General features: G+C 36.2%; 3 protein-coding genes and 1 pseudogene across 6 annotated transcripts in view; all 4 read left to right on the top strand.

The window, feature by feature from the left end:
* LOC149815907 (pleiotropic drug resistance protein 1-like) overlaps window positions 1-7,537 on the top strand; it is a 7,598-nt gene extending 61 nt beyond the window's left edge. Inside the window, exons 1-24 of the mRNA XM_089989645.1 lie at window positions 1-465; window positions 573-693; window positions 783-871; window positions 950-1,034; window positions 1,131-1,290; window positions 1,372-1,448; window positions 1,817-1,870; window positions 1,954-2,044; window positions 2,161-2,462; window positions 2,603-2,884; window positions 2,982-3,298; window positions 3,492-3,652; window positions 3,776-3,879; window positions 3,960-4,116; window positions 4,204-4,320; window positions 4,422-4,537; window positions 4,642-4,974; window positions 5,080-5,370; window positions 5,563-5,646; window positions 5,724-5,857; window positions 6,027-6,254; window positions 6,339-6,510; window positions 6,625-6,879; window positions 6,964-7,537. The exon at window positions 1-465 is cut by the window's left edge and continues 61 nt beyond it. Of these exons, the coding sequence (XP_089845771.1) occupies window positions 134-465; window positions 573-693; window positions 783-871; window positions 950-1,034; window positions 1,131-1,290; window positions 1,372-1,448; window positions 1,817-1,870; window positions 1,954-2,044; window positions 2,161-2,462; window positions 2,603-2,884; window positions 2,982-3,298; window positions 3,492-3,652; window positions 3,776-3,879; window positions 3,960-4,116; window positions 4,204-4,320; window positions 4,422-4,537; window positions 4,642-4,974; window positions 5,080-5,370; window positions 5,563-5,646; window positions 5,724-5,857; window positions 6,027-6,254; window positions 6,339-6,510; window positions 6,625-6,879; window positions 6,964-7,239 (4,338 nt within the window). The 5' untranslated portion in view covers window positions 1-133 and the 3' untranslated portion in view covers window positions 7,240-7,537. The remainder of the gene's footprint in view (window positions 466-572; window positions 694-782; window positions 872-949; window positions 1,035-1,130; window positions 1,291-1,371; window positions 1,449-1,816; window positions 1,871-1,953; window positions 2,045-2,160; window positions 2,463-2,602; window positions 2,885-2,981; window positions 3,299-3,491; window positions 3,653-3,775; window positions 3,880-3,959; window positions 4,117-4,203; window positions 4,321-4,421; window positions 4,538-4,641; window positions 4,975-5,079; window positions 5,371-5,562; window positions 5,647-5,723; window positions 5,858-6,026; window positions 6,255-6,338; window positions 6,511-6,624; window positions 6,880-6,963) is intronic.
* A 25,025-nt stretch (window positions 7,538-32,562) lies between these two features.
* Window positions 32,563-49,522, top strand: LOC149815908 (ABC transporter G family member 39-like; annotated as a pseudogene). Its single transcript, XR_016428134.1, has 24 exons — window positions 32,563-32,604; window positions 32,698-32,973; window positions 42,745-42,833; window positions 42,912-42,996; window positions 43,093-43,252; window positions 43,334-43,410; window positions 43,781-43,834; window positions 43,918-44,008; window positions 44,125-44,426; window positions 44,567-44,848; window positions 44,946-45,262; window positions 45,456-45,616; window positions 45,740-45,843; window positions 45,924-46,080; window positions 46,168-46,284; window positions 46,386-46,501; window positions 46,606-46,938; window positions 47,044-47,334; window positions 47,527-47,610; window positions 47,688-47,821; window positions 47,991-48,218; window positions 48,303-48,474; window positions 48,589-48,843; window positions 48,928-49,522. The product of XR_016428134.1 is annotated as an ABC transporter G family member 39-like (transcript).
* A 15,673-nt stretch (window positions 49,523-65,195) lies between these two features.
* LOC149815909 (eukaryotic initiation factor 4A-10-like) lies at window positions 65,196-72,878 on the top strand. Of its 3 annotated transcripts, none has more exons than XR_016427817.1 (6): window positions 65,257-65,563; window positions 71,012-71,081; window positions 71,180-71,286; window positions 71,379-71,809; window positions 71,973-72,737; window positions 72,838-72,878. XR_016427817.1 is itself a non-coding variant. In XM_089988323.1 (6 exons), exons 3-6 carry the CDS (start codon window positions 71,014-71,016, stop codon window positions 72,606-72,608), a joined length of 1,242 nt encoding a protein of 413 aa, XP_089844449.1. In that variant the 5' UTR covers window positions 65,277-65,563; window positions 68,236-68,310; window positions 71,012-71,013; the 3' UTR covers window positions 72,609-72,878. The 3 variants fall into 3 exon arrangements, 2 of the variants coding, with proteins under 2 accessions (XP_089844448.1, XP_089844449.1); XM_089988323.1 differs by adding an exon at window positions 68,236-68,310 and having other exon boundaries at window positions 65,277-65,563; window positions 71,973-72,878; XM_089988322.1 differs by having other exon boundaries at window positions 65,196-65,563; window positions 71,973-72,878.
* A 13,574-nt stretch (window positions 72,879-86,452) lies between these two features.
* Window positions 86,453-92,472, top strand: LOC149815910 (tubulin alpha-3 chain-like). Its single transcript, XM_089989828.1, has 5 exons — window positions 86,453-88,382; window positions 89,980-90,194; window positions 90,332-90,531; window positions 90,660-91,168; window positions 91,996-92,472. The coding sequence occupies exons 1-5, from the start codon at window positions 88,270-88,272 to the stop codon at window positions 92,306-92,308; spliced, it is 1,350 nt and encodes a 449-aa protein (XP_089845954.1). The 5' UTR covers window positions 86,453-88,269; the 3' UTR covers window positions 92,309-92,472.
* Window positions 92,473-144,179: the final 51,707 nt, after the last annotated feature.

Consider the following 144,179-nt stretch of genomic DNA (forward strand, 5'->3'; position numbering starts at 1 on the left):
TCCTTAGGTGCCACCCAAGATTTCATCATATCTAAGTTGATCTTTGGATCTGTGTGTTCCAAGTTTTTTCATTCTTCGTATTGCGATTTAGTTTGTGGGTGTGGGAGATTGGAGCTCCTAGTGACCTGGAGAAATGGAGACAGGGAGTGATATTTACAGAGTTGGGAGTCTTAGAGCAATGGGATCATCTACTGTGTGGAGGAACAGTGGTAGTGATGCCTTCTCCAGGTCTTCCAGAGATGAGGATGATGAGGAAGCGCTCAGGTGGGCAGCCCTCGAGAAGCTGCCCACCTATGACAGGATCAGGAAGGGGATACTCAGTCAACATCAAGGTGGTCAGCTAACAGAAGTGGATGTTTTCAAGCTTGGGCTTGAGGAGAGGCAGAATTTGCTGAACAGGCTCGTCAGAGTTGCGGACGAGGACAACGAGAAGTTCCTTGTCAAGCTCAAAGACCGAATCGATCGGTAATTCGTGAGATTATTTCAAGATAGATGTTTTCATATCACAAATTAGTCCTTCATGTCCTGGATTTTAATGGGTGTTTTTGCTTCTTAATGCTGTGGGGTTTTAGAGTTGGAATTGATATGCCAAAGATCGAAGTTCGGTTCGAGAATTTGAATGTTGATGCAGAAGTTTATGTTGGTAGCAGAGGACTTCCCACTTTGCTGAATTCTGTTGTCAATGTTCTAGAGGTAATTATAAATTTTCACCAATCTATATAGATGAGAAGGGATAAATTGGAATTAGTGACTTACGAATTTTCTGAATTCTGCATGAAAAGAGTTCCTTGAACTTCCTCAATATTCTTCCAAAGAAGAAGAAACTGTTGTCCGTTCTTCATAATGTCAATGGAATCATAAGACCTGAAAGGTAAAGAATAAACCAATCTACTTTTCCCTAAAAAAATTTGGTGTCGGAATTATTCACTTGCTGGCTTATAATTTGCAGGATGACGCTGGTTTTAGGCCCACCAAGTTCTGGGAAGACCACTTTGTTGTTAGCTCTGTCAGGAAAACTCGATTCAAGTTTGAAGGTACTGACACAACCATCCAGTTCTTCATTTCCTAGCAAATTAGATGGTAAAACTTGTTTCAGAATTGATGGTTTTCCAATTTTTTTGAAACATTAGATGTCTGGAAGAATAACATATAATGGACATGGTTTGGAAGAGTTTGTTCCTCAGAGAACCTCTGCATATGTTAGCCAGCATGATCTCCATATTGGAGAAATGACGGTCAGGGAAGCATTAGCTTTCTCTGCTAGATGCCAAGGAGTTGGTTCACGTTATGGTATGTAAAGTTTAAGTTAATGTATTAATACATAAAGCTTTATGCATTTCTTTTGTGTTAATTTCATTTCCTTTGAGGCAGATATGTTGGAAGAGTTGTCTAGAAGGGAAAAGGAGGCCAATATTAAGCCAGATCCTGATCTTGATATCTTCATGAAGGTAGGATGCATAGACAATGTACTTCCCTCCATTTTGATTTACATTTATGTTTTTGACAAGCAGGGTTCATGTTACTTTTCCGTTGTGTTCCTTTTTCATATTGGTCTCTTTGCATTTTGTATTCCCATCTAAATCATGTTTAAATTTCTCATTCCCTAAGTTTTTTTGGCTGCTTTGTTCTTCTATATTTGTCAGGATTGATGCTTGCTTCACCGAAGCATCATGCATCATTCTATATCTCAGCTCAAAATTTAATCACCAAAAAACTAAAAACATTCATGTGCAACTCATAAACGGAGATAATACAAAAAGCTGGAATCTGTAATAAGGCTTAGATTTTCACGGTTTCAACTTTCAACCTGTTATAGGCTGCATCACTGGAAGGACAGAAGGCCAATGTAGTGACAGACTATATGCTAAAGGTAGGTGTCAATAATGACTTTCTGTATTATCCGCAAGATTACCTATATTCCTCGATTTTCAGTAACATCGTTTATAATACCAGATACTAGGTCTAGATGTGTGTGCTGACACCATGGTTGGAAACGAAATGTTCAGAGGAATTTCTGGAGGACAAAAGAAGCGTGTAACAACAGGTAGAAAGAATAGGCCTAATTTAAGATACATTGGAGGTGTATGATTATCTAAATAATTTCCTTTTCAAGCAAGAAATGTCAGTTACAATGGTAGCTCATTCATGATTTTTTTCCAGGAGAGATGGTGGTTGGACCATCGAGAGCCCTATTCATGGATGAGATTTCAACTGGTTTAGATAGCTCCACTACTTACAGAATTGTGAATTCCATCAGACAATATGTTCATATTCTTGGTGGCACAGCTGCTATTTCCTTGCTGCAGCCAGCACCAGAGACCTATGATTTGTTCGATGACATCATTCTTCTATCTGATGGGCACATCATATACCACGGTCCTCGTGAGCATATACTTGAGTTCTTTGAATCTATGGGCTTCAAGTGTCCTGAGAGGAAAGGTGTTGCAGATTTTCTACAAGAAGTAAGCTCTACCAAGATTCCATGATTGACAGCCTATTCCATTTCCTGTAACTGAAAAATATAAATATATCTCATTTTATTGAATATATGCATGTGTATATATGTAACATTCTGATGAGGTAATCTACTATAATTTACTAGGTAACATCCCGTAATGATCAGAGGCAGTACTGGATGCACAATGAGGAAACTTACAGATTTGTACCTGTGAAAGAATTTGCAGAGGCATTTCGTTCATTTTACATTGGACAGAGACTAGATGCTGAACTTCGTGTACTATTTGACAAGAGCAAGAGTCATCCTGCTGCATTAACAACTTCCAAGTATGGTGTTAGCAAGAAGGAGCTGTTAAAAGCATGCTTCTCAAGGGAAGTATTGCTAATGAAGAGGAATTCTTTTGTCTATATTTTCAAAATGACGCAGGTGAGCAGTGATAGATGTCTGCTCCCAATTCTGAAGAATATTTTGACGATCTTTCATGAGTTGCTCAATCGTTTTATATATTTTAATCTTGTTACAGCTTACAGTCGTCGGCTTTATCACAATGACACTCTTTCTACGTACTGAGATGCACCGGAACACGGTGAATGATGGAGTAATTTATCTGGGTGCTCTGTTTTTTGGGCTAGTCGTACTTATGTTCAATGGCTTTGCTGAGCTTTCTATGACAATTGCAAGACTGCCTGTTTTTTATAAGCAAAGAGACTTGCGTTTCTATCCAGCATGGGCGTATTCACTCCCTGCATGGATTGCTAACGTTCCTGTATCAATTATTGAGGCTGCTGTATGGGTGTTTTTGACTTACTATGTGATTGGTTTTGATCCAAATGCTGGCAGGTGAGTTATTAATTTCATTTTGAAGATTATTTATATCTCTGATTAAATCATGGCCTCTTTCACATTTTCTGCATAAACAAGAGAATATTGTATGAACAAGAAATAATAATCTATTGCTTCCCTTAGTTGGAATCTAATGCAATTCAAATACAAAATGTTCTAATATGAGCACCCTCCCATGCTGTAACTACAGGATGTTCAGGCAATATCTCCTGCTTCTAGCAATTAACCAAATGGCATCTGGTCTTTTCCGTTTAATTGCTTCCTTGGGCCGTGACCTGATTATTTCAAATACATTTGGATCCTTCGCAATGCTTGTGATTATCGTTCTTGGTGGTTTCATACTCTCCAAGGGTAAGGCTACCATATGGTTGTTCTCTTTCTTTTCTTTTCTTATAGATACATTCTTCTTTATTAAGATGTAAGCATTTTCTTAAAAATTATAGTTATTTAGTGAATCTTATTCATTTGCAACAGATGATATTAAGAAATGGTGGATCTGGGGCTACTGGATTTCACCACTTATGTATGGGCAGAATGCCATTTCTGTGAATGAATTCCTTGGGAATAGTTGGAGACAAGTAAGTCTTTGATCCTATCCTGAAGCATATCATGGCTGCATTGGGAATTGCATTTCATTTTCAATCGATTTGATTTGTAGGTTCTACCAAATTCAAATGTGTCACTGGGCGTGTCAGTCTTGGAAGCGCGTGGAATGTTTCATCAAGGATACTGGTATTGGATTGGAGTTGGTGCACTCTTTGGATACACTTTGCTCTTCAATGGACTGTTTACCGTCTCTCTTGCTTATCTCAAACGTAAGTTCCAGTTTTAATTTCTGTCATATGATACATGGCCCTAATGTTACTTATCAGGCTGGCCCCATGATGGCTGTGTGCATGCAGCTTTTGGAAAATCACAAGGAGTTATATCTGAAGAAGCATTAAAGGGGAAACAAGCTAATTTGACTGGAGAAAATGTAGATTTGGAACTATCCTCAAGAGCAAGGAACATCCCTGAAGGTAATCCGACTTTGATCAATCCCAAGCGTTTATTCTTAATTGGCAGCAAATCACTGTGATTTCTATGAATAGTTGATAAAATATGAAACTGTCTACTCCAGCTCAACCAGAATATATTACTGAATCTGTTCATAGCCAAAAGAAAGGAATGGTCCTTCCATTTACACCTCTATCCATCACCTTTGATGACATCAGATACTCAGTAGACATGCCACAGGTAAAGCTAAATTTTCTGAAAACACTGTGATCTAGGTGTATTTTTTTCTTTTTTCAATTTTTTAATATCAGAACTGTCTTTTAAGTAAAATCTGAAATCTGTAGGAAATGAAATCTCAAGGTGTTATGGAGGACAAGTTAGAGCTTTTAAAGGGTGTAAGTGGGTGTTTCAGACCTGGAGTATTAACAGCCTTGATGGGTGTAAGTGGAGCTGGCAAGACTACATTAATGGATGTGTTAGCAGGAAGAAAAACTGGTGGATATATCACAGGAAGCATCAAAATATCAGGTTATCCAAAGAAACAGGAAACATTTGCTCGTATTTCTGGCTACTGTGAGCAGAATGACATCCATTCTCCCCATGTTACCGTATATGAATCCCTTGTCTACTCAGCATGGCTTCGTTTACCTCCTGAAGTTGACTCTGCTACAAGAAAGGTTATAACTGACAATTGTCAAGTGTATCATGAATGATCTTCATTTCTTGTAGTATCCATCAGGAAAATGTGCTTCCTATCTGACTTCAAGGATCAATGTGTGCAGCTATTCGTTGAGGAGGTTATGGAACTTGTGGAACTGACATCATTGAGGGGATCCATTGTGGGGTTACCTGGTGTAAATGGACTCTCAACCGAGCAACGCAAACGGTTGACAATTGCAGTGGAGCTTGTTGCTAATCCCTCCATAATATTCATGGATGAACCGACCTCTGGACTTGATGCCAGAGCTGCAGCAATTGTGATGAGAACAGTAAGAAACACAGTTGATACAGGAAGAACTGTGGTGTGTACAATTCATCAACCCAGTATCGACATATTTGAAGCATTTGATGAGGTAAGACAGTCATATATCTTTGTAGATTCCTAACTTTTATCAATGGACAATGCATGCCTTGTTAACAATGATACAAAATCATTATGTTAAGAAATTAGCCAAACTGCGCACATGCAAGTAGTTACATATTAGTTGTGAGTTCTTGGAGGCCGACCCTCTTCCGTACTTGAAGTAACTTCTCGTGAATTTCAGCTATTCCTAATGAAGCGAGGTGGAGCGGAAATATATGTAGGTCCATTGGGCCAGCATTCATGTCACCTAATTGAATACTTTGAGGTGAGACATACTAATTTAGTGCTCAAAATTTGTTTCTTCTTTGTGCCAAAGATAAATCAAGTTGTGGTTTCTTCTAGGGAATTGATGGAGTTAGCAAGATAAAAGAAAGGTACAATCCAGCAACATGGATGCTGGAAGTAACAACAGAAGCACAAGAAAACATTCTTGGTGTAGACTTTGCTGAGATATACAGAAACTCTAATCTGTATCAGTGAGTATACTCTTACTTATATGCTTCGTATTATGTCTGTCTATGACATGGATTAGTTCGCTGTGAATCAGAATGGTCACGTTGGAAGTAACATAAGGCGTTATGTTCATGATTTAAGCATATGCCTTGTACAAAACATCCATAAAATTTCATATTCTGATTTCTGCAGGCGAAACAGAGCACTGATAAATGAACTGAGTTCACCTCCACCTGGTTCTAAAGATCTCTACTTCCCAACAAAGTACTCGCAGTCCTTCATCACTCAGTGTTTAGCATGCCTATGGAAACAGCACTGGTCTTACTGGCGGAACCCTCCATACACAGCTATACGGTTCTTCTTCACAACCATCATAGCCTTGATGTTTGGGGCTATATTTTGGAACCTTGGCATGAAAAGGTATTACGAAATTGATTCAATGTATTTCATGTAATAAAGTTCTTTAACTAGAGTATATATATCTGATTTTTGTATTCTTCACAGGAGTAAGCAGCAGGATCTGTTCAACGCGATGGGCTCTATGTATGCCGCCGTTCTATTCATTGGTATAAACAATGGATCATCTGTTCAACCAGTTGTAGCCATTGAAAGAACTGTCTTCTATAGGGAGAGGGCTGCTGGAATGTTTTCAGCTCTGCCATATGCTTTTGCACAGGTAAACTGCTGTCTTTTAATTCATAAGACTCCCTATATTAGTCATATTTACTAACAATAAGTACATATTGTCTCTGTATTTCCACAGCTAATAAACATTGGAATGTATTTGCAGGCTGCTATTGAAATACCATATGTTTTCGCTCAAAGTCTGGTCTATGGAGTTATAGTATATGCAATGATAGGATTTGAATGGACTGCTGCCAAGTTTTTCTGGTACCTATTCTTCATGTTCTTCACACTCCTGTATTTCACCTACTATGGGATGATGGCAGTTGCAATGACTCCCAATCATCACATCGCATCCATTGTGTCTTCTGCATTTTATGCAATTTGGAACCTCTTTTCTGGCTTCCTCATCCCACGACCGGTATGTGATCATCTGCACCTCTGTTTATTCTATTAGATATTTTTCAGAATGGTGTTGTTAAATTACCTGTTCTATGCTTTTCAGTCAATGCCCGTGTGGTGGAGATGGTACTATTGGGCATGCCCTATTGCCTGGACCTTGTATGGGCTAGTCGCTTCACAGTTTGGTGATGTAAAGACTAATCTAGAAGTGCTCACCTCCACAACCACCACCATGACAGTGGAGGAATTCATAAGGTCTCATTTTGGGTTCCGTCATGACTTCTTGGGTGTGGTGTCAGTAGTGGTTGTGGGATTCTCCTTGCTGTTTGCATTTGTCTTTGCCTTCTCAGTTAAGGTTTTCAACTTTGAGAGAAGATAACAGCCCTTGGAATATTGAATCAATTTGAAATAATTGTAAGATGGATTGATTCAGTAATCGAAGAAGAGGTAGTGGGCTGAAAGAGATCATATCTAGTTATATCAGCGTCTGTAGGAGTAAATTCTATCCCTTTTGTTGACATTGATTTGTATAGTGACTTCCTACTGCAAATATACTTTATCGCAGTTTGGAGATTGCATGATGCTTTTTGTACAGCTCTTGAGCTACCAATTTTTATTTGGATTTGTAATAGTGGATGTTGGTTTGATAATGAGAATGCTATTTGAATGTTATAATATACCGGCCATTCAGAATTTCAGATTGTCATCTGGACAATGCTGCTGGGTCACAAAGAGTGTTTTCCACTCATGAATCAATATACATCTATTCCAGAACAAGATACATTAAGACTAGAATTAACTCTATAAGATCACTATGACCAACCATTTGGAGGGTAGCTTAACTGCACATGAATTTGAGCTTTTAAAACTAACTAATAATGTGCCCGTGCATTACACACACACACACACACAGAGAGAGCGTTCATGCACAAGGATTGTACATTGATTCCATAACTTGAAGAAACATGGACATAGTGTTATATACGTATGTGATATTCTAACCTTCACGTGATACAATTGTAATAAAATCAAGCCAAAAGTAAACCACATTGTGCACAAGTACAAGTACAATGGCTACAACGTACAACGTGATGACAATGCATGAGCCAATCAATGGCAAATACACAAGATCACAAGAGACACCAATGGGCATACACAAACTAGTATGAATCAAGATTTTCATAGGATTTTTGCAAATCTAACCCTGCAGATGCATTCGGCATGGTCCATTTGCTTGGAATTGACTATTGGATCATCGTAATCGGATCAAGAAATGTGATTTTGTATGCTTGAATATTTACAAAAATTCTAAGTCATTGATTTTCAAGCCTTAAAAGATCTTTCTTATAGATTGTAATTGAATGATCTAAGAGTCTGATTCTATAAAACTAAACATCTAGATTGCATCTGTACGGTGAAATTTTAGAAAAAAATAAAAAAACCTGTGAAAATTCTTGGTGCATACCAGTTTATATATTTTGTTGGTTTTTATATTTCAGTTAGCCTAAATATATATATATATACACACACACACACACACACATTTTAATACTTTGCCTCAAACTTACGGTGTGATTACTGAAAGTTTGAAAAAAAAAAGAAGGATCCAAGTTTTCATTGATAATCTTTACAAAATGCCTCATCAACTATCTTCATCATAAAAAACATAATTTAATTTTCAACCCATATCATCTTTAAGAATTTGCAGAGAAAACAAAACAAAAGTTTCAACTACACAAAAAAATAAATTCTAATTAAATAGTTTTTTTTAAATATTTTAATACAATAGTTAAAAAATAGTTATAAGTCATATGTATATAGTTTCAAAACAAATATATTTTAAACAGGAATATATATATATATATATATATATATATATATATATATATATATATATATATATATATATAAAGAAAGGATGGTTAAGTTTCATAACAAAATATAAAGGTATTAGAAACTAAGCAATTTTAAAAGCAAGATATGTACCTTAATCAATAATTTAAAAAATTTAAAAACATTTGCAACAATTCAAGCAAGGTACAATAGTCATTCAGATAGACATAAAGAAATATACTTCAAAATTATTTTTTTAGAATTTCTCATTTAGACAATCATAATCATAAAAACAACATATTTTTCAAGAAAACATAAATTTTGAACATAGCAGAATTTTGATCACTAAAGTTCAAAACACAAGCACATATTAGACATAAAATAAGAAGATATAAATAATTTTACAATAATGTCCCAAAGGCTTAGATAAGCATTTCAAATAGAGATACAATTCATCAAAACACAACATGTATATTAAATGCAAAAGCTCAAAGGAACTCACAAAAAGGGAAAGAATTAATTAAATTCATAAAAAAAATACAAGATAACCATCATGGAACAAATCTAAATATCATCAACATATATATCCAACATGTAATTAAAGCATATTTAATGCACATAATAATGCATGCAATTTTTTTAATGAAAAACCATTTTCCATGCAAGAGAAAATGGGTAATGATAAAGATTAAAAAATACGTGAAAAGATTTTAAAAATTTCACATAAAACAAATCATAACAAAAGAAATGATATTTGCAAATCTCAACAATAGTTTGCTCACTACAAGAAATCACCTTTTTGACCTTCAATTCAACATTCTCAAAATTCAAGTGTATCAGCGCATGAGACAAGAGATAAATACAAATGTCAACAATAACCAAACAAGTAACCATACACCATCAATACCAGCCATCTAAATTGACAATAAATACCAGTTATAACCACAAGAGGTGCATATCTTTCACCTCACAAATGGTTGTGAAATTGCAATCAATACCATCAACTAAAATGGATGCACATAACTCACCATAACTATGGTTGTAAAACTAATAAAACAAAATCTCTTATTTAAAGAAAAAATCACTCAAATGATAAGGAAGAATGAAGAAACAAGACGGGTAAAAATACTCTAATGAAAACAAACTGATGTCAATAAGCAAGAAAATTTGAAAACAATATTTAAATCAAAGCAATAAATTTTGCAATAATATGAGATTTAATGTGTAAAGACCAATATGATCACAAGCAAATAATAGTTGAGTCATCACTGATAACGATCGATATGATCATTCAATAAACAACAAGGGGCAAATAAGCAATTGGGTGATTCAACTTATTCATAGAACTAGAAGTCAAACAACTGTCAGTCAAAGCCAAAACAAGTGCCAATACGATACTCATTAAACAATAATCTAAATTGATAAAATACAGAGGTGCACACATAACTCACCCCAACAAACATTTTTGGCTCTACAACACCGAGGTTTACATAACTCACATCAAAAAGGCCGAACACAATAATAGATGTATCAAATAGAAAAGTGAAACCAAGTCAAGTAAAGAGCCAAATAGGAAAACCTTAAAAAACACATTCCAAGGATAAAAAAAACAAGAACCGATTTGACAAAAGTTTTAAATCAAGTGAAATAACAAGAATTTGAAGTAAAAACATGCAATAAATGTAATCATATGACAAGATAAAATGCCCACCAATGTGAGTCTTCAATTACGAACAAGAATGCCCACCAATAGATATAAAATACATGAGAACAAAAGCGAACCACAAATGACATACTCACAAAATCCATAAAGAGCATACATAAAGAAAACTCTCATAATTAACAAATTAATATTTTATTAATACCAAGTATGCAAAAAGCATAATACTTAAATACCAAGTATGCACAAGTACAAGTACAATGGCTACAACGTACAACGTGATGACAATGCATGAGCCAATCAATGGCAAATACACAAGATCACAAGAGACACCAATGGGCATACACAAACTAGTATGAATCAAGATTTTCATAGGATTTTTGCAAATCTAACCCTGCAGATGCATTCGGCATGGTCCATTTGTTTGGAATTGACTATTGGATCATCGTAATCGGATCAAGAAATGTGATTTTGTATGCTTGAATATTTACAAAAATTCTAAGCCATTGATTTTCAAGCCTTAAAAGATCTTTCTTATAGATTGTAATTGAATGATCTAAGAGTCTGCTTCTATAAAACTAAACATCTAGATTGCATCTGTACGGTGAAATTTTAGAAAAAAATAAAAAAACCTGTGAAAATTCTTGGTGCATACCAGTTTATATATTTTGTTGGTTTTTATATTTGAGTTAGCCTAAATATATATATATATATATATATATATATATATATATATATATATATATATATAGACACACACACACACATTTTAATACTTTGCCTCAAACTTACGGTGTGATTACTGAAAGTTTGAAAAAAAAAGAAGGATCCAAGTCTTCATTGATAATCTTTACAAAATGCCTCATCAACTATCTTCATCATAAAAAACATAATTTAATTTTCAGAGAAAACAAAACAAAAGTTTCAACTACACAAAAAAATAAATTCTAATTAAATAGTTTTTTTAAAAAAAATATTTTAATACAATAGTTAAAAAATAGTTATAAGTCATATGTATATAGTTTCAAAACAAATATATTTTAAACAGGAATATATATATATATATATATATATATATACATATATATATATGAAGAAAGGATGGTTAAGTTTCATAACAAAATATAAAGGTATTAGAAACTAAGCAATTTTAAAAGCAAGATATGTACCTTAATCAATAATTTAAAAAATTTAAAAACATTTGCAACAATTCAAGCAAGGTACAATAGTCATTCAGATAGACATAAAAAAATATACTTCAAAATTAATTTTTTAGAATTTCTCATTTAGACAATCATAATCATAAAAACAACATATTTTTCAAGAAAACATAAATTTTGAACATAGCAGAATTTTGATCACTAAAGTTCAAAACACAAGCACATATTAGACATAAAATAAGAAGATATAAATAATTTTACAATAATGTCCCAAAGGCTTAGATAAGCATTTCAAATAGAGATACAATTCATCAAAACACAACAAGTATATTAAATGCAAAAGCTCAAAGGAACTCACAAAAAGGGAAAGAATTAATTAAATTCATAAAAAAATACAAGATAACCATCATGGAACAAATCTAAATATCATCAACATATATATCCAACATGTAATTAAAGCATATTTAATGCACATAATAATGCATGCAATTTTTTTAATGAATAACCATTTTCCATGCAAGAGAAAATGGGTAATGATAAAGATTAAAAAATACGTGGAAAGATTTTAAAATTTTCACATAAAACAAATCATAACAAAAGAAATGATATTTGCAAATCTCAACAATAGTTTGCTCACTACAAGAAAACACCTGTTTGACCTTCAATTCAACATCCTCAAAATTCAAGTGTATCAACGCATGAGACAAGAGATAAATACAAATGCCAACAATAACCAAACAAGTAACCATACACCAACAATACCAGCCATCTAAATTGACAATAAATACCAGTTATAACCACAAGAGGTGCATATCTTTCACCTCACAAATGGTTGTGAAATTGCAATCAATACCATCAACTAAAATGGATGCACATAACTCACCATAACTATGGTTGTAAAACTAATAAGACAAAATCTCTTATTTAAAGAAAAAATCACTCAAATGATAAGGAAGAATGAAGAAACAAGACGGGTAAAAATACTCTAATGAAAACAAACTGATGTCAATAAGCAAGAAAATTTGAAAACAACATTTAAATCAAAGCAATAAATTTTGCAATAATATGAGATTTAATGTGTAAAGACCAATATGATCACAAGCAAACAATAGTTGAGTCATCACTAATAACGATCGATATGATCATTCAATGAACAACAAGGGGCAAATAAGCAATTGGGTGATTCAACTTAGTCATAGAACTAGAAGTCAAACAACTGTCAATCAAAGCCAAAACAAGTGCCAATACGATACTCATTAAACAACAATCTAAATTGATAAAATACAGATGTGCATACATAACTCACCCCAACAAACATCTTTGGTTCTACAACACTGAGGTTTACATAGCTCACATAAAAAAGGCCGAACACAATAATAGATGTATCAAATAAAAAAGAGAAACTAAGTCAAGTAAAGAGCCAAATAGGAAAACCTTGAAAAACACATTCCAAGGATAAAAAAAACAAGAACCGATTTGACAAAAGTTTTAAATCAAGTGAAATAACAAGAATTTGAAGTAAAAACATGCAATAAATGTAATCATATGACAAGATAAAATGCCCACCAATGCGAGTCTTCAATTACGAACAAGAATGTCTACCAATAGATATAAAATACATGAGAACAAAAGTGAACCACAAATGACATACTCACAAAATCGATAAAGAGCATACATGAAGAAAACTCTCATAATTAACAAATTAATATTTTATTAATACCAAGTATGCAAAAAGCATAATACTTAAATCTCATGTGAGGCAACATGGTATAAAACATGTAAGATAATATTCACTAAAGGGTCATGAGTCCAAGGAATAGCACAATCACAAGGTACAAATGCCACTATGGTCTCCAAAGAAAGATTTCAAAAAACCTTTAAAATTTTTATTACAATACACTAATCACATAGAGCACAAATCACTCAAGTGAAATTAAAGGAACTCACAAAATAACCTAGGTCATAAAAACCTTTCAAGGGGAAAAAATACTAGCCACAGATGGGCACAATCACAAGGGCCACTATAAAGGGTCGATGAAAGAGCACAAAATAAATATTCTAATAAAAAACACATTAAAATGTCTTCATACACCTCATAGAATAATTTAACATAAAAACTACAAGGATGAGTGCATAATTCCCATAAGGAACAAGTCATGTATGAAGAAAACATGCTCACAACCTAATTCATGAATAAACAATCTTATTCATTAATGTGTATGCAAAAATAAGACAATCTCAAAGATCATATATCAATAGGTTAAAATCATGTATACAAACTCAAATTTACAAAAATAATAAGATACTCATAATCACTAAGAACCAACAACATATAAACTTATTATTTTTCAAATACATAAAGTATCTAGGTTACATATAAGAGCATGTCAAAGAAAGGTCAAACACAAGTTAAGTAAGGTCTCAATAGATCATATGAGTGGATAAAAACCAATATACAAAAATACAAAACAAAAAGAATATTTCAAATCATTTTAAACTATTTAATAAGATTAAAAAACCCACACCAATGTGAAGTTCAACTAAGTCCAAGATAGGGATAAAAACACAATAAATTTTGAAAAAATAAAGAAAACATAAAAACATTCAAAAGAGCTCAATCATGTGCTCATGATCAACCAAAAAACAAAGAATATTTCAAAAACATTTTAAAAGAATAACAATCAAACAATTTTTAATAAATTTTTCCTTTTAAAAAACTATATGCAAATGTTTTCTCATACAAAATGCATGAGATAGGCAATAAAAGCAAAAAATATATTTTAAAAATACTCACCGAATTAAGATTCTCTTATCTCTATGATCAAAGTATCACAAATTCAGCATTAGAAGCCAAATACCAAGATGGCCATATCTTGACTCTGATATCATGTAATGAAATCAAGCGAAAAACAAACCACAATATGCATAAGCAGAAGTACCGGTCCTACAAGGGTCAATACAAATGCCAAAGGCAATACAAAAGTATACAAGTGCATATAATGGTTACAAAGAGCTTAAATGTGCACATGTACAAGTCTATAAAAGGACAATGCACAAGCCAATCAATGGCAAATGCACAAGATCACAAGAGGCACCAATGACCATACACAAAACATAAAAATAATAATCTTTTATTGAGATAGAATGCTTAAAAAAAATATTAAAGAACAAAAGGGGTTTCAACCACTTTATATAGGTATTACAAGAAGCCATACAGTCGTTAAAATGCTCTCTATGACTATAATTATAGCCGTTAGGGAGATCCCTGTTAACATACCATATACTTGCATATATATATATATATGTATGTAATGTAATGTATCATTATTATATAGATAGTTTTTTATGTAAATGTAATAGGTAATACCCTCTAGGGGTATTTTGGTTTTTTCATATATTGTAATAACTTTTTATTTCTGCTTTTCTTTTTCTTCTTTTATTTTTTTTATTTTTATGTTTTTGGTATTAGGTTTTGTGTTAAGGTCATTATTGTCCCTGAGACAATAGAGCTGTTGGGGAGTCTCAACAGCAAGATTTCTAGTCATTGGGAGCTCCCCAACGGCTAGAAGAGTCCCTCTCTTTCCTCTTGTGTTTGTATATATGGGGTTTTTGCTCTTTTGTAATGTATGCATCTTGTATGCATTTTATAAATAAGAATCCTTATTTTTTATGTTGCTTGCCTTGACCCTTAGTGGTCTTTTGTGTGATTGAACCCATATTGGGTTGTGTGAGTGGTTTTCTTGTTCCTTGCTTAAACCCTATTGAGTTCTAGATTGTGAGAGTGCTCTTGTCTTATTACATGGTGTCAGAGTCATCGGTATTGGCGATCATATCAAGTTTGTTCCTCTGAACGTGAGATCGTAGACTTATGGTGTCCTAAAGAACCTTGTTTCCACTATTTCCTTTTCTTTTCCTCTCTTTATATCTCTTTTTCTTCTTCTATTTAATTAATGAAAGATGAAAGATAAGTCATTATCTATTTTCCTATAAGACTCAATCATACTAACTATTTGATGTGGGCATCCATAGTAAAACATAAAATTTTGAAAAAAGGTCTATGAACTTTGGTAGATGGCTCCGAAAAAGAACCAAAATTTTTCTCTCAAAAAATGAGAATGGCAAAGAGGTGACACTTGAAGGAGAAGAAATGCATAAAGTCATTGCCGATTATGAAAGGAGATGGAAAGAATAGAAAATAGGTCATTCCAAAATCATAGGATGACTCATAATAGTGTTGACATCAAGAAATGTTCTAGTTTAACAAAATTTGATTTTACTAGTGATGCTTGAAAGTATCTTCAAGATGTATATTGTCTTAAAAATATAGCTCACATATGTAACCTCAAAAATAAAGTGAGGTCCATGACCCAAAGAGAGATGAGCATAAGAGAATACTATAGTGCTCTCTCTCTTCTTTTGGATGAATTGACTCTTTTAGAGCCCAAGTAACATTGTTCCCATGACATAGAGATCCGTGAAAAGCAAATCAAAACATAACACTTTTACCAATTTGTTAATAAGCCTAGATCTGAGTTTGAGGGGACCAAATTAGCTCTCCTCTATAGAGGGGGTGTTCCTACCATAGTTGAAATCCGAAGAATTGACTATGGAAGAGAATATATTATATAAATCATCATTTTTCAAAAGATGAAGAATTTGTGCTTGCTATGTCAAGGCCCGGAATCATATAAGGATATACAAACCTCTACATATTAGAAGAAATTTCAATGAATATGATTTAAAAAAAAAAGCCATGTCACTTTTGTAATGAACCGAGAACACATCAAACCTCTTTGCCTTAAAAGAAAAAGAGAAGACAAGAGAGTGGCCTCTATGGAGTCATCATTCGAGAGAGGTGGTGTTGATAAAAACTCCAAAAATGTTGGAGACATCCTTTACTCAACTTATGAAGATTCTAATACCACTACTCAAGAACCAATAATCTTCTCTTTCCAGTGCAATCATTTCTACTTGTGTGGATCTCGATAAGACTTCTTGAATTATTGATTCTGGTGCTTCATTTCATATGGCTCCTAATGAGTTCATATATTTGAATGTCAAAATAATTCCAAAGATTCTAATGTCTCCACCATTGATGGAACCTCTTTAAAATCAAAAGTTTTGTTACTTTGAAAAATGACCAATATTTCTTTATTCCAAACATTAAAGTTATACCAAAACTAAATTTAAATCTCATAGTTTATCAAATAACTAACCATAGATATAGAATTACCTTTTTATCTAATGGTCGCTTGGTACAAGATTTTCAGCTCGAAAAGCTAATTGGGTGTGGTCATAGAAGAAGTGATCTCTACTACATGGACAAATTAGAATTATCAAATCAAACTTTTGGTAATTTTGTTAAAAAGAATGATAATGAAAATTGGCATAAGAGATTAGGACATCCAAGTATGTAAAATTGTAATGAAAAATAATTGATTTATGAGGATTATATTCTGGCAAAATAAAATCACTACCTTTTAGAACTAGTCATTTTATTTCTAAAGAACCTTTTTAATTGATACATTTGAATGTTTGGGGACTAGCACTAATCATGTCTAAAGGAGGTGTATTCTACTATGTGATATTTGTGGATGGCTTTACTAGACACACATTGTAATGCCTCAAAATTTAAATTGAAAAATAATAAATTTTTTTGTAAATGAAATGGTGCAAGGTCTTATTAGGACCTTACAATTATTTCGTACTAACTAAAATTCTGGATGTATTATAGATATTCAAACCAACATTCTCATTCCAAAAAATCATTTAATTATTTAATTAAATTAATCACCCATAAGTCTAATTGTCATAAATAATTCATAATTTAAAATCAATAATGTTATTCATGGTAGTGACCCTGGAATCCAAAATTTGTAGTTCATGATTTCTCCTATAGCAAGCCTCCAACAACTCTGTGTTCATCATTCCATATCTGCAAAATGGTAGATTATAGGGGTCGGACTATAACCAATCTGGGTAGGACATATAGTAGTAATATGTGTATTCACAGTGTCAAGTGTATATAACACACTTACAAAATTCTAGAAACATAAGGGTACCATGTGCAAAAACACATACAAACCATATGCATCACCCAGTAAAATCATTAAGTCATCAGGCAAATAAGTGCAACCTTTACAATTGTACATCGTAACCATTCTATAGTATCTACAATAATCAGCAGATCAGTTGTAACATTTATGTTTCTCTTATTTAAACTCTCCTACGTGTATGCATAGAGTATAACCACGAGTCAGACCGAGTCCACACGGAGTCTATTATGCTATGTATTATAAATACCCGAATGATTGGCTGACACTGAATCCAAAGGGAACGGTCAGTGACCAAGAGAGGATTCTCCAGAGGCCAAACCAGAATAGGATGTATCTAGAGACTTATGCAAAAGACATGGATCTACCATCTAGAACAAATTCATATTCCTGATCCTCTAGCTGTGGAGACTAGGGACCAAGTAAGACGCCTAGCTCTAACAAAAAAATATAACGGTCTCACAAAGTTTGTACTATTTACCTTCTCTAAGGTAGACCAAGTATCTGGTAATATATATCATATTTTAGGTATACCCAGAAACCAAGATAATGATACACATAATCTCAAACTTAAGGTTATGTGTGCATTCATTGGTTTATTTATTGCTTGACCAAAATCCAAGAAAATGACACATAATCCCAAGTTTAAGGTTATGTGTGCATGCATTAGTTAATTTATTTCTTAATATAAATTGTAGCACCTTAAGGGTTTAACAAAACCGCAAACCCAACCGTGATTTTTTGTGCATGCATACTTTCATGTCTTATTGCACAGCCCCAAATTATGTAACACACAACTTAGTGCAATTAAGGCACCACAATGGTTTCTCTGAACCTTAGGATCACATAGGAGCCAACACATGTGCTTGCATAAACATCAAAAAAACAGGTATACAAACCACATGCCACACATTCGCAAAGTGTCATTGGCATATTCTGCACCACATCTCGAACTAGGTGCCCATAACAATAACATTAAACACATCAATAGCAACCATTAGTTAATTCATTTGTACCTAACCATGGCATACATGCACTTTGTGGTCATATTTCTTCATCACAAGCATGACTTCATAAGCATATATTCTCATGCTATCAATAACATAAATAATAAACCATAACAATATAGAAAATCATGCATTAACATGTTATTTAACTAAACTAATTTATGCAAAACTAAAAAGATGAAATTTTACACGTTCTTGTAACATCAACCGTGATTCAGCCATAATAAACAAAAATTCTAATTTTTTACTAGAGATTCATGAATATGTTACTGATACGCAAGAGAAAACTCCGCCCCAAAATCATTAAGGATGAAAAAATAAAAATCTTTAAACCAAAGGCTATTTGTTGTCTCCATAACAGAATTATTCAAAAACAACTTTGCAAACATGGACCAACCAGGGAGTTTTCAAAAAAAGTTCAAATAAAATCATTGTACATACAATAACATGTTTAGAATTAAACCCAACAAAAAATAGACTTTTGATCTAATTTCAGCTGAAAATTAAAAATCATTTATTGTGGTTGCTTTACATAAATTTTAAACAGTTTTGGACCCCATGATTTTGTGAAACAGATTTACTCAGATTTTTTATTTCAAGTCCATAAGGAATAAGGTCTTGATATTTGTATGGTATATTTATGTATATCAGTACCAATCTTCATAAAGATCTCAATCCTAAAAAAGGTGTTGTTTGAAAGAGAAAAATCCTAAAAAAACTATAAAAAAAAATTCTCTATTCTCAAAATGTGCAAAATTCTGCACTAGATTGTAGAGAGCGTATCTCCCAATCCAAAGCTTCGTTTGAGTTCATTTTTTTTTCATGTCTTCATTAGAAAGTTTAGTTTAACCACCTAAAATTTAAAAAAATTTCAACTCTCGGTCTGAGGGTACTAGAACTTATACCAAAACTGGCCGGGACCAAACTGTGCATTAATGGCATGCAGTTTGAGTTTCTAACCCAAACAATATATATTTCTTTCATAGATTCCTTAGAAATGGCAGTTTATCCATGCACATTAGCACTTAGTGCAACACCAATATAACCTTTAACATGCTATACATAAACAAGATTATTATATACATGCTAACCATTAACATTGCATTATAAAACCACTACCAAAACTGCATGCACATAAGCATTACAAACAAAAGAAACCATACATATATATATACTTGACATTATGAAAATAGCATATATGTGTACAACCAAAAAAATGCAGCTATATATGTAGGCATCATTAAAATAACATGGACATATCCTTGTAAAGAAGCAAAATGCAAGTATATATGCTTTAAGAAAAAAAATGGATATAAGTTTATCCAAAACATTAGCTCCAAAACCTCAAGCTCCTGCCTTATATCAGTCCTTGGAAATCCCTACGACTAATATAAGTGTTGATCCATCACTGATCATAAACAATAATCTAGCATGCAACCCAAAATCATTTTTAAGAAAATCACAATTTTTTTTTTTTAATGATTTCATCAAAACCGATTTTGGTATTTTTCTCTTTCATATTCAACCTTATGTCATCCATGACTCATATCCATGGCTGAACATATGTTGACACATATCAAACATACCCACCTTATGCATATGAAAGAATAAATCAGACCATGTATAACCATAAAAAACCAATTTCTCCAAAAATCATTTTTCTTCAAGATTTTGGCACAATCTTTCTTATTTAAATCTAATATCAGTCATGGCTATGATCCATGGCTGAATACATGTAACAATATACATATATCAGACCCACCTACCATGAGCATATTACAATAATAATAGCAGTCATGCATAAAGATTAATTAAACAAAGCATGTAAGTCCTCCAAAACATTTTTCTCTAAAAGGATTTTGGAGCTTTTCTCTTTATTTTCCAACACACATCAGTCATGGCTAAGATCCATGACATAATATATGTATTCTCATACATATATTTAATTTATGTACATCATGCATTTGCATCATGGCACCATGCACACACATAAAGATATTATGCACCTACCTTTTGCTAGATCCAGAAATCAAAAAGTGGTAGCTTAGTTCGGTTGCTTCACTTTCGATTTGATTGTTGGCCCACCCTTGACCAGCAGTTGTTCCGCCTTGGTTCAGCAGCCTCCCTCACTCAGCAACACCTCCTTTAATAGAGCTTACTTTCCAAGCTCGTATGGGATGGAGAATAGAAAAAAATGAAGTAGGGAGATCGGCCTTGGGAGAGAAAGAAAATCAAGTAGGGCTCTTTCTCATTCCTTTTTTTATAGTTCTTCACCAAATCCCTATTTGATCTCAACCGTCCATTCAAAATTAGGCCCCTTCATCTTTTGACACCCGTAGTATCCTTATTAATTCATTAATTAAGAATACATTTACACATGGGAGGGTGTGCCACATGTCACCTCCCTAATAAATCCTACACTTCATAAGATATCTATTCCAAAAAAAATGTGTGGGTTGTTTTAACTCTATCACCATTCCCCTATTTGATTTTCTATTCACCCTACTTACCTTAATTATTTACTAATTACTAATTTAGACCATGGTATAAGGAAGGAAATGTCACTTGGCATTCTCACAGGAGTCCATAATTAGGATAGAGACTACCTCTCCCCTAAAATCATGTATGAGGTTAGGATCTAGAATTTTCTTTTTACCTCTTCATTTTAACTTGGTAATTTATTTGTTTTAGAAGTTACTACGTTAGGTAGGGTGTCACTTGGCCTCCTTCATAAGAAATCCAAGTTGCATTGGATTTTCCTTGCCTAAAATCATGTAGGAGGTTGAATCCAATTCAACTACCTCTAAATGAGTTACATCGTTAATTTTAACTATCTTAAGGTAAATATTTGGTTCAATGTTTAATAAGTAATTTACTTATCTAATTAATCATAGTTAACATTTAGTAACCAATAAAAAAGTATGTGTGTAAGTGGGAGATGTCCCACCTTAGTTGAACTTTCAAAAGTTTCAACTAAACATATGCCATGTAGGTATATGGATTCAAGTGGGGCCCACTTGGAGGGGTGTCTCGCCCAGTGGATCCAATTCGTTCCCAAATCCATTCAAAGGTCTAATTTTTATCCAAATCCAATCCAAATTCGGTGTTAATTAAATTCTAAACTAAACACAAGCTAAATTCAAGTTAAATTCACTTTGAAATTTCATTTATAATTGAATTTACACATTCACAATCAAATCGAATTTCGCTTTCATTGTAAATTCGACTTAGGTATAAACTCAACCTCAAATCGAGCATTAAACTAAACAAGAATAATCAAGAACTAAATTCAAATTATAAATGCACATAAAATTCATATTTATTTCGTCAAATGAATTTATTAAAATTTGTGGTTATTTCATCCTTTTCTCCTTAAAAGAATTTCGTCATCGAAATTCATTACAACCATTATTCAAACAAATTGGGGTACTTTTCTCTCATACTGGCTTCTGGTTCTCACGTAACTTACATAAATTCTTCAATTCCATAATATTGCTAACGTACTTTTATCAGGTGAATGGTCTTCGTCCTCACTACTTGTTCCTTCTGATCCAAAATTTTAACTATCCTTTCCTCTACGATAAAGTCTTCTCGGATATCCACATCCTCTTACTAGATCACATACGATGAATCATGGATGTATTTCATCAATATCAATACATGGAAGACATTAGGAATTTGAGAATATGTAATGCCTCTACAAAACTTAATATTTTAAAACTTTTCACAAAGCCCAAATTTTTTAGAAAATTTAGCAATTTTCATTTGTTATAAAGTTTTACATGACTCTCAAAAGTTTGCTACCCTCGTGGGTAAGGAACTCTATTGTGAAAACTGGAAAAATGTAATTTTTTATTTATTTTTATATTTTTTTTGCACACCTGACCCTTAATCTACATGTTTTATTTAGTAGAAACCAATCCTTGGATCATGTTTTTCTGATATGTATGTTGGATTTTCTGGGGGTTGAAAAAAATCAACTGACTAAAATGTACCACCCTTTCAACCCTTTCAACCCTCAAAAAATTGTATTTTTATATCGAAAAAATATGATCAAAGAGTTGATCTCTACCATTTTGACCATGCTAAACCCATCCATGATGTTAGATTTGGTCAAAACAGCCTCCCTCTTAGAGTTCCAACAAGAAGGCTCCTTACCCATGAGAGTAGCAAGTATTGTCCGAACATTATTATACCATTTACACAGGTTTTATAATAGCAGAAATTTGTTCAGAAATATAATACAACAATAATTAGACTCAAGTTAACGATTCTAATATGTCTGACAAGTATACATAGAGATATTACTATCATGACTTAGTAATAAAACTTTTTAGAAACTTGTATCAAAACTTTGGAAATTGTATCAATATGTACTTCAAGAGAACATACCAGACTTCCAAAACCCACATACCAATATCGCTACCAGTACACTTGTTGTGTGCTTGCACACTTCTTGATTGTGGTAATGCCATATTTGGTTCATGAAATTCTCTTCGAATTTTTATCCATCCACTTCTTGATTATGGTAATGCCTTATTTGGTTTTAGGAACACTCTTGGACCTTTTTCATCTCTTCCCATGTGTGATTTATCGTTCGCATTGGACAGACTCTAAGACCAGCCTTCACAGATGCAATGGTAGTAACCCCAGCCACAACTTCCTAAGGTGCTCTGCCTACTAATAATTGTCATACAATTGCTCACCATTATCATTATCATCAGCAGCAGCATCATTACCAAGCCCTATTTCATCTACATAGAGCATTGTCACCAATATTGGTGTTATTTTGAAAATATCACGAGAAATACCAATATTTCAAGGTATCCGATATTAAAGATAATACCATGCAATATTTTCAAAATATCGCCAGAAGACAAAATATCGCATTATTATCATGATAGTTTTTAGAAAAACTATTTTTTTAGTTTGCATTTCCTATGTTTTTTGTTTCTTTTATATTTTAAAATCTTTAAAACATGTTTCTTTATGTTTTTGGAAGAAAAATAATGCAAAACTTATTATTTTCTTTACTTTTTTGTTGTTATTTATATGTTTTTTTATTTTTTAAACTCCTGAGATTTTTCAACTTTTGAAAATCACTCCAAGAAATATCCTCGCCGAGATAATACCTTGAACAATATAAGTGACTATGACATAGAGACAACCTTACAAGTCTTATTGTCACATGTATTCCTGTTTTTCTCATCCCCAACAACTATATTTATCCAAGTCTTGATTGGTAGTTCAACTCCTCATTTTCATCATTCCTTCATTGCATATCATGTCACCACTTCATATTGGAACTATTGCAGCCTTGCAGGTCTTCATATAAACATGTACTGGAGAGATGATTCAAAATTCTATAGAATCTAAACGACAATTGTTTCAATATCTATGAACCTACATCATTTTCAATTATATACTATATCCTCTTCTACACTATTCAGAGTGGAAAGCTTCGTAAATGGTCGTATCTGCAGTTGTCTCCATGTCACATAGCTTTGACTCCGGGAAGCAAATGTTACTCAAAGCAAAAAGTTTATTTTGTGGTTTCAACGATCAAAACTAACATCTTGTAACTTGAGCACTAGATGGGGCTTTGGAAAGTAATGCATATGGTTGATGCAACTTTTCATGGAAGTATCTTAAAAGGTATTTTTCAATAAAAATTGTTTATATAAACCGTGTATCAAATCTTAAAATTCCAGTTCACACAAGTGATGAAGTTCGAGTCGAACACAGGAAACATATTTAAAAAGACTTTTGTACCCCACACAAAGACAAGCTTTATTGCCTTGAGAAAATAAATAAATTAGACGTTCTACCTTATTACAAAGGTTCGAGCAAAAATTAAATTATTACAACCCAACAAATTAAAATGGCCAATGACCTTAAAAAAAAAAAAAAAAACAAGTCTGCAGAGCTCTTGTTGCTCGCAATCAGACTTCCTTGTTCGCACGGGCACGACTTTCGCTATCGCACTTTTATCAGCAAGTGTGAACTCACCTGCAAAGAACCTAAAACACTTGAACTACTAGATTCTAATCTAGTTCAAGCGAGTTTACAAGAAATAAAGAAATCTAAGAATAAAAAAGAGTAAACTAAAAAAAACTTAAATGTATCTAAATCTAACAAAAAGACCAAAATGTAAAACTAAATGTGCCACCCTATGTTCTATCACTAAGTCGATAAATTAAGGACTAAAAGAATACACAGATTCAATGAAACTACACCCTGCTAGGGTGTAGTTCAAAAGAATACGAGGATTTTTTTATAGGACTTTTAATATTTTCAAAACTAGGCTCAATAGTCAAATCATTCTCTTGTAAACCACCCTATTTTGATTTTTAATTTACTGAAATCATGCTTAATATTTGAATTGTATGATTTTGATTAATAGCTTACCTGGTTGTCACAAGTCTGACCCTATTTTATGGGGTTTTCAGGTTCAATTATGGAGTAAACAATATTACACTGGATGTTGGACAAGGGCGGCATCGAAGAATCCAGATTTCCAAGATCTTGAGATTAATTTAGGATTTATTTTAAATTTAATCCTAAATGTTTTAATTTCTGAACCTTATGAAAAGATAATGTATATAATATTGGTATGAATTTATTTTTTGCTTTTATTATGGTTTGTGAAATGTGACGTGCCCGAGTTTTAAAACCGGAAGCCAAAAACCATTCCCGCTATTTATTTTAAAAAAATTTACTTATTTTTAAAGGTTTTAAAACCCCGAAGCATTACAGATGGGAAGAAAGGGGGAAAAGAAAAAAGAAGAAAAAAAATGGGAAACAGAAGATGAAGAAGAAATGGAAAAACAAAAAGAAGAAGAAAGAACGAAAGGTGACAAGAAGAAAGGGGAAAAAAGAGGAAGAAGGAAAAAGGAGAAACAGAAAAAAAAGAAGAAAATAGCGAGAGAGAGAGAGAGAGTAGCTTTTGTTGCCGAAAGCTCCCATTGGAACAGTGGGTCGGTCGCCAGAGCAGTTGAAAGGAGGTGGAGGAGGAGAGAAGAGGAGACGACCTAAACCCTTCTCCCTTTCGTTTTTTATTTTTTTTTTTGTTTTTTAATAGCATTAAGCTTATATAAGAGGTGTGTGCCTCATGTGTGAAGCACGCCTCAAGGTGCATGAGGCGCACACTTCACACCCTAATGCACTTTTTAGGTGTGCACTAAGGCTTAGTAGGTTGTGCCTCGCTTCTGGGCACACTTTTTGCACAAGCTATGCTAAAGTCACAGTTTACTACTCATCTAGTGAGCATTTAAGAGAGGTATTCACTGAACAGTCCCAACAGTCCCCCTACACTATACAATTAAGACAAAAATAAAATAAAGTAAAAAAATACAATATTGTCCCTAATGGACAGTCACTATTTACATAAAAATAACAAGACCAAAATGCCCCTAGAGAGAATTACCTATTACATAACATACAATATATATATATATATATATATATATATATATATATATATATATATTAACAATAATGGCATATTACATGGGGTTTTTGCCTATAACATCCAAACAAAATGGTGTTTTTGAGAGAAAGTACACACACATTTCAGAAACAAAAATTAACAGAATGTGATTACCATTGTTAGGAAAAGATTTCATCATGTTTTTTTCTTTTAACAAGTATTTTTTCTTGTAAACATTTTGTGCATGTGGATGATCCATTATGTGATAAGATCTCACCAAAGGCACAAGTTTGTAAGTTTGTTGGATATGATGATGAATACAATGGTTATCAATGTTTTAATCTTGAAACCAAGTGAATATTGATTTCCAAACACGTCATATGTCTTGAATTCAAGGTATTTGCAGCATGTAACAAACAATTCTCAACCAATCTCTGATGCCATTGCCCTTCCAAATTGAATACATGCCATGAGGAGACTACTGTGTTTTCTACATACTGTGATCTCATACAGCTAAAATCATTCATAATGAATCCCAACATGAAGCCAGCAGTTCATTCACAACCTCTCAGCTGAAATCAGCCATAATAAACCCCAACCTAAAGAGGGTGATTTACTCTCCAAATTCCAGTTTTCACAAAAGGGTCTACGAATGAGGATAGGGGGCAAATCAATATGAAAGAAGTATGCAGCAACAAGAAGGTCAAAGTACTTTATCAACTCGGTCTATAGATGATTCTACTACAGTTGAGATATCTCGTAATATTGCGAAAAAAGTCCAGAACAAAGTTCACTATCAGTTTGGCCCATGGGTAATAATGCTACAGTTGAAAAGTTTGAAAGTTTGGGAATGATTCTTGGTGAACAACAAGCTAACGTTATGAATATTTCTAAGCATCCAGCAGCACCCATCTCAGCGCCAAAAAAAGCAACAACTGACTAGAGGCTTCAGAAATGTCTCTCAAGAAGAACCCCCTTTGAGAAAATCTACTCAAGTATAATGTTATCCTCCCACATTTTGGGTTCAGTTCTGACGCATTTTCTTTAGATTTTAGTGTTTTCTGCAGCACTAAGTAATGAACATAAAAGGCAAGAGATCAACTAGTTTACATGTCTTGCTGGATGTGCAGAAAATTCACTAAATACGCCATGGTTTGTCACTATGTGAAGCTAAAAAAAAGAAAAAGAAAAAGTGCACCAAGGAATCCAGTATAGATCTCAGATTACATCAGAAACTGTTCATTCAAGGATTAATTTTAAATAATTAATGGCATAACAATCCAAAAATATGTTGCAATTCTAATCGGTGATATGCTTATAACAAGCTAGATATACAGGTTAAAATATGTGGTGGCAAGTGTTGCTCAGGATAACAAAACCAACATAAGAACAATAAAAATAAAAAGATCAACAACCGGAAGAAGGGAACTTGTTGCTCCATTCACCTCTGCCAAGGTCATCAGTATCAGCGTGAACGACTACCGCCCTACTAAGTATAGAATGTGGTCCCGTAAGTGGAATTTGCAAATTGAAGTCATGGGATCACGAACAGAAAAGCGTTGAACGGTAACCTAACGCCATCTTCAGTTAACCTAATGCCATCTCTAGATCAACCAAGAAAAACAAACAAAAAAGAAGAAAAATTACAGCTCAACAACCAACAAAAAACGATTTGGGTCGCGAAGGCTTTAGACCTGGATGTCCTTCAAACGAACTTCAGCCACTCCTGAAACACAAAACCCTTAACAAAAATGAAGCAGCCAGGCAGGATTTCATGAAGGAATACTACAAAATCAGCTGAAATTCGAAACCCAATAAGGAACTCACCATACTGACCGGCGAATATGTTGTTGAGATCATCGGCATGCCTATCCCCATCAGCGGGGGCGCCATGGTTCTTTTTCAGTGGATTGAAATGAGGGCCTAAAACCAACACATCCAACTAATTGCTCGAATTGTTTAAGATAGACCAAAAAAGAAGAAAATAACAAGCAGGATGAAGAGTACCGGTTGAGATGCAGCCATTGGTGGTATTACCCAAAGCATGAATATGGAATCCATGCAGACCAGGGGAAAGGCCTGTGATTCTTCCCGTAACATGGGTAGCCCCTGAAACAGCCCAAACAGATCACAACAACAGTTAGAACTAAAACTCTCATGTTTTCTTACTCTCCTCTAGAAGAGAAAAAGCAAGATACCAACAAAGAAGGAATAGGAGAAACGACTGCAAACAGGATCTCTGGATCAAATCCTGATTTTTCTTTTTCATGCCAACCCTCGATGTTCCACAAGTATAACACTTGATGAGGATATTGAAACCAATGAGTCTCACTTGGGTTTCTACCAGTGCATACTGACTCGCAACCTTAGGTTGAGCAGTAGCATTGGGGTGACGGTAGAGTGGGCCAACTTTAGCATTAGGGACCACTGAGGCCTGCACTCCTGGCTTAGTAGTTTGATTAACTCTAGCTAAGGTCTTTTGCTGACTAGACCATTCTCATTGACGCACCTTTTGATGAGTTTTGAACACACCAACACTCAACAAAATTTAACATATCCTGTAATTGGAAGTTCAAACCTTCAATATATTTCGACACTAGTTGCTCTTCGCTTTCATTAATAGCATTTCACACAACTAAGTCATGAAACTCTTTGATGTATTGATCCATCGACCTTGTACATTGATTCAAGTTTTGGTATTTTTGATATAATTCTCGATGATAGTTCAAATGTAAGAATTGAGCACGCAATTTCTGCTCTATGTGCTCTTATCGTTCAATTGGTGCACAACCTTGATGCATACATGTTTGTTTGAGTTGGTGCCACCAGGCTGCAGCTCAACCTTTAAGCTTGAGGAAAATTAATCCCATGCGTCAATCCTCTGGAACTTCCTTGAATTCAAGGATTTTGCGAACTTCGCTAATCCGGTCGAGAAATTCTTCTGGAGTTTCGGTTTCATTGAATTCAGGAATATCAAATCGCAACTTAAAGTCCCAATGTGATCTCCAATGTGGGTGAGTACCCCTACTATCTTGACTTTGATGAAATGAATCAAACTCACTATCTAAGTCATATGAGTTTGTATCACATGTTCCTCGGAAATCGCGTGAACTATACTTACCACGTCCGTCACGTTCCCTTGCGAGTTCTTTCATCATTCTACTCAGGTCCTCTATTCTCTTGTTAGCTTCCTCAAGTTGTCACTGTAAATCTCGATTTTTATATATAATATCTCGACCCTCATTTTTAAGGTTAAGATCATTTTGACCTCTTTCTCCCATTCGTCTAGCCATGACGACAAACTCCTAATTTTTTTTTAAATGCAGCCAATAATTTTGAAACCATGTCGGATTTAGAAATCCAACAACTTGGACTCTGATACCAAAAATGATGGTGGGGTCGGCGATGAATCTGATCCACGATCCAAGATCCAAATGGATCTCAACGAGTGAAAGCGGATGTGTGTCGGGCGAGACTAACTTGCTGGATTCGAACAGGATAACCTGGTTCTTTTGGGAGTTAAGCGGGTTTTCAGATCCTGAAGTTGGAGCTCATATCCAACAGACCCAGGATGGATAGAACATTGTGGACAGTTGTCAGTGTGAGGAAATTTTCTCTGGAACTCTATGGACAAGATAGACAGGCGCTGCAATCTAGCCACTGGACTGATAGTCAACTACGGATGGAATTTTGGACCCTCAAATGACTGAATCTGAGAAAACTCAAAACATCAAAGTTGTTCATTTTTGTTTTAAATTTCCAGCAAACTATTATTTGTGAATTTTGGTCGAAACTGCAGTGATTTATGTCCAAAATATGTGAAGTTTTTTTTGGCTCCAGTCCAACCGAACTGACATATTAGGTTGGTAACATGCGCATATTCAAAGACTTAGAGTTCTGAATCTTGGAATGTTGAAAACATGAAAGTTGTAGTGGGGGATGTATACTTTTCATAACATCAAAGAAGTTGAAAATCAGAGCAGTATTGTCTAAGCTACAAAACAGATACTACACTATGTCAAGAAAAGAAATGACAATCATTCATGCAAATTCCAATCAGACAACCGAAACTTGCCAGGAATTTTAGCTATGCTATGTTGTGAATTCTGGCAAAGTGGTCTACATAAATGTTGTAGGGGCCGTTCTTAGCTTTCCAACAAGCTAAAGAATGCCAAAATTGGACCTGTATCTAGAGAAATACAGTCCAAACATAAAAAATGGGTCAATCAATCCTGAATGCCGAAAACGCACAACGAACACAGAGGTACAAGATCAAAATATTTTGAAAAATGTTTAGAGAACACCACGGTCTAATATTTTAGAGACTCGGTTATGAAAATAAAGACTATAATTGAGAGTTCAAGGATCAACTTGCATGCCACATTCATAATATTCAATAGTAAGAACACATGAGGAACTAAGGTATGCGCATAATGAGAGCAAGGATGAAAGTGAACACTCTTCTTACTACTAGACTATTGATTTCAACACTATTTAATGAACCTATGAACTTTCTGGGGAGATGTATTCGAACAGTGAATATTTCTCAAAAAAAAAATCTTTCGCTAGAGGAATCGAGTTAACACAATTTAGCAATAGAGATAATAAATGGTCTGAACAAGTTCAGCACAGTATAGCCCTCAAACACTTAGCATACACCCACAAAGATTCTATAAGGTAAAGATAAGAAATGTGTATCTTGTAAAAACATATGTTGGTACAAGCGTTGTCCTAGCTACATCCATCCACCAACACAATAGGATTGTAGAGCCTTCAAAATGTTGTAGCAAATGCTAAACAAAAGACTGACAGACGTCCCAAGCGTCTCAAGCTTGAACGTCCCCAAGGTAGGTACTCGAACACAGCTCGGCTCTCTAATGTTCACACGCACTCACGAGGAACCAGCTTCACACCACGAAGCATAAGCTCTCCAAACCGCAGGCCACTAGCTCAAAGGCAATAAACAACTCCAAGGAAATCGCCCCCGATTTCTTCTTGTTGTTGAATCGGCAACTAACACCTTTCTACTCCCTTTCTATGTTTTCTAGAAATTTCTTTTTTTCCAAAAGCCAAAAAAAAACCCTGGTCAACCTCCATTAGGGTTCTTAAGCCCCCAAGGAGGAGATGTCATGATGGGGGGTGGCTACTTCCAATGTTGCCACCCTATTCCACCACTCACAACGCATGTGGTGGGGCTTCTCCAAGGCTACCGCCCACTTGACCAATGAATTTGTAAGGTTTGAATTTAGCCATTATTCCCTTTCAACAGCCACAAGACTTTCAAAGTCAAACTTAACTTTAAGTGAAGTCCTTGGTTGTCCACTTGAAATGGCGCCATTTGGATCCAAGGTAGTTTGGATCTTGGGCAAGATCCAAACTTGCTATAATGTGGATCTTGCTAAAAAAAATATGAAAAAAATATTAAAAAAATAAAAACTACCATGTCAACCCCGTACACCCTCTAGTGCCACAAAATAATCCTACAGGGCACTAGAACTATCTAGATCCATAGAATTCGACACCTAAAAATTAAAAAATAAAATAAGTAACATTTCTAATGTGATTCCACACTTGTCAAAATGAAATCGAAATAACAGAATGCAAATATTGATGGACACGAGTTACTCTGAGGATCCAATTGGACCAGAGATGTTCTGAATGGGTTTGGATCGTCTCGGGTAATGATGCCTTGATCGGGTCTGAAGAGTTGGATTAGGATCCAACTCGTCTTCAAAGCTCTGATCCACTGGATCTACTGGGTGCTCTGCATCAGTATGAGTTTAGCTATGATATTGCCCTTGCCTACACTAATTTCATATAATCATATAGGTTTCTCATCATACATAATTTAAATTATAACCCTTAATATGCAATACTGTATTCAATCCAATACATCATATTATGGGTCACACATTCTTAGTTAGTCATGGGTTTCTTATGGCTCTTCTATGACCATACCATAGAACATCATCATTTTCACATGCATACTTGTAACACCCCAAATTTTGTATCCTGAAAACCATGATTTTTTTTAAACAATTTTATAAAAACTGCAGCGAAAATCCAACGGGATAAAAACTTGGTGTATTACTTCACAATCACAATCTTTTTTCATACATGCATTAAATTCAAAAAAATTAAGCATTCATAATTGAATTAATGTCTATTACATCTCAAATTTGAATAAATAATAGTTTATTTAAAATTTAAATTATGAATTAGAGTCTTGAGCGTCAAAGAATGCTCGCAATCCAAACAATCAAAGGGATGAGAAAGGCTTGGCTCAGTCTCTGTCACAACCTCCCGCCATCGCTTGTGAACTCACTCGCTACCTAAAAACAATTAAATTCAATAGGGTCAGACAATTAAGTCTTATTAAGGTAGAGCTATTCAAAATACATAAATTAAAGTAAGTAGACAGAAATTAATTCGATTTTTTATATACGCAAACAAGATTAAATACATCAAATTTACATATATGGATTTTAAACATGACACTAAAGCATATAATCACAAAACTTCTTTAAATCAATCATCTACTCAACTACGAACAATTAAAGATGAATGAACAACTAAAAATGCAGGCACTTACCATTGTAGAAGTCGGTTGTATGCTTGAGTCATTTATTATCTTTAATTAGGTTTTCTTTCTTATATGATGCATGCCATGCCTATCTAATGAGCAATCACTTTAGGTTTCAGTTCTTAGCCCTGTGGGTACTAACACGGGCTTAAACTCAGATCAGGATCATGGCACAGGCAATATTTTCAAACAAGGGTGTCTTTGGCCTGGCCGGGCATATTTCACCAGTCTTGTGGGTGAGGGACTAGCGTATCGAGAGAACGCTCCCAACACCGTCATCCAGATGCATCAATTTTCCACTCATGAGTTTCTATCATCTACGATGCAGTCTAATGCAGAGGTTTATCCTATCTTTGTGGTTGGAGAGGAGCAACCTTCCGTGATCAAAGTATTTCCCATTAAGAAGAAAGTATCACTTGCCCTCCTCTTGCGAGCATCGGTCTTTAGTGTCACATGTTTAAACTTTTTAAATTAATTACTTTACATGAAACACTCACATATAAACCCACTTGAGGGATTTGACCTCTTTCGGGCTTATGGATACACATTTTGAAACATATGTTTGCAGTAACATTGCACATGATGTTCTTTCATTTCATACTTAAACACATATGCATCATAAAGCATTGAGTTTCTTAACATCTAAATGCATCCAATCATTCACATCATCATGTACATGTCATTCATATTAAAATAACATGCACAAATAATTGACAGTTATATTCGATTTAGAGTGAACTCTATTCGTCCCATTATTAGCAAAAGGCCACGAAGGCCAGTTAGTGCATCAGTAGATTAATCAATGCATGCCTCATAATTGACATATAGTTCCTTGCAAAAAACTGATTTTTAACAATCCACAAACTTTACGGTGTTTATTCGCAAAAGCATAAACAAAAATACATAGGATTTGCAAGTATATGCTAATCAGGTCTTGAGCCGGTTTAGAACTTGTAAAGACTCTGTTACGTCTGACTGTTACAGAGGTTATAAAAATTTTTACAGTTGTTGGTCAGAGCTAAAACTTTCACAGTTTGCAGATTATTTCATCAGCTTTTCGATACTACAAACCGTTTATAAAAAATCTTTCGAACGAGAGATACGACCAGTTTAGTGCACGCCTGCACTTTTCTGTTCCGACTGTCACAGTTCAGGGCTCAGTCCATGAAGAGCTTAAAATTTTACTAAAGCTGTAAAATTTTGTTAGCTTTCCAATACAATAAACCGTTCATAAAAACTTCTCCGGACGAGTGAGATACGAACAATTTATCGGTCGGATGTTAGGCCAAAAATACATATTAACGAAAAATATACATTCGGGTGGGCCAAAACAGGCCGCTCAAATTCATATTTTCGTTTTATTTTTACATGAACATATCGAATAAAGTTTTAAAACCAACATCACATGATTTTTAAACAATCTACTATGGGCAAATCCTGTTTTTGCAGCTGTTAGGCCAAAAAATGGATCCGTCCCTTTGAACACTATTTTCTCAAAACTAGTTTTGGTAATTTTGCAATAACACACATAATAATGCATATTTTTTCATGCTAAAAATAATGAAAAACATGCTAAGTACCACAGTACATGTACATGAACATTAACTATAATTTCTAACTAAAATTCTGCAAGGTACAAATAAATATTACATGTATTTCGAGAAATTGTAATTTTTTTTTTACAAAGTCCATAACATGTGTTGCCTTGTTTTTTTTTTTTCAGTAATTCGACCATTAGGGGTTGAAACCAATTTCTTCTAGGGTAAATCAACATAACCCTCTTAAACAAAATCAAATTCAGACTTTTCACAAAACTTTCTTTAACAATAACCAGAATCAAATTCAAAAGCCAATTTTAATAAAAACAATTTTCGAAAGGGGTTTTCTTCTGAAAACCCTCTCTATTAAATTTTTTGATAAACCCAACCTCAATTTCATGCATGGGGGTATGGTATAGGGTTTGTTTTTATTAAAAATTAGAATAACTCATGTGTACGAGTTTTGATTTACGTGTAGATAATAGACCCCCCTACCTCTTGCACAAAAATACCTTTTTTGATTGCAAAAGCGAACTCCACAAGTGAACCAATCGTCTGCTTTGTATGGTGGCTGGATCGCGACAATCTACTCGCTCCAACCACATAGTAGGTTTACCTCTTGGTTGGACAAGAGGCACAAAAACATAGAAGAAAAATAAGAAAAAAGAAGAGGAAAGAGAAGAGAGAGAGAACTAAAAAAAGAACAAACAAGGGGTCAATAGGGGGGGGGGGGGGGTGAGCCCCTCCTTCTCAATTCTTCCAAACCCTAACCCCCTCTCTTATTACCCCTTTTCCTCTGCCACTTCCTCTATGGTTGTCGTCGTCGATTCCGGCACCACATCCAACAGGCTATAGAGTTCGGTGGAGGAGTCTCCACTGCCTCCTCTACCACCGCTAGCGAAGGTACCCTATGACATATCTGCCATGGGCTATGCAGTTCTTGTCCTCTTTGATGATACAACAGAGTGAGCCTTGACCACAAGGTCGTCGTCGATGATCTACCGACCGTGTTAGGCTGGAGCCTACTCTGCCTACTAGAAATCACAGCAGCAGTTGGTGCTGGTTTGAAACCCACTAACAACCTCTCTTTGCCCTAGTTGGTAGGTTTACCACTAGAGAGCACATGATCTTTGACTATGGAGTGGTGTTTTCTGACCAAAACCCTCCTCTCGACACTTTCCTAATCAATGTTAGGAGGGGAGCAAAACTTGCCCTTGGCTGACCTGGTGATCAATCTTTGGCGAGGATGGCAATGGTGATGTCTCCTTCATTTTTTTTCCTTTGTTTCCTCTTCCTCTGACACCCACACGACCACTTGACATCGGCAACGATTCCTGATGGGGTCTCCTCTAGCACTGACGCAGGCATGCAAACTCAAAGGAGAAGGGGGTTGTACTTCGCCCCTCTTTCTTTTAAAGTTTTTTTTCGGCCACCTCATGCCGGCAGCTAGAACCACCAGACACAGTTGTTCGATGGAGGAGCATCCTCTGCTTTCTTTGTGCTTGTCTCACACCTGCAACTCTCTCTTCGGCAACTTCTTTCCTCAGATGGCACTGATGGCCAAGCCCAACGGTACCTAGGTTTTTTGAGTAAAGCTCAGACCACTAGTCACCACTACACACACTTGAAACTAAACTTTGATACCACTGTTGGGTTTTGGGACCAAGGTGTGCGCAATGAGGGAGGAGCTCCATATGGACAAAGAAGAAGGGAATGGTAGTTAGTGAGATATCATCGATGCAGACATCAAACTCTACTACAGAGTGCAGGGGTTGGGTAACAAGGAGTCCAGGTATCTAAGAAAAGCTAAAAAACAAATTACGGATCCGCACTGAGCCTTCTTTTTTATTGAATGAGATACAATACAGTAGTCAGATTGTCTCATTTAAATAGAAGGAGTTCACTAATGTTGAAAATAACAAGGAGTCCAAGTAGGAAACAAGCACAACACTCCTCCAATAATCTCTCACTTGGAGACTAATTTCCTTTTGGCAACCTCATCTTGTAACTTTTCTTTTTATTCCACCCAGAATCTCGGTGCAATATCTTCAACTACTATCCATGATGGCCAAGTGAGGTTGTACACAACCTTAACCTTTCTACAACAACTGTCTTGGTCAACATATCTATCAGGTTTTCTGATCCACGTATCTTCTCAAGTGACAGTGCCCCATCAACCAACAAATCATGAATAAAGTGATACTTCATCTGAATATAATTTATTCTGGCATAAAATGTTGAATTCTTTGTCAGATGAATCACACTTTGACTATCGTAGAAAAGGATATTATTGTTCTACTTTATGTCAAACTCTTTCAGAAAGATCTTCAATCAGATCATCTCCTTGTTTGCTTCAATAATAGCAATATATTCAACTTCAATGGTGAAGAGAGTCACAATCTTCCACAACTGAGAGATCCAACTTATAGTAGTGTCACCCAAAGTGTAAATATAACATGTGGTGCTTTTATGATTGTCAACATCACTACCTAAATTTGCATCAACAAAACCTTGCAAAATCATGTCACCTTTGTCAAAACAAAGTATTATGCATGTGGTACCTCTCAAGTATCAAAGGATCTATTTCACAGCTTCCCAATGTTGCTACCCTAAATATGCCATGTACATGCTCAAGACTCCCACTACTTGTTTTATGTCTGGCTTGGTACAAACCATATCATACATCAAATTGCCAACTGTTGAACCATATAAAACTTTGGACATATACTCATAGTCCTTATCTAAGTGATATGTACGGTACATTTCTTAATTTTTCAAATTTTTTTCTTTCCTTCTTATATTTTTTGCTTTTCAGGGTCCATCTAAGTGATGTGTGCAGTACATAGTTCATGATGTATCTTTTGATTCATCCTATTGCCTCTGCCCATCCCCCAATGAATATGATACCTTCCAGAGTGGGTAACATTAATTTACTTGAATTTTATATATATATATGAGTCCATTTACTCTATTAGATGAGAAAGAACGTAAAAATATTCTTTGAACATCTTGAGTCATTTAAGCTAGAATCAATTTCTTGTCATTCAATGAGTATCCTATAGTTCATACTAATTAGAGGCAATATAATCCTTGCCCGAGGGCCAACCAATCTTGAATCAATTCATTTTTTGGGTACCTAACCTGATCATAGTATCAGAATTGATAGATGAAAACTAGAATATAGATAAATAAATGAGATCTAATAGACCATTTTTTTATATTTTCTAATAATATTCAATAGGTATGGTATTAGTGGCAGAATCCAACTTGTTTTCATGAATGTTTTGATAAAATAAAATTTCATTTGATTCAGTAAACGACGTATACATTCCACCATTGCTAGATTGATATGTATCCATATGGTTTGGTAAAGAGTGAGATAATAATGGATTTTTTTTTTGAAAAATGGGAAAACTTAAGATGCTTCGAGATGGTGGAGACCAAGAAATGTTTACTATATATATATATAGAAAAAGTGGTAGGTGTTTGAACATTAGGTATTTGACACGTACTTGAACATGTTGGTTGTCCATCGTGCACTTGATGGGTGGCTAGAATAAAAAAAAATGTCAAAAATAAGTTTTTCTGCCCAAATGAAAAATAATGGTGCCTTTTGTTGCTGCTATTGACCTTTAGCAGCAACTTTTGTTAATGATATTGCTTGTTCTCGTTTTTTACGTTGGTTGTCCATCAAGCGCATGATGGACGACAAGCATGTTTAAGTACGTGTCAAGTACCTAATGTTCAAGCACCTATGCACTACTATCTCTCTCTCTCCATATATATATATATATATATATATATATATATATATATATATATATATATATATATATATATATATATATATATGAAGATTTAGTGCATTGTAGGCCTTTGATTTTATCATTTTTGGAAAATCTAATATATATGTTAGAAAAACATGATCCAAAGGTCAGTTTTAACTAAACTTAATATGTCTATCACATTTGAAAGGTCAAATGTGCACAAAAACTAAAATAAAAATAAAAATATTACATTTGTTCACTAGAGGGTTTCTTACCCACGAGGATAGCAAACATTACGCCATACAGAGGCATAGCCACCTTGTGAGTAGGGTGGTCACGTGCCCACTCTCACACAGAAAAATCCCTTAAGGGTTAATGGGTCAAGGTGGGCAGTGCTCACCCTGACCTAGTGCGCAGGTGGGCAGCCCACCCTAACCTAGAGTGCAGGTGGGCAGTGACCCGGGTAAGGGTGGGCACCACTCATGCCAGACCCAAACGAGCGATTGGTGAAATTTTACATTTTTTTGGCTTTCTATTTGATTATTACTGCATTTACTTGCTGATTCTTTGTTTTTGTGGTTCATTTTATGATGTAATCGGTGAAATTTTACAATTTTTCAATTTTTTACTTGATTATGTTGCAATTACTTGTTGATTCTCAGTTTTTGTGGTTCATTTCTCAATGCGATTGATGAAATTTTATGTTTTAATACTTTTCTACTCAATTATGTTGCATTTACGTAAAATTTTGCATTTTTCTTGTTTTCTACTTGATTATGCTGCACTTGCTTCTTCCTTGTTTACGTAGTTTATTTTACATGCAATTTGTAATTTGTATAATTTTATATTTTTCTCATTTTCTACTTGATTATATTGTGTTTATGCGCTTCTTCTATGTTTATGTGGTTCATTTACCATTCAATTTAGGTAAAATTTTATATTTTCTGAATTTCTACTTGATTATGTTGTTTTTCTGTTTTCGAGGTTGTTTTTATGTGTTTTCAGTTTCTGTTTGAATATCTTGCATCTTCTTTTTGTATGATTTCTTTTTAGATCTATAAGTATCTGGAAGTTGAGGGGAGTTCTCTTTTTACCTTTTGCTTTTTTTTTGCCATTTTTATGGAATCCTATTAGAATTTAGTGTTTTTTTAAAATGATATAAATGTTTAGTTTATAGTTTTAAGGTTTTTGGTATTTTTTCTTTCTAGTTACAATTATACCTTAATTTGTAAAGATTGTGTGATTTGATTTCGGTTAGAATAGTTAAGGTTTTTTTTTTTATCAACTAGCATAAATGAATAATTTATGATGTTTGTAGAACATATGGTTTTGATTTAGTTTTTTTAAGCATATTGTTAATAATTTGTTTTTTTTACTTTGTATTTGTGTCCACCCTAGTTTGTAATCGTGGCCATGCCCCTAATGCTATATATATATATATATATATATATATATATATATATATATATATATATATATATATATATATATATATATATAAGTGTGTAAGTGCTTGAACATTAGGTACTTGACATGTATTTGAACATGTTGGCCGTTCATCACACACTTGATGGATGACTAACATAAAAAATAAGTTTTCCTCCAAATGAGCAATAGCGGAGACAAAAGTCGTTGTTAAAGGTCAATAGCAATGAAAAAAATCACCACAAAAAGGTTAATAGCTCATTTGGGCTGTAAAACTTATTTTTGTCGCTGCATGATGGACGACTAGCATGTTACGTATCAAGTACCTAATGTTCAAGCACCTACCACTTTTCTTTATATATATATGAGAAATGCAAACCTACTAAACGGGCAAGGTGCTAAATGAAATATGTTTGTTTGTTTTTTTGAAATTCTGACCCCATAGATTTGTTTAGTCTTATTTACTAGAAATCAACACTTGGATCATGCATTTTGGATGAAAATAATATTTTGAGCCTTAAAATTTTATAAAAATTATAGGTTCTTGATTTTTGAAACCTTATAAAAACCTATCCATGCATCATAATCAAATGTTTTAAGAATTCATTTCTATAAAAACAAACATATACATCACATATGTATGGTCAAAGTTTCAAAAAAAATAATAGAAATCCAATAGCATGTTTTATTTAACATCATGCCCATTTAATAGGTTTAGAATGGTTGACAAATCTTTTTAACAAGATTTGGCGGACAAATAAGATGCCTAATGAGTGGAGGAAGAGTACTTGGTGCCTCTATATAAGAATAAGGGTGATATACAAGATTGCACAAACTATCATGGTATAAAAATCATGAGTCATACTATGAATCTTTGGGAGAGGGTGATTGAGTCTAGGTTGAGGAAAGTTGTCATGATATCGGAGAATCAATTTGGTTTTATGCCTGGAAGATCAACTATGGAATCTATACATCTTCTTAGACAACTTATTGAGAGATATAGAGAGAGGAACAAAGATTTGCATATGGTTTTTATTGATTTGGAGAAGGCATACGATAGAGTACCTAAGGACGTTCTCTAGTGGACAATGATGAAGAAAGGTGTTTCTCTCAAGTACATTAGTATAATTAAAGATATGTATGAAGGAGTAGTAACCAATGTCCGCACTTGTGGAGGGGTGACAATCAATTTTCCTATAACGGTTGGGTTACATCAAGGATCTGTTTTAAGCCCTTTCCTATTTGCTATAGTGATGAATGAGCTTACGAAATCAATTCATGAAAATGTGTCATGGTGTATGTTGTTTGCTGATAATATTGTTTTGATTGATGAGTCTAAAGCTGGGGTTAATGCTAAGTTAGAATTATGGAGACAAACATTGGAAGCAAGAGGTTTTGAGTTGTGTAAGAGTAGATAATATATGAAATGTCGGTTTAGTAAGCAACGAAGTAGTGATGGGAGTGTAGTGAAGCTTGGTGAGCAAGAAATACCGGTGAATGATTGTTTTAAATATTTGAGATCTATCATTCAAAAGTATGGAGAAATTGATGGAGATGTAAATCATAGGATAAAGGTTGGGTGGATGAAATGAAAAAGTGCAACTAGAGTGTTGTGCAATTTCACGATCGTAGAATGTCATTGTGGTTGAAGGGAAAGTTTTATAGGACGACTATTAGGCCCGCTTTACTATATGGTACAGAATGTTGGGCTGCCAAGAGACATCATATTCAAAAAATGAGTGTAGCTGAGATGCGTATGCTTAGATGGATGTGTGAAAATACAATAAAAGATAAGATTCAGAACGAGGAGATACGTAAGAAGGTAGGTGTTGCACCCATTGAAAATAAGATAAGAGAGCATCGTTAAAGGTAGTTTGGACATATTCGGCGAAGGTCTAATGATTCTCCAGTTAGAAGGATGGAGAAATGAGAAAATATATTAGTTAAAAGAGGTCGGGGTAGGCCTAGGAAGACTTGGATGAAGATGATAGGAAAGGATATGAATGCTTTGAATCTCACCGAGGACATGGCATTGGATAAAAATGATTGGAGGAGAATGATTCATGTGGAAGACCCAGAATGATTTTCTTTTTTGGTTCATATCGTCGACCCCAATTGTTTTGGGATGAAGGCGTAGTTGTTGTTGTTGTTGTATATATATATATATATATATATATATATATATATATATATATATATATATATATATATATAGAGAGAGAGAGAGAGAGAGAGAGAGAGAGAGAGAGAGAAAGAGAGAAATGGGTTAGTGCTAAATGGAATTTTCTGCTCTTCCGGTATTTTTTTTGCAATTTTGACCCCATAAATGTGTTGGTCATGGTCGATTTATGAGGAATCCACACCTAGATCATGTGTTTTCGATGAAAAAAATGATATTTGGAGCCTCAAAAATTTACAATGATTTTGGACTGGATTTTTTTCGAATGTTACAAAAACCCATCCATGTGTTGGAATCAAACACTTCAAGAGTTGATCCCTATAAAATCAATTTGTACGGCTAGAATTTGAAAAGAAAACAAAAAAACCATAGAAAACTCATTTAGCATGGATCCATTACTCTCTCTCTCTAAAATAAAAAAGCCTGAGAAACCCATTTAGCATGCAGTTTAGCACCGATCTAAACTGCGTGCTAAATGGGTTTCTCAGGCTTTTTTATTTTATTTTTAAATTCTGACCATACAGATGTGATCTATGTACTTGATTTTATAGGGATCAGCTCTTTAAGCGTTTGATTCCAACACATGGGTCGGTTTTTATAAACTTTGAAAAAATCAACAGTTCAAAATCTTTATAAACTTTTGAGGCTCCAAACATCATTTTTTTCTTCAAAAACACACGATCCAGGTGTGGATTCTTAGTAAATCGACCATGTTCAACACATTTATGAAGCTGAAACAGCATAAAGAGAATTAGAAAAGCCCAAAAAACCCATTTAGCACGTGGTTTAGCACGGACCCATTTTTCCTATACACACACATGAGTGTGGTACCTTAGTGGTACACACTTGATTTGCATAGAGCCAAGCTCCAAATGCAAAATCTAACCTTTGGATTGATTAACATGTTTTATTTACTATTTTCATGTGTTAAAGTTGACTGAAATATGATGTTTTATAACATCTTTAGACCACCCTTTGTTTTCATGAACTGTAAGCCGTTGGTCTTCATTGTCTCAAAAATAAGATCTTCTGATGTATTGCACGTGATAAAACCTTCCAATTTAATAAATAAACCAAGCTAAACACATTCATACATCATATGGATAGATCTACCATTTGATGGCTGGATCCATACAAACAAGAGTGTACCACTGTATGGTAGGAAACATCTTATATATATATATATATATATATATATATATATATATATATATATATATATATATATATATATATATATATATATATATAGTTCCTTGAACTTCCTCAATATTCTTCCAAAGAAGAAGAAACTGTTGTCCGTTCTTCATAATGTCAATGGAATCATAAGACCTGAAAGGTAAAGAATAAACCAATCTACTTTTCCCTAAAAATTTTTGGTGTCGAAATTATTCACTTGCTGGTTTATAATTTGCAGGATGACGCTGGTTTTAGGCCCACCAAGTTCTGGGAAGACCACTTTGTTGTTAGCTCTGGCAGGAAAACTCGATTCAAGTTTGAAGGTACTGACACAACCATCCAGTTCTTCATTTCGTAGCAAATTAGATGGTAAAACTTGTTTCAGAATTGATGGTTGTCCAATTTTTTTGAAACATTAGATGTCTGGAAGAATAACATATAATGGACATGGTTTGGAAGAGTTTGTTCCTCAGAGAACCTCTGCATATGTTAGCCAGCATGATCTCCATATTGGAGAAATGACGGTCAGGGAAGCATTAGCTTTCTCTGCTAGATGCCAAGGAGTTGGTTCACGTTATGGTATGTAAAGTTTAAGTTAATGTATTAATACATAAAGCTTTATGCATTTCTTTTGTGTTAATTTCATTTCCTTTGAGGCAGATATGTTGGAAGAGTTGTCTAGAAGGGAAAAGGAGGCCAATATTAAGCCAGATCCTGATCTTGATATCTTCATGAAGGTAGGATGCATAGACAATGTACTTCCCTCCATTTTGATTTACATTTATGTTTTTGACAAGCAGGGTTCATGTTACTTTTCCGTTCTGTGTTCCTTTTTCATATTGGTCTCTCTGCATTTTGTATTCCCATCTAAATCATGTTTAAATTTCTCATTCCCTAAGTTTTTTTGGCTGCTTTGTTCTTCTATATTTGTCAGGATTGATGCTTGCTTCACAGAAGCATCATGCATCATTCTATATCTCAGCTCAAAATTTAATCACCAAAAAACTAAAAACATTCATGTGCAACTCATAAACGGAGATAATACAAAAAGCTGGAATCTGTAATAAGGCTTAGATTTTCCCGGTTTCAACTTTCAACCTGTTATAGGCTGCATCACTGGAAGGACAGAAGGCCAATGTAGTGACAGACTATATGCTAAAGGTAGGTGTCAATAATGACTTTCCGTATTATCCGCAAGATTACCTATATTCCTCGATTTTCAGTAACATCGTTTATAATACCAGATACTAGGTCTAGATGTGTGTGCTGACACCATGATTGGAAACGAAATGTTCAGAGGAATTTCTGGAGGACAAAAGAAGCGTGTAACAACAGGTAGAAAGAATAGGCCTAATTTAAGATACATTGGAGGTGTATGATTATCTAAATAATTTCCTTTTCAAGCAAGAAATGTCAGTTACAATGGTAGCTCATTCATGATCTTTTTCCAGGAGAGATGGTGGTTGGACCATCGAGAGCCCTATTCATGGATGAGATTTCAACTGGTTTAGATAGCTCCACTACTTACAGAATTGTGAATTCCATCAGACAATATGTTCATATTCTTGGTGGCACAGCTGCTATTTCCTTGCTGCAGCCAGCACCAGAGACCTATGATTTGTTCGATGACATCATTCTTCTATCTGATGGGCACATCATATACCACGGTCCTCGTGAACATATACTTGAGTTCTTTGAATCTATGGGCTTCAAGTGTCCTGAGAGGAAAGGTGTTGCAGATTTTCTACAATAAGTAAGCTCTACCAAGATTCCATGATTGACAGCCTATTCCATTTCCTGTAACTGAAAAATATAAATATATCTCATTTTATTGAATATATGCATGTGTATATATGTAACATTCTGATGAGGTAATCTACTATAATTTACTAGGTAACATCCCGTAATGATCAGAGGCAGTACTGGATGCACAATGAGGAAACTTACAGATTTGTACCTGTGAAAGAATTTGCAGAGGCATTTCGTTCATTTTACATTGGACAGAGACTAGATGCTGAACTTCGTGTACCATTTGACAAGAGCAAGAGCCATCCTGCTGCATTAACAACTTCCAAGTATGGTGTTAGCAAGAAGGAGCTGTTAAAAGCATGCTTCTCAAGGGAAGTATTGCTAATGAAGAGGAATTCTTTTGTCTATATTTTCAAAATGACGCAGGTGAGCAGTGATAGATGTCTGCTCCCAATTCTGAAGAATATTTTGACGATCTTTCATGAGTTGCTCAATCGTTTTATATATTTTAATCTTGTTACAGCTTACAGTCCTCGGCTTTATCACAATGACACTCTTTCTACGTACTGAGATGCACCGGAACACGGTGAATGATGGAGTAATTTATCTGGGTGCTCTGTTTTTTGGGTTAGTCGTACTTATGTTCAATGGCTTTGCTGAGCTTTCTATGACAATTGCAAGACTGCCTGTTTTTTATAAGCAAAGAGACTTGCGTTTCTATCCAGCATGGGCGTATTCACTCCCTGCATGGATTGCTAACGTTCCTGTATCAATTATTGAGGCTGCTGTATGGGTGTTTTTGACTTACTATGTGATTGGTTTTGATCCAAATGCTGGAAGGTGAGGCATTAATTTCATTTTGAAGATTATTTATATCTCTGATTAAATCATGGCCTCTTTCACATTTTCTGCATAAACAAGAGAATATTGTATGAACAAGAAATAATAATCTATTGCTTCCCTTAGTTGGGATCTAATGCAATTCAAATACAAAATGTTCTAATATGAGCACCCTCCCATGCTGTAACTACAGGATGTTCAGGCAATATCTCCTGCTTCTAGCAATTAACCAAATGGCATCTGGTCTTTTCCGTTTAATTGCTTCCTTGGGCCGTGACCTGATTATTTCAAATACATTTGGATCCTTCGCAGTGCTTGTGATTATGGTTCTTGGTGGTTTCATACTGTCCAAGGGTAAGGCTACCATATGGTTGTTCTCTTTCTTTCCTTTTCTTATAGATACATTCTTCTTTATTAAGATGTAAGCATTTTCTTAAAAATTATAGTTATTTAGTGAATCTTATTCATTTGCAACAGATGATATTAAGAAATGGTGGATCTGGGGCTACTGGATTTCACCACTTATGTATGGGCAGAATGCCATTTCTGTGAATGAATTCCTTGGGAATAGTTGGCGACAAGTAAGTCTTTGATCCTATCCTGAAGCATATCATGGCTGCATTGGGAATTGCATTTCATCTTCAATCGATTTGATTTGTAGGTTCTACCAAATTCAAATGTGTCACTGGGTGTGTCAGTCTTGGAAGCACGAGGAATGTTTCATCAAGGATACTGGTATTGGATTGGAGTTGGTTTACTCTTTGGATACACTTTGCTCTTCAATGGACTGTTTACCGTCTCTCTTGCTTATCTCAAACGTAAGTTCCAGTTTTAATTTCTGTCATATGATACATGGCCCTAATGTTACATATCAGGCTGGCCCCATGATGGCTGTGTGCATGCAGCTTTTGGAAAATCACAAGGAGTTATATCTGAAGAAGCATTAAAGGGGAAACAAGCTAATTTGACTGGAGAAAATGTAGATTTGGAACTATCCTCAAGAGCAAGGAACATCCCTGAAGGTAATCCGACTTTGATCAATCCCAAGCGTTTATTCTTAATTGGCAGCAAATCACTGTGATTTCTATGAATAGTTGATAAAATATGAAACTGTCTACTCCAGCTCAACCAGAATATATTACTGAATCTGTTCATAGCCAAAAGAAAGGAATGGTCCTTCCATTTACACCTCTATCCATCACCTTTGATGACATCAGATACTCAGTAGACATGCCACAGGTAAAGCTAAATTTTCTGAAAACACTGTGATCTAGGTGTATTCTTTTCTTTTTTCAATTTTTTAATATCAGAACTGTCTTTTAAGTAAAATCTGAAATCTGTAGGAAATGAAATCTCAAGGTGTTATGGAGGACAAGTTAGAGCTTTTAAAGGGTGTAAGTGGGTGTTTCAGACCTGGAGTATTAACAGCCTTGATGGGTGTAAGTGGAGCTGGCAAGACTACATTAATGGATGTGTTAGCAGGAAGAAAAACTGGTGGATATATCACAGGAAGCATCAAAATATCAGGTTATCCAAAGAAACAGGAAACATTTGCTCGTATTTCTGGCTACTGTGAGCAGAATGACATCCATTCTCCCCATGTTACCGTATATGAATCCCTTGTCTACTCAGCATGGCTTCGTTTACCTCCTGAAGTTGACTCTGCTACAAGAAAGGTTATAACTGACAATTGTCAAGTGTATCATGAATGATCTTCATTTCTTGTAGTATCCATCAGGAAAATGTGCTTCCTATCTGAATTCAAGGATCAATGTGTGCAGCTATTCGTCGAGGAGGTTATGGAACTTGTGGAACTGACATCATTGAGGGGATCCATTGTGGGGTTACCTGGTGTAAATGGACTCTCAACCGAGCAACGCAAACGGTTGACAATTGCAGTGGAGCTTGTTGCTAATCCCTCCATAATATTCATGGATGAACCGACCTCTGGACTTGATGCCAGAGCTGCAGCAATTGTGATGAGAACAGTAAGAAACACAGTTGATACAGGAAGAACTGTGGTGTGTACAATTCATCAACCCAGTATCGACATATTTGAAGCATTTGATGAGGTAAGACAGTCATATATCTTTGTAGATTCCTAACTTTTATCAATGGACAATGCATGCCTTGTTAACAATGATACAAAATCATTATGTTAAGAAATTAGCCAAACTGCGCACATGCAAGTAGTTGCATATTAGTTGTGAGTTCTTGGAGGCCGACCCTCTTCCCTACTTGAAGTAACTTCTCGTGAATTTCAGCTATTCCTAATGAAGCGAGGTGGAGCGGAAATATATGTAGGTCCATTGGGCCAGCATTCATGTCACCTAATTGAATACTTTGAGGTGAGACATACTAATTTAGTGCTCAAAATTTGTTTCGTCTTTGTGCCAAAGATAAATCAAGTTGTGGTTTCTTCTAGGGAATTGATGGAGTTAGCAAGATAAAAGAAAGGTACAATCCAGCAACATGGATGCTGGAAGTAACAACAGAAGCACAAGAAAACATTCTTGGTGTAGACTTTGCTGAGATATACAGAAACTCTAATCTGTATCAGTGAGTATACTCTTACTTATATGCTTCGTATTATGTCTGTCTATGACATGGATTAGTTCGCTGTGAATCAGAATGGTCACGTTGGAAGTAACATAAGGCATTATGTTCATGATTTAACCGTATGCCTTGTACAAAACATCCATAAAATTTCATATTCTGATTTCTGCAGGAGAAACAGAGCACTGATAAATGAACTGAGTTCACTTCCACCTGGTTCTAAAGATCTCTACTTCCCAACAAAGTACTCGCAGTCCTTCATCACTCAGTGTTTAGCATGCCTATGGAAACAGCACTGGTCTTACTGGCGGAACCCTCCATACACAGCTATACGGTTCTTCTTCACAACCATCATAGCCTTGATGTTTGGGGCTATATTTTGGAACCTTGGCATGAAAAGGTATTACGAAATTGATTCAATGTATTTCATGTAATAAAGTTCTTTAACTAGAGTATATATATCTGATTTTTGTATTCTTCACAGGAGTAAGCAGCAGGATCTGTTCAACGCGATGGGCTCTATGTATGCCGTCATTCTATTCATTGGTATAAACAATGGATCATCTGTTCAACCAGTTGTATCCATTGAAAGAACTGTCTTCTATAGGGAGAGGGCTGCTGGAATGTTTTCAGCTCTGCCATATGCTTTTGCACAGGTAAACTGCTGTCTTTTAATTCATAAGACTCCCTATATTAGTCATATTTACTAACAATAAGTACATATTGTCTCTGTATTTCCACAGCTAATAAACATTGAAATGTATTTGCAGGCTGCTATTGAAATACCATATGTTTTCGCTCAAAGTCTGGTCTATGGGGTTATAGTATATGCAATGATAGGATTTGAATGGACTGCTGCCAAGTTTTTCTGGTACCTATTCTTCATGTTCTTCACACTCCTGTATTTCACCTACTATGGGATGATGGCAGTTGCAATGACTCCCAATCATCACATCGCATCCATTGTGTCTTCTGCATTTTATGCAATTTGGAACCTCTTTTCTGGCTTCCTCATCCCACGACCGGTATGTGATCATCTGCACCTCTGTTTATTCTGTTAGATATTTTTCAGAATGGTGTTGTTAAATTACCTGTTCTATGCTTTTCAGTCAATGCCCGTGTGGTGGAGATGGTACTATTGGGCATGCCCTATTGCCTGGACCTTGTATGGGCTAGTCGCTTCACAGTTTGGTGAAGTAAAGACTAATCTAGAAGTGCTCACCTCCACAACCACCACCATGACAGTGGAGGAATTCATAAGGTCTCATTTTGGGTTCCGTCATGACTTCTTGGGTGTGGTGTCAGTAGTGGTTGTGGGATTCTCCTTGCTGTTTGCATTTGTCTTTGCCTTCTCAGTTAAGGTTTTCAACTTTGAGAGAAGATAACAGCCCTTGGAATATTGAATCAATTTGAAATAATTGTAAGATGGATTGATTCAGTAATCGAAGAAGAGGTAGTGGGCTGAAAGAGATCATATCTAGTTATATCAGCGTCTGTAGGAGTAAATTCTATCCCTTTTGTTGACATTGATTTGTATAGTGACTTCCTACTGCAAACATACTTTATCGCAGTTTGGAGATTGCATGATGCTTTTTGTACAGCTCTTGAGCTACCAATTTTTATTTGGATTTGTAATAGTGGATGTTGGTTTGATAATGAGAATGCTATTTGAATGTTATAATATACCGGCCATTCAGAATTTCAGATTGTCATCTGGACAATGCTGCTGGGTCACAAAGAGTGTTTTCCACTCATGAATCAATATACATCTATTCCAGAACAATATACATTAAGACGAGAATTAACTCTATAAGATCACTATGACCAACCATTTGGAGGGTAGCTTAACTGCACATGAATTTGAGCTTTTAAAACTAACTAATAATGTGCCCGTGCATTACATACATACACACACACACACAGAGAGAGTTCATGCACAAGGATTGTACATTGATTCCATAACTTGAAGAAACATGGACATAGTGTTATATACGTATGTGATATTCTAACCTTCAAGTGATACAATTGTAATAAAATCAAGCCAAAAGTAAACCACATTGTGCACAAGTACAAGTACAATGGCTACAACGTGATGACAATGCACAAGCCAATCAATGGCAAATACACAAGATCACAAGAGGCACCAATGGGCATACACAAACTAGTATGAATCGAGATTTTCATAAGATTTTTGCTAATCTAACCCTGCATATGCATTCGGTATGGTCCATTTGCTTGGAATTGACTATTGGATCATCGTAATCGGATCAAGAAATGTGATTTTGTATGCTTGAATATTTACAAAAATTCTAAGCCATTGATTTTCAAGCCTTAAAAGATCTTTCTTATATATTGTAATTGAATGATCTAAGAGTCTGCTTCTATAAAACTAAACATTGTAATTGAATGATCTAAGACTCTGCTTCTATAAAACTAAACATCTAGATTACATATGTATGGTGAAATTTTAGAAAAAAATAAAAAAAACTATGAAAATTCTCGGTGCATACCACTTTATATATTTTGTTGGTTTTTATATTTCAGTTAGCCTAAATATATATATACACACATTTTAATACTTTGCCTCAAACTTACGGTGTGATTACTGAAAGTTTGAAAAAAAGAAGAAGGATCAAAGTCTTCATTGATAATCTTTACAAAATGCCTCATCAACTATCTTCATCATAAAAAACATAATTTAATTTTCAACCCATTAATTTTCAACCCATATCATCTTTAAGAATATGCAGAGAAAACAAAACAAAAGTTTCAACTACACAAAGAAATAAATTCTAATTAAATAGTTTTTAAAAAAAATATTTTAATACAATAGTTAAAAAATAGTTATAAGTCATATGTATATAGTTTCAAAACAAATATATTTTGAACAGGAATATATATATATATATATATATATATATATATATATATATATATATATATATATATATATATATATATATGAAGAGAGGATGGTTAAGTTTTATAACAAAATATAAAGGTATTAGAAACTAAGCAATTTTAAAAGCAAGATATGTACCTTAATCAATAATTTAAAATTTTTAGAAACATTTGCAACAATTCAAGCAAGGTACAATAGTCATTCAGATAGACATAAAGAAATATACTTCAAAATTAATTTTTTAGAATTTCTCATTTAGACAATCATAATCATAAAAACAACATATTTTTCAAGAAAACATAAATTTTGAACATAGCATAATTTTGTTCACTAAAGTTCAAAACACAAGCACATATTAGACATAAAATAAGAAGATATAAATAATTTTACAATAATGTCCCAAAGGCTTAGATAAGCATTTCAAATAGAGATACAATTCATCAAAACACAACAACATGTATATTAAATGCAAAAGCTCAAAGGAGCTCACAAAAAAGAAAAGAATTAATTAAATTCATAAAAAAATACAAGATAACCATCATGGAACAAATCTAAATATCATCAACATATATATCCAACATGTAATTAAAGCATATTTAATGCACATAATAATGCATGAAATTTTTTTAATGAATAACCATTTTCCATGCAAGAGAAAATGGGTAATGATAAAGATTAAAAAATATGTGGAAATATTTTAAAAAATTTACATAAAACAAATCATAACAAAAGAAATGATATTTGCAAATCTCAACAATAGTTTGCTCACTACAAGAAATCACCTCTTTGACTTTCAATTCAACATCCTTAAAATTCAAGTGCATCAGCGCATGAGACAAGAGATAAATACAAATGTCAACAATAACCAAACAAGTAACCATACACCAGCAATACCAGCCATCTAAATTGACAATAAATACCAATTATAACCACAGAAGGTGCATATCTTTCACCTCACAAATGGTTGTGAAATTGCAATCAATACCATCAACTAAAATGGTTGCACATAACTCACCATAACTATGGTTGTAAAACTAATAAAACAAAATCTCTTATTTAAAGAAAAAATCACTCAAATGATAAGGAAGAATGAAGAAACAAGACGGGTAAAAATACTCTAATGAAAACAAATTGATGTCAATAAGCAAGAAAATTTGAAAAGAATATTTAAATCAAAGCAATAAATTTTACAATAATATGAGATTTAATGTGTAAAGACCAATATGATCACAAGCAAATAACAGTTGAGTCATCACTGATAACGTTTGATATGATCATTCAATAAACAACAAGGGGCAAATAAGTAATTGGGTGATTCAACTTAGTCATAGAACTAGAAGTCAAACAACTGCCAGTCAAAGCCAAAACAAGTGCCAATATGATACTCATTAAACAACAATCTAAATTGATAAAATACAGAGGTGCACACATAACTCACCCCCAACAAACATCTTTGGCTCTACAACACCGAGGTTTACATAACTCACATAAAAAAGGCCGAACACAATAATAGATGTATCAAATAAAAAAGTGAAACTAAGTCAAGTAAACAGCCAAATAGGAAAGCCTTGAAAAACACATTCCAAGGATAAAAAAAACAAGAACTGATTGGACAAAAGTTTTAAATAAAGTGAAATAACAAAAAATTGAAGTAAAAACATGCAATAAATGTATTCAAATGACAAGATAAAATGCCCACCAATGTGAGTCTTCAATTACAAACAAGAATGCCCACCAATAGATATAAAATACATGAGAACAAAAGCGAACAACAAATGACATACTCACAAAATCTGTAAAGAGCATACATAAAGAAAACTCTCATAATTAACAAATTAATGTTTTATTAATACCAAGTATGCAAAAAGCATAATACTTAAATCTCATGTGAGGCAACATGGTATAAAACATGTAAGATAATATTCACTAAAGGGTCATGAGTCTAAGGAATAACATAATCACAAGGTTCAAATGCCACTATGGTCTCCAAAGAAAATTTCACAAAACCTTTAAATTTTTTATTACAATACACTAATCACATAGGGCGCAAATCACTCAAGTGAAATTAAAGGAACTCACAAAATAACCTAGGTCATAAACACCTTTCAAGGGAAAAACATACTAGCCACAGATGGGCACAATCACAAGGGCCACTATAAAGGGCCGATGAGAGAGCACAAAATAAATATTCTAATAAAAAACACATTAAAATATCTTCATACACCTCATAGAATATTTTAACATAAAAACTACAAGGATGAGTGCATAATTCTCATAAGGAACAAGTCATGTATGAAGAAAACATGCTCACAACCTAATACACGAATAAACAATCTTATTCATTAATGTGTATGCAAAAATAAGACAATCTCAAAGATCATATATCAATAGGGAAAAATCATGTATACAAACTCAAATTTACAAAAATAATAAGATACTCATAATCACTAAGAACCGACAACATATAAACTTATTATTTTTCAAATACATAAAGTATCTAGGTTACATATAAGAGCATGTCAAAGAAAGGTCAAACACAAGTTAAGCAAGGTCTCAATAGATCATATGAGTGGATAAAAACCATTATACAAAAATACAAAACAAAAAGGATATTTCAAATCATTTTAAACTATTTAATAAGATTAAAAAACCGACACCAATGTGAAGTTCAACTAAGTCCAAGATAGGGATAAAAACACAATAAATTTTGAAAAAATCAAGAAAACATAAAAACATTCAAAAGAGCTCAATCATGTGCTCATGATCAACCAAAAAACAAAGAATATTTCAAAAACATTTTAAAAGAATAACAATCAAACAATTTTTAATAAATTTTCACTTTTAAAAAACTATATGCAAATGTTTTCTCATACAAAATGCATGAGATAGGCAATAAAAGCAAAAAATATATTTTAAAAATACTTACCGAATTAAGATTCTCTTATCTCTATGATCAAAGTATCACAAATTCATCATTAGAAGCCAAATACTAAGATGGCCATATCTTGACTCTGATATCATGTAATGAAATCAAGCGAAAAACAAACCACAATATGCATAAGCAGAAGTACCAGTCCTACAAGGGTCAATACAAATGCCAAAGGCAATACAAAAGTATACAAGTGCATATAATGGTTACAAAGAGCTTAAATGTGCACAAGTACAAGTCTATAAAAGGACAATGCACAAGCCAATTAATGGCAAATGCACAAGATCACAAGAGGCACCAATGACCATACACAAAACATAAAAATAATAATCTTTTATTGAGATAGAATGCTTTAAAAAAATATTAAAGAACAAAAGGGGGTTTCAACCACTTTATATAGGTATTACAAGAAGCCATACAGTCGTTGGGATGCTCTCAATGACTATAATTATAGCCGTTAGGGAGATCCCTGTTAACATACCGTATACTTGCATATATATATATATATATATATATATAATGTATGATTATTATATAGATAGTTTTTTATGTAAATATAATAGGTAATACCCTCTAGGGGTATTTTGGACTTTTTATATATTGTAATAACTTTTTATTTCTGCTTTTCTTTTTCTTCTTTTATTTTTTTATTTTTATGTTTTTGGTATTAGGTTTTGTGTTAAGGTAATTATTGTCCTTGACACAATAGAGCTGTTGGAGAGTCTCAACGGCAAGATTTCTAGTCATTGGGAGCTCCCCAACGGCTAGAGGAGTCCCTCTCTTTCCTCTTGTGTGTGTATATATGGGGTTTTCACCCTTTTGTAATGTATGCATCTTGTATGCATTTTATGAATAAGAGTTCTTATTTTTTATGTTGCTTGCCTTGACCCGTAGTGGTCTTTTGTGTGATTGAACCCATATTGGGCTATGTGAGTGGTTTTCTTGTTCCTTGCTTAAACCCTATTGAGTTCTAGATTGTGAGAGTGCTCTTGTCTTATTACATGGTATCAGAGTCATCGGTATTGGCGATTATATCAAGTTTGTTCCTGTGAACGTGAGATCGTAGACTTATGGTGTCCTAAAGAATCTTGCTTTCACTATTTCTTTTTTTTTTCATCTCTTTTTCTTCTTCTATTTAATTAATGAAAGATGAAAGATAAGTCATTGTCTCTTTTCCTATAAGACTTGATCATACTAACTATTTGATGTTAGCATCCATAGTAAAACACAAAATTTTGAAAAAAGGTCTATGAAGTTTGGTAGATGGCTTCGAAAAAGAACCAAATTTTTTCTCTCAAAAAATGAGAATAGCAAAGAGGTGACACTTCAAGGAGAAGAAATGCATAAAGTCGTTGCCGACTATGAAAGGAGATGGAAAGAATAGAAAATAGGTCATTCCAAAATCATAGGATGACTCATAATAGTGTTAACATAAAAAAATGTTCTAGTTTAACAAAATTTGATTTTACTAGTGATGCTTAAAAGTATCTTTAAGATGTATATTGTCTTAAAGATATAGCTCATATATGTAACCTCAAAAATAAAGTGAGGTCCATGACCCAAGGAGAGATGAGCATAAGAGAATACTATAGTGCTCTCTCTTCTTTTGGATGAATTGACTCTTTTAGAGCCCAAGTAACATTGTTCCTATGACATAGAGCTCCGTGAAAAGCAAATCAAAACATAGCACTTTTACCAATTTGTTAATAAGCCTAGATCCGAGTTTGAGGGTTCCAAATTAGCTCTTCTCTATAAAGGGGGTGTTCCTACCATAGTTGAAACCCGAATAATTGACTATGGAAAAGAATATATTAAATAAACCATCTTTTTCAAAAGATGAAGAATTTTTGCTTGCTATGTCAAGGCCCGAAATCATATAAGAATATACAAACCTCTACATATTAGAAGAAATTCCAATGACTATGATTTAAAAAAGAAAGTCATGTCACTTTTGTAATGAACCGGGAACACATCAAACCTCTTTGCCTTAAAAGAAAAAGAGAAGACAAGAAAGTGGCCTCTATGGAGTCATCATTCGAGAGAGGTGGTGTTGATCAAAACTCCAAAATGTTTGAGGCATCGTTTACTCAACTTATGAAGATTCTAATACCACTACTCAAGAGCCAATAATCTTCTCTTTCCAGTGCAATCATTTCTACTTGTGTGGATCTCGATAAGACTTCTTGAATTATTGATTCTGGTGCTTCATTTCATATGACTCCTAATGAGTTCATATATTTGAATGTCAAAATAATTCCAAAGATTCTAATGTCTCCATCATTGATGGAACCTCTTTAAAATCAAAAGTTTTGTTACTTTGAAAAATGACCAATATTTCTTTATTCCAAACATTAAAGTTATACCCAAACTAAATTTAAATCTCATAGTTTATCAAATAACTAACTATAGATGTAGAATTACCTTTTTATGTAATGGTTGCTTGGTACAAGATTTTTAGCTCGAAATGTTGATTGGGTGTGGTCATAGAAGAAGCAATCTCTACTATATGAACAAATTAGAATTATCAAATCAAACTTTTGGTAATTTTGTTGAAAAGAATGATAATGAAAATTGGCATAAGAGATTAGGACATCCAAGTATGTAAAATTATAATGAAAAAGAATTGATTTATGAGGATTATATTCTGGCAAAATAAAATCACTACCTTTTAGAACTAGTCATTTTATTTCTAAAGAACCTTTTGAATTGATACATTTGAATGTTTGGGGACTAGCACTAATCATGTCTAAAGGAGGTGTATTCTACTATGTGATACTTGTGGGTGACTTTACTAGACACACATTGTAATGCCCCAAAATTTAAATTGAAAAATAGTAATTTTTTTTGTAAAAGAAATGGTGCAAGGCCTTATTGGGACCTTACAATTATTTCGTACTAACTAAAATTCTGAATGTATTATAGATATTCAAACCAACATTCTCATTCCAAAAAATTATTTAATTATTTAATTAAATTAATCACCCATAAGTCTAATTGTCATAAATAATTCATAATTTAAAATCAATAATGTTATTCATGGTAGTGATCCTGGAATCCAAAATTTGTAGTTCATGATTTCTCCCATAGCAAGCCTCCAACAACTCTATGTTCATCATTCCATATCTGCAAAATGGTAGATTATAGGGGTCAGACTATAACCAATCTGGGTAGGACATATAGTAGTAATATGTGTATTCACAGTGTCAAGTGTATATAACACACTTACATAATTCTAGAAACATAAGGGTACCATGTGCAAAAACACATACAAACCATATGCATCACTAGTAAAATCATTAAGTCATCAGGCAAATAAGTGCAACCTTTACAATTGTACATCATAACCATTCTATAGTATCTACAATAATTAGCATAGGTTTCAATGCATAAAAATAAGCAGATCAGTTGTAACATTTACGTTTCTCTTATTTAAACTCTCCTACGGGTATGCACAAAGTATAACCACGAGTCAGGCCGAGTCCACACGGAGTCTATTATGCTATGTATTATAAATATCCGAATGATTGGCTGACACTGAATCCAAAGGGAACGGTCAGTGACCAAAAGAGAATTCTCCAGAGGCCAAACCAGAATAGGATGTATCTAGAGACTTCTGCAAAAGGCATGGATCTACCATCTAGAACAAATTGATATTTCTGATCCTCTAGCTGTGGAGACTAGAGACCAAGTGAAACACATAGCTCTAACAAAAAAATATAACGGTCTCACAATGTTTGTACCATTTACCTTCTTTAGGGTAGACTGAGTATCTGGTAATATATATCAGATTTTAGGTATACCCAGAAACCAAGATAATGGTACACATAATCTCAAACTTAAGGTTATGTGTGCATTCATTGGTTTATTTATTGCTTGACCAAAATTCAAGAAAATGACACACATAATCCCAAGTTTAAGGTTATGTGTGCATGCATTAGTTAATTTATTTCTTAATATAAATTGTAGCACCTTAAGGGTTTAACAAAACCGCAAACCCAACCACGAGTAGTTTTTGTGCATGCATACTTTCATGTCTTATTGCACAACCCCAAATTATGTAACACACAACTTAGTGCAGTTAAGGCACCATAATGGTTTCTCTGAACCTCAGGCTCACATCAGAGCCAACACATATGCTTGCATAAACATCATAAAAACAGATATACAAACCACATGCTACACATTCACAAAGTGTCATTGGCATATTCTGCATCACATCTCGAACTGGGTGCCCATAACCATAACATTAAACACATCAATAACAAGCATTATTAATTCATTTGGACCTAACCATGGCATACATGCACTTTGTGGTCATATTTCTTCATCAGAAGCATGACTTCATAAGCATATATTCTCATGCTATCAATAACATAAATAATAAACCATAACAATATAGAAAATCATGCATTAACATGTTATTTATCAAAACTAATTTATGCAAAACTAAAAAGACAAAATTTTACACGTTGTTGTAACATCAACCGTGATTCAGCCATAGTAAACAAAAATTCTAAATTTTTACTAGAGATTCATGAATATGTTACTGATACGCAAGAGAAAACCCCGCCCCAAAATCATTACGGATGAAAAAATAAAAATCTTGAAACCAAAGGCTATTTGTTGTCTCCATAACAGAATTATTCAAAAACAACTTTGCAAACATGGACCAACCAGAGAATTTTCAAAAAAAGTTCTAATAAAATCATTGTGCATACAATAACATGTTTATAATTAAACCCAACAAAAAATAGACTTTTGATCTAATTTCAGCTGAAAATTAAAAATAATTTATTGTGGCTGCTTTACATAAATTTTGAACAGTTTTGGACCCCATGGTTTCAAAAATTTCAACTAAAACATATGCCATGTAGGTATATAGATTCAAGTGGGGCCCACTTGGAGGGATGTCTCACCTAGTGGATACAATTCCCTCCCAAATCCATTCAAAGGTCTAATTTTTATCCAAATCCAATCCAAATTCGATGTTAATTAAATTCTAAACTAAACACAAGCTAAATTCAAGTTAAATTCACTTTGAAATTTCATTTATAATTGAATTCACACATTCACAATCAAATCGAATTTCACTTTCACTGTAAATTCGACATAGGTATAAACTCAGCCTCAAACCGAGCATTAAACTAAACAAGAATAATCAAGAACTAAATTCAAATTATAAATGCACATAAAATTCAAATTTATTTTGTTAAATGAATTTATTAAAATGTGAGGTTATTGCATCATTTTTTTCTTAAAAGAATTTCGTCATCGAAATTCATTACAACCATTATTCAAACAAATTGGGGTATTTTTCTCTCATACTGGCTTCTGGTTCTCACGTAAAATTTTCAATTCCATGATATTGCTAACGTACTTTTACCAGGTGAATGGTTTTCATCCTCACAACTTGCTCCTTCTGATCCAAAATTTTAACTATCCTTTCCTCTATGATAAAGTCTTCTTGGATATCCACATCCTCTTACTAGATCACATATGATGAATCATTGATGTATTTTATCAATATCAATACATGGAAGACATTATGAATTTGAAAATATGTAATGTCTCTAAAAAACCTAATATTTTAAAACTTTTCACAAAGCCCAAAATTTTGAGAAAATTTAACAATTTTTATTTGTTATAAAGTTTTACATGACTCTCAAAAGTAATGTATTAATGAGTTCATCTAAAACAATGTTTCAACCATTTTAAATACTAGATGACCCCCCTGAGCGCAAGCGTGAACGTATATTAGCCTCACAATATCAAATACAATACAAAACCATTCGCAGACTCAACCTGATTGAGGTTATTACTCTAGAAGAAATCACATATAAAAAAGCGGAAAACAAAATTTGTTTAAGGGTTAACACAGTTGAGGAGTTGCATAAAAGTTGAAATTTGTAATTATATTTTAATTATTGCATAAAAGGAAAGACAACATCCACGAGTTTATCTTATTTCAAAATATTTACAAATTGAAATGGTAATAATCAAGAATAGAAGTTTAATGTTTACAAGTCTGAAAAAGAATAAAGTCTAGATCTCCCCAGGGATCATAATAGGTAATGGTATTCCTTTGAGTAAGCAACAATCCATCATTCACTCTAATCTTCAAGGGTGATATTTGTAATGTGGTAGGGCATTAACAACGTGCCCGTATGGAACCTAAAACCAAACTTAAAGAATACAAATCAAGTTTGTAATGATACAACCAAAATGTGATTATCATCATTTATAAAATAAAGGTCCAGAGAATCTACAATATAACATTTATTCACATTCATGGCATTCATTCATTCACATGCATGGCATTCATTCACGTAAATGAATAATAATCAATCAAATTCATATATAATTGCATAAATTAAGTAGGTCAAATCCCATTGACCATGTCCAACATGAAACACACATATGCACATGATTTTTAAACAAGTCAGAATATAAGAGTCTCTTACAATCATAACATATGCATTTGCATAATATTGCATTTGATAAATAGGTCAAAATCTCATTTGACCATTTCAACATACTATATACCTGCATGATTTTCAAGTAAATATGACATACAAGTTTATGACAACTAAAGCATTCACATTCATTTTTCACAGAAAAGCATAATCACGTTCATCTGATGACTATACTATGCATTAAAAATTAAGTCAAAATATGATTTTCTATGAAAGTCCATTTTTTTTTTAATTTTAAAGCAAGTCTTCCTCAAAAACATATTTTTCAAAAGAGGTTTTTCCTAAACTAATTAAAATTAGTAACTACTCTTCTAATATAATTAAACTATAAATTAAAAACTCCTAAATTAAATAAAACACTGAAAAATGCAGGGCAAACTTTGAAATTGGCAATTTTCTGCTAATTTTTATTTTAATGCAGTTTCTCAAAACTAACGATAAAAATGGGGTTTTAATGCAAATTTTCTATGAATTATGCATAAAAATGAATAAATAAAATACAGAAATATATGCATGTAAGTCCTAGCTACTATTTAGGCCTTATGTGTTTGTTCTGTCATTTGCATCTGCACTATGCATTGGTTTGATGAACCACAAGTGGTTTTTGAAACCTCTAACTATGCCTATGGTTTTTCTTTCATAATGAAACCTCCAGCTATGCCTATATGTTTTGTTCTCTACTGTTTCATGGAAGCAGTTCTATCCCTAAATAACTTGTGATGTTGATTATCCACCTTCAAACATATATCCCCAGTCTATTTGTTGTTATCAAGTCCAGCCTAAATGTGGAAAGCAACACTGCAACTAGGCATGTAAACAGTTTGGATTCAGATCGGATGTGCCCAATAAACGATCTGATTAATCAAATGTTTGCTAAACAGATCAGAATCCAGTTTTGGATTCCGATGGTGAAAAACTCATCCCACATACAGTTTCTTTACATGTAATGAGATTTGGATATCCATCAAATCCAGATATCAGATTCGGATGATGAAAAGCTTAAACTGCAACCATTTTTTAACATGTAATCGGATTCAGATATCCATCAAATCCTAATATTTTTCCGATTCAGTAGCAAAAAATCAAAATCACATCCACATCCAATTATAATTGGATATTGTTTTGGCTTACCAAATCCGACTAAATAAAATCAGATTCTATCAAATATCAGACAAAATCCTATCCATTGACATCCATGACTGCAACCCCTTGGTTGTGAAGGTGGAAAAATCATATCATGGGTTCATTCATGAGCATATATGCTAGAGTGCTTCTATTTGCTTTCCACAATTATTATTCGAAAATTTGCCCCATTGTGTCACCATGTTTGTCTCCATCTTGGAAGGCAATTGCACAGCATCTATTTGCCTTTTCCATCTATGAGATCAAATGGGTGATCAGGCACCATCTGATCATGCTTTTGTTTTTTTGTTTTTTGAGAACCGGCCGATAACTTAATGGACACCATCTTATCATGCTTGATAACTCTAGACAAAAAATAATTTGTTATTTGTGTCCTCCATGATACATGTCTAACTGTTTTAGGTCAATCTCTGGGAACCGTATGTCTGGGCAGATCCCTAAGGAGCTTGGGAACATCACCACCTTTGAAGGGCTGTAAGTATAATTTTTTAGCTGGTTGCTAGCTGCTTGGGGTTCCATAGTCACCAATATGATGTGTTCAAATGACCTACACTACTTGGTGAGTTACTTAAATAAACAATGAAAGCTGAAAGAGCTGCATTTCAGGTTGCTGAGATATGTGGCTTGAACAAAGTTACTGAGTGGGACCTGATGCTACATATGAAGACTTTAATATATTTTTTTGGTAACTCTTGATAACGAGTTTGAAAGGGGAAAATATGCAAATTTCTTGGGTGTTGTGAGAAAAAAAAGAGAGAGTGAGTTACTCTCTTTTTGAAGCATTAAATGAAAAGAGAGAGAGAGAGAGAGCCCAAAAGCGATCAACCCTACTTAAAAGTGAAACTCAACAAAGCTTTGAATCCCACAAGCACAAACACAACAACAAAACATGAAAACACCATTCACACAAAAAACAGGCCTTACTTGCACTAGCGGGGTATAAACCCCTTAGAATTCAAACCTAACACTTACAATAGTTGTAGCTTTTGGAATAGTAGGATGGGCCTAGAGTGTGTGGTCTAGGTTCAAATCCCATAGGCATCACCCCCATGCGAAAGCCGAAAGGGGTCGAGGGGTAAGTCCTCAGAGTTTTACAACGACATGAACAAAGACCGTAAGTACAACAGGCTGAGCCAGCGCGGTATCATGCAAGGCATAGGCAAGAGGTACATTTTGGACCCCATCAACAACACAATTTGATATTTGATCTAACTCGTGAAAGTAAACAAGAAAAATAATAATATTAGTAATAAAGATTGCAGTACACGACATTCTTTCCTATGTTCTTTCCATTCAATCATTTATATTTATTAGGACATTAAAAGAATTTATTGACTTAATGTATTAAAAATTTCCAAAACTAGTGGACTTGGGACTTAATTTATTAACTTAATGAATTAATAATAGTAGTAATAAAGATTGTGGTACACGGAATTCTTTAGAAGTGAGATTTTTTTTTTTACTCAGAGAAACTGCCCCAATCGCAAAGACCTAGCCGGGCTCAGCCTGCCAAAATTACGGTTGCTGTCCTGTCAATGTAAAACTCCGAGGGCTTACGCTTGGATGCTATAGAGTCGCCAAGCTTCAGCTTACGCAGGAGGGTGATGCCCATGGGATTTGAACCTAGACACTGTCCGTCAAACGATCTAGGCCCCATCACACTAAGCCAAACCTCTTGGGTCTTTATAAGAGTGACAATTTCTATGTTCTTTCCATTCAATCATTTTTATTTATTAGGATATTAACGGAATTTATTGACTTAATGTATTAGGAAATTTATTGATTTTTTATCTATTAGTAATATGGGATGTTGTGGCAGCGGGCTTGGGAGAAGGTGCTGACACTTTCATCCCAGGTTCAGCTTGTGCCAGTGCCTTTAAGTGGTGGGCTCAATGTCCAACTTTAACAAGTGGATCTAGGAAGATAATTCGGATTCTTACCGCTCAAGGACCCGTTTGGGTTTGAGCCAAATTCTTGAATTTCTCAATCTTTAGAAGAAACGGCTTTCGTCACCATTTGCCATGAACAAATGAGTCGATCCAAATCAGACCATACAAGGCCCGAATCAGGTTGGATCAAATATGCCTGTATTGAGACTGCATTTTGGTATGTAATGAGACTGTATTTGTTGTGAAATTAATCAATCATAAGGTTTTTTTTTCCATATCAGTCTACTACTCTTATCACAAATCTCTAAGAAGCCTTCAACTTTTTTTTTTCCACCCATGGGAATTTTTTTTTGAAGATCCAAATACCATTTTTTTCATCCAAAATGTATGATCCAAGTGCCGATTTCTAATAAATCAATCATACTGAACACATAAATTCCAAAAAAAAAAAAAACTGAAAAATTCAAACATTGCCCATTTAGCATGTTCCCATTTCTCTGGGATCGGATAGTCATCTGGTAAGAAAAATAAAGATCCCATACTCGACTCGATTTAGTTTTTCAATTCTGAAATCCATTATCATTATCTAAATGGATCCGACTAGTGACGCGTCGGATCAAACTAAGCTCCACTTAACTAATATACATATGCTATTAGCCTAGCGGTTGTGCATTGTGCTTTTCAAGATAGAAGACAGAGATCAAGTCTCATTATTCTCCCTTTTTAATGCAAGTTATACATGTACGTGAATCGGGTATGTGACCCAAATCATTATTGATTGGATCAGATATCTGATCATTTAACTCTTTGCTTATAACCGAACCCTAGTGCAGTCGGGTTTAAAACTGTTGACCCATACTTAAAACTTTTGAATTTCGTATCTTCAAAAGTTTGGCCCTAAGATTTGGACTCGGGTCGGGTGAATACTCAAATTTAGACCCGACTGATTGACAGCCTTAATCAAACCTGAGTTTTGTGTGAAATTTTGTAATCATACTTGGATCTATATATATCACTTGAAGGCTAGGAGCCCTAATACTATTGAACTTGGATCCTATCAAAATCCATCTGGGTCAACATGGGGTCAAACCATTGTTGTCAATATCGTTGCTAATCGGCCGATTCGGTTAAAAATTGGTATCCGGCTTATTTTTTAATATTTGTAGAAGGGATTAAAAATAATTTTTTTGTATTAATTTAATATTTTATTCAGTTCAGAGTCCGAATCGACTGATTTTCTGAATTGTTTTAAAAATTGATTCAGCCATGATGTCCATTCAAACCAATGCTGTCAAAATCGTATCGGCCGGTTTGACAATGATTCAGGTGAATCAGTCAATACCGATTCTAAAACCTTCAATCAGCTAACTTTTAACTAGCAGTCGACACGTCATAAAAATCTCAAAATAATATTAAAAATTTATTAGAATCTATTTTTGAGTACTCTTTCCGGTTTATTTGAAAAAACCCCGAATTGGTCCATTCGTGAACCGGTTTTTTACCAATACTATTAAAAATCAGCCGATTCGTGATGATGATGACAACATTGGGTCAAACCTGACCAGTGACAGATAGGGGTGTCAATGGGTCGGGTTTGGTTCGAATCTAGGTAGAACCAAACTTTGACCAAATTTTCGGGTATGATATTGAGTCTGGACTCTGATCGATCTAATCAGCTCCACTATAAGAAAAACCATACCCAGACTTGATAAGAATTACGTAAACCAGACATGGATTTTTTTTATCATTTTTACATTGAAAATTTGTGGGACTTAATCGAAACTCGGGTCAGGCCTGGGTCCGATATAAAATTTCACAAATTATACCTGGGGTCCGTGTATTAATCGAATATTCGGATCCAGACCCGGGTTTTAATCGAGTCTTATTATTTATCAGCATACCTAGATCTTTGGTTCGAATCGGATCGCGTAAACCCGCCCCGTTGACACCTCTGCTGCAAGGGTTCCTTCCTACGAGGAGAAGCTGAAGCTGTGTGAGAATTGGGATAAAGAAGAGGATGTTTTTGGACTATTTTGCTATATGAGGGGGACTTGTATGGAAAACTCCTTATTAAAAACGGAACACGCGCAAATTAGGGCAGTGGACTGTGGGGGTTGGGACTTGAGCCATGCAATAAATAAATAGTAGGAAGGGTGAGGTTGCCCAAACACTTCGCCTCTCTGCTTTTTTTGGGCTTTTTTCCTTACCCCCAAAATCGCTTTCGCCTTCTTCGCTGCTTCTTCCTCCTTCCTTTCTTGTTGCGATCATCATAATCTCCTACCTTCCTGCAGAGACTGTGGGAAGGAAAGGAGAGAGAGAGAAGTCTTATCTGCGTCCCGTACGCTTCGATTTCTCACAGTCGCCTCGCCGATCGTCGCTGTTGCCTTTGTTCCTCACACACTCTTACTGGTATTGCCTTCTATCGATCCTTACGGTTAGGGTTTCTGATTTTTGTTGCTGTTGTTGTTGCTTTTATGGATGATTCTCATAGGATGTCAATATCTCACATTTTTCTTTTCTGAAAAAAAAAAATCTTCTCACTCTCTCTGTGCAGTTTTTCGGATGCGATCCGATAGTTTTGCACGATATCTGTGTTTTATATATGAATTGGCCGTGAAAGATCTCTAAATTAGTAGTTGTTCGATCTTTGCGATTGATTGCTATTTGCGTGATTTCCCCCCTCGTTGAAGCACTCTTTTGCTATGTAACTTCTTATTTTTTGCTTTGGATGGTTTGATTGGCATCTGCGATTTGTGACTTGATGCCGCAATGATGCTGATTTGGTTCAAAATTTTCTGATCTTTCATTTGGGGAGAGAAGACTCCGGACTGCTGCAAGGAGGACGTTGGGGAAAGCACATGCTAAATACGTGTTAGAATCCGTTTACGTTGTGCTGTGAAATGTGTTGCATCCCAAAACCTGCTTGGTTTTCGTTATTTTCGTTTTTAGTATAAGATTTTGTTATACGTGTAATCCTTGAATCTCTCCTATGTGTTTATTCACAATCACAATGGTTGTTCACCAAGTTTCAACTCCCAAAATTAAAAATGTGATTCGATATTAAGGTTTGAGATTATAAGATTTCAGCTGCCTTGAATGGAGTAATGAACTTCTGAGCTTTGGTGAATTTACTCTTTTATCATATAGGGCATATAAATTGACTTTTGGACTAAAGGATTCGGTTCCTAGCACTTTATCTGTGTCACACACACACACGTGTGTATGAAAACTGTAAATATTCACAAGAAGGTAGGTGTTGCACCCATTGAAAATAAGATGCGAGAGAATCGTTTAGGGTGGTTTGGACATATTCGGCGAAGGCTTAATGATGCTCCAGTTAGAAGGTTGGAGAAATGGGAAAATATATTAGTTAAAAGAGGTCGGGGTAGGCCTAGGAAGACTTGGATGGAGATGATAGGAAAGGATATGAATGCTTTGAACCTCACCGAGGACATGGCATTGGATAGAAATGATTGGAGGTAAAGGATTCATGTGGAAGACCCAAAATGAATTTCTTTTTTGGTTCATATCGCTCACCCCAATTGTTTTGGGATGAAGGCGTAGTTGTTGTTGTTCAATGTTTTGTAGTTTGTATCCAATGTTGTTCTTATGAAGCCAAATCGGTTAGTAAGTTATGATCTTTAAATGCTCTGCCATTATGTGTTCTTTTATCGCTTTGTGATCACGCTGCCATCTATATTTGACAGTCAGGCACTATCAGAACCCTCTACTCTAGGGTTGAGTGGTCTTGAAATGTTACAGTTTTGTCTCAGATGGTAATGTATGATATTGGCGATCTTGCATCAGCTATGCCAAACAATTGCAATTTTTTGTCAAAGTATTGGATCGTTTTCCTTCTATCCTTCCGTTGCGGGAATGTGTTATCATGACCAAGATAGGAAAGGTCATTCAATTATTTTTTTATAAAATGTAGTCTATCTAACTATGTAACACTGACTCTTCTAATAGGGCACCACATCTGCGTCCCACCCGTACCGGGTGCGACACTTGGACATGGCTTCCTTTGGGTCAGGTGAAGTCAACCACACTGAGGTCCATTTCTGTCCAAAAGTAGATTCAGTTAATCCTAACCAAGTTTAGTTATATATATATATATATATCCTCCCCACACCCAACTTTTTTTAAAGTGCCACATCAGCACACCTGCATCCGCACACTCACCTATGTGACATAGCTGTCTAATTTTATTTTTGAATCTTAGTATAGCTTGCAAATTTGAACATTTTTTCTTCTAACAAATTGTATGATGGAAGCTGGACTTTACGAAATTTCTAATCCCTCTAAGACACCATAGAATGATGAATAGCGAATACAACTCCTCTTTTTGTTGCTTACCATTAAAAACAGTGTATAACAACAAAGGATACTGGAGAAAGGATGGTCATTGACCATTTTATATCATAATGTCTTCAATAACTAGAGGAATTTGATTAGTCCATACCTGCTGTAATGCTGATGTTTACTTGTGTTCCAAATTGACAGATGTGGAGGCACTAGACATATCCGATTTTCCTTTCCCTGCATTTGTTGCGGACTATATGATAGAATTTTTAGGCCCTTTTATGGTTGCATCAATCTTGATCTAGTGTTATAAGAAAAGAGTTTTGCTAAATGGCGAAGGATGGTGGATGTTGTAGAAGTTAAAGATCAATTTAGAAACATTAGATGATATGTACTTTCTGGAGCACATGTACTCCATAGATGCTAATCATATGCTAATGTACCATGTATGACCAATAGCAATAGAGTTGCCTGTGAATTTCATTTGTTTAGTGTTGCTTTGCATTGAGAGTGTCTCTTTACTTGAACATTGTTTATCATGTTTTTGTTGTTTATTGTTTGCTGTGATGCTATTTGACGGGTTCTTGCTGACTTTCTTGCAACTAGAACTTGAATGCATTGTTCTACATATTTGAGAAGTCAGTGGACGTCCTTCATGCTTTCAGAGGCTTCTTTTGCCTTGCTTGACAAGACTTTCAGAGTTATTGATTATCTAACTATTTAAATTTATTAAGAATGGGGAATGCAACAGTAATTCTCTTATATTGAATTTTTTATAGGTTAAGAACCTGTTGAGAGGATTGACATTTTGACAATCTTGTCCAGTCAAAGTTCATCCAGTCACGCTTTTTACAGTAAAGTCTTTTAAATTTATAATTCTTTCATAAATTGTGTTTCCATTAAGGATTTGATGATGGCTTTCATTTATACCTTGGAAATTATGAAACCTCTGTTTGCCCACTTCATTTCATGGATGTTGACAAATTCTCCAGCCTTTTTGGGTGTGCCATAAATTCTCAAAGTCTGATGTATTTAATATTGTTGCACTCGGCATCACAAACAATATATTTGTAAATGCTTCAAAACTATATTACAACCTTCTTTCCAAATTTCTTAAGTTACAAAGCTACAAGCAAAACTGTTATATATTACAATATGTTGTGATTATTTTAAGGATGTACCAAAAAAGCCTTTGTTGTCACAACAACTGCAATACATCACATGGTATTTTACCAGTGGTTGGGGGGCAACACAAACACAATGCACATACATGCAAGTGGACTTCTTTGTACATAGACCATGTACACATTCCATGGTGGTAGCTTAAAATAATTAGAATCAGCAATCACAGTTTATTTATTTAGGAAAAAAAAGGTATACATCACATCATTTTTGTCAAAACTTTTTTTTGGTGAGTTCATCTACTGTATGCATTTTTTGATAAAACATCCTTGTTGGTGCAAACTGATTGGAAAGACCACAATAGCATGATAGTGGCGTAAAACCTTTCAGTTGTTAAGAGATGATGAAATATGTTTACATCTATGTCACATGGATGTGGTTGCGACACGGGTGCGGCGCAATTTAAAAAAAAAAATATATATATATATATATATATATATATATAATAATATATCCAGTGTGTGCATATATGTGGATATTGTCCTCTAAAGTTTGGCACCCGCACGAGTGTTTTTACAAACTTTGCAAATTGTAGTCTTGCCCATGCAGAAAGGGGGGTCCCCCCCCCCCCCCCCTATTTTTTTCTGGGGCTTATGTTTGAGACTCATGCTATATATATATTTAAAAAATATATAAAAAGATCATTTTTTTTGTTTTTTACCCTAAAAATGGCCATTTTTGGACTCGGTCAACATTGATGAGTCCAAAACGAGGATGGCCTCGGCCTCGATTCGTTGACCGAAACCGGGCCGTGTCCTAAGCCGCACCCGTGTCGGGGCGTGTCAACTCGGGTGCGGCGCCTCCCTAGCCGAGTCCGTGTGACTTAGGTTTACATCAAGACCTCCTTGCATATTTGCTGCTGTATCTGTATGAACATGTTGTAAATCATCTTTGTTGATTCTAGCTTATGAGTGTTCAATATGTTATTTCAAGAATCTGTAGGGAAGAAAATTGAACTTCTCAATCTTTACTAGAAGCTTCTATTTTAATTGTGTCATGCATGTTGGTGATGCATGCTTGTTAATAAAAACCAAGTAGTTGCAGGTAGAAAGGGATAATAACCTTTTTTGGTTTGACAATGTCATTCAGATAAAATAATTTGGTTGTTAAAATACGTTCAGAGCATTGTATCTATGAAATCATGACCATCATCTTATTGCATTAATTAAGAGGCTCACTAAGCAGCAAGACAGAAACCAGGGATTCAATGATGTCATGATTGCATTTGGTTTCTGTGTATGCAAAGATTGTTAGTTTTTAATTTCTGGGATCTAAATGACTAGGGTAACAAATAGTCTTTCTCTATGCAGTCAAAAGTGCTAGTCAGCGCCTAGGCAGGACCAATGTTGTAGTATACGTATTGTTTCTATGGGGTTTTTTGATATGATACACACCCGTATCTCGATACAGGATACAGGTGCATATCGACTCATATCTCGATACGAGTGTATATCCTGCGATACACCCCAGTATCTTATGATATGCACCTGTTTGTTACGATACACTGATATATGGTGTATCGTAAGATACACTATACATGTAGTTTCAGTGCACTTATTTCAGTTTTTTTTTAAAACATATAAGGCCCCTTGGGGCTAGTTTATATTCATCCCTAAAGAGCTTAAGAGTAATCTATAGAGATTTTAAAAAAAAGGATGATGTTGATGACACACATTATTATGAATCTTGTGAATTATTAGCTTAAATTTGTTATTTAATGTGCATATTATTTCATAGTTTGCATTTTTCTTGTGAGATTGCCATTTATAGCATATTATCTTGATTATTTAGTGTTCGATGTCTTATGTATGCTATTCACAGCACATAATTGTTTTGATATGTAATACTATAGTTGTATCTTATGCAATTCATCATTGTTTGATGATGTCTTCTGCAGCTCATAGAGACATAAATGCTTTATATGTAATTTTATGGTCGTATTTTGTGAAATTCATCACCGTTTCATGTGCTATTATTTTTTTTTTAAAAGTTGTTACGATACAATACAAAATGATACATATCTAACTTGTGGGCCCGACCCATTACGGTACTTACAACCTTGGGCAGGACTAGTTGGCCTAGTCGGGACAAAAAAGTAAAAAGTACAGTAAATTTACAAAATTCTAAAGTCATGCATATACACAAATCATAAAGCACAATATATATATATATATATATACACACACACACACACACACACACACACACACACACACACACACACAGGAGAAAAAAAGAGAATAGGGCCCTACCACCTAGGTGCCTTGGCCAGTATTTATTTATTTTTGTGAAATACTGGAACTGGCTTGCTAAGATCCAGTTTTCATTTGAAATACCTGTTTCAGTTGGTTTTTGGTTCGTTGTTCTGTTCAGTCATGGCAGGTTTGGCTCCAGAAGGATCACAGTTTGATGCTCGTCAGTATGATACAAGGATGAGTGAACTGTGAGTTCCCCATTCTGTTTATAGTCTTCGTTATGGTACATGTTTTTCTCAACTGGATACTTTCAGATTCTGTTTTCTTATTCATTTCTTTCTTTCAGGCTTGCGGGTGATGGAGACGAATTTTTTGCATCCTATGATGAGGTTCATGATTCCTTTGATTCCATGGGTCTGCAGGAGAACCTTCTAAGGGGCATTTATGCATATGGTACATCTTGTTTTTATTAGTGCTTCGCTCACACCTATCGGTTTTAGTAAATCAAACCTCTTGATGCTGAATTGCCTGCCAATTCTTACTAGGTTTCGAAAAGCCCTCTGCAATTCAGCAGAGAGGTATTGTGCCTTTCTGCAAGGGCCTAGATGTTATTCAGCAAGCACAATCTGGTACAGGAAAGACTGCGACATTCTGTTCTGGAATCTTACAGCAGTTGGACTACAACCTAGTTGAGTGTCAGGCCTTAGTTCTTGCTCCTACTCGGGAGTTGGCACAACAGATTGAAAAGGTTATGCGAGCCCTTGGTGACTACTTGGGTGTCAAGGTCCATGCTTGTGTTGGTGGTACAAGCGTACGTGAGGATCAGCGCATCCTTTCCAGTGGGGTTCATGTTGTTGTAGGGACTCCTGGCCGTGTTTTTGACATGCTACGGCGACAGTCTCTTCGAGCTGACAACATTAAAATGTTTGTACTTGATGAGGCTGATGAAATGCTTTCCCGTGGCTTCAAGGACCAGGTGAACATTTAATATATTTCTCAAACACCTATCATTGTTCTTTAAAATGGCTCTTTATTTGCATGGAACTGCCATTCCTTCACCTGTTGTTTTCTTTGTTTCATGGTATGAGAAATAGATTGTAGTGGATAACTGTTTTGGTGCTTGGAGTTTTCTTTTTCAGATATACGATATATTTCAACTGCTTCCTTCGAAGATTCAGGTTGGTGTCTTCTCAGCCACTATGCCACCTGAAGCATTAGAAATAACCAGAAAGTTTATGAACAAGCCGGTGAGGATATTGGTGAAGAGAGATGAGCTGACCCTGGAGGGAATCAAGCAATTTTATGTGAATGTTGATAAAGAGGAATGGAAACTTGATACTCTTTGTGATTTGTATGAAACACTGGCAATCACACAAAGTGTCATTTTCGTGAACACTAGGCGCAAGGTCGACTGGCTTACTGACAATATGAGGAGCCGAGATCATACAGTTTCTGCAACTCATGGAGACATGGATCAGAATACCCGTGACATCATTATGAGGGAATTCCGTTCTGGGTCTTCTCGTGTCCTGATTACCACAGATCTCCTGGCTCGTGGGATTGATGTCCAACAGGTTTCTCTGGTGATCAACTATGATCTCCCTACGCAGCCGGAGAACTATCTCCACCGAATTGGTCGAAGTGGTAGATTTGGAAGGAAGGGTGTCGCCATAAACTTTATCTCTCGTGATGACGAGAGGATGCTGGGAGACATACAGAGGTTCTACAATGTCGTCATCGAGGAGCTACCCGCCAATGTTGCTGATCTTATTTGATTCAGTTAGATGAGCTGCCAATCAGAGTCGTTAGCTTGTTACTTTTGGCTCTTGATTCTAGTCCTTTTATGTCTGTTTTTGCGGCCTTTTGAAGTATTGGATATTGAGTAGGCATGAACTGGCACAAAGGTGATTTTTTTTTCTTTTTTTTATATTATTGTCATTACTGTTATTGTTATATGCTGGATCCTTCATGCTTCCTGTTCCTTTCTGTTTTTTTTTTTTGAAGGGATACTGATGCAATTGAATGCAAGGTTTTGTTTATTGGAATTCAGATTTTGTAGCGGTTTCGGACACGTCTTCCATAGAATTTAGTATGTGGTATGAGAATGCCGACCATGTATTTTGATGGGTTTTTTCCCCCTTGGATTATCCCCCCCCCCAAAAAAAGGAAAGGTATTGATTTGGGGTTATCTCATTCTACACAGTGCTTACTATCCTGCAGCTTTGTCGACCAGTCCAACAAATTTAGTTCGTCTTAGTTTCACCATGCAAAATGTGGTGTTACTTCACAGTCTAAAAGTGCTCCTTCCCGGCCATGTAATCTTTCATTATTCTTTTCTCTTAACGGCGGAAGGTGACAGCGGCGAAAAGTGGCAAAAAAATAAGCCAGCCCTGGTTCGCCCCCATTTAAACAGAAGATGAAAATTAAAATTAAAACCCTTAGCAAGACGAAGGATAAAATTTTGAGATGGAGTAAGGGTGGAGACCTTATTCCCGGCTCCAGTCCACTGCCAACCCAATGCAAAAATTATTTGACGTGGACCCCACACCAAAATTTGGTCAGCAATCAAATCTGCATCGTTTCATGCCACCCCCTTATGAAGGCAATTTCATGAAAATGATGAGTTTAGAAGGACTTTCCCATGGAAGGCCATCGGCTCCACGAAACAAATGGGGCTTAAAGGTTTGTTTTATGCGGATTTCATATAAAGTGCGGAGCTGTCATCCCTTCCTGTCATGTTTAAGACAAATGGGCAAGCACATAGTTGGAAATGTCACCACCTATATGGGATCCCATGTGCCAAGCTGAAGGCCCATGTTCGAATCCCTCTGCCACATGCTTAACATATCTGGTAGGGTCTACCTAACGCAGCTTGCCTTTAAAAGAAGAAAAACATAGTTGGAAATGTGCTAGGGTGGTAGATGGCATCATGACATCTTTCCGTCATGAATCCCTGATGTTTGGATATTTGTTTCCGTCGTGGCAGGAAGGGATGCCGGTTCAACATTTTTCCATGAAAGATCAAAACTTCTTGAAGTTTTTGTCACTGGAAGAAATTCCCTTGCGTTTTTTAAGATGTTGGGCAAAAAGTTATTGAAGAATTTATCATGTGTTTGATTTGCAAAATTGAAAATAGTTAGAATTTACTTCTAACCACTGACCTATAACAGAGACAAAGAGAAAGAGGAGGGAGATCGGGTGACAGAGCCTTTGCCCTCGTTTCTTATGGGTTTACGCTAAGAGAGACGAAAGATAACGAGTAACAGAGCCTTCTTCAAACCCTACAGTAGAGAGAGAGAGAGAGAGAGAGAACGCTGGGTTTCCTTGCCATCCTAGCACGCACAGATATATATAGAGAGAAAGAGAGAGCTCAACGATGATGACCGGTCGGAGGTGAGAATGTCGGCCAGAGACTCGAGCTCGGTGTGGAGTCACCTGGTGGGGAACCTTCGGTGTGGAGTTGTCTGGCGAAGAACCCTCGGTGAGAGGCAGTCGGGAGCCCTCTTTTTTGGGGGTAGATTTCTGCGGGAGAAAGCTGGGGTTTGGCGGACTCCTACCAGAACAACAGCCTCATGTGTTAGAGAGATTCGATCCTGGGCCTTCAGCTTGACTGCTTACCACATGGGATACCGCGTCGGTGTTATTTTCTCTCCTTTTTTTGGTAGATCTCTCAAAAAATCAGGGGACTAACTTTTCTTGCATTTGATTGACCCATGGCTCCACCTGAAAAGCGAGGGTACTACTATGCTTGCAATCAAACCGTTTGGAAGCGTGAAAGATGTAAGAAAAGTTGAAGTAGAAAGGAAATATATAAGAAAATTTTTCAAACTAAAGAATTTTTTTCTCAGAAAGAGTTTTTTTAAAAATGTATAATTTTTAAAAGTAAACATTCTTTTCAAAGGAGTATAGGAATATTTTCTACCAAAAGAAAATAGGGATTTACACTCTCCACCACCCATTTCACCACTACCACCCACCATCTTATATCTCACCACCACTGGGGTCATCCCTGTGAAGAGGCTCTTCGTCATTGCAGGCAGAGCCTATGGTGGTATTGCGGCCTTTCTCAACGACTGCAGCTTTGATTCGCCGACCATCCAAGCCGGGTGCACGGCCACGTCGAGGAATGTAGCCATGGTGAATGATATAAGGAAGAGTTTGGTGAAGGCGTAGTGCCAGAGCTTCTGAGTTTGCTAGGCAATGGAACAGGTTCGACGAAGGAGCACGCGACAGAGTGTCTGAACATGCTTGTCCTCTCCTTCGAGGATATGAGGCGTGCGATTGTCTGTGAAGGGGCATGCAGAACATATTCTGGCAACTAGACGAGCCAATCAACTTAAAGAAGTCGTCGTTCTCGGAGAACCCAATTAGATAAAAAGAAAACCACCACCACCAATTCCTTTCCTTTTTCTTCTTCCTTTTATTTTTTTTGACATTTTTCTTTTTATTTTTCTCCTGCTGTACAAACAAGTGAAAAAAGTTTATTTAAAAAAACTATCATATCATAACTTCTCATAGGCAAAAAAAAAATTCTTATAAATTTTTTTCTTGCTTCTAAACCTGCACTTAGTGTACCATCCAACCCCCCTGTATTTTCATATTGTTTCATGCAACTTTTATATGGGAAAATGCTGAACCAACAATCCTTTTTCTTTTCTTTCTCACCAAGAACTAAACAAACACCAAATGATCAGTGCCATGCTAGCACAAATAAGCTCAAGTTTTTCACAACCACTTTTCACGTGTAAATCCTTCCATGCCTCCTCCTCTATGAAAGCATTCTCATGAAAAGCCTAAGGTAACAATTTTTTTAAGACATGTGTGCCCCTTTCCATGAAAGGTCTTTCCCTTTAAATGAAACAAAAAGATATCCCCATGCACCCTTCATGCAGTCACCTTCCATGATCTCTTGTACTACTCTAAACCCAGTAGACTGATCAGATCAGATTCAAACCTCCTTTTCCAAAAATGATCTCTGCCATTTCTTACTCGTCCCTAAAATGGTCTCTATGAATTCCTTTGATTAGACTCTGGTTGCAGCTCCACAGTCTTGTCTTCTTCTTGAGAGCAACCTCATAATAGACTCGCGGCTCCATTGGATGCTCAAAGTCGATCTGGATCTCCTTACATATTGTTGTTCTATAATCCAGTTAGATCCTACGATCCCATTAATATCCTTCTATATAACAGATTCCAAGTATCAGATTCAATCTCCAAGGTAGTTCTCTATGATTTTTACCAAAAAAAAATGACTATTGTACACAAAAAATAATGTATTTCTCAAAATGTCCTACAATATTTTGAAATCCGTTCATAAATTTATAAATTTCTGATTATAAAAAGACATTTTTACCTTTCACATAAGCGAATTTTCCTCCAAATATTCAAATTATTATCGGACACAGCGGATCCAAACCCATTCTACGCACTTGGCATTAACTATCAGATCACGATAGAGATAACACTGTTCATATTTGTCATGAACAGGATCACGATAGAGATAACACTATCCACATTCCGCTGATCTGAGGATTCTACGATGGTGAACAACTAGAGGCCGATCGGTCTCTCAAAGATATCAATAACCACATTTGGCTTCTCACATATTTCAATAATCACATATGCTCAAGAGATAATTTTGGAGAGAGATTTTTTTGATAATATTGAGGAAGTTAGAAAAGAAAAAAAATTCTATCTTATCATCGAAAAAGCTCATCAAAATACAAATGTTATGTATATAACACCGTGTAAAAATGTTGAATACACTTAAAAAAGAAGACTTTGCTTGCTCGTGAATGAAGGCACTATTGCCGAACCACATATATTATGTGTCTCTTTTCTCTCTCTCTCTTGCTTATCTTATTGTTTTTTTTATTCATTGTTGGTTATCGAATTTGTTTACCTCAAATATCTAAATATGTGATTTTTTTTTCAAATATGCAATTTTTCTTTAAAATATGTGAATGATTCCTAAATATTTGAATTTTCTCTTACAGGATTTAACGACAATTTTGAATCGGTACTAAAGGCTTTAATGACACTTTTGAATTGTCGTTAAATGTTTTTTTATCTTTAACGACACTTTTTCAAATACTAAACACGATGCCCTTTGTTTGACATGTCCTGCATTCGCAACTACCGTACGACATTCACAATCATGAGTTGCAAAGGTCCTCAAAATGTGCTAGCCTCTTTTTAATAAAATCACATAAGAAGCAGGTAAATGAGCAAATTCACAAATGTATGGCAGAAAAATTGCATATTTAAGAAGAAATTCACATATTTGGATTTTTGAAGGAAGTTCACATTGAAAGAAAATTCGCTTGTGCGAAAGGTAAAAATGGTCTTTTATAGCAAAAAAAATTGTGAATTTGGATGTCAAGGGTATTTTAAAAATTGTAAGGCATTTCGGGAAACACATCATTTCTATCGTAGATTACTATTATTTTCCAAAAACAAAACCCATGATCCCATTCCATCTAGGATTACAAAGCCGATCCCATGGTTCTATTGAATCTCGGGTTACAAAAACAGATCCCATGATCTTTATTCAAATCCCCAATTACCAAAAATGGATCTCAATTTTCAAAAATGTGTCCTTACATCCAAATCGAACTCTAAATCCACAAGTCATTGTGGGTTGATCCATTAAATTCCAGCTTGGTCCGTTACAAATAGGCAAAGAAAATGCAACCATCTTCTTTTGCATTAACCAGATATAGCCAATTTAACCCCTTGCCAAAGCACCAAAGCTTGGTAGAAGATAGCATATGGATGTTTTGATTAAGTCAAGTTAGAAGCAGCAAGAATCACATAACAAAAAAACCAATGAGGTCTCCGGGTAGAAGCACACGTCACCTTGTGTTGGGACGTTACAAGTTCAAATCCCAAAGTATCGTTGTATAACTGGTAGAGGGATGTGGACACCTTTTAATATTGGCCAACTTGCTTCTTCTTCTTTTTTTTTTTTGGGACCCACAGCAGTCATAACCATGTGAGATAGGCCCCACCCACCTAAAAAAGCCAAAGCAACTATGTCACTGCCATCCAATATTTTGGACTCAATGGAATCATCATTTGCATTCATCTAAAATAGCTCCTCTAGAAAAGCTGGACTATTTAATAAACTTGGCCAGCACCCCTTAAAAATCTGAGAGAGAAGTCATTGCTCTTGGGGGACATCTCACAAGCAGACAGCCTTGCAATGAGTATACTAATGTAAGCAAAATATATATATATAGGGGTGTCAATCGGGTTGGGTTGGCGGGTTGGGTTGGCGGGTTGGGGGGTCAGCATACCTCAACCCGACCCGTTTATTAAACGGGTCAGCTGTGGCAAACACGAACCCGACCCGTTTAATAAACGGGTAACCCGACACGACCCGCCAACCCATTTAATAAATGGGTTGGGTCGGGTAAACGGGTTTTCAGGTTGGCGGGTCGGATTGGCGGGTTGACGGATCGGGTTGGCAGGTAGTCAGGTTGGCGGGTCGGGTTGGCGGGTCGGATTGGCGGGTTGGCAGACAGGTTGGCGGGTTGACCCACCCGCCTAACCCGTTTATTAAACGGGTCAGCCGGGTTGGCGGGTTGGCATATCCCCAACCCGAACCCGACCTGTTTAATAAACGGGTTACGCGGGTCGACCCGTTTATTAAACGGGTTGGCTTAAGCCCAACCCGAACCCGCCTAAGAGGCCGATTGGCGGGTCGTGTCAGAAATTGCCACCCCTATATATATATATATATATATATATATATATATATATAGAGAGAGAGAGAGAGAGAGAGAGAGAGAGAGAGAGAGATGACCCTTCTCAATCATTATAATTTCGAAAGGTCTTTGGCCCTCATGCTTACAAGTTACAACTCATCTCCAGTTGTAATCATGTGCTATCTTCAAAGCCCATGGGCAAGTAGTAAAGCATAGCCATCCAACTTGTCTTTGAAAAAAATAAAAAAAAAAGTGAAGCATAGACACTTAGAGCCCCTTCTCCCTCTGGATATCCAAATAGGAGGATCCCTATGTTTACAAAATCACTTGGGTACAACTACCTAATTGTTTATGTAGCCACTCAGCCATACAAGGTTCGAATGCTTATCCCGCTTCACATTTAAGTCAAGTGCATGTTGATTGACCCAAAAGAGGTCGTTCATGTGGTCTCAGACTCTTAGATAGGGAGGTCTTCCCTTAGACTGAGTTCAAATCTCCACATGGGTGCGAAGCAGAAGGCTTGTAGGAGGTTGAGGGGGCGGACCACAGAGTTTTATGCTGCCGCAATAGTGACCGTAGATATGCATGGCATACTAAGTCCAACAAGGCAGCATTTGCAAGCAAGCATGCTCATGCAAAGCTGCAAATCTTTTCAAGGGAAAAATCTCAACAAAGGAAATTCTTATGATATTCTAAATAAATTAAAGTTTTCTCAAGAAAATTTTAAAAATATCAACATATATAAAAATATAAATACATATAAAAGCATAAATACATACAAAACATATCTAAAAATTATAAAAATTTAATATAAATTATAAACAAACTGTTTTCAAATAGTCTTTTTGGTATTAATCAACATGTGAAAGTAAAGCCATAAAATTGTCATATTTGAAATATCGATCCAATGGTTAAATCACACCCTAGCATCCAATAAGCATATCCTGAACCAAGGGCTAAGAAAAGAACGAAAAAAAAAAAGAGATCGTGTAGCAGAAATGAAGAAAGAAAAAAAAGAGTACCATATTCTTTTTTTTAAATTAAAGTCCAACATGGACCTTCACCTTGTCCTTTGGTAATCCATGCACCTAAGTCACACACATAGATAGATAAGAGCGAGAGAGGAATTAGTTCTTACCATCTACACAGACAGTGCTTATTTTCAATGTTTAAAAAGCCATGTTTGGCAATTCAGATTTCACAGATGTGTTTACCATTGTACCATTTGCTAAAGTCAGATATTGGTTTGGTTTTTTTGATGAAAAAATGTTTTATGAGAATTAAAAGTTATCAAATTCCTGAAGCAGATTTCTAGTAAAAAAGTACTTTATATATCACATCTGCAAGTCATTTTTCAAAGAAAGACCCTAAAAGTTAATGAAAATATTGAAAAATAAAAAACGCCATACTCTCTCTCCTAAGAGAAACAAATAGCTTTTCTTTGATAAGAAACCAATGATTAGAAATCACACTTTCTTCAAAAAATTTCAATTTTTTGTAGATCAAATGTTACGGATGTGATTTATGCGGGCCCATATGAAGAAAACCCAAATCCCAGTTCAAAGGTCCAAGCACTTGATCTGAACCTATTTTCTGTAGATCCAGATCCAAGCTTCAGGCTTCATTTATTGAAGCTTATGAGATCCATGTCTGAAAATGATGCTAATGAAACTCGTGTAGCCTCCCCATTGATGACTCTCTCTAATTTTAGTCAAAAGAAAGTTCAAATGTGAGTCAATTTTTGTTGTGTTGACTCTATTTTTGGTGTAGTCCAAATAGTTTGCCCGAGTTTAGCACAAGCATCTCAAGGTTTACCTAGTTTTAGATTTTGCTTTATTATTATAACTTATTACTTGTGAAAGGCTTTAAGCGCCCTCCCTTGGCTTATATATAAGCCTCATTTTCAATATTGAGTATGAATGAAAAACTTAAATTATTTTCTTTCTCGAAATTCTCTCTCTCTAAATCTCGCCTCCTCTAAGGGCGTCTCTCTCCCTAGCTCGAGTCACACTCTCTTGGTTCGATTCATGTTCTTAGTCTCTTGTGAGTCCCTACCCTTAGACTCGTCTCTCTTTCTAAGGGTTAATCCCTCTCAATTGGGCGAGTGGATCCCCTAGAGGATCTGCTCTTTCAAGTGGACCAAAGCACAACCTAGGCCCACCTGATGTGTGGTTGGGTCTAAGTTAGGGATTTTAGAGCTTAGATGGACTCGGTTAGGTCAAGAGTTTATATCGAGATCAAATTTGGGTAATAGGGTAGGTCGATTCTAACATGGTTCAGTAGAAAATTCACTACGCTCAAACAACATCACAGAAAATTTTCAAATTTTAGAAAAAGGTTTTAGACACTTTGGACTAGCTTGGGTTAAAATTTTAGAGTTAAAGGGTTTATAGTTTAGGAGAAAGAATTAGGACAAGTCATGGGGGTTTTACAATTTTCTGCAGCCAGGACTGGATTTGGGTTCAGACATACCCGGTTGAGAAAATTAATATCTCAAAACAGAGATATGATAAAATCAAGATTTTTGAAAGAGTTAAACTAGATATTTTAAAGAAGGCTAGGTCCAAATTTCATACCTAGAGGCTCACTGGTTAGGGCTCTGACAAAAAATAGTGTTCATCAACTTTTCAATTTAGGTATATTTGGGTTTTGGGCTTCTAAACTTGATTTGAGGGCTAAGAAAAGGTTTGGGATAACTTATTGAGGTTGGTCTAGGTAGGATGGGGTTTGTTACAGTCGGGACCGACAAATTTTTTACAACTCCAAAATAGAACCAAGATCAAAATCCTAAGCTAAACCTCGAAACCTTCACCCAGTACACAGAAAATACTAGCACTAAAATTGGAGGTGTTGAAAACCGAGTAATCACCTTCAAGACCAGCATAGCCAACTTCACCAAGACAGTGTAACAACTCTAGACCACCGTGCAAGTCAGCTACCAGCATCGATAGTTCAACATCAAAAGCATAGACAAAGACTCTCATGATGATTACGAGAAAGAGGACATGCATGATTCAATCATTGGACCGCACCTGAACAAACGCGAAACCAGATCAAGGACTCACCAATCCAACATCTCTCTCCCATGTTCTCTTAAAATCCTTTTTCTTATTTTTTTTGAGAAAAGGCTCTATGATTGGTTGTACAAGGCAAAACAATAGTATATAAACTAAACTATACCCTACAAAAGTATGATAGGTTGTGTTGTTGCTCACCTCGAAGGTGAAGCACTTAGTTAGTACCATTGATGCAAACAACGCCACAAAACCCTCACTTGGATAGAGTTCAAAAGAGAACTCTAAAAGAGGTTTCGACCATCTCTATATATCAATAATAATGTGGAGATGAAGAATATAAAATAAAAAGAGTCCATACAAGAATACCAAGCAGAGATTGAGAATCTAAGCACTATATGCGGTGATTGGTCTGAATCCGCATTAGTCGGCACATTTATGGGCAAACTCAAAAAAGAGATACAGGTTGAGCTTATGGATGTAGACTCCCAAACTTTAGAAGAGTGCTATGTGAAAACATAGATTGTGAAGGAAAGGTTGAAAAGATTTAGCTTTATAAAAAGGCCTACTCAACTCGTTGATAGGCCGAGATCATGCACCCAAGTCAAGGAAGATGGTGTCAAGCCCAAATTCAGACCCCATGTGAAGACCAAATTTGTGAGCAAATCCCAAATAGCGGATTGACACAACATGAAGTTGTGTTATAATTACTTTGAGAAGTGAAGCCTAGAGCGTAAGTGCAAAGCCCTAAAGTTGTATGTAGTTTGCAAAAGTGAAGAGAAAGAAAGTGAGAATATATCCATCCAAACTTTGGAGGAAGAATTGGACCAAGGACTTGGAATCTTCTTCTATGCCCTTGCAGGAGTGTTTGTTTTGAACTTTATGCATGTGAAAGGGTGTATATACCAGCATCAAATTGAGGTACTCATTGACACCATATATATTGACCAATAATTTTGTGTAGGAAGATCTTGCATCAATCTTTGGATGTCGCATTAAGGACCAACCTATGTTCAGTGTTATGGTTAGGGATGACAATCACTTTAAGTGCACAAATGTGTGCCATGACGTACACATGGATCTCCAATTATTCAAATTCTAGGTAGATCTCTATGTGTTTCCCATCCAATGCATGAATGTTGTGCTAGAGATGAGTTGACTCTAATCACTAGGTTGCAATTTTTGCAAAATAAAAATGAGCTATGAAAAGGATAGAGAAGTGATGTGTCTAAAGGCCCATAGGCCTAAGGAAGGTGATGTCATAGGCCTTAAGGAGGCTCTCCAAAAGTTTGGAGCTACTCAAGAGGCCAAAAACATGCGAACGAGGAAACAAATGAAGAAAGATTGAATATGCTTTTCGTAGTAACTTGTAAGCTATGGAGTAAGGCATGTTAAATTCAATAGAATAACGATACGATCCAGAAATTGAAAAGGGTCATAGAGTAGGATCCTAATGGCTAACCCCACTATCCGATAAAGGGTGAGGCACTGTTCTATAAGAGAAGGTTCCTACTTTCCAAGGATGCCTAAATCACTCTCAACATTCTCCACCATTACCACTCACCCCCCTTGGGTGGTCATGAAGGGGTCTTTAAGACCCAACATCATAACAAGGGAAAATTTTATTGGCCAAAGACGAAAGATAACATAATGAAGTTTGTAAAGAGTGTCTCGCATATCAAGTCAATAGATACAAGATAATCAAGCCACCTGACTACCTCCACCCATTGTCCATTCTAGACCGACCATGGTTTGGCATCTCTATGGACTTTATAGAAGGCTCACTACCCAAATTGTAGTAAAAGCCTTCCACCAAAACCTAGGTAAACTCTACAGAATGCCCAAGTCCATTGTCTATGATTGAGACTCCCTATTCATTGGTCATTTTTGGAAGAAATATTTTAGCTTTTTAGGAACCAAGATGAAATATAGCACAATCTACCACCCCTAAACCGGTGGTCAAACCGAAGAAATGAACCAAACAATTGAAAACTACCTTCATTGTTTCGCCAGTGAGAAACCCAAGTCGTGGATCGACTACCTTCCTTGGAATGGATGATTCCACAACACCTCCTTTCACTCCTCAATTCGAATGACCCCTTATAAAGCCTTGTATGGTCAGCCCCCTCCTAGAACCCCGACCTATGAAGATGGTAGTGCCAAGTCCCTTGAGGTAGACCGATAGTTGAGGACTAGGGATGAAATCCTTCATCTCTTAAAAGATAATTTGACTAAGGTTCAGAATAAAATATGGCAACTCCATGATAAAAACTTGAAAGATATGGAGTTTCAAATTGGGGACTGGGTATGGCTCAAAAGAAGATTTAAAAAGAAAATACCCAAGCAGAAGCGTGATGTACACAAACTCACTCCCTTCTATAAGCCATACCATATTTCTGAATGGACCAATCTAGGCGCATACAAACTTAGGTTGCCCCCGTTTATCCAAATTCATTAGGTATTTCACATGTCTCAGCATAAGGCACACCATGGAGGACCTTCGCAAAGAAGTGACAATTTACCCCAATATGGTAGAAACTAGGAGGCCGATTTGAATTCTCAAAACTCGAAGGTTGCAAGAGTGCAGAGTAAAAAAACATCTCATAGAATGGGACAATGAAGAAACTCCAATTTGGGAGTTTGATTATAAACTATGGAAGCAATATCCCAACTTCTTACCTAGTGGACTAGACAATTCTCAAGGGGGAGAGGATGATGCAATTACAATGAAAGAAGACTCATACCCGAGTTCAAAGGTCCAATTACTTTATGTGGATTCATTTTTTGCAAATTCAGATCCAAGCTCCAAGCTCCATTTATTGAAGCTTATGGGACCCATGCTTGGGATGCCAGCTCAACAATTCAATATTGAAGAACTAAGTGGGACTTACTTGGGGGACAATCCTCATATTTTTGGAGGTTAAGGCCTTCTAGGACCCACCCTATTTCTAGGCTCTATGGAACTCGTGAAGCTCCATTGACGACCCTCTATAATTGTTGTCAAGAGGAAGTCAAAGTGTAAGCTTATTTATGTTTTGTTGACTCCATTTAGGGTGTGGTCAAAATAGGTTTACCTAAGTTTAGCTCAGAGGTCTCAAGGTTTACCTAGTTTTAGATTTTGCTCTATTATTACAACTTATAACTTGTTAAGGCTTTAATAATCTTCTCTTTGACCTATATATATGCCTCATTTTTAGTATTAAGTATGAATGAAATTCTTTAATTATTTTCTATCTCAAAATTCTCTCTCTCTCAATCTTGCTCCCTTTAAGGGTGTCTCTCTCTTGGCTTGATTCTCTCTCTCTCTCTCTCTTTTGCGAGTACCTACTTTCTAGACTCGTCACTCTCTCTAAGGTTTAATCCCTCTCATTTGGGCGAGCTAATCTCCTAGTGGATTTGTTGTTTCAAGTGAACCAAGGTGTAACTAGGCCTGCTCGAAACAGTGCAGTCTTCTACATCAACAATGACAATCTCAACCCTCTCAAGCTTAAACCGTGAAACCTTGGCCCTTTTTAGCTGAATCACAACTGTAGTAGTCCCCATCCTACCTAGACCAACCTCGATAAGTTTTATCAAACCTAGTCTTAGCCCCCAAACCGAGTTTAGAAGCTCAAAACCCAAATCTTTCCGAAACCAAAAATTCGATGAACTCTCTTTTTGGTCAGGCTTAAAAAAACTACCCAACCCTAACCAGTGAGCTTATGAGCCTGAATTTTGGACCCAACCTTCCTTAGGATATGTAGTTTAACGCCTTTAAAAATCTTGATTTTATCATTTTATCAATTCTGAGATATTGATTTTCTAAACCAGGTCTGAATGAACCCAAACCTAGTCCTGCCTGCAAAAAATCTTGAAAAACTCGTGAATTGTCCTAATTGATTTTCCCAAACTATAAACCTATTGGCTCTGAAATTTTAACCCGAGCTAGTACAAAGTGTCCAAAACCTTCTCATAAAATTTAGAATTTTTTTGTGATGTGTTTTGGCGTAATGAATTTCTAATTGAACCCTGGTAGAATTGGCCCACCCTGTTACCCGAATTTGACCTTGACCTAACTGAGCCCATCTAAACCCTAAAATTTCTAACCTAGACCCAGCCACACATCAGCGATCTACATGGTTTGTTTAGTAGGAAACTTATTTTGAATCATATGATTATGACAAGTAATTAAGTTTTTAAAAGGGTCAAAAAATCAACATCTCACAATGTGATAAAATTTCATCTAAAAAGATCACATTTTTACATCAGAAAAGCATGATCCAATTGAGTGGATACAATTTGCACTTATGATTTCTAGCTCATTAATTCCTTACCTTCATTAGTACCAAATATATATATATATATATATATATATATATATATATATAGTGGTAGTTGCTTGACCACTCTCATGCTTGAGAGGAATGGATGTGAGTTGAGCATCCGTTGCATGTGCATGATCGATTCTTGGTAGTCGTCTTGTAAAAAAAAAAACCCTTTTAAGCAGCACTTTAAAATGGTTCAGCTCGAGCCCTGTTTAAAAAAAGACTTGGCAACACTTTAAAAAGGTCATTAAAAGTCCATATTTTTATAAGCTGCACACGTCAAGCCCAAGAGTGGTTAAGCAGCTACCACACACTCTCTCTCTCTCTCTCTATATATATATATATATATGTTTATTTATTTAATTTAAGAGACAAAGACCATGGTTAGCGATAGCCTAATGTTTACAAACATGGATAAGTTCTTTTTGTCAAAATTGGAACTCTGTTGAGCCTGGCTCCTAAGGGTATGTTTGATGGCTTGTTCAGGGTTGGACGAAATGAACAAAAAATAAGTAACTGAAGATTGGTTAGGTTATGTTAGAACATTGGTTAGGTTATGTTTGTTCTGTAACAACTGTTCCAAGTTCTGTTTGGACCGATGCTATGTTCCAAATGTCTGTTGTTTGATGTCCGGGTACCAAGAAACCACCGAATTCGTCGGAATCTAGCAGGGAAGATAGCTTTTCGATGCCGCAGGATGGATTCACCGTGACCCCGACGCGTTCAACAAAAACTGTCGATCGTGCACCGGTGACAACCCCTGATGAAGAAGGAGCTCGCTGTTCGCAGAGGTCGCCGGTGCAGGCCATTCGTGGAGGCCGGTGCTCGCCGTTCGCGGAGGTCACCGGCAACAAACCCTGCTGAAGAAGGAGCTCGCCGGTCGATGCTCCTTAACGCTCTTCACCTCCTCGACACTCTTCCGTCACCGAGGCCGCAATTCGCTCCCATTGGTCGTTCGAATCCTCCGAGTAGATCACGAGCGCGTTCTCGAAGGCCTTCTCCTGCTCCCTGCTCCACACAAAGCTATCGACTGCATTCGATACCAAACTTGCCCTGTAATCGCTCATTATCTAGGCCCTTTTCATGTAAATCTATGATAGAAATTCTGATAGAAACTGAAGATTTCAAGAGAATGACGGGGCTCAAATAAACCCTAGAATTTCAATCTGAATACATAGAGTCGAAGGCAGGGTGAGTGTTAGGTCCGTCTCTAGACAAGATCATCAAGAATGTGTCATGGTGGAAGCAGCCACAGCTGGTCCAGGCCAGAAAGTCCTCCCTCGACGGCCTCCAGGACCACCCCTCCTCCCCGAACTTCCCCGACTTCTCCATCCCGGCCTTACCCCCAATCGATGCCAACGTCTTCCTCTCTTCCCTCTCCTTTGCCCTCAACTCTACCGCCCCCAAGGTCATCGAGCCTGACTTTTGTGTCTTCCACCTCGCCTCCACCGCCTTCCTCCGGTGCCACGCCGACCAGATCAACGACGATCCTGCCTCCAAAACCTCCCCTCCTCCCCGAACTTCCTCGACTCCTCCATCCCGGGATTACCCCCAACCGACGCCGACGTCTTCCTTTCCACCCTCTCCCTTGCCCTCAACTCCGCCGCCCCCAAGGTCATCGAGCTTGCCTTCGACTGCATCTTCTGCCTTGCCTCCATAGCCCTCCTCCGTTGCCACGTCGACTAGATCGATGACGGACCAGCCTTCCCCGCCCCTGCCCTCCTCCTCAATTTCGTCTGTAACTGCACCGCCATCGCCGACAACGCCGTCAAGCTCACCGTGCTTTGAACCCTTCTCGCCTCCGTCAGATCGAATAGCAAACTGCACGTGAGAGAGAGACGCATGCATTTTTTTTTAATCGTTCCACCGGTCCTGTTATTTTTGTAACAGGGGGTACGTCAAACAAAAAAACAGTAGATAATGAACGCGGCGGACGGCATTTCACGTGTCCACCATGTCCAATGTTTGTTAAAAAATGTGAGTTTTTTTGTGATTTTTAAGAGAGGTTTGCTCGGGATTTTTAAGATAATGACGCGCGGGACGTGCTGTCAAACATGTTCGAAAGGGACAGCCGCGCCCACATACCCCCCCCCCCCGCCCCGGATTTCAAAGGATTATTAAGAGAGGTTTGCTCTGCGGTGGGAGCGTCCCGCGCTACCTTTATCTCTCTCGTTTGGGTGGTGATTCGTGACTTTGTGGGTGGTGAGTTGTACGTGTCTGTCCCGCCCCCCTCGGCATTGTTGCCGACCTGTGAGGACATTTCCTCGTGTTCCGTTTTTGGTGATCTGTGGTTATTCCGTTATATATAATATATACAGAGAGAGGAATCGTCTCTCGTTCCTCGTTCCTCCGTCGTCTTTGTCGTCGTCTTCGTGGTGGGGATAGAGAGGAAGGAGGAGGAGGAGGAGAATGAGGGAGATCATAAGCATCCACATTGGTCAGGCGGGGATTCAGGTAGGGAACTCATGCTGGGAGCTCTACTGCCTCGAACACGGCATCCAGCCCGATGGCATCATGCCCAGGTCCCTCTCTCTCTCTCTCTCTCTCTCTGCTTGTGTGTGTGTGTGTGTGGATGTGAATGCGGCTTTGTCCTTCCTCGATAAATTTGGAATCCGTGCGTGTTGGATTTTGAAGGAATCAGAAGGAAGTCGATCCGGGTGGGATTTTGGGAGAAAAATCTATGTTAAGTTCGGAGGAGAAAGGGTTTATTCATGTGATCTTTTTTTTTTTTTGTTCTTTTCTGGTTTGAGTATGTTGTGGTGGATCTGATTCACCGTTTAAGCATTATTAAGATATTCCTATGGGAAATGTGCTTGTGGTGGTGTTTTGAGGGGGTTTCTCTTTCTTTGCTGATCTGTTTTCTTGGCTTGGAAGCAGAAGCCTGAACGGATCTGTCGGTTCTTACGGTTGTTGATTTGTCTGGAAGATGCATTAGCCATCCAGACCGACGCTAACCTCTTTTTTGTTATCCTTTACCATGAATTTTGTCATCTTTTGAAGGAATTTATATCGAGATCGGCTGATAGTTTCGGTGCCGAATTGATGAACCTTTTTCTGTCACAAGTGTAATAGAATTGCAAGGGATCTGTTTCCTGGGATCTACTTTTATTATCGAAGTGTGATTTGTGACAATTTTTGGGCAATCAATCATTGGCAGATGCAAGAAGATATCCTTTCTTGTTCATCCTTTCGGTTCTTTTATTGCGGTAGTTCTCGTGCTTCTGATTCCTGTTATGCTAAAGCTCGAGAAAAGAGTACAGTTATCTCTTTAATTGGTCTTGTGGCTCAGTACGGTCTTCGTGATCGCAGATCCTTTGGTTTTCGTCTGGCCTTCGAATGTAGAGAGAGAGAGAGAGAGAGAGAGAGAGAGAGAGAGAGAGAGAGAGAGAGAGAGAGAGAGAGAGAGAGAGAGAGAGAGAGATCATTTTTTGGCATAATGCATTACTCTGATTAGCTTGAAAATGCTCATGAGGGTTTCCCAATTTCAATGTTTAACCTTCTTATAATCCAAAACAAACCACTGTCCGATGTGATGCACGTTGTTGGCTAACCGCATAAATGTATCTGCCTTACTCAATATCGTATAATGTAATGGTTTTTCAAATCCATTGCACATTTACTTTTTCATGTAAGGCTTGTGTTCATTAGAGATTCTTCTGCATTCCATTCTCTCTAGAAATGCTGTTTTTTTAGTTAGATGCTTCAATTGAAGATTGCATTAGTTTGCTATCCTTTATTTCCTTGTCCATGCTGGGGATAGTGCGTGGTAAGTTTTGATCCTGAGACCTGTCAGTTGAGATAGCAAAACTCTATTTTATGAGCTATCTTGTTCGGACCTGTTGCTTTTCAGTTGGGACATTTTCCCGATGGGTAGTTTTACATATTATTCCTTCTTTTCTTATTTTTATTTTTTAAATTTATCTGATAATATTAGAGTTTTAGTACTTGCTGTTTTGGCCTTTGGCTATCGAGCATATTTTTTGTGATTTTCTGGAGCCGATCTTTGAGAACAAGATCGGTATCATATATTTGTCTTCCTGCATCTTGGGGTTCATGTTTCATTTCCAAACATTGCGCTACAAATTTTCAAAATGGCTTATAATTGTGTACTATCTGCAGTGATACTTCTGTAGGTGTTGCACAGGATGCTTTCAATACCTTCTTCAGCGAAACTGGTGCTGGAAAGCATGTCCCACGTGCGATTTTTGTAGATCTCGAGCCTACTGTTATTGATGAAGTTCGAACCGGTACCTACCGCCAGCTTTTCCATCCTGAACAGCTTATATCTGGCAAGGAGGATGCCGCCAACAACTTTGCTAGAGGACACTACACAGGTAAAAATGGAAAAGGATGTAACAATTTTGATCTGGCTTGAATATTTGAGTTTTGCTATCTATGTTTAGGGTTTTGCGAAATGACAAAGCATCCTGTTACTAATTTATTATAAATTATTCCTTGTTATTGTTCTCAGTTGGAAAGGAAATCGTAGATCTGTGCCTGGACCGTGTAAGGAAGTTGGCAGACAATTGCACTGGTTTGCAAGGATTTTTGGTCTTCAATGCTGTTGGAGGTGGCACTGGATCAGGGCTGGGTTCATTGCTGTTGGAGCGGTTATCTGTGGATTATGGAAAAAAATCGAAGCTTGGATTCACCATCTTTCCTTCTCCCCAGGTAAAGATTGTCCTGCTAAACACCAGTATCCCGGATTGCTTTGTTTCTGACATCTGTTTGCAAGTTTTTAGAGCAGAGTCTAGGGGATTCTATTCCAAACCAAATATAACTCGTTTTACCCCTTGCAGGTTTCCACAGCTGTTGTGGAGCCCTATAACAGTGTCCTCTCCACACATTCTTTGCTCGAGCACACTGATGTTGCTGTTCTTTTGGACAACGAAGCTATATACGACATATGCAGGCGTTCTCTAGATATTGAGAGGCCAACATATACCAATCTGAACAGACTCATCTCTCAGATAATATCATCTTTGACTACTTCCTTGCGATTTGATGGTGCAATCAACGTTGATATTACAGAATTCCAGACCAACCTTGTGCCATATCCTCGAATTCATTTCATGCTTTCTTCATATGCACCAGTTATCTCTGCCGAGAAAGCGTACCATGAACAGTTGTCAGTTCCCGAGATAACTAATGCTGTTTTTGAGCCGTCTAGCATGATGGCAAAATGTGACCCCAGGCATGGGAAATACATGGCTTGCTGTTTGATGTACCGTGGTGATGTTGTGCCGAAGGATGTCAATGCTGCAGTTGCAACCATCAAGACCAAGAGAACTGTTCAATTTGTTGACTGGTAAGCATAGTATCAGTGTTCATGCATTTCTATATGTTGATATGCATAGTTTCCCTTTTCTTTTCATCATTTCTGTTGTTGCTTGAGCATTCATTGAGAATTCCAATGATTATTTATCAACATGGTTTATTTTTACTGTTTAAAACTTTAAATGAATGCCTGCTTTATATTTCCTGTTTAAGATTTTGCACCTTCATGGCTACTCCCAATTTAAAAAAATTAAAGAAACTTCATTGTTGTTGAGATGTGGATCAGAAATTTGTTGGCTGCTAAATCTTTTGGATACCAGAAACATTAGCTCTGGGACATCTTCAGAACTGTTGAAGTCATTTCAGGGGCTGATATAAGGCTGTTTTTTTCCTTTTCTTTTCGGCTTTAGTTTCAGAAAGTCAATTTTTTTTTTTTTTGCATCTTTAAATCAATAGCTTCCACTTGATGAAGTGTTTAAGCGTGCACATTTAATTTAATTTTTTTTCTAATTAAAGATAATTCTAAAATCAATGATCCCGAATTTAGGGGTTAAAATAACTGTTAGTGTAATTTTTCTACTTATCTAGTGGCCTACACTTGAATCGTCTCCAGCTTGTCCAAGACACTCCAAAAATATAATTCTTGATGCATGCTGCTTTGCTTCTGTATGTGCTCATGCACTAAATAGTCAATTGGTAATCTAATTTTCTCACATGAAGTTGCTGATGGTTTTGTTCATGGTTGCTCACGCGCTAAACAGTTGATTGTTTATCTACTTTTCTCACATGAAGTTGCTGGTGGTTTTGTTCATGGTATGTCTTGGGAATGTGATTTTCCTCTGGTTCCTTCATTTTCAGGTGCCCAACTGGTTTTAAATGTGGAATCAACTACCAACCACCGACAGTTGTTCCTGGTGGGGATCTTGCCAGGGTCCAAAGGGCAGTGTGCATGATAAGCAACAATACTGCTGTTGCAGAAGTTTTCTCGCGCATCGATCATAAATTCGACCTAATGTATGCCAAGAGGGCCTTCGTTCATTGGTATGTCGGAGAAGGAATGGAAGAAGGTGAATTCTCCGAGGCACGGGAGGATCTGGCTGCTTTGGAAAAGGATTACGAGGAAGTGGGTGCAGAAGGTGCTGATGACATTGATGAAGGCGAAGAATATTGATCGTGATTCTGTTGGTTGTTGTTAGGTTGGTTTTACATCTTCTTTTTTCTGTCCCTGTATTTTGTGCTCCCTCCTGTGTGATGGAGGAGCGTTCTGCAGCCATAAAACTCTGTTATGTTTTTAATGTTGTGATGGTAATGATATTAAGTTTCCATTTTTTGTAACTTCATTTTCTTCTAGATCTTGGAACCAAGTGGGGAGGATTTCACATAAAAACAGGGCATGTGTGGCTATGCCTTCCTTGAATACTTGATTTTTCTGGTTGTGCTTGGTTTCTTGATCATGGAAGGTGCAATGAGGCTTGGCCAGCAAGATGGGCCCCATAAGCCCATGCCCATGTGGTGTATGAGATTATAAATCGAATGATGTGGTCTGGCAAGTTGTACTAGTTAGTGGAATACAACTCACTGAAGACGAGTAAGAAGTGCTCTGGATTTAACATGAGATTTTTTTTTTTTAACTTTGTCGAGTTTTTATCGGCAAAATTTTGAGAAAAATGTAAAAATCAAGTAATTAATTAATTTTTTTAAAAATAAATGAAAACAAACTAACTGTATGATAAAATTTTACACGCAAAAAGAACATACGATCTATTTTTAATTCCAACAATCATATTTTGAAAGTATCAACCATTAACCATGAAACATCAAATATGTAGGAAAATGTCAAAGCATTTGAATGGCTGTGTAGAGAAAATGTCAAAACATTTTCTGTCGAGCTCTGGAGAAGACTTCCCATCTCAGCCGGTCCTGAATCGCAGTGTAATCAGTATGAAAGTACCTTACATTTGTTGAAATCCAAGAAATCAAGAAATGTTTGAACACAGCCTCATTATGAACTTATTTTCCCAATTTGGATTTCATCATTTTACAAAACCAACCTGGGCAGTTCTTTTTTCTTCTTTGTGAAGGCTAGCCCCATCCTTCTCTTCTCAATTACTTTTTGTTTTTTTGATATTTACACCGAGAAACCACTTCCACGATCAGAGATCTAGCTGTGCTGGCTTTGCCTGCCATGCTTACGATTGCTGTCTTGGCAGTGTAAAACTCCGCAGGCTTACCCCCAAGGAGTCGCCATGCTTTGGGTTGCACAAAAAAAAGGGGTGTTTGAATGCCCTGATTCTCTATGGATGTCTAGGGCCTCATGGATCTGGCACGAGCCGTATGCATTGATATGCCCCCCCTCTCAAACATGAACTAAGATCCTCATTTTAGGCCCAAAAAAGCCCCAAATCCATGAGAAAGAGATCCTTGGATCCCAGAGCCCAGGATCTCTGGGCCGAGATCTCTGAGATATAAAATCCAAGGGATTTGGATGTACCCTAAAGGATCCATGTTTGGTGAGTGTAATTTGGTTCCACTCATCCTCTATGTCATTGAGCTAGTTTGACCCTAAGTCATCCCTAACTTCGTACCCCTCTTCGGGATTTCATTGATGCAAGTTGTTTTAATCAAATCAGACTCCATAGATGTGATCTAAATTGCCCATTTAGTGAAGATCAACATTTTGAATTTGAATCGATGGAATTCAACTTGTTTGTAGGATTTTTTGGCAATTCAAAAATTAACAATTGAGAAAACACAACATTTTGAGATTTAAAAATTCAATATTTTTTCATAAAATAGTACAATTCAAGGGTCGATTCCCATTAGATCATCCATATTGAATCCATCTATGAAATCAAATATGATAAAAACAAATTGCATCAATAAGATCTCATAGGGGTATGAATGTGGGTGATGACGTACAATTTGGTTGCACTCATCCCTATGCATCCTCCATCTTCATGCCCCTCTAAGATCTTAATGATGCAAGTTGTTTTGATCAAATCTGACCTCATAGATGTATTCAACATTGTTGGTTTAATAAGTATCAACCCTTGGATCATATAATTTTTATGAAAAGATATGATCTTTTTTAAATCTCAAAATATGGACACTACCCCAATATTGCCCAACCCCTCAAATTTCCCCTTTACCAGCTCTTGGAGAGGATTGGATCAATAGACAGTCCGACTATCACACTCAATGCATAAAAGCTCCATGATGATCCCCAAGACAACCTCCACTAATATTTCCACAGGCCAATTTGAACAACTGCCCTGCCTTTGGTGGTCAAGAATTATTGTATTTAGGACTAGGAAATAAGATCAACAGTTCATGGCTTGGGAAGTTTCAACTCATCCAACACTCATTTGGTCTAGTAAAACATGCTCGAAAAGCTACACATGAAGAGTTAGCTAAATACAGACAAGGGGTATGTGTGTTAACAACAAGGCTCAAGAAGATCAAGAAGGCTCCAGGTTTAATGAAAGATAAAGGCTACAACTCATACAACTCATATGAAGATACCATATCAAATGGTGATAATAATCAAGGTTCAATTTCTCAGCTGGCACAATCTAAGAAAGGATATCATTTAACTTGTAATTTAGGAGATTTCTCTGAAAAGTTGGTTGTGTCAGAATCTCTCTGATTATGTAAACATTTGAGCTATATATGTAATCTATCACTCTAACTACTAAATCAATAATATTAGGTGTAAAACATCGAACCACGTTAAATTTGGTGTATGACCATTTTCTTATTTTGTTCTGATACCTATGGTATTAGAGCACATATTTATGGATTCCTAGGGTGTGGGATTCTTGTTTGTATTCCCTCATGTGTTTGTCTACTCTTCATCATGGCCTCTTTAACTGTCCAACTCTACTGAGTCACCTAACCCAACAAGTCCTAAATATCCATATCTCTTCACGTTAATTGTGGGAAAACTTGTTTCAATGAAACTGAATCATCCAAAAACTTTCCTATAGAAAACCCAGTTGTTGGGTTTAATCAAAAGTGAAGATATGAGTGATATCCTTGATAGAGATATCCTATGCCTCCAGCCACGATTCAGTCTCAAGAAGGAGAATCCGTGCAACCCAAATTTTATTGCATGGCGAAAGTTAGATCAGATGGTTCGTGAGTGGATCACAGGTACTCTTTCAGAAGAGGTTCTCGGTTTGATTGTTGGCCTCCAAACCTTAGGTGAAGTGTGGAAAACCCTTCTCACATCGTTCACTCATGTATGTCAAGAGCGAGAATTTCTTATTATTTAAAAATGTAGCTTCATCAAAAGAAGGATTTGTCCATCACAGACCATGAGGATTCAAAACTATGTGACAAGCTTGAGCCATGGGCAAGCCGGTTGAAGATCGTGATAAGGCATTTTGGCTTTTGAATGGCTCAGGCTCAAGCTATTAAGCCTTTGTCATTACCATGTTGAAGTCACCTAGGCCTCCATATGATCAAGTGGTCTCTCCCTTGCAAGGCCATGAAACCATGAAAAGCTACTGCTGAAGATGAGATGAACCACAAGGTGGCATTTTTTTCGACAAAGATCTAGCAAAGCATATAATAATAATAAGAGACAACAATTTAACTCTAAGGGACGTAGTTTCATTTAGTCACCCCAATTTGCTAGCAGAATGAGTCAAAACAAAAAATATGGTTATGATAAACAAGGATTAGACAAAGCGTTAGTAAAGAAAAAGCATAATCAAGGGAAAACTAATAAAGAAAAAGGAGTGTTGTGTCAGATTTGCAACAAACTGACTCCCAGTGACTTGAATTGCTAGCACCAATTTAACCATGCCTATCAGGCTGATGACGTCCCGCTGATGCTAGCTGCCATGAAGCTCGTAGACTCGTAAGATCAGAGCTAGTTTTCAGATAGTGGGGCTACTTCTCATGTAACCTCTGATTTAGGTAAACTCGTGAACTTGTTTAAGTATACCAGACCTAAGAAAATTATGGTAAGTAAAGGGCATAAACTTAAAAACTCTCATGTTGGAACAACTAATCTTACTATTGGTAATTAGAACTTAAAACTTGAGAATGTTCTTGTTGTTCCAGAAAATAAAAAACAACCTTATTTTGGTTAGTCAACTTATAACTAATATGCCATACATTTTTGAATTCTCATATAGTGGTTTCTTTATCAATGACAAGAAAACTCACAAGGTGCTGACATCCGACAGTTGGAGATCACTATCACTACAAGAAATCTGTGGATTAGCAACTGGCGTAATCCGTCGCAAATCCATTGCTGAACAATTTAGCGACGGACTAGCGACATATAACTTTCATCACAATTTTTTAGTTGCTAATTAGCGACAAAATATATATGTCGCTATACTTCTGTCGCTAATTTGTGATGGATTAGCGAATGCCATGATCCGTCGTAAGGCCATCGCTAATCTGCAGAGATTTAGTTTTGCGACAAATATACATCCGTCGTTATTGTAGCGACGGATTTGCGATAGATTACAATCCATCGCAAAACATCGGTAAATTTAGTTTTGCAATGGATAAATATTCGTCCCTTATCCGTCGCGAAATTGGAGGCCAATACTAATTAGCGATGGATATTATCCATCGCTAATCTGTCGTAAAAATTAAAAAAGTTAAAAAAATTAAAAAATTAAAAAATTAAAAAAATTAAAAAATAAAAAATTTGTTTGAAATATAAATATCACAAAAAAATTTCTCGTTATACAATTTATATATCCTGTGTATAAAAAACAAAGTACACATAAAAAATACATATACAAAGCAGGTGAAACAAATTTAACACAAGTTATAAGGGAAAAAAATTTATCGATCCACTATAATCCTCGCCAAGTTTTAATTATTTACAAGTGAACATATATAAATAGTTTCGTTTGAAACAACAAGAAGGTGTAAGAAATTCAACACATGAATCTAATTATCGCCAAGATTTGGAGCATCATCCTCTTCATTGTCTCAATTTGCCCCTTCATCTATGCCTCCATCAGCTCCTCTACACTGATTATCTCTAGTATCCTACAAGAAAATTGAAAGGTTAGTATTGCTAAAAAAATATAATGAAATAAATTATATGCAATGTAGTTAATCTAAAGCAATCAAAGTAACATGGATGAATGACACATAGACTAGCAATAAAGTGAAGGACATTAACAAAATTCAGATATGTGTTCTAAGACTGACAAAAAAAAATTCATAGTGATTTAATCATGCAGATATGTGTTCTAAGGTTGTCAAAAAAATGTCATAGTGATTCAAGCATGCATATATGGTTTATAAGGCTGTCAAATAAATGTGTTATGTATCACAATCATGCATATATGTGTTATAAGGCAGTCAAAAAACTTTCATAGTGATGAAATCATGCTTATATGTGTTCTAAGGTTGTCAAAAAACTTTCATAGTGATTCAATTATGCATATATGTGTTATAAGGCAGTCCAACAATTTTAGTGATGAAATCATGCTTATATATGTGTTCTAAGGTTGTCAAAAAACTTTCATAGTGATTTAATCATGCATATATGTGTTCTAAGGATGTCAAAAAACTTTCATAGTGATGAAATCATGCTTATATGTGTTCTAAGGTTGTCAAAAAAATTTTATAGTGATTCAATCATGCATATATGTGTTATAAGATAGTCAAACAATTTCATAGTGATGAAATCATGCTTATATATGTGTTCTAAGGTTGTCAAAAAACTTTCATAGTGATTCAATCATGCATATATGTGTTCTAAGGTTGTCAAAAAACTTTCATAGTGATTCAATCATGCATACGTGTTATAAGGCAGTAAAAAAACTTTCATAGTGATGAAATCATGCTTATATGTGTTCTAAGGTTGTCAAAAAACTCTCATAGTGATTGAATCATGCATATATGTGTTATAAGACAGTCAAACAATTTTATAGTGATGAAATCATGCTTATATGTGTTCTAAGGTTGTCAAAAATCTCTCATAGTGATTGAATCATGCATATATGTGTTATAAGACAGTCAAACAATTTCATAGTGATGAAATCATGCTTATATGTGTTCTAAGGTTGTCAAAAAACTCTCACAGTGATTAAATCATGCATATATATGTTATAAGACAGTCAAACAATTTCATAGTGATGAAATCATGCCCATATGTGATGAAATCATGCATATACTAGCTTGAAATTTAACAACATAAAACAAATGACATAAAACTTTCATATCTGACGGGCACCTGCAGACAAAGTTCCCCTATCCTAAAAAAAGTTGTGCAACTCATTACAGACAACGTCGAAAATGACTTCATGTAAAAAGTCACACATTGTGTCCTTAACAAGCTAGCAGACACCTTCCCAAGAATTAACAGGGTCAATCAGACGCTAGGAGTTGATGTTGGCGAGAGAACTCTGAGAGCCCTGGCTGGAGGAGGCAACGACTGATGTGGTATTTATATTACTCTCAAACCCAAACACACACCCCTTTTTTGGTTCACCAGTTGCAGTCACCCATGCTGCACGATCAAAAGACGAATGCTGAGTAGAGTCATCGTCATATTGCTCTACCATCTACTGCTCGTATGACTCCTACAAAGTAATAATTAGAGTATGAATTAATAATTAAGAATTACAATGTTCATGTTAACTTGTCTTTTACAATGTTTATTAATATAATAAATATATACCGTTGTCGCTCTCGCCTTCTCTGATACGAACTCTCTCATGCTCTTACGTTAATGTGTTTTAACAAACACATCATTGTAAGGCATAATGCCTCTTTTTCTGCTTACTGCGAAGTTAAATGATAAAAAAATTAATTAAAAAGTATATAATAATACTTATAAATTTGACAATATATATTGATAAGTTACCATTTTCTTCTGGTGGCTCTCAAAAGTCTTAGATCCACCTGTGTGTAGATGGGCATCGAGCATCTTCACTCGGTTTTGTTCAGCCTTTGCTGAGCGGTTTCAAAATTCATGGTCTGCCCACTTGTCGCACATTGCATCTCAATAATCTGACCTGATAATAGGAGGGTCATGGCCCTTCCACTGCAGTGGATCATCTATCCCACCAGATGCTTTTATTGCTGCAGTCTTCATATTATGCAACATGTTGGCAAATTGACTGACAGTCATCTTCTGCGACACCCGCCTCGCGTCCTGCTCCTTCTTCGCAGTCGTGAAGCGATTCAAAGCCTACAAATAATTTTAAAAAGTTAGTATACATGACTATAACAAAAATTAAATATGAAACACATTAGCTATGATAAATGATTGTATACCATGAATGAGGACCGTAATCTATCAAACACCTCATTCGGGTACTCTTTCCATTGAGCGATTGATCCTAGAAGATGCTGAAGTAGTGACTGCCTAATTTCTCGTATTACTTATTGTAGCTCAAACCTCACGCTGTATATGAATTGGTACATATTAACAATCAACTAGCAATATACACTATTTATAAGATAAGTATTGGATAAGTGAAAATGAAATACTTACGGTCGACTATCGATATACACTATTTGAATGAGTCATTGTGTGTCAGACTGAGTAGACCCTGCATCCGGCGTTGTCTCATGATGTGTATGAATAACTGGTGTAAGTGAGTCATATGCATGTAAAACATCATCTATAAAAAAAATGAGTTAGAAATTCATACAATGCATATTTAAACTAATCAAATATACAATTATTTAAATGATATACTTATCGAAGCATTACGTGAAGACAAAGGCTGAGACTGGCTATCACGGCCTCCACTTGATCCTCCACCACTAGGTGATCGACCATTGTGACCTCCACAAACCATATTCTAACAAATAAAAATGTTATTTGGATCAGTTACATAACTCTTGATCTTATAATGTACATGACATATACATGAAATGTAAAGATTTAAAGGTCCTACATGAATCAGTTTTATAACTATGCATGAATTATGCATATACATGATAAGTATGCATGAAATGTAATATGATATGCAATTTCATGAACATGGATATATAATCAAATAAAAAATAACTTCATGCAAGCATGTATATAGTCATATCAAACATTATAATACATTCAAATAATTTATATCACAATAATGTCAAACATGTACATGCAACAGACACACTATAATATTCTGCTAACTACAACCATGAGTAGCATGGTCTCTGGAATACAAACATAAGAGCATATGAGAAAGTGATGTGATATGTATTACAATATATATTTTACTAGCTCGAGTATGCTTCTTCATCACTTGTTTGACTTTCATATTCTTCTTCTTCCTCCTCTTCCTCTTCATCTTCTTCTTCATTGGGCGCTCATCCACTTGGCATATCATTTGGATCACATTCTTCCATACGTGTACCATCGGACAATGGAAATGTGATATGCAGATCATGTGTGACATCATGACCATAAGAGAAGTCATACATATCATCTGATTGATAGTAATCACGCTCTCCAGCAATCTTGTATTCCTGTAACTTATCATACTCGGGGTATAGTTTAGACTTCACCTTGCAAACCGCCCACCATTCATTTCTATATGACTTTCTTGTATTCAGATATGAAGTATAGTAAACTTGTTGAGCTTGCGAGGCTAATATGAATGGTTCATATGTTTCAAACCTTGATTTATGATTCACCTCCACAATGCCTGAAGCTTTGTCGACTCTTATTGCTGTGGGATCAAACCAATGACACTTGAATAAAGTTACCGCGTTATTTATGCCTAAATAAGTCAACTCCATTATTTCTTCAATAACACCGTAGTAGTCATGTTCATTTTCACCGTAGTTGCTACCCTTGACACACATGCCACTATTCATCGTTGACTTGTTTATACCGTAGTCTTTTGTATAGAAACGATAACCATTTACGATGTACCTGTTTTAACATTGCACAACTTTGGTCGAACTATTTTGTAAATCACATATTTCTTGATCATTAATATCACCATGGCAAACCTACAAGAATAAACAATGATTGTGATCATGACCAATTAAGTAACATATTGTTGTTTACACAGAAAAAATGCATGTCATCATCCTTACCAACTTTTTCAACCATGCCCTAAACTTATTTTCACGTTCTTACTATACTTCTGAATCAGTGAGATGTGGAAGTTCTTTTCGCAACTCTAGATCAAATCGTCTGCACTTAACAAATATTTATATTACCGGACCATGTACGCACGTATAGAACTTAGTGTTACATATTAAGTATACTTACTCGATGTAGAGGTCGATCACTGAACAATTAAAAAGGATATAGATATGTGCTGCATCTTGCTCTCAATCTTCCAAGAGTCTTGACCAGCAACTGCCAAAGGCATGCCCAAGTGGTTGAAATATCGATAGTTTGTCAGTCACAGTAAATTATTCTCCATCATCATTACGAGGTGGGCAAGTGTAACGTGTTGGAATGTGAGGTTAAAAGTACATAGATGAAAAATTTGAAATCTCTTCTAAAATGTATGCCTCACAAATTGAACCCTCCACTCTTGCTTTATTCTGAACCTTTTTTTTTTTGAGGTCAAACATGCATCTGTCAACAATATACATCTCGTAATATAATAAATTTTCAATAGCATCAAAGAGAAAAGTATAAATAAAAATATACCTTTCAAATGGGTACATCTACCGATATTGCATAGGACCACCAACCCTAAGTTCATATGGCAAATGTATGATCACATGTTCCATAACATCAAAAAATGTTGTCGAAAATATCTTCTCTAGCTGACAAATAGTAGTGACGACAGAATCATCGAGATTCTTTACCTCAGTTACTATAACTTTCGATGTACATAATGTTCTAAAAAAACTACTTAACTTGGATAATACCCCCCATATAAGTTTGTCTAACATATCATGGAATGCTAGGAGAATCAATTGTTACATAATGACATGAAAATCATGGCTCTTCAACCCATATAATTGTTCCTTGTCTATCTTCACAACCCGAGCAATGTTAGAGATGTATTCATCTGGAAATCTCAACTATCTCAACCACTGACATACCTGCTTTACTTGATCAGGTTCAAGCATGTACCTTGCATTTGGTTTCAATACTTTGCCATTGTACTCTTAGAGTTCCAATTCTAGTCTTTTACATATTACTTTTAAATCCATACGGGACTTCGGCTTATCCTTCATTTTTTATTTGACATTCATTACCGTATTGAACATGTTATCAAATACATTTTTCTTCACATGCATCACATCCAAATTATGTCGTATCAATAAGGTCGACCAATATGGTAGTTCCCAAAAATATAGATTTCTTTGTCCAATTGTTATCCTTCCCAAATCTAAGGAAGGGCGTCGGACTACGAGCATCTGTCAGTCCATATAGAAATTATTACAATTGTCTTAAAATCTCTATGCCAGACAACCATGTAGGTGAACCTTCTATTTCAATTGTGCATGCTCGGAACACATTTCTTTATCGTCAAAATAAATAGTCGTTGGGTAGAAATCGACGGTGACAATCAAATTAGCATGACTTCCTTCCATGCGTTAATCTAAAAGATTTTGTATCCTTCATGCAGTACGGACATGCCAACCTCTCATGTGTTCTCCAACCAGATAACATATCATACACAGAAAAGTCACTAATTATCCATAGAACATCAGGCATCATATTGAAGTTTTATTTTTTTGGGGCATCGTACGTGAGAACACGTCATCCCACAACATTTTCAGCTCATCAATCAATGACCTTAAATATACATCAATATTTTGGCCCGGAGAGGTCGGACCAGGGATCAATAGAGACAAGAAAAGATTTTGACGCTTTATATACAAGCTTGGAGGAAGGTTGTATGGGGTGACAAATACTGACCAACACGAGTATGGGGTTGATCTATCCCCAAATGGATTAAATCCATCTATACATAAACCTAGCCTAACATTTCTTACTGCCATTGCGAAGGTCTGATGAGTACGATCAAAGTGCTTCCAAGCTTCCGCATCAACATGATGTGTGATCTTGTCTTTATCATGTCGAACTTTATTTGCATGTCATCTCGTGTGTTTAGCTGTCCTCGAAGACATATACAATCGTTGCAATCTAGGGGTGAGCGGGAAGTAGCAGAGTGACTTGTATGACACTTCTTTTGACGTCGTGCTACAATTGCCCCTTGTCTTTGGCTTGAACCGAGGATGCCCACATGACGGACATGATCTGCTATTTTCTTGATCTTTGAAATACAACATGTCATGATTTGGACAAACATCTATCTTTTGATACCCTATACCTAGAGCGTTGACCATAACCTTCACAAGATAGAAATTTTATGGCAATTTCTCATCTTTAGGCAACATAGTCTTCACAATAGAGCACAGACGATCAAAACATGATTGACTCAAATTATACTCTGACTTCAAATTCAGTAGTTGAAGAACTGCATACAATATAGTGTGACTCTCACAACCATTCCACAATGACTTATCAACATCTCTAAGTAAGTCATAAAATCTACTAGCTGCATCATTTGCTGCTTCTTCATCTACCCCAGTTTGTACATCACTAAGACCCATAGCAGAACTAAGTTCTTGTCCTGCAACATCAAATATCAAATCCACATATGGATTATCGTGTACCACATTCATCCATATGGTAAAATTGTTCCAAATTTTTTTACAATGAAGTGTCCAATTCTGATAATCACTCACAAAACCCTTCCTGTATATGTGATGTCTAATGCCATGAGGTTCTATAAATCGATTATTCTTACACATTGTACAAATGCATCTAATCTGATCGATGGGATTCACTGTACTAACATTTGCCATTGTAAATTCAATAAAACTGTCAACACCATCCATATATTCAAGCGACACCTCATTATCAACTATCTTACGGTACATCCATTCATGGCTTGCAGTCATTTTATCCTATAATATTATAGATATTATCTTCACCAGTTAAAAAAGAATCATAATAATACGTCGATAAAAAAAATATTAAATTTATCATGCATTGTTGGATATATATATATATATATATATATATATATATATATATATATATATATATATATATCACAAAGATATTTAGAAAGATGAAATCACATTCATAAACATGATACATTCAATTTAAGAATGTTTTTATAATACAATTTCACATGAAGGACATAATTAATTCGAAAATAACTTCATGCAAGCATAAATACACGAGACACACACACACACACACATATATATATATATCACAAAGATATTTAGAAAGATGAAATCACATTCATAAACATGATACATTCAATTTAAGCATGTTTTCATAATATAATTTCACATGAAGGGCATAATTAATTCGAAAATAACTTCATGCAAGCATGGATACAGTCACGTCAAATATTGCAATACATTCAATCATTCATATCACAATAATGTCAAACATGTACCTGCAACAAACACACTTCAATATCCCGCTCACTACTATCATGACTAGCATGGACTCCAAACTACAAAAATAAGAGCACTTATATTTTCATACATTCAAATCATGCTTAGCATGATCTCCGAACTCTAGCAAAACAGTCCTAGATATCTACAACTAAGTGAGTGTGTGAATAGAAAAGTGTTGCATCCAAGAAAGTAAATAACATGTGATGTGCTTGCATCACTTACTCACCACGGGTATTTACCCAATTTGCATTGCTTTTACCTTTGCATTTTTTTCTTATTTCTTTTTGCATTGCATTTTTAGCCGCATGTGATGTTTAGCACTAAGCATCACACAATTAGCACATCTACGTACCTGCAATGAACATTTATATATTGCAATACACATTTATATATGGCCAAGAGGGACGAGGGCGGCGATGAGAGGGGAGGTACAGTCGGGGCCGAACCCCTCCCTCATAACTCAAGCAATAGTGAGAGAGTCTCAACCCCTCCCTTACAAAAAAGGAGAAACGGGAGGGGGTTGAGCCGCTCATTCAAAACCCAAGAAAAATGAGACAAGGAGGGAACTCGACCCCTCCCTGGCAAAAAAGAAAGAACGGGTGGGGCAAGGGCCTTGCCCCCACATGCCGGAAACACCCAGGCAGTAGGGGCAAAGCCCCTGCCGGCCGAAAACACCCAGGCAGTGCTTAAAGCCCCTGCCTTGTTCTTTGTCACAGGCGGCAGGGGGTGTCTCCCCTGCCGACCTATCGAAAAAACTGGCAGGGGTGCCTCTGCTTGCCGATCGAAAAAGGGAGACAAGCTAGGACACAGCCCCTGCCTGTCGGTCGGAAAAAAACAAAGGACAGGCAGCCTCTGCCTGTCGGCCGAAAAACAGGAGAGAGAGAGAGAGAGAGAGAGAGAGAGAGAGAGAGAGAGAGACCTGAGGGGGGTCGGAAGGCGGAGGGTGTCGCCAGCGGCAGATGGTGCACGGGGGTTCTAGTGTCGGGTGACCTCCGGTGAGGGGAGGATCAGAGCTCAAGGAAGGGGGCAACAACGAGGTGGATTCAGTCTGGGTTGCTGGCTGCAGGTAGCCTGATGTAGGGAGGGCCAACAGAGGCAAAGGGGCTGGCATAGGCTAAGGGGCCGGCAGAGGGTTTGGGTTCTCTAAATTTGTTGAATTTCAAAGTTGGGTTCAAACTCAATTTGAAAAAACTATAAAAGTTTGATGAAGGTGGTGAATTTTACCGCAAAGAACTTAATATTTTTCTCAATAAAGTTTGCCCTAAAATGCCCAAGCAAAATGGATTTGCTGAGCATCATCATTCAGCAATCATAATATGGGGTCTGACGTTAATGTTTCACGTCCTTTGCCCTGTTCGTTTCTAGGTGGAAGCATTTCTCACTGCTACATAGCTTATTCACAGTTTGTCAACACCAATTTTGAAAATGATAACCCCTCTTGAAATGTTGTTCCAAAAGAAACTTGATTATGCCAACTTTTGCGTTTTTGGTTGCCATTGTAGTCCTTATTTAAGAGATTACACTAGCAACAAATTTGAGCCTAAATCTTTGCCTTGTATTCATGGGCTATAGCTATCAATATAAAAGATATAGATGTCTATATCCCCCAATTTGCCATGTTCACATGTCAAAGGCATGTTGTTTTTGATGAAATAAAATTTCCTTACTAAATCTAGGAAATCTTTTTTAGTCAATGTCGAAAGATAGAGAGCTAACCACATTCCAAAAGTAAGAAAATCGGAATTTTGAACCCAATACTGAAAGTCTGAACACTGAGAAATCAAAAGATCATTCTGTTGAGCAGGATTTGATGAGAATGTCTAACAGTCGTGAGAACAATTGTGTGGCTTCAACAAAATCCGTTGGGTAGGATTTGATGAGAATGTCTAAAAGTCACGAGAACAATGATGTGGTCCATATAAGTGTTCATCAAGAGGATATTTAACAACTTGAATTTGATGCTCTTCAACAAAATGATGAGCTCAATAATCATGAGACTAAAGCTGGATCAGAATCTGATTGGATCACTCAAGAAGAGAAAGCCAATAGTGAGAGTTCAGTCTTGTACGCTCATTCGATGCAGATCCAGACCAAGGATGAAATTGTTAAGCTTAATCCAAAATATTTCTTGGCAATAATAGTTCCACCTGAACCCAAGCCTCTCAAAAGTTATAGTGCCATGAAGGAGGAAATGCAAGCCTTGCATGATAATAATACACGGAACATGGTTTCGTGAAAAAATGTTAACGTCATATATAGGCAACAAGTGGGTTTTCAAAACAAAGCTCAAAAGTAGAGGTGGCAATCGGGTCGGGTCGGCGGGTTGGTGGGTCAGAATACTTCAACACGAACATGACCTGTTTATTAAACGGGTCAAATGTGGCAAACACGAACACGACCCATTTATTAAACAGGTAACCCGTTTAATAAACGGGTCAGGTTGACAGGACGCAGCGACCCATTTATTAAACGGGTCGACCCAATAACATAGACACGATAACCGACACGAGTAACCCGAATAACCTGTCTAACTCGAATAACACAATTAGAAACACAAAAAAAAAAATTGGTTGACCCGCCCGCCTGTCAAACGGGTTGCCGGTTGACGGGTTCGTGTAAATGGGTTGCGGGTTGACGGGTTCGTGTAAACAGGTTGACCTGCCCGCCTAACTCGTTTATTAAATGGGTCAAACAGGTTGACGGGTTGGCATACCCCTAACACGAACACGACCCGTTTAATAAACGGGTTAGGCGGGTCGACCCGTTTACGACACGAACCCGTTTAAGCCAAACCCTAACCCGGCTAAGAAGCGGGTTGGCGGGTCGGGTCAGATTTTGCCACCCGTACTCAAAAGTGATAGAAGCTTAGAGTGATTGAAAGCTAGCCTTGTTGCGAAAGGGGTTTGATTAGGTTCTGAGAATAGACTTTCTTGAGACTTTTTCTCAGGTGATAAACCCAGCCGCCATCCTTATTTTGCTTACTATTGCACTGTTTCATAATTGGGACATCCAACAATTGGATGTCAAAAATGTATTTTTTTCACAGCTACCTGAATGAAACTGTTTTCATCAAACAACCACCTGGTTTTTAAGACACAACAAGGCCAAATTATGTTTGTGAACTAAATCATGCTCGATATGGTCCGAAGCAATGAGAGAGTTGGTGTGTTTCTCCTTCCTTAGGATTCTTTGTCAGTGCCAGATCTCTTATTGTTTATTTACAGAAAGAATACCAAAGTCACACAATTATTGTTACTGGTAGTAATCTTACATTTTTGCAAAAATTCATAGAACAAGTGAGTAGAGAATTCTCCATGAAAGACTGGGTATTTTCATTATTTTTTGGGCATTCATGTTTAGGTATGGCAGTGGACTGGGGGAAAATGGGCCCCACCCCACCTTGCCCCATTTGGACCGGGTACGGAGGACATGAAATGGGGATGGAGGTGGAGATGAAGGTTAAAATCAAAACTTGTGCGGGGATGGACTTATTCTTTCTCCCGCCCCATCCCGATCTTCGCCTTGCCCCACCCGCCCCGTCCCATCCCCAGTCCTTCTAAGGGATGGCAATGGACCGAGGGGAAATGGGGCCCCGCCTCACCCCGTTTGGACCGAGGATGGAGGACATGAAACATGGATGGAGGTTAAAATCCAAACCCGTGCAGAGATGGAGGTCTAGATTTTTGAGACGGGGTGGGGGTGGAGACCTTGTCCCCTACCCCACCCCGGTCCATTGCCATCCCTATTCATGTTCATCAAATTCCCTAGGGAACTATTTTTAAATAAAAAGAAATATTCCTATGAATTGTTAGAAAAACTCAAATGACTAATGCTCGGCCCATGAACACTCTTATGGTCTACAATATTAGACCATCCTAGGAAGGAAATGATTTGTTTCATGACCCTACCTTGTATTGCATTCTCATGAGTGGTCTTCAATACTTAATTATGACTAGACCAGATATATCAGATAGTATGAATTTTGTTAGTAAGTTCATACAAAATATATACTACTAATCACCACTTCCAAATGGTGAAACGGATCCTTCAGTTTATTCATGGTACTCTGGTCATTGATTTTTATATGTTTTTTTTTTTTGGATGCAGACTGAGCCGACTGTTTTCAAACCAAGAGATCTAGAACAAGATTCGATTGCATTTCATGGAGTGCCAAGAAATAAAGCACAGTGGCTCGATCAAGCTTTAAGGTAGAATACTGAGCCATGGCTTCAACTGTAGTTGAATTAACATGGCTAATTACTTTCATTTTGTGGGATATTGGAATTTATTTATCACAACCCCAATTCTATTTTTTGACAATGTGTCGGCTCTTCAAACGACTATCAAGCTACCTTCTCATTGTAGAATGAAAAGTCCAGATAGATTATCATTTTGTTAGGGAGAAGGTAGTTATGATTTCTCTTGATACAAAGTATGTTTTCTATTCAAGTCAGGCGAAATTTTGACTAAAGGTCTTTCTTGTATTCCAAGAATGAGGACTGAACAGTGCCAAGCAAAGATGTATTTTGGTCCCCAATGTTGTACATGCAAGGCGATTAAGACTGCCCTTAGATCATGTACCCTATTCCAATGGGGAGTTAGAGTGTGCCAAATGAATATGAAACATTCCTTCCCATAGGCACACTCCCAAAATAAGTGCAGCATTGACTCCTCCATGCAGTGGTACAAAACACATCTACTAGGCAGGCTAAACCCATGCCTTTTGAGCACTTCATCCGTCAATAATTTATTATGTAGTACTAACCAAGCTGTTATGGATCCATGTATGGGATATGCTTGGTCCCAAAAGTGCCTTGGTTGGCAGCCATTACACTGTTGCTGGCCCAAGCACACGATAACAAGAGCTGGTGGTAAAGGTGCCATCCAAGGAATGATTCCAATAAGGGTCATTGGGTGCGTCAGTGGGGGTGATTGGAGATATGTCTTTCTTAGGCTCATCCATTGTTCGAATACATGTTGTGATGGGTTGCTACCAAGCTGGATTTCTCACCCAAAGGCTTGGTTCCATATAGAGGCAATACAATTTTCCTTGCCTCTTGCAGCCCAATATAAGGTTGGGCACACGTCTTTGAGACAACCCTCCATTAGCCAAGCTTCTTTTGAAAACCTTGTGTTTGAGTCGGTTGATGTGGAGTACTTCTATGAAGAAGGTTAGCACTCTCACCCAACCATTCCATTCACCAAGAGGGCCCACTAGGGTGGGACGTCCCACCCTTGGGAGATCTCTTGCTAAAAAAAGAATTAGGATCACCTCCAATTCAAATCATAAGGTTAGTTTTCTAAGTCAACTTAGGAAACTTTTGAAACCTATTGCCTTTAGGTGGAGAGAGTTACCTTAAGAGAATTTTACAGATTTCTCTTTATTTATTTATTTTTCTCTTCACAATGTAGGGGATCCATTAGGCTGGGCCCACATAGTGGGGCTTCCAGCCCATCGGACCCCTATATTTTATAGATTGGGGTTAATCCCAACTTTTCCATTTCATAAATTAATTAAGAATGAATTCTCAGTCTTGGGTTTCAAATCCAATTGAGATCCAAACCCAATAGGAAATCCAAATCAAACCCATATTCATATCCAACTACCCAATCCAAATCCAAATATAAATCTGAATTCAAATTCACCTGAAATTATGCTTGAACTAAATTTACATACCATGTGCAATATAACTCTAACTGATTTCACTTTTAAACTAAATTTCAACTAAATTCAATTATGTCTCTTTGTGTTAGCATTAATTAAATTCAAAAATTTTCACTGAAATTAAATATAAAAATTCATTTTTTGTATCCCAAAGAATCAATCCAAAACAAACCGCATTTTGCACCTAAACCCTAATCTAATTGATCGATCCAAGCCTCTCCCAAACTTGACTTGCCAAACCTAAGCCAATCTGAAATTACGAACTTGCTTGCATAACATATCCTAGAGCAGGAAATTTGATCCATATTCTTATCAACCCAGGACTAATCCATAGTAGCATTGGATCCATTAGACACATACGATCCAAATCTACATAAAGACATATACGAAGATTATGGCTGGTTCGAAAAGTGTTCTCCAAGTTATCATATGCACTTTGGATCAAGTCTTTCATACTTCATTCATCTTCTAGAGTAGCAGAGAGACCTAGTTTCATATTGTGGGCTCATAACCAACAAGGTGAAACGGAATTAAAAAAAGCACAAGCAAGATACAGACTTGAAGGCAAGTCTTCTCCAACCCAAGGAGAATGATGCAAGAGTGGAGCATAAGACCCGGGTCCATAAGGGTCCATTTATATTTTAGATATCTTTGAATTTGGATCATTATATTGGATCCATACTTTAGAATAAGTTTTATCTTTTTAGAAAGTTATCTGAATAGAAAGTATGTTTGATTTAGAATTAAAAAGATCACATTTTATTTATAAGGGAGAGATTTGCAGATAATCAGTTGAATGCGATTTGATATCACTAATCTTTCTTTATTTCAACTAATTTATTGTTTTCAATTTAATTCATCATTCTTTTCCTTCAATTTCTCCTTGATTTCCGGTTATTTTCCTGCATGTTCTTCATATTTCTGACTTTTTCCTAGATAATCTCGTAGTTGGTTAGATTTTCTCTTGGTTAAACTCTTAGTTGTGGAGCAAGTATGGTCTCTAGGGCATAAGGGAGATGCCAAGATGGAGTTGGAGAAAAAAATTCCCAATCTTTCTTTCAATGTTTTGTGTATAACACAAATTCAGATAGATAATAATCTCATAAAAGTAAGCAACTTAATGAGGTGTTATGATCCCAAAATCCTGTAACCAAAGGGATTGTTATGGTTTTAAAACATTCGAATTTAAATTTTGGATAACAGGTTATAGCATGTGAATGATAACAACCTAATACCCCTCTTCAAGTTGGTACATTTTGAAAATACCCAACTCGCGAATAATAAAATAAAACTATTCTCTATCAAGTGCCTTAATATAGATGTCTCCTCAATTGTTTATTAGTGATATGATGTATTGATCAAGCCTTGTTGGATTTTTTTTACTTTCTTAACTAGGTGATAATCGACCTTTATGTGTTCAGTTTACATATGGTTGGCTGCAATATGTAAGGCAGCTTGATTGTCATAAAATAAAATTCGGTCACCACTAAATAGATGTCAAGCCAAGATCATGGAGAAGAGACTTTAGCCATGTAATTTCTCAAGCAGCAGTCATAAAGCGTCGGTAAATGAGCTAAAAACAAAAAGTATCATGAACATAATATAATGCTCGTAGCTAGCTTGAAGTCATAAATAAGTTTACTTTCATTCACATATTGGAATTGAATGACACTTGCAAGTACCGTGATTATAACTATACTAAAACGATACACAAGTCATCTTAATCCAGTATGGCTGCAAAATTATTCTTAATCAAACGCATTAAAATACCCAAGGTGTTATCTAAATCTATTTTGAGGCACAAAGTTTATCCAAGCTGCTAAGAGGTTTGTCCAATGTTGGAACAATTGGAAGCAAAGAATGCCCTCCCAAATGATATATAGCTAGATTAACTATATGCATTTATGAACCAACTCTTAAAGCACAAGCTCTTTTGTTAAAAAATAAGTTCTTCTAAACATTTGCTGAAAACAAAGAGCTTGCAGAATCTTGATTAACAAAAAAAGGTAACACACACATCAAGAAATTATTAATGATCATCAAGTTTCTAGTTCATAATCAAAATAAACAAACATCAACTCCCAACCCCTCAACCTCCCCAAGGAAAAATTCCATTTGGGGACAATCTTTTGCACCTAATTCCAAAAATGGACCTCAATTTTCTGAAATTCCTAATATAGACCACGGTTTTCTTGAAAACTGCCATATAAGGACCTCAGGTCAACATCCATCAGGTTGGAAAACATGATTTGCTTTTTAGTTTCTTGTACTGTCATTGATCTTCCTAAGAAAGAAAAAGATAAACATTTTGAACTGTTAATCATTAAGGTTACTCTTGTAATTTGGGTCTGCCGAACCCCAGCTTGTCTAATTAAAAGAGGTTACTATTGTAATTTGACTTATGATTTAATATGAGTTAATAGATAAAAATAAAGGTAGGCCCTTGTTTGGCATTTTCTCGGAAAACAAAAACCCATATCAGAAAATACATAATCATGAGGCCTAATTTTAAAGTTATGGGCAGAAGGTTAAATGGAAAATTTCATAAAAGAAGAACAAGAAGCAATCCCAAGAACAAACAAGGCTTTTATGTAGGAATGTCAACAAGATCGGATTTTTATCTAATATCCAACTAAATCTGACTCCGTTTAGCCCAACTTGGTAAGCCAAAACCATATCTAACCATAATCGAATGCGGATGTGGTTTTGACTTTTTGCTATGAATCCACACTGATATCTAGATTTAATGGATACAGAAATCCAGTTACATGTTAAAAAAACTAGATCTGGTATGAGCTTTTTACCATCCAAATTTGAATCTGTTTAGCCAATATCCGATTAGTTGGAACTAGTATTGGCCACATTCGACCAGCATCCGAACTGTTTACATCCTTAGCTTCCTATTTTAGAGAACCAATAGGGGTAGGGATGACAGTGGACCGGGGCGGGGGACAAGGTCTCCACCCCCGCCCCATTTCAAGATCCGAACCTTCATCCCTGCCTCCATCCCCGCACCGTGATGGATTTCAACCTCCATCCCCATTTCATATCCTTCATCCCCGGTCCAAACGGGGGCGGGTCCCCCGTTTCCCCTTAGTCTATAGTCATCCGTTAAAGGATTGGGGGCGGGGCTAGGCGGGGATTGGGACAGGACAGGGCAGGGAAAAGCTTAAGTTCATCTCTGCCTCCATCCCCACACGGGGATAGATTTTAACCTTCATCCCCGCCTACATCCCTGTTTCATGCCCTTCATCCCTGGTCCAAACGGGGCGAGGCGGGGCGGGGAGCCCCGTTGTCCCCCGGTCCACTGCCATCCCTAAATAGGGGCACTCCTACCATAATTGTCAAGATCAATGTTATCAGTACCAGCTGATACATATCGTATCGTTAAAATGTTGATACGATACAAGGGCCTGAATCGGTTTTTTCAAAAAACTGTCAATTCAGCAGGACCGATTATGAGAATCGGTCCTGCTGAATCAGCCCTTTCACTTGCGAGTTTTTGTCTTTTGCTCACCCTTTTTGGTTTTGAGTTTCTTCGCCGGTTTGCCGTTTCAGTTTGGTCGCGGCGCCACTCCAAGTTCAGCCAATCCTACTGGCTACCCCTCCTCCGACGCTGATTCAGTCTGATTGTTTATTTTTGTATTTTCTGAGTTATATTGATTTTTTATATTTTTATATTTTTTCATAATTTTTATTTTTAATATTTTGGGTATTTTTATGAATTGTTTATTAAAAAATTATTTTAAAATAAACTGATACCAATTGATACAGATACGACCGATACAAACATTTTATGAAAAACGATACAGGTCCGATTCCCATACTGACAACATTGGTAAAGATGATGCAAGTTTTGTTTTTTTTTCTTTTGTTGTGACACAGCAAAACAAAAAAACAGAGGAATCTGCGGATAGCTATGGGAATATATTTGAGAGAGATCCTCTTCTTCCGCGAGCCTAATCAACCAAACAGGGCATGTTTGAGATCAGTTCGTTTACAAGCGGATTGAGCTTGTGGCTAGGCTCTTGTTCTTGTTTAGATGAGCCGAGTTCGAGCTCGGCTCGTTCATAAATGAGACAAGTTGAACACGAGCTGGCTCGAGTAAAAACATTCCATGTTATTCATATATATCGTATATATATTTTTATATATTATACTTGAAAATATATATAACTTTTTATAAATTACACTTAATAGTCTATATTTTATGTATATATTTTGCATTAATCTTTCTTTTATATATATATATATATTTTATGCATTCTTCCTTTTATATATTACACAATATATATATATTATCTATATAAGCACTATCGAGATGAGCGAGTTGAACACCTTGTGTTTGGGCTTGACTGGTTTAAGATAAATGAGCTGCTCGTGGCTTGGCTCGCCAACTATATGAACAGATCACGAACGAGTTCGTGACGAGATGAACCAAGCCAAGTCACGAGCTGCTGTGTTCGTTTACGACCAAGAAGTCTTGAGGGAGAGAGATCCTCTTCTTCCACACTATATTTACGACCAAAAAGTCTTATCATGGACGGTAAGGTTTACATCATACACAACTTGAGGTAGTGGTGTTTGAGAGGAAGGTTTGTTGATTTTATCCTCTTCTTCCTTCCTATATATATATTTACGACCAAGAAGTCTTATCATAGACGGTAAGGTTACATCTGAAGTGGAATACACATAACTTGAGGTAGTGGTCTTTGAGAGGAGGCCTGTTTGTTGAGTCCAAAAGAAATGGACTGGTAGATGAGTTAGATGAAGATCCGAGTGAAGATATGAGAGAGAGAGAGAGAGATGATGGCCTGTGCCATGGCTGGTAGCCTGGTACTGATATGTGCTAGACTGCTAGGGTTGGCCTCCCACCTCCCCCTTCCCCCTTTAATTTTTTCACATAGTATAAGGACTAGTCGGGGTATTCAGGATTTTGTTTAAGGGTGGGGTGCAATTTTTTTTGTTTGTTTCTAATATTTAAAATTTCAAAACTTTTCAAGGAGGGGGGCACCACTTACTCGGTTGAAAATTTCCAAAAATTTTTGCTTAAAGAGGGGCTAAAAGTTTTTGGTTTCTAATTTTTAAAAATTTCAAAACTTTTCAAGGAGGGGGGAATCACTTACTCGGTTGAAAATTTCCAAAAAAATTTGCTTAAAGAGGGGCTAAAAGTTTTTGGTTTCTAATTTTTAAAAATTTCAAAACTTTTCAAGGAGGGGGGCATATTCAAAACTTTTCAAGGAGGGGGGCATCACTTACTCGGTTGAAAATTTCCAAAAAAATTTGCTTAAAGAGGGGCTAAAAATTTTTGGTTTCTAATATTTAAAAATTTCAAAACTTTTCAAAGGGGGCATCACTTACTCAGTTGAAAATTTTCTAAAATTTTTGCTTAAAGCGGGGGCAAAAAAATTTTTGGTTTCTAATATTTAAACTTTTCAAAGGGGGCATCACTTCCTTGGTTGAAAATTTTCAAAACTTTCCAAAGGGGGCATCGCTTCCTTGGTTGAAAATTTTCCAAAATTTTCTATACTCGGTTCAATATTTTCAAAACTTTAGGAGAGCCCCCTCCTCTGGATCCGCCCTTGATAAGGACCTGATTGAGACCAAAATCATATGCCAAATTAATCTAACCATATGGAATGTATACCAAGTAATTAGCACAAATCATGTTTTCATCTGATATTTCAAATGTGAAAAGCCACTTTTTTTGCAGTTATATTTTGGTGCAAAAGGGACCCTTTTTTATCTAAGCAAACGGGATCATTTATCTTTGTCCTTCTTCAAGTGTAGTTTAGTTAATGTTTCACACTAGTTTGTTGTGAAGTAAATGAATCATGATAAATCAATTTGTGCACTCAGATATACTCAAAAAACAAACGAACAATAAAATTTTACTCATTGATATCAAAATTATGGGGGGCACACATCACACACACAAGGGAAGGTTTGCATGGATTTATGTGTGAGCATGAAGTGCACTCAAATTTTCACAAAATTCATTTTACGTTTTAAAAAGTTCGACTATACAGATGTGTTCTACACTGTCCAATTCGTAGGGATCACCTTAAGAATCATCTTATTCTTACACATAAACAAGTTTTTCTAAGGGTTGAAAAATCAACAGCTCCCAATTATAAAATTCATGTTTTTTTTTTAAATCAAAGAACATGAACAAGGGGCCAATTTCTATCAAATGACTGTCACTAAAAGGTCATTTTACTCACAACGAGAGCGTGTGCCGCTGATTGTGTGCGATCAGCGGCGCGTGCTCGTCCAGCGTTCAATGCTACGGGTTAGTCTTTATATATACACACATACGGAAGGGTGTAACAGTGGACGCCCTTCCATCAAACAAACGACCCAGCGCATCTGATTTTGATTTTTATAGGTCTTTTAAACTTGAAGGTAAGTGCAAAGTCGAACACCTTTTTCAAAAAAGAGAGAAGACCATCCAACCAAACGAAAGTCCAAAATCTTCAACCAATGATGATATGATAGTGTTTTCTCTAATGATCAATTTTTTCATTGCTCCAACTCTGCATATTGATTTGTATTATTTATTTTATAAGTAACAAGTTTCATAATATGATTTTCAATATTTAGATATGAAATTAACAGCCCACAATATCTTGTATTATAAATTTTAAATGCATTGTGAGCTATTAATTTTTTATATTTTGAAAACATGTTTGAATATTATAAGTTATTCATGTAAAACATATTTCTTACTAAATAAATTATAAAGAATAAATATATAATATCCAATTAATGAAATCCACAAATATTGGAGGAGAGTCGTTCAATCACCAACGGTTATAGATATTGAACTTTCTTTTGGTGGAATGGTTTATACATAGTCACTAGAATATGAGAACTACCATGTGAACCATTTTTTCTTCATGGTTTTTTTTTAGAAGGATTGTTGAGTTTCACTTTAAAATATGAATTTTGAGAAGGATTGTTGATTACTTGCCTATCTCATTCTCTATGATGGTTTCCTAAACTAAATGTTACATTGATGGAGTGGTTTTTGCTCAAAACCGAACTTACTTTGACTACTTTATCCTTATTCCTCAATGCTTTATAACAATGTCCTCTGGTTCTCAGCAGTTTGGCCATTTGTTCATTGATGTTTTCCTTAGTCAATGCTAGTTTATATCAATATCTTACAATTCTCGATGGTTTATGGGGTATCAATGAAATAATTTAATATTTTTCTGTTGTCAAGTAAGATTTTGAAACCGTTTGATTCTATATATATTGCCAATGTAAGTTCTTATTTTATGCTTTTTATAAAGATGTATTAGTGGATCCAGATTCGTAATCCAGCATATGAACTAAATGCAGCAAGTCGCGTCCCAGCCTCAGCGTGATCCGCCACAGCTGAAAAGTCAATCCAGAAACGGTTGCCACCCTGGTCGATCTCTCAAGGATAAAGACATTAGCAATATCTGCTAATATAAGAAAAGATAAGAGAGAAGTTAGGAGACATCAGGAACTTTCTTATCAGGATCAAAATGTAACAGTTATAAAACTAGGTAAAAAAGGGGGCAGGTTATATGTGCCCCCCCCCCCAAACACGCACTGTAGCAGTGCATGTTCGGGAGTCCCGACTGAGCACCGCTCAGTCGTGTGTATGGGGTGCCATACACCAGCTTGTGGGCTGTACGGCGGTGTACGACACCCCCTACACCCGATTGAGCACCACGCGATGCTCAGTCGGGACCCTCGAACATGCACTGTAGCTACAGTGCATGTTCGAGGGAGAATACGCAACACCCTCTCGGTAAAAATGTTGAGGAAAATAAGTGAAGAAAACACTACAAGAAAATCATGGATTTGCGATGGACGATATCCATCGCTAATCTGTCGCTAATCCATCGCTAAATTGTTTAGTGACGGATTAGCGATGGTAGCGCCCATCGCAAATTTTTGGTTGCTAATTAGTGTCAAAACTTATCTGTCATTACTTTCGTCGTTAATTTGCGACAGATTAGCGACGGACATGATCCGTCGCTAAATAAGCAGCACATATTTTTGTTTTGCGATGGACATTATCCATCGCTAAATTTTTAAAAAAATTGCTCCCTGTCAGGCGATATTCCGGCAGCAATAAGCCGGACTTGTACCACACTCGACAGGCGTTGCTCAGGGTCTTTGACCTGAGCGGACCGGCCCGCCACTGCGGGGTCTTCTGCACAGAACCAGCGTGCTCTCTGGCGTCGCCGTCCTCTGATATCAGTCCTGCCGTCCTCCGTGAAACTTTTGTCCAGCGGCCACTCTGCCTCGTCGTCGTTCTCCGATATCAACCATTCTGCTTTTCTGCTTCCATTTTCCCTGCCACTTGGTCAAGGATGCCTTGATATGCTTCGTCGACGACGATTGAGGAAATGGCCACCGGAAGAACCTCTGCAACGTCAATGACCTCATCGACGATGGCGTCAACCCGGTCACAACGAACTGCTTTGCGCCCTCCACGAAGAAGTCGTTCGAACTTCGTCGCCCTCCACGAAAAGGCAGTTTAAATCGAGCGATGGAGAGGTCAGTTTAAATTTCGAACAGAGAAAGAGGGAAAATTTTGCGCTCTAGATGGGTCAGTTTAAATAAAAAAATTAGCGACAGATTTAGCGAGGGAATTTTCTGTCGCTAAAATGTTTTTTCTGTATTGAGAATTAGCGACAAAAAACTATCATTGCTAATCCGTCGCTATTTAGCGACGGATTAGCGATGAAATTTTTTTCCATCGCTAATTTCACAAATCATACGAATGTTAGCGACAGATAGTTTTCTCTAGCTAATGTATCACAAATTTATGACGAAAAATATTCATCGCAAATTTCTGTCGCTAATTAACATTTTTCTTGTAGTGAAAATCGTCAGTTCTGTGGATGTAGGCACAGTTGCCGAACCATGTAAATCTCTATGTTCGTTTCTCTTTCTCCTTTCCTTCTTGTGTCATGATTTCTTTTTATAATCGAGTTCTATATTTGTTTAATGTGTGCATGTTACTAGGGATGGCAATGGACCGGGGCGTGGAACAAGGTCTCCACCCCCGCCCCATCTCAAAATCCAAACCTCCATCCCCGCCTCTATCCTCGCACAGGGATGGATTTTAACCTCCACCCCCACCTCCATCCCCATTTCATGTCCTTCATCCCCGGTGCAAACGAGGGCGAGGCAGGACAGAGCCCTATTTCCCCTCGGTCTATTGCCATCTCTTAAAAGGATTGGGGATGGGGCGGGGCGAGGCAAGGCGGGGATCAGGACGAGGGAAAGTGTAAGTCCATCCCCGCCTCCATCCCTGCACGGGGATAGATTTTAACCTTCATCCCCTTCTCCATGCTCATTTCATGCCCTTCATCTTCAGTTCAAATGGGGCGAGGCGGGGCCCCACTTTCCCCCGGTCCACTGCCATCTCTATTTGTTATCCCTTCAACAACTTAATGCACTAATTAATCTTTATAAAAAGAACAATATGAATATGAGGGTTTGATAGTTATCTTAGATGACATTTTTGAGAGTGCCTGTCCTACCACGTGGTGGGGGTGAGACTTGACTTTTGGGATCTGGCATCTGCGCCCGGCCAAGTCTGCCAGCTCTTAGTGGCTCTATTGTCGGGCATAAGGCCAATGCCCATAGTGTGAGCTCTTGTATTGCGAAGTACCTGCATATGTGCCATGTCATACTTCGACGGTAATAGAGTTCAACTGTAACGCCCTGAAATTTGAACTCAAATTTTGAGGGATTTTTTTTATAACAGCAAAAACAACTAATACTATGAGGTTAAGCATTTCAGAACATTACAGTGGAGAGCAAGCCAAAATGTTTATTGCATTTCACTATCAATGAATAATAACATCAGAGTCTTAATGATATAAAAATGAACTCAAACTATCCCGAAAACAGTAAATCAAAAATCTTGATCAAAGCCACATCCTGCAACTACTCATAAACTCTACTCTTCACCTGAAAAATGATAAATTTATAGAAATTAGACTACAGTCAGTCTAAGTAGGAAATATTATAATTTTTCTTGCAGGTATATCATGTGTCAAGTATGTGATGTGGGTGTCGTGTATGATTTTCAGCAATACAAGAACAAGTATAGAATCTACACTACGACAGTCACAGTGATAAAAGTAACTAACAGGTAAAAGCATTAGCAAAATATAAATATCTCATAACCACATATTTCATTGCATGCTAAAAGTAAATACCCATATGTCAAAAGTAATTGTTTATGTGTACAATTGTAAGTCTGTCACTACCTACTCAAATGTGATACCTAAGATGATCTAATTCAAATGTTTATCTTTAATTATCATGCGGGTACATGCGGGATAAGTAAAGAAAAACACTACCTAAAAATATCTTGTGTACATCAGTTGAGCAGGAAGTTGGTAAGTTTGCACTTTAACATGTTAATAATTACTTTTAGCATGTGATTGTTTAAATTAGCATAAAATAAATTTAATATATCTGTGAGTTTGATTTGAGCCTGCTATTGTTCACATATGTTAGTTAGATTCTTAGAATTTGTTGATGTAGTACTTCAGTTCATGTTATTTACATTGCGTTTTCATCTGTCATTAGTTAACTTAGCATGAAATAAATTCTTTATTCCTTTAATTATTGATTGATCATGTTAGTGTTCATACATACTAGTTAGAAACTTAATGTGGCAATGTGCAACAGTTTAGTCATGTTCATATTCTCATGCTATGCGTAGTGTCATGCTTTATTGCCTGTAATTAAACAAACCCCTTGCATACTTGTTACTTAGTATATTTGTCAAATTTATAGTAATTATCTACTTAGACAATTGTAGTCTAATTCTTATAAATTTACCATTTTCAGATGAAGAATAGAGTTTATGAGCGGATGCAGGTTGGGCATCGATCGAGATATTTATTTATTGTGTTTTTGAAACATCTCAGATTAAATTTCAATTTATTATTATTCATGTTATTTAAAACTCTGATGTCATAAATTTATTTGGAATAAATTTAATGATGTTGCTTAATCACTCCTGTAATGCACCTGAATGCTTAACCCAATGAAATGATTGATTCCGCTGTTATAAAAAAAAATCTTAAAAGTTTGGGTTAAAATTTTGGGGCGTTACAGTTATGGTATCAGAGTCTGAAAACAACAAATCAAAGATCACTGTCGTGTCACACCCTATAAGCGCTCTGTGAGTATATTTCATTTTATTTGGTTATGTTACTTGTATATTCTTTTAAAGTATATATGTGATGTATGTGTATATATACTTGTAATAGTTGTAAGAATACTACAATTCATAAATTATAAATATGTGTAAACGATATACCAGACACATAAATATTAGTGGACGTGAAGAAATTACCGTTGACCTGACCCTACTCAATATTACTAAGTATGAGAACATATTGGATATGAACGGGTTATTTGAATATTACGCCAACATTATATGTCATCAAGGTTAGATGCCAATATTATGGTACCAACAAAACCACATAAGAACTGGAGGTCAGTATGAGAGAAAAGTACCCTAGTCTTTTCGAGTAGTCCTTGTATGTGAATTTCGACGATGAAATTCTTTTTAGGGAGAAAGGATATAATACTTGTGATTTTATCAGATAAATAAACTTGAGATTTAGATCCTTATGCTGGTACAAGGATATTTTTAACGTCGCATTTGTTTATTTGTATTTGGATATCAGGTATCCTGTTTGGATCTTCAATGTTGGATCACTAATATCTGGTTCAGAATTTTGATATTCCATTCGGATCTTAGATATCGAATCATGAACATTTTAATTGGATAACCAATAAGGGATTTTAGGCAAATAGATCGGATCTCTGATATTGGATCCTCAATATCATGGTCATATTGGATACTTGGTCCAAGAAGAATTCAGTGGATCAACGAAGTTTAAATCAGATTCTTAATAAGAAATTTTTTATATCGGACCTATAACACCTTATGGAGATTCGTAATAGTCTATACGACGTTCGGATCTACAATATTGCATCTAGAACCTGGACATCAGAGATTTAAATATGGCAATGATCCAATTAGAATTTTTATGTTTGGATCCATAATAGTGGTCTAGATCTATGTATGGTAATTTGGATCTATAGTGTAAAGAAATTTTGGATCCTTAGATCCGTATTTCTTAAGAGGTTTTTATGAGTACGATGGATCTTGGACCCATAATAAGTGGTTGAGATCCATGATAGTATATTTGGGTCTCAAGAAATCTAGTTTGGGTTTATTTTTAAAATTTTAAAGATTTATACCTTAAAAATCTAAAAGAAGATCTGGATCTGTGGATGGATCCAGATAGGCCCAAGGGTGGACCCAACTTGTTGTGGCTCGTGGGTCACGGACCCGGTTGAACCGAGCTCGCACCCGCTGGTGCGTAATATGGTAAGTAAAGGAAACAAAAAAAAAAACATTTGGACCCAGGTCAGATCCAGATCCAGATCCGACCCGGATCTGCCAACCCGTTAGTGTTAAAACTCGCAGGGGTGAGGGTTTCTTTTAAACCCTCCCCCCCGCGTCGCTGCATACCTCCTCCCTTTCAGAAAAGAGGAAACCCTTTGAGGGTTTCCTGTTTTGCTCACCTCCCCTGTGTTTTAAAAACCCGTAAGGGGGAAGAGGAAGCCTCACCGCAATCCCCCTCCCTCTCGTGATCACACTCTCTCTCCCTCACATCGCTCGTGCCTCCTCCTTCTCTCCTCTTTCGCTCCCTATGTATGGCAACCTCGACGATCGCCCGACATCGGCTGACGCCATCGACGACCTCGCACGACAGTTGACCCTGCCCTCTTTCCATGTACTTTTCTTCTACATCTTATCCTTCTTCACCTTCTTCTCTCTGCTTTGCGTTCACCGAGAGGCCGACAAGAAGTCGGCGGCCCCTGTCGTGCCTTCCCCTCTCCCTCTGTCTGCTGGGAAGCCGGCAGGAGGCGGACGCCCCCTGCCATGCTCTCTTTTTTCTCTCTTTCTCACTCTCCCTCTTGAATCCCTTCAAGGTTGCAGTGCGGTTGAGGCTGGCAGACCCTTCCACTCACGTCAACAGCCACCAAATGCCGAAAAAAGGTAGGTTTACCATGATTTTGCATATTTACTAAGTTTTCACGCATGCTTTGGATTTGCCGTGAATTCCCAAATCAAAATTTTTGGGATTTAGGGCTATCGTAATCCCAAATAAAAAATAAAATTGGGGATTTCACATTTTTGATGTAGGTTTTATTGTTTCTGTAGTGTGCTTGTCTCAAGTATGCCTCTTAGTGTTACTCGGTTCAGCTAGGTGGGCCAAACCCTATGCCAAAGCAGAATATTAGTTCTGCATGTGGATTTGATATTTTTTTTTACAGTACTGAACCACCGATTTGCCTAATCTGGATTGGTAGGACACGATAGAATGCAAATACACATCAAATCAGAATAAGAAAATAATGTTTGGCGTGAATATATATATTTTTTATACTAGAGTGTACAGTTGTTCGAGGTATTTTGGGGGTTTGGGTAATATCTAAAAACATGTTAAATTCTTGGTTCAGAAGATGTTCTATTTTATGATTTTGCATCGTGTCTATGTTAAATAAACGTTACGTGTGGTGAATTTATATGATCTGCCTGGGGCTATATATATATATATAATCACTTATTCATCATTTTGTTGGAGTACAAGTGACATTTCTCCTACTAGAAGGTTGCATCTGCCTTCTTATTTCATAACCTAGGTCTAGAAAGACTGCCACCGGATATAAAAGTATATTGTTCATTATTATCTAAATTTGAATTAGACTATAATGTGGTTGCCTGTTTTATTTATGAAACTGTTATTGCTTTACAGCAAAAAGCTAAGTCAGACTTTTTATTTTTCCTAATCGGTATATGAAAATCAGATGCAGTGCATCCTTCGAAGCATTCAGCTGCATTGTGTGTGTTTTATACACAGTGATCTCAAATGTCCGACTCTGTAACACATGCTAGAGAAGTCAAACAAACAAGTATAATGGCTGTCACTATCGGCAGATGTCTGTCTTTGCCGATAGGTGTGTATAGAAGACCGTGTGCATTTTATAAAAGAAATGGTTATACGACTTCATTCTTCTCAGCGATCTCCTGTATACCCTGGGTGTTGTGTTATATATATATATATATATATATATATATATATATATATATATATATATATATATATTTGTTCAGGGAGTGTCTCATAATAAATCTGTAGTCATTCTGGTAATGGGGCTTAAATAACTTGAATTGTGGAAAATGGCGGTTCATATGCATATTCTCTATGCATAATGTGAATGGTGTCTTGGCTGTTGCATTATACCTATCAATTTATTCTACATAATTTTTGTGAGTCTGACTAGTTTAAAGGTATCAGGGCATCCATGCTTGACTGGTTTAAAGGTACTGGAGCACTCTGAGTGGGTCTGTATAATCAAACAGAGAAAAATTTGGATTGTATACCTTTGTAAGATAATAAAGGTTGAGTATCTACTGCTATGGTAGTAGGAAATTAATTTTGAGAGAATACTCTTGTACTTCGGAATAAAGAATAAATAAATAAAAAGAGCAACCACTCAAATTCAACCATGTGGCTAGTGAGATGGTTGTGAGGATGCTTAAATGAAGGTGTCATATCAAACCCCACTAGTGCACAGGTGTGTCCGTAGCTTACAGAGGTGGACGGCTGGAGCATAACTGGCCTGGAAAATTTTGTGGGACACATTTAAGGTACAAGCATCTTAGTCGCACGTTTGGGAGGCCATTCAACATACGGATAAGCGGTAGCAGAGGAACCTCAGACGGATTACCATCAGAGGTGGATATCCAGTTACAATTAAGGACCCGTACGGACTTTTCGAGGTGGATATCCAGTTATAATTAAGGACCCGGACGGACATGTTACTATTCATACATTTTTTTGTACTTAGGGTTTGTTTGTTTCATGCAACTTACATTGAAAACTGTAAGAAGACGGGGGATTCGGATCAACTTTCATTTGATGGGTCTAGACCAGTCGTTTTTTTTTTTTTGTTTTTCTATTTTGAAAGGCAAACTGGGGTGAGGCAGAGGGACCATCCCACCGTACAGAGAGAGGGACCATCCCACTTTAATTGTTAGTCATTTTTCTGGGTTGGATAGAGACATTGGTCCATATCCTTGGATTTTGGTCGCTTGTGAGGCGAGACACGTCAGCCGAGAAAGCTAGGGTTAGGCAGACCCCTACCTGTTATACAACCATACCATTTGGGGTTCGAACTTGCAACATCCCAACACAAGGTGACGTGCACTAACTGCTCCTGCCAGACAAGCGAGCCACATCTTATTAGGTTGTGAATGGTTCCAATCCAACTTGTCAAGTAGCTTATCAGGTGTGATAATCGCAAGTAGGACCAGAGGCTGACTCAGAATCCAACGAGGTTGAGTATTTCCAGATATGGTCCAGATCCAAACAAATAACTGACTAAGCTTTAATGGATCTAGTTAAAATGCTAATCTATGCAAGCGAAATGGCTTCTTACCACATTAACACAAAAGCAATGTCAGGCAAGGCCCAGATCCAGAACCAAAGCTGATAAAGGAGCATGTAGTTTGGTCTGGGCTAGGGTCCAATTCCCAGATTAGGCCAAAACTCGTTATGTCTGAGAAACATACAAGGTGAATAATCTCCGATACTTGTTAATCATGAGTTAACAACAAAGTAGGGATGTCAATGGATTGGATTTGGTTGGGATAAAGGCATCACCAAATCCAAACTGACTGGATATTGCCAATCAAGTTCAGATTTCAATTCGGAGTCAGATTAAAATAAAGGTAATAATAAATCTGGATCCAACTAACCATTGAGACATATGTTGTGTAATGGATTCTGATTATCCTTCCGGTTCAGATTTGGATTTGGATGCAAGACTACATACCGAATCTAAACCAATTCTGAATGGGAAAGTTATTTTCACTGATTGGGTCTTCTGCAGAACCCAAGTAATGGGTATGGATTCTGTCAGATATCTGACCCAAATCCTGTCATCGAGTCATCAATTAAAAGTGATGAAACAGTGGATGATGATAAGGAGAAGAAGGTTTGGTCAGACTGACAATGAGATTAGAATGTTTGGTCGACCTATTTCGTAGAGCCCCACTGGCCAACAAAAACTCTCTAAGGGACTCGGCTCACCCAATCTACTGGTCAATCCAAAAAAAACAAAAAAGACAGCTTCCAACTATCAACCCACAAACCATTTTTTACTTGGAACTCCCTGCTTACCAATGTTCAAACTCATGTCTCCATGGAGGTGCCTTCTTCGAGCATTCATGATCGGCGACGCTGGCTCATTCGCGATCCGGAGAGTACACGGCACAGGAACTCAGGCTTTGCATGAGATCGGTACTCGCACGCCGAAAATTCGGAGTCGTTTTTGAGTTGCAGGGTAAGATATCTCACTTTTCACACAATTGGTTGCAGCCAATTTTCTGTTAGTGATAATGCTTTTCTACTTCATCATGCAAATGTTTTTTAGCTTGATATACATGTGCAAGTTCTGTCATCTTCTAATTTGAGTTTAAGAGGTGCAAGCAATAAGTTTTACTTCATGAATCAAACATTAAAATGGCGTATACTTTCATGGTTTGGTAGAGAATAGTTGCACTTCTTAGGTTTGAACATGCACATGAACGTTGAAGTTCGGTTTGTGTAGAGATTATAGCAGTTTATGGGAGTAAGTGCAGGGAAAGAAGTTGATTGAGTTGTTTTTTTTCCGAGGAATGTGCCGGGAAACCGCCGTCTGGACCAAAGACCTTGTTGGCTACATCTGCTGTAATCGCTGTTCCGATGGTGTATACACGTAGCAGATCCCTTGCTACAAGGGAGTAGCCTTGCTTTGGCATAAGCAAGGCTGACATCCGTGAGAATGGAACCCTGACCACCTGCCTAACAGCCAAGACCCCCTCTCACTATGCCAATATAATATTTCTCCAGTCATGCCAAAGTCACTGCAATTTTTTTGATCTCAATCTTGCATGAAGATGAACATACCGTGAGATTCAAATTCTCATACAAATGAGAGGGAGAATCTCATCTGCACAAGCATACAAACACCAGAAAGTGAGCTATGAGAAATGGTCTTATTTTCCTTGCAATGAGAGTTGTTTTCTCATTTATGTGAGATCTAGAATCAGATTAGACATCGTGGTATGTTGGTTCCATCTCATGTGATTTGGAATCACATGACATGGAAAATGTGTTTTGGATTTACATGGGATTCACTTAAAGTTTCTCATTCTTATGAGATTCCAAATCAAGGCTGCCAAACTAAGAAGCGGAAGCGAAAAGCGATACGAGAAGCGGAGCGAGAAGCATATTTTAAAATTTATAAGGGAGAAGCGAAGTATCAATTTGAAAAAAAAATATAAATAAAAAATGAAGCAATATGATAACTGAATAAGAATCAAACAAGAAACAAATAAAACCTAAAATAAAATTGATTATTCTTATATTTCATGATTTTTTTAGTAAAAAAGTTAAATTGATTATGTTAGGACGTACCTGATACAGTGTCCTATGTACTAGATGTGGTATGTTAGGGACAGTGAAAGGGGGGGGTGGGGGCATGCTATCCACGTAAGACGCTCCACCTGCACAAAGTCCTCTGCTTTACGCCCTGACCATGCTTATTAGTAGCTTTTTTTAAATCTCTGAACCTTGATTTAAAAGTGTCAAAATCAGCCACTTCTTTCAGAGTCTGGGTTCAATATGATTGCACAAATATTTGTGCATTGACCACCTGATTGCCCTTTCACCTTTCTTTGTGCTTCTTGTCAGACTATGTCACATTAATTCAATCCCAGCTGCACATCGCATTAGAGAACGTGAAAATGGTTGCACAAATATTTGTGCATTAAGCACCTTAACACCCTCCATCTTGAGAACAAGGCCTGTCAGGTGTGGAGAATACCTGATGGAGGGCGATTGGGTGATTAATGCACAATTTTTGTGCAATCATATTACACCCGATCCAGACTCCTAGAGAACTCTGAGAGAGGGGCCCATGTGCATCTTTGATCATCAAGTACGAGATGTGCAGTGAGTCTAATATGACCTGATTCCACATCTTACATCATAAGAAGACCGTGTGGCTCTCCACACACACACATAGGGGTGGGCAAGGGGCCAGCCCGACCTGCCACACTGAGCTCGGCCCTTTTGGCCTGGCCCAGCTCAGCCCATATATATATATATATATATATATATATATATATATATATATATATATATATATATATATATATATATAACATAAAATATATATTTTATAAGTAATATACATTATATATAAAACATAATATTATATATAATATACATTATATATTATATATAATATAATATAATAGGCCCGGTCTGACTAGGTCTAAATATATTTTTTTGATCCAGAAAAAACTGGTGCCTTCATAGCCATTGATTCTGGATCATCGAGAAAACCTGTATACAAGAGATTCCGTCTATCCAAAAGCCTATTCCCACTAAACAAAACCTATAGATCACAATGTTAGAGTTGAAAAAAAATACTTAAAACTATGATTTTTGAAAGGGCCTAACAAGACCTAACGAAAAAGGGGGGCTAAAGAACCCATTATTCACACACACACACACATATATATATATATATATATATATATATATATATATATATATATATATATATTCTACATGCTTGATTTTGTGGGAATGGACTTTTGGACCAACACCAAGTTAGGTTTTTGTAAGATTCAAAAATCAATGGTCTACAATTTTAAAAAATATTCAATGCTTAAAGAATCATGTTTTTCAAAAAAATATGATCAAGTGTCATTTCTTAGTAAATCGATCATGCAGGGCGTTCGTTCTAAGGTACAAGCGTAGGAATCAAGAAATGACAATGGAGAGAGAAAATTACTAAGTATGGTTCGAGTGTTAGGTTAGTATATTTGGGGGAGTTTATATTTATTTTTTTAAGGTTCAGGTTGATTAGGAAATAGGCATCACTGGTTTTCTATGCAATTTGCATAAAGTCCCACCAAACAAATCAACTAAAAGCAGCTCAATATCTAGTCCAACCAAACAGTCAACCGGTGGTAGGGATGTAAATGTTTGTTATCTGACATCTGATCCAAATTAGACTCTGATTAGTTGGACTCAGTAAAGGCAAATGAATCCAATTAAGGTGAGTCCGGATCATGTTTCATCACATGGCACATTTTTTGTGTCATAGGCATCTGATCGCCCTCCATCAGGTCATGGGCCACACACCTGACATACCCTATCCTCAAGATGGAGGGTGATCAGGTAAGGCACGAAAAATTATGCCATGTGATGGCACATGATCCGGACTCGCTTTTGATTCATGAGGAAGACTGATTTGCGGCACCTCTTCAGCGGAGTCCTCTTCTACTGATTTGGAGTCAGCGCCCCCCCCCCCCCCCCCTCAAACATAAAAGGGTTTGGCCAAAAACTGATCTCCCTTTCAGAAAGGAAAGGCACATCCTTGTTTGTGGTGCCACAGTGGGGCCCGCACAAATGCATGGGTTCTCATGTGTTTATGAAGAAACCCTCAAGTTTCTATGGCATGCAAACGCCCCCTTAATGATTGTATTTGACTCTGCCTAGGATTTCCTATGCTACGTTTGGAAGCCTTGCACTGGAATGAAAACAGAGTCGCATTAAGCGGAGGGTGGGGACGTGCCTACCCTGACCCACTGAAACCCCCCAAGGGGGTATGGATCAGGGCACCCTGGCCCACAAAAGTGTAATGCTAGTGCCTTGCCTGACACCCATAAGGTCGGGCTCCTCCCCTTTCGGCTTTCCCAGTTTCCCTAATCTCTCTCTCTCTGGCCCTCCACGGCTCCATCCTCCTCACGACCTCACTGTGGTCCCATCTCTGCTGAGACCCCACATCCAGGCAGCCTAAGCGGAGCACCTCTCTCTCTCTCTCTCTCTCTCTCTCTCTCTCTCTCTCTCTCTCTCTCTCTCTCTCTCTCTCTCTCCTATAGCTCCGCCCTCCCCGCGACCTAGGCTGTGATCCTGTGGCCCATTCTCTACAGCTTTGCCCCTTCCAACGACGGCACGACTGGTGGCTTGGGCCCCCACTCAACTACTCTACCTCTATTTTTCTCTTGATTAACTCCCAGCCTCTCCCTCCCCGCTACCCCACCTATGGTGGTGGCCCTCTTTCTATGGATATAATTGAAACAAAAAATAACATCCCCAAAATTTTAACTAAAATCATGTGGATGATGTATAATGTTAATTTAAAAAATATAAAAACAAATAATTAATATTCATCTCATTAAAAACTTAAATGCTAATTGAAAAAAAATACAAAAAGCCCTAAACCTAAATGTTAATCGAAACCTTAGTTATTGCATAATCAATTATGTATTTATGCCCTAAACACAAGAGAGAGAGAGTAGACCTCATGAACACTATGACAGTGGCATGTGCGGTGCGCTAGACGGTTCTACCACTGTGAGGTCGAGCTGTCAGGCAAAGCGGGCTACAAAAACTCAGAAAGGAGAGAGAGAGAGAGAGAGAGAGAGAGAGAGAGGTGGGGACTGACTTGTCGATGTGGGATTGTGACTTGTGGGGATGAATGCAAGGGTAGAGCCACAAAGGGCGAGAGAAAGGGGCCCACTATCCACAGGTGGGTTGGAGGGGAGGGTAGACGGTTGTGGGGTGTATTAAAACTATGAATGATGTTTGCTAGGATTGATGTTTTCATTTAGCTTTTTTAAATAGCATGAATATTTAATTAGGTTTTAGAGTTTTTATGTATTTTTTTAATAACATTTAGAGTTTTATTTTGCTTTTAAATAAGATAAATATTTAATTTAGGTATTTTTATTTTTAATTAACATTGCACATGATTCTCCATGCTTGAATAGCATAAGTGCATAATTGATGATGCAAGAATTAGAGTTTCAATTAGCATTTAGGTTTAACGCTTTTTATTTTTTTCTTTCAATTAACATTTAGTTTTTTAATGGAATGAATATTAATTAGTTATTTTTGTATTTTTAATCAACATTATACATGATCCACATGGTTGATTTTAGTTAAAAAATTTGGGGTTTTGTTCTTTTTGTTTCAATTAGTTTATGTATGAAAACTATGAATGATGTTTGCTAGGATTGAGCTTTTCATTTAGTTTTTTTATTAAATAGCATGAATATTTAATAAAGTTCTAAAGTTTTTTATATTTTTTAAATAGCATTCAAAGTTATATTTTATTTTTAAATAAGATAAAATTTTAACTTAGGCATTTTTATGCTTTTTAATTAACATTAAGCATGATCCTACAAGATTGAATAACATAAGTGCATAATTGATAACGTAAGAATTTTGGGTTTCGATTAGCATTTAGGTTTAAGGATTTTTGTATTTTTTCTCTGGTAGGTTTTGTTATTTTTTGTTTCAATTAGTTTATGTATGAAAACTATGAATGATGTTTGCTAGGATTGAGGTTTTTATATTATTTTTTTTAAATAACATGAATATTTAATTAGGTTATAGGGTTTTTGTATTTTTTTAATAACATTTAGAGTTTTGTTTTATTTTTAAATAAGTTGAATATTTAATTTAGGTTTTAGGTTTTGGGTTTTCTTTTTCAATTAACATGTATTTGTTTTTTTGTTTCAATTAATTCCGTTCTTATTCAATTATTAATTAGGATTTTCATTTTTTATTTGTTTAAATGACATGAATTTATATTATGCTTTTAGGGTGTCATGTATTTTTCTTTTTTAATACTCGACTTTAGTTATAACCTAGAATAATAGAATTTTAAATACTTGTTAGTAATCATTAGTATACGATTTTTTAAGAACACATTTGAAAAGCTTTGGTTGGTTAGTGATTTGATTAGAGAAATAATTAAATAGGTTTTATTTAATTATGTTAATATAAAAATGCACATTAATATTTTTTGTCATAGAGTATTTAATTAATGATTAATAATTCTTACTTTTATTATTATAGGGATGGATAAATTCGTCATAAGAAAGACCATTTCTCATCAATCTTCTTCAATTGAAGAAGACATAAGATGTGATGAGAAAAAATCACGTGAGAAATGAAGCCGAACAAAAATTAATCTAGCGGAATTACCTGCAAATCTAGGACTTCTTATTTTTCTATTTCCAATTATCATCCCAATGAACAAGATAATGTTCGTAGGAAGTATCTTGGTAGAGGTTTGTGTCGACCTCATAAGCATAATTTTCCATAAAAGAAATTTGAAGATAAATTAAGACCAGTTTAATAGTGCTTGGTTCGCTGAATATAAATGTTGGTTAGAGTATAGCAAATCCAAAGATGCATTATTTTGCTTGTATTGTTAGCTTTTTAATCCAAATTGAGGAGATCAAGAAAGTGGAAAAGCATTTATTTCTCAGGGGTTTGATAATTAGAAAGAGGAGAAGAATCTTGATGTAAATGTTGGAGCTTCTGACCGTAATCATAATGACGCATGAAGGAAGCGTGAGAACCTGTTAAAGCAAACACACCATATTCAAACATTGTTCCATAAGCAATCTGATTGTCAAAGAAATGAATAACGGGTTTGCCTCAATGCAACAATTATCGCGATCAAATATTTATTGAGACAAGGATTGCCATTTCGTGGAAACGATGAATCTGAAGAATCTGTTAATAGAAGAAACTTTCTTGAGTTGCTAAAGAGTTTTGCAGATATTAATTATAACACCCCAAATTTTTATTTTCGAAAATCATGAATTTTTTTAAATGCTTTTAAATTCCTTTAAGAAATTGCAACGAAAAATCAAACAGGAATAAAACTTGGCACGTCACTTTTCGTTTATATTCACATTTAAACAGGCATTTGAACTTAGAATTTAAACATTCATAAATGAAATAAATGTTTTCATATGGTCATTATTAATAATAACATCCATTAATATATCAGAGTTTTGAGTAACTAATATGCTCTTATTTTAGAACTTTGAAGGTTTGAGAAAGGTATGACTCGGTCCCCGTCGCAACCTCCCGCCATCACATGTGAGTTCACTCACATCTTGAAAAATATTAACAATTCATAGGGTCGGACAAAACATGTCTTAGTAGGGCAGAGCTATACTGAACAAGAAATCTAAAATTCATAAGCTAAGATTTCTTTAGACTTTCATATATTTAACAATTCGAATACAACAAGCTTCAACAAGTATTACAAATATCTTAATTAAGCATACAATTGTAAAAGTCAATATTTATCCACCATCCATTCAACTTAAACAATAACAAATGCATGAACAATTAAAAATGCATGTACTTACCAATATAGAAGCCCTTCATATGCATGAATCGATTCTTATCTTTGATTATTTTTTTTATATGATGCATGCTATGCAAATACATTTAAGTTTCACTTCTTAGCCCCGTTGGTACAAACACAGGCATATACCTGGATCAGTGTTATGACGCAGAAGTATTTTCATACAAGGGTGACTTTAGCATGGTCGGGCACCTTTCACCAGTTCGGGTGAACGACAACAAGAGCGAGAGAGACTCCCAACACCACCAACCCAATACATCATACTTTTACTCATGAGTTTTTTCTCTCTACGCTGCTGACTATTGTAGAAGGTTTTTTCTATTTTTGTGGGTGGAGAGGAGCAACCTTCCGTGCTCAAAATAAATTTTCATGAAGCTATGAGTACCGCTTGCCCACTCTTTGCAAGCTCTTGCTTTAATGTTATGTTTTTACTTATTTGCATTAATGTCTTACATGCAACACCATAACAATATTCATGAAAGATGATTTAGCCACTTTAGACCCAATGGATGCAAATTTAGAACATTGCATTCAATAACCTACTCATACTTCTTACTTGGCAAACATGTGCACATGTAAATAATCAGCATGATAAACTTTCATAACTTTGCATGCATAACATCAATTACAATTAAGCAATCGCACATATCATATTCTGCAAACTCAAATTTTTGTTAACACGATTTTGGAAAGCCCACTGAAAATTACAGAAACCGAATTGCACGCTCTTAATTTTACTGTGAATGCCCATATGTCTCAGGAAAACATCACTATATAATGCATACTTGGTCAGATTCATGCTAATCTTGCTAAAACAATAACACACATCATTGTGGGACTACAGCCTTGGACACAATTCAAACTGGAAATGAGTGATCCTCAGACTTTGAAAGATGCGTATGTGATGATAGAACGACTAGTGGATATACAACGCAAGTCCTTTACTCCATTGACTAAGGTTGGGAAGAAGACAAACTACGGAGGCAAAAAGGAGGATCAGTGCGACAATAAAGGTGAGTCATTGATCCAGCACCATTCTGACAAGAAGCAGAATTATAAAAAACACAACAATAATGACAGCAAAAGGCCGATTGTAACTTGTTGGTTCTGTGGCGAGAGACATATTACCAGGCAATGTTCAAAGCGAGTATTCAGACATCACTGTAAGTATGGTCCGATTTAAATTTTTGATTGTTTGATTTATGTTGTTGAAACTGTTTAGTGTAATGCGAGAACCTAGAAATATGTTATGGAGCTCACATGACAAACCAGGCTGCAGAGTCTTGAAACTTACATAAATATTTATTTTTTTAATGGATAAGTATTAATATTTAAGGGTAAATATTTTAACAAAGTACACAGTGAAAGCTTGATGAACTATATTTTGGTGGTTCTTTTGTTTAATGTTTATATCAAATTTCGTAGACAAAATTTCTTTAAGGGGGTTAGAATGTAACACCTGCGATTTTGATGTAGTTTAATTATTAAATTTAAGTTAAAATCAACTTAAATTTAGGCAAAATTCAAGAATTTAAGTTAAACTAGGACTCTAGTTAGATCCGTTATGAGCCATAGATCTCGTACGAGATCTGATTAAGTGATTTTGGATTTTAGTTGGTTTAAAAAAATGCAATTTATTAGTTTTCTTGAAACTCTTGATTTTCTTGATTTTGAGTTATTATGAAATTAAGACTTAAGTTATGAAAAATATTACAAGAATAATCATAAAATTAAAAAATATGTGGCTTAAACAAGTGAATAAACGATTTAGCACATACATTTGTATTATGGATCTTGGATTAAATTAGGTTCATATCCAAACTTGAGTTGAATCGAGTGTTGTTTTGGATTTGGTATTTGAATATGAAGCGTTATGGTGTTATTCATGTATTAATCCATATTAAGTCAGCAGAAATAATAAGATTCTAAATGTTTTATAATCTTAAAAAGGGTTTTTACAAAATCATTTTCTGAAACACCTAAAGATGTGATGTTTGATATATTTTTTCTAACCAGTTTTGAAAATAAATCGATAACTCTATAAATACGGGTCCAAAAAATCTAAATAAAACCACTACGATCATCTACACATCTTGATCTTGAATTTAGAATCTTGTATTGCTCATTTTGAATCAGTATTGATGCAGATATACCTATTTTAATAGAAACTCAATTTCTGACTCTGTTTACAGGATGATTTCGACCCATCTTTGATAAACATTGTAAACGCCTATGACAAATGACTCTAAATATTTTATAAAAATTTTGGGTGAATCTTAATACCAAATATTAGAATGTATAAAAAGGGTTTTGTCAAAAATATTTTATAAAAAATCCAAGAAATACTTTAATCAGATTAAAATCTTGCAGATTACCGATTCTAGATCGAAACTCTGCTAGGATAGGTTTTCATAAAATATTTTTAATTATTTTTATATTCATTATTTTTGCAAATGGTCTAATAGGTTGTATTCTTGACAGATATAGGTAACCACAGTTAAAATCCCATGATTTTATAAACATTCTACTATTCTTGACGGATTTTATAAAATAGGGTCACCAGAAATCTAAATTTGTCCTGTAAACTTATACTTATTTTTAATTACTTAATTAATTAAAGAAATTAGCTAAAATAAACTTGGATTAAGACTCTTAGGGATCAACCCTAAAGAATACCACGTGAATGAAACTCCAAGTAAGGGGATGCCCCCCACCCTTGGTGGATTTTCATTATATAAACAAAAAAAGAGAGTTTTCTCTTATTTTTATTTTCCAGTCTTTTCTTCTTCTTCTTCTTCTTCTTCCTCTTTCTTCTTTTTCTTTCTGTTTCAGTAGCTATTGAAGCTTTATCGAGGTTCTAACACGAGAGACGAATGCCGATCTATGGTTAGAAATTCGATTAAGGTAGGTACATCAATCATATAGACACCAATTTTTCTAAATGCATGAAATATGCGTAGGACAATTTTCAAATCTGAATCAATGGTGGATCAAACCTTGAAACACCTCGCTAAGGTTGACTTCCAATCTAGAGAATATGTTTTTATGAATCTATGTTATTAAATAATAAAAAAAAAAATTTAAAACAGGATGATTTATGAGCTTATAAAAAAATTTTGATTTGGGGGATAGGTTCTTTAATGTTTTTATTAAATCTTATTGTTCTAGCATGATTAATATGTTAATTTTAGTTTATATTAATGAAATATAGGTTTTATATGATCTGAAAATTTATTATATGCTTGAATCCATGTTCTTATATGTGAAAGATCGTCTTAATGAAGATTTTGGCAAAAACGTTTTTAAGGCATTGTTGTTTTTTATAAAGAAAGTTGATCTAAGCATGCATGATGAATTATTTTATGCTTAGCATGATTAAAATGCATGTTAATGTAAAAAAATCATGTTTTCATGATTGATTAGGGTTTATTATGAGTTTTTCATATGGTTTTTATGATTTTCGGATGATGTATGTTATTTTTTTTAGCAAGATTAGCATGGATCTGAGCAAATAATTATTATATGATAAAATAAACATGATTAAAGCATAAGAAAATCATGATTGTATGAATCTTTACCTTAAATCTTGTTCTTTCTTGATGGATCTTGCATGATTTTGGATCTTGGTTTTCTGCCCTCATTTTTTATTTTGACCTGTTTCAGAAAAAAATCGATAACTCATTGAAAACAAAGTCAATAAATAAAAATAAAAATAAAAATAAAAATAAAAATATTAGAGTGTTCTACACATCTAGGGTTTCAATTTAGACTCTTGAATCACTTCATTTGGAGCTGTATTGAGGCCGAAACGTCCTTCACAAAAGAGCACTAGTTTTCTGCCCTATCCGCAAGACTATTCTAACTCACAATTTTATTGATTTTAAATACCCAATAAAAACTTATCAAAATAAATTAGGAAAAATCTGAGAGAAAGGTAATAAGTATAAGAAGATACTGTAAAAAAAGGTTTTATAAAATGATTTTTCTGTAGGCCTGGAGAAATTTTCTAAACCGGGATAAATTTTTGCAGATGACAAGATCTGGTTTATATTTTTCTTGAAAAGGATTTAGTCCAAGAATTTTCGTGATTTTTGTACAACGAATTCTTAGGCTTTGTTTCTTGGATTGTTTTCATAAGATATAAGGGCATTATCAGTAAAATTGAAAAAATATAATTCAGTATCTAAAATTTTTGATGCGTTTTTCAAAAATGGGTTAATAGGGACCCAAATTTACACATGAGGCCATGTATGATTGCTTGAATATATTTTACATTATGCAGCATGGTTATGGATATTATCTTGAAATTTGAACTGATATTCATGCAAACTCAATGTATTTCATGTTACCCTTGTTTTATAATCATTCATATAACACGCATGTTGATGAACATTGAATATTATAAGATATGATCAGTGTAAAGTGAATTGTTACACATGTCATTTGTCTAAGCATGATCATGATTTGTCTGTAGTTGCAACATTTATTTATGCATGTAAGCATATGACATAGTGATAATAATGTGTGATATAAGCATGTGTGTGGGGCTCGATGTGAGCCAGAGTTCGATGAAACCTATGGGTGTCTGTGATGCACCAAAGACAGAAAAGATATCTATGCACATTATTGCCTTGTGGAGGTCATGCTCACAATGTAAACTGTGAGATCTGGATGGGTAAAAAACAGACTTGTTTATGAATTCTCCAGTGGAGAGATTGGGCTGGTGAGCCCGGGTGTGTGTGCGGTGAGCACATGTAATTTAATTTATAAGCCTAATAATTAAATAACACCCATGACAAATTCAGAACATGTCCTTTGGACTGGGGCTCACTTTGGAGAAAGTGGGGGTACACACGACCGGGTGACCATTGTTTTGTTTTGGAGAGCGGCATCGTCTCCTGTTTCCCTGTCTCTGGTCGTGGGGCCCAGACTACCATGTATCCTAGGTAGTAGGTCTAAAATCTCTGCAGAGTAGGAATCGATTTCGCACTGAACCAATGAGAGTTCTCTCGATTACAGACCACTCTAGTGGGACCTCGAGGTGAGGTTGCAGGTTCTTTCTATTCAATGAGATTAATAAAATACATGAAATAATATACCCCTCATTAGATTGGATGAATCAAAGTTAAGAACCCGAGAGTGTACCTTCGGGAGTGAGAAAAAATGACACATAAGAAATCAGAATGGAATCACTGTAATATTCAATTTATGTATAAATTGTTATTTAATTGGCATGAAGCATTGTAACATGTTTATTTTTGAAATATGAATGCAAGCATGATTAGTTGTGTAGTTGTAAATTATGCTTAATTTTGATATTGTGATATTGCATGATTTAGATGATATCTGAAAATGTACCAATGTTTATTTATGTGATTGAAATATTTGTGTTCATGTGTTTGGTGATTACTTACCTCTATTTTTAATATTTTAAGTAATGAATAAACTGATGGGTGATTACCGTAGGCTCGGGGTGGCGCCAAGAGAGTTACACTTCTTTATAGCTTCGAAAGAACTTAATATTTTGATATTTGTTTATTTGATTAAGTCTTGTTAACTCTGATAAAGTTTGAGACTAGTATTTGATTTATTAAATGCATGATTTAATTTAATTATTCTAGTTTCATACGTGTGTGGTGTCTATAACCCGCCCAAGGCTTGAACCGTATTTAAAAAGAGTTTATGTTGTATTTCTTGAAAAGTAATAATTTAAGGATTTTGTCATTTGGATGTTTTAGTTTTAAACTTGGTTCTACGAAGCTATTAAACGTTGGTGCATGGGCAGGCTGACTCCCTAAAGCTAAATTCGGTTAAGGGAAGGCTAATAATGAAATACTGGTTTAAAAGAATTTCTTATATGTAATTATTCAATCGGATTCATTGACAGTGGTTCCGTACTGGACCTGGAACTAGGAGGCTAAGATACGCCCATGCTTGCGCTAAGGAGGTCGTCTAGTACTTGATACGGTTAGAATGAGTTTGTTGATGAGACCATTGCATTTTCTTAAAAAATTAGAGCGTAACAACATCAATAGACTATTGGAGCAGTACTTTGTTAGCGCCAATAAAAAAGACTAGGTAAAACTCCAGAATGTGACCCAATTCTGCTATAATCTTCAAAAGAGTAAGTCTTCAAGCCTCAGCCCGTTTGAGATAGCCACAGGACAATAGTCTCTGACCTCGCACACTCTAGCCGCGCAAGAAAATGGAAGGCCATACTTTGCCTATCAGTTTGTTCGAGATTGGCACGAGCAGACTGAGTCGACGAAGGCATTTCTGTACAAAGTGGCTAAGAGGATGAAGAAGTGGACGGACAAACACTGTCGTCTTGCCGAGTTTCGTGTTGAGGACAAGGTGTTGATGAAACTCTACCTGAATCGCACAGGCATCTTCCGTGGATGGCACCATAGACTGATCAGAAAGTACGAGAGACGATTCACCATTACCAAGAAAGTTGGCAACCTAACATACAAGTTGAACTTGCTCCCAAACCTCAAGCTACACCCAGTGTTGGTGTCACGGGCATAGAATTTTTTGCAAACCCGCGATGCGCCAGACTACCTAGTCTGGCTAGCCTAATGGCCAAACACCGCGCACCAACACTTTTCCATGTGCTGAATCATTTCATTGGCCCTACGAACCACTTCGTGCGTAGCTGTCTAACAAAAGTTGATCAAGCGCATCTTCAAATGTATATTCTATCTAGACCATGCCACTTAGTGCATAGCCGTCTCATACTAACTATCACTTCTCAAAAGGGGCACCAACTTGCCTTAGCCTTGCATGCCATGAAGCGTATTGCGGCTCTATGTGCATGCCACAACAAAACCTTGCCACTGAAGAAACAAGACCTTGTGATCCCCAATCCGAAGACCAATTAATAATTGAACACTATAGCGAAGAGCAACACCCAGACTCATTCGCCAGTGCCTAGGCATTCACTCGCCTAGGCCTGAGTCACCATACTTGGTTGAAATCACCTAAGGTGATCCCTAGAGAATTTGCCCTAACTCACACGCACCTTCGGGCGTCCAAACGCTACGTATGAGAAACTCCTGCAAGCCAAGAGGTCCTTAACCAAATCTCCAAAGGCAACATCCTCTGATCTGTTGGCATTGCTTAACCAAACAACGCTCCACGTTTGTGCCGTCATACAATGATCACTAATGACGATATTGTTGTTTATCGCATGTCATGCTATCACCGCACGTCGCCGATCAAGGCAACGCATACCATGCGTTCCTACACTCGATACATTTTTCACTCAGTAGAGCTCTACACTGCAGCTGCCTCATTCTGAAGGCTCGGTCCAGAACATTCTCTCTCACCCAAACCATTGTCGTCCTCGATAATGTCGGTGCAAGTAAGAACACAGTCTTAACTGATATGCTAATTTTTCTTTGCATTTATCTTTGGTCTACTTCTTTTCTTCACCCTACTCAACTTGTTCTGGTTTTCATCCACCATTTTTGCAACCTTTAACACGTCAAGTCTCATTCTTTAGCGCGCATTTGATCACTTAGACAATAGTCTTCTACACTATCAACATCGAGCATTCTTTGCTCATGAAAACCCAGTGCAGTCCCATACACAAGCGGGTCATCTTCGCCTGCATGACAAACTTATCGTCTTCATGCTTATGGTTGGGTGCCTTTCGACCCCAGCAAGAACAAAAACAAGCCCTTTGTGGTCCTCACAGAGAAGAACAAACACCAACGTGTGTCGCAGGGATATCAACTCCCTTAAAGCACCAACTTGCGATTTTCCAACGGTTCAAACTAGTCTTCAAGTGGGGGATGCCTACTTGCGTATCACCCCAAAGCAATCCTTCAAAGCGTCTTCTCGGGCACTCATCCTCAGAAGGGGCAACATAACCCAACGTTGCAACTCTCATCTAGAGCCAATAAGCTGCAACTCTCATCCAAAGCCAACAAAATGTTCTCACAGACACCAAATCGACAAACCACGAACAACAACTTTTTTCACACACATAATCCACAAAAAAACTGTCAACTCAAGGGACCAAAATAATGAACATTTTACTAAAAAAGAGCACTCCGCTAACCCACAATCTTGAGAGAGAATATAAAAGTTTAGTTGAATCTCTCATACCCAATGGTGTAAATCCATTCAGTCGAATCCAGCGTGCATTCTCTACATGCACAAGGCAAACGTCACACTCCACCCAAGAGCCTAACGCACAACTGGTAGAAATCTTTAGCTTATCCACATTCTCTTAGTCAACTGAAGAACACCCTTACACTTATGATTATCATTGACAAAATGACTCATACCACCCTTCCAACATCTTACTTATGTGCAACAACACTTCAGCTGTACAAATTTGCATAACCAAGATAAACCATCATTGTCCCCTTCAGTGTCACACTCAATGAACAACAAGGTCTCCGTGAATCTTTCTGCTCTGATACCAAATTGTCACGGGCATAAAATTTTTTGCAAACCCGCGATGCGTCAGACTGCTCAGTCTGGCCAGCCTAACGGCCAAAAGCCGCACACCAACACTTTTTCATGTGCTGAATCATTGCATACCACCTCGTGCACACATGCCTAGCAAAAGCTGATAAAGCACATCTTCAAATCTGTATTCTATCTAATCTATACCACTTAGTGCATAACTGTCCCATACCATCTATCACTTCTAAAAATGCGCATCAACTTGCCTAAGTCTTGCATGCCATGGATCGTATTGCAGCTCCATGCACACATCATAGCAAAACCTCGCCACTGAAGGAACAAGATCTCGTCACTGAAGGAACAAGACCTCGCCACTGAAGGAACAAGACTTTGCAGCCACCAATCCAAAGACTAATTGATGATTGAATACCATAGCGAATAGCACCACCCAGACTCATTCGTCGGCGCCTAGGCATTCAATCGCCTAGCCCCGAGTCACCATACTCGGTTGGAATCAACTAAGGTGATCCCTGAGGGAATTAACCCTAACCCACATACACCCCCGTGCGTCCAAATGCTATGCATGAAAAACTCCTGCAAGCCAAGAGGTCCTTAACTAAATCTCCAAAGGCAACATTCTCTGATCCGTTGGTATTGTTTAACCAAACAACACTCTATGTCTGTGTTGCCATACATCGATACACTAACAACGATATTATTGCCTATCGTGTGTCGTGCTATCACTGCACATCACCGATCAAGTAGAGCTCCACATTGCAGCTGCCCCATTCCGAAGGCTCAGTCCGAGACACTTACAATGTCTCGCTAATTTGACATACTTAAGTGGTTCTCTTTTTCTTATCAAATTAATAAAACCACTGAGTTTAGAGATTACCTTTGGTCGACTTTTGTTAAAACACCTGAGGACTTTCCAAAAGTATGAAAAATAGGCAAAATGGATGTTGCAAAGATCTTTATTGCAAAAAGACTAAATTGCAAAGGATAATTTGAAGTAGGCATAAGATTTTCCTTACATAAAATTTCATCAAGGAGAGAGTGCTTAACGACCTATCTTTGGGATAAGGCTAACAAAATATTGGAAAGTTCTAAATCATCTATATGTAATGAAAAGAATTTATCTACCAACATAACAAAGGAAAGTAATGATTCTCTATTATAGGCATCACATGATAGTTCAAAATCTATTTCAGAATGGGAAAATATAAAAAGAGCAAAACACAATCTAAAAGTTAACAATTCAGAAGTTTTCTAATTTTTAAATTCAACAGGGGAGTGAAATTAGCAAAAGATGTCGATATGCTATGAAAATAAGGAACAAAGTGACAGCTTACAAAAACTAAATCATGCAAACTACAAATATATATGGGAAATTCAATTTGCATACATGATTAGAAACCACAAACTGGTAGTATGCAGGCACTTCACACATAGGTTCTTCCACTTCATAACTGACTAGAAGTGCAGTAGGTGGGTTATCTGTAATAGTTAGCATTTCAAACAAGATAAAACATCAGGCTTTTGAAGGCATGTAGCAATAACCTACGTTTTTACAATGTACAACAATTGGGCAGTATAAGCCCGACAACAGGGGGGCATGGACACAGAGGCATCCACAATCGCTGACTTTCCCAACAAGCAAACACAACAATAAATTATACCTAAAACTAAACAAATATACACTAACAAGGCCTAAGATAAAACGCCACACTATTAGGTATTGAATTTGGGAAACCGATCTGGGTACCCAAACGGCCCGAAAACGAACATCAAATGCAGAAGTATGTATTCTTGATATGCAACGAAAAATTCAAATTCATACAACTCATTCAGGTTAGTTGAGGCATTTCACCGAATACTTGGTGAGCGCCTCTCAAACACATGAAAACCGAATGACAACGCATAATAATCCACACGAAAATTCATGAGAACATTGATACATGTCGTAACATTACCTTTTAATAGCAAATACGATTCAGATTCAAGAAATCATCACACACAGACAAACAAAAAATCTCATAGGAATCGGTATCCCAAATAATGCATTCACGGGTTACGCAAGTAAGAACACCGCTGCCCTAAGCAATTACCTTCTAGAAATCGAAATCAGATTTCAATCAAATGAGTAATCAACAACTCAGGCCACACTTTCAACAGTAAAATAGAAAGGAAAACAACTCATATTCATGTTAAAACAGTTCAGTCCATAACAATCAAACAT

The sequence above is a fragment of the Nuphar pumila genome, chromosome 15 (genome assembly GCF_984573655.1).
Source record: "Nuphar pumila chromosome 15, dmNupPumi1.hap1.1, whole genome shotgun sequence".
NCBI classification, from domain to species: Eukaryota; Viridiplantae; Streptophyta; class Magnoliopsida; order Nymphaeales; family Nymphaeaceae; genus Nuphar; species Nuphar pumila.

What these genes read in the sequence shown, in the direction of transcription:
- LOC149815910 (XM_089989828.1), top strand. Translation starts at nt 88,270, where the DNA reads ATGAGGGAGATCATAAGCATCCACATTGGTCAGGCGGGGATTCAGGTA. An exon ending in CCCGATGGCATCATGCCCAG is followed by an intron (nt 88,383 to 89,979) that starts GTCCCTCTCTCT and finishes TACTATCTGCAG; the next exon opens with TGATACTTCTGTAGGTGTTG. An exon ending in TGCTAGAGGACACTACACAG is followed by an intron (nt 90,195 to 90,331) that starts GTAAAAATGGAA and finishes TATTGTTCTCAG; the next exon opens with TTGGAAAGGAAATCGTAGAT.
- LOC149815909 (XM_089988322.1), top strand. Translation starts at nt 71,014, where the DNA reads ATGGCAGGTTTGGCTCCAGAAGGATCACAGTTTGATGCTCGTCAGTAT. An exon ending in GATACAAGGATGAGTGAACT is followed by an intron (nt 71,082 to 71,179) that starts GTGAGTTCCCCA and finishes TCTTTCTTTCAG; the next exon opens with GCTTGCGGGTGATGGAGACG. An exon ending in CCCGTGGCTTCAAGGACCAG is followed by an intron (nt 71,810 to 71,972) that starts GTGAACATTTAA and finishes TTTCTTTTTCAG; the next exon opens with ATATACGATATATTTCAACT.